Source organism: Megalobrama amblycephala, linkage group LG13, assembly GCF_018812025.1.
Source record: "Megalobrama amblycephala isolate DHTTF-2021 linkage group LG13, ASM1881202v1, whole genome shotgun sequence".
NCBI classification, from domain to species: Eukaryota; Metazoa; Chordata; class Actinopteri; order Cypriniformes; family Xenocyprididae; genus Megalobrama; species Megalobrama amblycephala.
The window spans coordinates 3,628,593-3,750,497 of record NC_063056.1 but is presented as its reverse complement, the minus strand read 5'-3'; the positions used below and the strand labels follow the sequence as shown (position 1 = coordinate 3,750,497).

Here is a 121,905-nt window from a genome sequence, read left to right as displayed (position 1 = left end):
CATATATTAGCTATTTCCTCTAATCATTTTTCACTTCGTTTTTGACTAAATATTAAACATTATAAAATAACTAAGTTTAAAAATACATTTTGTCAATGTGAAGTATAAAGTACTCACAAAATCTCATGAAAAACAATAACTTTTCTTGTGAATGAATGACACAGAAAGCGATCACAGCAGCTGTCAGTCAGTCAGAGCAAGATCAATGATTTCAGCAAACTTGTGAAACACACATTTTATTCAATTAATCTAAAGTGCACAATAAATATTTAATTTATGAAGCTTTTTTTCACATAAAAGTGTGAAAACTGAATTGAATTTTGTCGAGGAGGAACACTGAGGAACGTCTTTATTTATTTATTTTTTATGCTGTCTCACGTTTGAATAACTAAATTAATGCTATGCCTATTTAAGTGACTATATTCTGTTTATAAACTAAGTACATGACTGATGCTCAACACACCAGCACATGACTCTCACCGGAAAGTTTTCCAGCTGGCTTATATTAATGCGGAAGTTCTAAAGAACGCTTTGGCACCGCCCTCACAGTGCATTATGGGTATTCTCTAGCCGTTGAGCTTATGGCTGCATCCGAAAACTGGAAAATGCTGCCTTCGGAGGAGGTAGGAAGGCATCACGTCCGAATCCAATGTTAGCTTCACTTCCTGTTTCCTGAGATACCTTCATCTGATCGATTTTTGAAGGCAGCATAGATGTATCCATCGCTGCCTTTGATATCCCACAATCCTGTGCGTCCATTCTGTGACAGTTGAGCTAGAAAAAGAAAGATGGTGCCCGGAAGTTGTGTTTGCCTAAGTGCATGTAATGTAAACAACACAAACGTAGTAAATTCATAAATTCATTATTCATCATTCATACGCTATATTCATTATAGTGATTCAAAAGTTATCCATGGATAATGCAATGGTGTATTTGTGTTTAAATACATTTGTTTAGCTGACCATTGATAGCTTTCAGCCGATCTCTACACAAAAGCTGCACGTGCTCGTCACTCTTTAGCTCCGCTCACACGGCACGCCTCCAGGAGCTCGGCTGTTTTCAGAAAGACTTTTATAAATACGATTAAACTAAAGACTTTCGGGAGATAAGAAGGATGCACTACTACTCTATAGGAACTCAAGATTAACATGAGATTGGCTGAAACTGTGTGTGACACCCCCCCTTTAAGCTTCAAAGCTTTACGAATCTTTTGATTCGAATCAGTGGTTCAGAGCGTGTATCAGACTACCAAAGTCACGAGAACTATTGAAGTTTCAAAACACTTATGACGTAATGAAGTCTCGTTTACTGAAATAATATAATTTTGACACTCTGAACCACTGATTCCAAACAAAAGATTCGTAAAACTTTGAAGCTTCATGAAGCAGTGTTTTGAAATCTTCCTACACTAGATATTGTTCAATAAAGTCGCTATTTCGTTATTTTTGGCACACAAAAAGTATTATCGTCGCTTTATAATTTTAAAGTTGAACCACTGTAGTCACATGAACTGATTTAAATATGTTTTTAGTAGGGCTGGGTAAAAAATATAAATTTCTCGATTTTAATCGATTCTCATTTTTACGAACCGATATTGATTCTTAAATCCCAAGAATCGGTTAGTCTAGTTTGTTTTCAGTTGATGAATGAGCAGAATATTTAGCTCCTTCCATCCAATAAATCGCAATAATCTTTGTACTTTGTTACTTTTGATATGAAGCAAAGTCTCAGATTTCAAATGACGTCCATCTTATTATGAGATTCAAAAAATAAATACCGTTTTGGCGCTGTTTAATGTGGCGTGACAGATCGCTTTAGCGCCTCAGTTAAAGAGATGCAGCAGCATGAGCGCATGTGAACATCCTCTCTTCCGCTTTAATACCAGTTACATCATGCATGAACATCTGAAGGTATGTTAAAATATACAGTACAGCTTACCGAAATCCGTATCATGTCTCGTGTAATCGCTCAATCAGTGTTTCAACCTCAGAAAGACGTCAATAAAACAGCTTGAAAACAATGTCACGTAACGTCACATTTACCTCAGAAAAACATATTCAGTGACCATAAACTCATTAGTCAGCTAGAAAAGTGAACTCTAGGAAGCAACATTCTGATAAATATAGCTATGCACCGTTTCATATTCATTATAATTTTTAATGTTCTTCAATATTTAATGCATGTTTGAATAAATCAGTTATGACAGCGGCGATTTAAATGTTTATTTAAAGACAAAAAAACGAATTTGGAGTAGAAATATGATTATGTAATCCTAAACTTTATTTATAATAAAAATAGAGTGTAATTTAAGTGTTTGTATATAAGTAAGTTAATTTAACCTTCAGTATTATTATAGTAGTACCAACTGACTCCCATGTGTAGTTTACAGCATTAGTTTTTTGAGAGATTTGAGAGTAGAGAGATTTTTTTCCTCTAGAAAATTTGCCATGTACCATAACTGAAATACTACATCCAAAATCGATATTGAATCGAATCAAATCAAATCGAAAGCATGTGAATAGTAATCATATCGAATTGTGAAAATTGTGGCAATACCCAGCCCTAGTTTTTAGTACCTTTCTGGACATATTGAAAAAGGGAGTGTTATTGTTGGCGATGCAGGCCTCACTGGGCCATCGGATTTCATCAAAAATATCTTAATTTGTGTTCTGAAGATGAACGAAGGTCTTACGGGTGTGGAACGACACGAGGGTGAGTAATTAATGACATAACATTTTTGGGTGAACTAACCCTTTACATATTTGTTTAGTTTAGCTTGCGCTATTTTGCTGTAGACCATTAAACTGCCTCAGTTTGTCTGAAATCAGTTTCATGAGGTGCCTTCGTGCACGAATGCTGCCTTACAAGTCATTGCTGGATAAGGCAACGAGGCAACAAGTCCTGTTTTCCTCAACATCTCGCAATTTCGGGGAATAGGATCTCCCGAACATAATGCATGATGGGATACATTTAGCCCCGAAGCAGTTTTCAAGATAGTGTGGGTTTAATGTGCATTAAGGGAACTGCACTTGGGCAATTTTAAGACATGGGACAGTCTTGCGCACTTACTTCCTGTCACATACACACACTCTCAAGTGGCCAAGAACACAAGTGTATATATCAGTTGTACACTTGTTATTGCGGTGCATTATGGGATTGAATGAGTGAACTCGATAATGTTCACTATGGTTTCTGACACCACTACAAATGGCTGTCCCCTCAATAGTGCCCTATTTAAGGGTATAGGGGCTGATTTCGGACACAGCCCATGTTTGTTCTACTATTTCTGAAATGTAGGCCTATATAGTTTGCATACTGTAGAATGCAAATTTTCTGCTGTGTTTGGTATGGAATACTAGTATACTACTGTACTGCACAGTGTCAACTAGTGTTGTTATTGTTAACTTAAACTTCTGTTCTAAACAGAAATTGGTGTCACATGGCCTCATCTCACCAGGAGAATGTAAAGCACAAGAAAACGTACAAATAAACACTACACTGGGTGCTGAGAAGAAAATTGTTTATTCATTAATTTCAAAAGCAGTTTATTAAGATCTATTGTTTGCGTAAAGGTGAAGCTAGTTATCATATCATCATTAATCACTGCAACCCTAATCAACAGAGCTGTCAAAATCTTTATCATGACCTTTATTAGATTATCAATACAGTAATGTTATCCTTCAAAGTTATGAAATCAAATGTCATTTAATAAAATAAGCATAGACTATGTGTTTAGATCTGTACACTTACATTTAAACACATTTCTCTGTAAAAATAAAGCTTTATGTTTATGAGTATGGGTTTTACCCACAGGCTTCATACGTCCGATATTATAAATGCATTATAAATATCTTACATTGTCTAATTTACGTTTAGATGCATAAAGTGCATATTTCATTTTAAATGGTTCATACATAACTATTATTTTGCATGTATTTTAGGGTGAAATTTGCCTAGTTGAACAATCAGTTTGTTATTTTATATAATTAATATAAGAAATTGGATTATCTGAGCATTCTAAGGATATTCTTTGGAGTATTTTTGAGTAATATGGTATAGAAATTTGGTTGTTGTCACGATAAATATAAATAAAAACGGACACCAAACAAAATACTAGCAAGAAAAAGAAGCTTCAGTAAAGTACATGATTGACTGCAGTCAGAATTTATACATAAACACACTCTGAGAGAAGTTTGTAAAAATAGGGCCCAATGTATTGTGTTAATAAGGGAAATTTCTGTTTTGATTTTTCACCATTGTTTTGAAATTACGCATTGCCTTGTGCTTTAGTGTTGAAGGAAATGTCCTCAAACTTAACGGAAAAGGTCATTTTCTGTCAGGACATTCTCACATTAATGCCAAAAAAGAGCAAGAATTAATCATAGATACACAAACTCAGTAGCAATCTGTACGTAAGAGGAAGCAAACCTCATATCTGTAGCTTCAGTGTTAATATATTCCTTGGTGGATAATTTCTGTGAAATGAAGAGTCCAACAACAGGCACGCTCCCACTTGACAGAACTCTCTACGGATGCCCACAGTAAAGCTTATTTGGCATCTATACACATACGTATATACACATGCGCACATTCTGCTTCTCACACTGATATTGTAGAGACACACACACCTTCATTTGCTTTTTTGACAGTAAAAGAAGTACAAACAGCTTTAGAACACACATACACTCTCCTATTAAGAAAACTGCATTTTCCTGGATTGCCTGTAAATGTGACTGTTGCACTCAAGTGAAGACTCTCACTATCCAGAAGAGCAGTAAAGAGGCCATCAGCAGCGCGGGACAGTGAGGACCCCTGGTGGCGGAGCTGGGCATGTTCACTTCACCAGTCAGTTTGAGGCATGAGGCAGCCGCAGTGGCGTTGCAGCACTCCAAGTGGCAGGTAGTAACAGAGGTTGAACAAACTGGCATCTTTCTGCAATCGTCACTGCAACCTGCCTGCCAGCTCTCTGCACTGCCAGTTGTCGTCTTTTTTAGCTAGGAAATGAGACAATGATTTGCTTTGATTAAACAAGAGCATGAGCATTTAGCAAGACAGAAGATGGTTTAAAGTCAACATGAAATGAAAATTAACCTTATTTACTGTCTTAAACCAGACCTATTTTGATACAAAGTCTTGATGTTGTTTTTGGGCTCTACTAGAACAGGTTTTCATGCTTGAATGTTCATTATTTTTCCCATATTCTCCATTGTTGCAGCACCTCTCTGTCTCTTCCTGTCTCTATGAAGCCCCTCCTTCTGAAAAGAGCAATGTGCTCTGATTGGTTGGCTGGAGCAGTGTGTTGTGATTGGTCAAGTGCTTTGAGCGTGTTTGGGAAATGTCACACCCCTTACCATAACCGCCAGTTACGACACACTACTAACTAACTCAACCAGGCCCCGCCCATTTATTCTGCATATGAATATTTAAATGAGGAACATTGTGACATGCTCTGTCCCAGAAGAAAACTCAAGACTACAATGGAGTAGGGTTGGGCCGATAGACGCAGTAGTCTAATAGTTAAATGAACACAATTAAAGTACTAGCAAGAAAAAGAAGCAGTAAAGATTTTATTGTGCAAAAAACGGCAAACAAATTTTAGGTTACTGTGTGCTTGTCCACTGGCTCGGAGCAGAGAGAGCGTTTTTAATTAATTCTAATGAATTAAATCCCCCACCTCCCACCCTGATGTAATCGTCCGTCGTGATGTTCATCTTATATCTGACGCATATGCATCTATAATATGGTTTGTAGGAAATAAATAAAACAGACAGACAGTGTTAAGCTAATGTATGTTTTTGTCAATGGATACGCATTCTGGCTTCCTAGACTTTGTTCAATGCGAGTGCCGTATGCTCTATCTGACCAGTCATTGTGCCGTCATCACCCGGGTGTTGATAGCTTGCAAGCGCCTATGTCCCTAGAAAGTGACAGGCCAGGGTTGTTATTTAATCCATGGCCATATTCCCTTTAAAGTATTGATGATATACAATACCGAGCCTTTGAGCTGCTTGTGGGCTGAGACTCTTCTCTGCCCTGCATAGTCCTACAGTATGTTAGGGTATCTTGGGCTATGGCCATAGGGAATAATGTCACAGACAGCCTCTGGTGCGTACCATGGGATGTGGTGACTCAGCATGGCAGAGTGGGTATTTGTTCCCCATAGCATCTTGTTCAGATGCAGTGTGAGTTCCCATTTGAAAGGGAACTTTTAAGTTACAAATGTAACCCTGGGGAACAAGCTTCTGTCATAGAATGTCGCCGGCCAGTGTTATTGTCATGTTTTGACACATGCTTCAGACACCGGTCATGCTGAGGCATTCCCCATAGCATCTTTTTAAGACGCAATGTCTTGTTCCCCTTCTGAGGGAACCAGGGTTACATTTGTAACCTAGACATTTTCACTTAATATAAAACCTAAAACATATTGATAGTCAGTGTTTCTTTTAATTTTTTCAATGTGGAGTGTTATTTCCTTTTAGACAAACTGGTCCCACTTTATATTAATTGGCCTTAAAGGTACAATTTGTAAGATATTCGCAGTAAAATATCCAAAAACCACTAGGCTAGTGTTATATATTTTGTCCAGCTGATTACTAACAATATCTCTAATGTTTTCAACTACTTGTAAATCATGAGAAAATTCCCATTCTAAACAGTGACACGGGGCAGTGCAGTCGCCTGTCAATGACGTCAGTTACCCTTTGTTACCGCCTTTACTGACGTAGAAACCACATGACAACAGTGTCGTGGACAATTGCGGAAGTAGTGTCTAGCGTCCAGCAAACCACTAGCTTGCTTCAAGCAGTTCCTTATTTACTTCTTGCATGTTTTATGGTGGATTGTGTTACTTATTTATGGAACATAATTACTGTTTACCATCTGCCGCTGGTTCTGTCGACAAGGACAGCTCCCGTAAACGTAAGCGTACGGGCCAACCAAATGACCCAAGAAGAGTTTGGGACAAGAGGAGAGAAAGAGCGAGGATCAATATCGGTGTTGCATTTTCTAGATGGAGAGAGCTTCGCGACAAACTTCACCTAGAAAGAGATGCCAATCTCGCTTGTGTTTTACTCGACAGATGAGTTGTTTTGATTCGTATCTTTACAGAAAACGTATGCCATTATAACGATCAACACGATTAGTATTATGGGGTATACACGCCAAACGCGGGACATTGCGTCTCTAGACCCGCGCGAGGACGCGTCTGATCCATAGTCTGATCGCGTCTTTGCATTGACTTTGTATGTAATCTACTTGCGCAAATCGTTGAACTCGCGTTTGCTATGTATGAGTGTATATATTTGTTGAACAAGTGGTAATCGTTTTCATATCATCTGACTAAACAGTAAACAATTAATTTGATAATTTACTGTCAAACTATATTTGCTGTATTGTATTGCAATATAGCATGACGCAATATGTAATGGTGGCATGTGAAAATTGTCTTTTTCAGACACTTACGAAATCCAGTATTGGATAGATTTTGTTAGTTACTGTAGCAGCTACAGTGTAGTTATCATAATTTTACGTCATAACCTCACAATAAAAATTGTGCTGTCAATACATATGATACATATGGTAAAGCGGAAGCAGCGCCGGCGATTGTGGCATAATAAAAGTTCTGCTGCTCGTGAGGCGTGTGTTGCGCAATCGCTCCAGCTCCTCGCTCAGCTCCCACAACACTCGGTCCTGCTCTGCTTCATACTACATCCATTAACATGTTTTCTTCCCAAGTCCTATTGCACTGTCTGTTGAGGTGGAGACCACATGTCCCAAGATTCCACACTCAAACTTGCCGTCATCAAGCTACGCCTTTGTTTTGAATAGGCCTCTAGCGACCTCTAGCGGACAGAGTTATTACATACTGCACCTTTAACTACTATGTACTTACATCAAAAAAATAAGTACAGTGTACTTATTGGGTTCATATTGAATTGCAAAACACTTTTGCTGCTATTGAGGTGGGATATGGGTAAGGTTAGGGACAGCTTTGGTGGTATGGGTAGGTTTAAGGGTAGGGGTAAGGTGTAAGGGATGGGTCAACAGTGTAATTATAAATGTAATTACAGAAATTAATTACAGATGTAATTGCATGCAGGTGTTTTTAAAATATAAGTACAATGTAAAAACATGGATGTACACAATAAGTGCATTGTATCAAATGATTAATTAAAATGTAAGTACATAGTAGTTAAGGCCACTTAATATAAAGTGGGACCGACAAACTGAACAAAACGAGTTCAAACCATGATTTTCGAATAGACATATATGAAAATGCTATTTAAATAGCGTGTTCGTTTCACTTTTTTTCAGTTTATTCTCATAGAATTTATAGCTATAGTTATCATCCTTGTTGTGAATGGCCATTAGCTCTAATAGACAGGAGGGTGGAGAAAACATTTAATCTAATCTAATATAAAGAAAAAGTTGATAAAGGTGTTTAAACATAAGAAATATATTAAACATTAAATTATAAAATAATTATGAAGATTTTTTTTGTTTTTTACCATGCAGTAATCCTGACCAACTGGACACATCATGATGGTATTGATGGATTTGTAGCATGTTGTCCCATCACACTTGATACTATGACACTTCTTGCCCTTTTGGGAGTAAAGAAATCAAACAAAAGTCAGAAATCAACTGGCAGAAAATGTTTATTTGTACCCTACAGTGACAAACGGCCGAGAGTGTTCTTACATTATTTGCTGGGGTTGATGGAACCGTTGGCTTTGTGGTTGTTGTAGTGGTAGTGGATGTTGTTGCAGCTACTGATGGCAATATGGCAGTAATAAAACAGTTAATATTTAAAGGTTACCACTCACATATATTTGAGATAATAAGACAGAGTTTGAGGTTACCTGTCGTGCTAAATGAATTGGTCAAGAGAAGCAGAGATTCGTTGAGGCAGTTGGCTGTGCTGCAACATTTCCAAGAGCAATTACTTTGAGTCATGTTCCCACAGGACACACATGAGGCACTGCAGCTGACATAGTAACTTGTGTTCTGTTTCATTATCTGAAGCACAACAGAGCAAGATGTAACTCTTTAAATCATTACGAGTTCATGAGCACATGATTTGCATTACTTATTTTCCACTGGAGAATCCCATCTGAAACTGGCACATGGTGGACTGACCTGACAGGTATTAGAGCCGGATAGGCAGGGATACGCCGTCGCATTCATGTACTGGGCGTAACAGTTATCTGCCATGCACCAAAAGTCTGGACAGGATATCTTTTAGGGAGGAATAAAGTTAGGAATAAATTCAAGTCCTATATTGTAAGCATTGTTCACAATTTATATTAGGTGTATTTAACTTCTATGCACTTGCAATAATAATAATAATAATAATAATTGTTAGGTACAATGTACTTAATGTGTTGATATTGTATTGTAAAACACTTGTGCTGCTATTGATTTGGGACACGGGTAAGGTTAGGTGCTATATGTGTGGGTTTAAGGGCGATTTTATGGGTAAGGGAAGGTCAACAGTGAAATTATTGATGTAATTACATGCAGGGTTTTTTTATAAGCACAATGTAAAACATGTATGTACACAATAGGTGCATTGTATCAAATTATTAATTGAAATGTATTAGTTAAATACACTTAAAGTGCCCCAATTATGCTTTTCGGGGATATTCCCTTTCATATAGTGTGTAATATAGCAGCTGTTTGTGAATGTAAAAGGTCTGCAAAGTTTCAAAGATCAAAGTGCAGATAAATGGAGTTATTGTCTCCCAAAAGAAAGAAGTGATTCTGAACTGTCTGAAACGAGTCGTCAGTTATTCCAGTCTCACTTCCTGCTCAAACCTATGTAACAATATAACAAATTTGCATAATGCCAGACTATGCTCTTCATTGGCTGCCAGCAAACAATGTCTAATTTGCCCCGCCCTCAAACACTGTAGTTTTATCTCAGACTGGAAGAGTTTGGTTCGTGTTGTTCATGTCAAAAAGATGCTGTTTTCTGCTGCCAAAGCAAATCCACATTGATGAGATTGATACGGTCAAACCGACACCATCGTTACTGTTCGTATCACTCTGTATCAAGTGCTGAAATTCAGATATGCTAATGTGCATGTGACCAATCACAATCTGACCAATCAGAGAAGAGCAGGATCATGGAAAGGAGGGGTTTAGAGAGACTGAATCCTTTATTGAACCGTTTCAGACATTGTGAGAAAAGAGCTGATGCTGCAATAGATATTATGAGAAAATTAAAGTGTTTTTTTTTTACCTTGGATGCATGTAAACCTATAGTAGGAGACCCCAAACCAAAGTTAGGAACGTTTAAAATAGCATAATATGGGCACTTTAATATAAAGTGGAACCTAATCATTCTTATGCAAATATTACATGCCCAGAACTCACCGCAGAGTAATTTCCTGTTACTGATGATGCATTCTGTGAAACTATAGACAAATAAACAAGTTAAACATTGTAACCATACACAACGTAGATATAGATAGGCAGACGGAAAGAAAGAATACCTGTGTTCATGCTAGTGATGCTCATTGTGGAAACAGTAGTACTGACAAAGGAAGTGCTATGTGTGTTATTGTGTGTAGTGGCTGTTGTGTAAGAGGTGGATGTGGATGTGGGTATAGTTGACATCTGGTCTGTAGAAGTGGAGGAGCTCGAGCTCTGTGGATTCGTAGATTGAGTTGTCACACTCTGGCTTACAGTTTCTGCTGTTGCAGTTGGTGATGTTTCGGTTGTAGCAGATGTTGTAGTATCCTCTGAAGTCACTTTAGAGAGCAGACTCATTTGCAATATTAGAAAAAACAGGACGCCTGTTGGACAAACAGATGAAGGACAGAAAATACCTGTGACACCCAGAGCATTTATTGTATTTGCATGTGGTTAAATGTAACTTGCCCAGCCGAGAAATGCATAGAAAAACATGCACACTAGAAGCACGAGCAGAACGAATTTCTAACAAAATTATTTACTATTTATTATTTACTATTAATTATTACTACTAATTATTTACTATTTACACAGAAATTCCCAGCTTTATAAAGAATGTGATTAGTACTGGTTTCTATTGACATTTATTAACAACAAATCCAATCACAATTTACATGTCATAATAACAAACCTGTTTTTGAAGACAGAGTCTTGCTTATCCCGATTTCTCCCAACGGCATCTGAAGGCATGAAAAAATGTTTGTCATTTAGTTGTGATGCAAAACAGCAAGAACATTGATGTGTTTATGGATAATGGTGTTTTTTGCTGATTCAATCCAATTCATTTCGTGTGTTCAACGAGTCCAGCAACCAACAAAAAGGACACAAGCATCGGTATCAGAAAAATCCCTTTGCCTGTAAATGAATCACTGACGGTGGTTTGCATCCATGACGTTGGAGATAGATTTTCACCGAGAGCTATGCAAACGTGGCCCGTGATAATTGTCGTTGCGGAACATGCTTAACCTCCCATGACCTCGGCACATGATATTCTGCTTTGATCTGCAATGGAGCATTTCATCAGAGTCAATTTCTTCTAATAGATGTCAATTGTTTAGCTGAAACAGAGGCGCACTGATTCAGTTTCCACAGGTGCATGTATTTGAATTTGACACAGATAGCATCTTGGTGTAGTTATATGGTGCAATCGTTCAATGTTACATCACAGAAATCACAATCCTTGAACGAGGCCGCTCACACAATTAACAACTTGTTTGTTCTCTGTGAATCCCCCGGGTGTAAGTGCAAAGCACGGCTTGTTACTCCGTTCCCCGTGAGGCAGTGATCAACCCCTTCAGGAAACTACCCTGGAAACCACGTCTTGTATGAAAACATTGGTTCGCCCAAATTATGACTTTCTATATCTATCATACAGTGGCAAAATCGTGTTTTGGATGACATTGACCATCTATCTGCATTTCTTTTCTTCCATAGCTGGCTTCCTAATCTAGTTGACTAATAAACCTGACATTGTATATTTCAAATATTGTGGGCTCTTTGACTAATTGCTTTTTCCCTCATGCAAAGACGTAAATAAATCATTTAGATGCACAAAAAAAATTGGTGTAGGATTTACTAACAGTTTTGCTCGTGAATTTCACAAAAAATGACAAAGAAACGGCAAGTAATGCACTGAATTAAACGTGGAATTTTGAAGTAGAAAGACTGAAATAGAATGTACACCAATAATCTTTTATTTCCAACTTCGAATAATCACTATATATATATATATAATTAAAATTTTACCAACATATATTAAAACAAGCCTGCACAGATGTCATTCTCACAAATAAATGAAGAAATCTCAGCCTACATTCACAGCAGTATTTCTCAACTAAACACACACACACACACACATAACATTCAGCATCTGTCATATGCAGTACATTGGGTCTTGATGAATTCCGGACTCATGGAATCACCTGTTTGAAAACATGGCAACCTTCACTACGCAACAGCATCTCCTGGTCCAGCTAAACCTACAGCCCACAGCTGCATCCAAAATCTATTTACACATTAACAACATCATACGGTATATTGGGAAATACTGCTTACCTTCACTGTACAGTGGGAAAGCACGAATTAGACTGGAGTTGTTAACAGCTGTGGATGAAGTTAAGTGTGCCAATATGATCCTCTACCCCTTCCTCTCTCTTGCTCTCTGTTGCTATTTGCTCCTCCAGCCTGGTGACATCAGAGGGAAGGTTTCCTAATTAGTGGAAACTCTGATGGGATTGGTCTGTTGATTGCGTGCTTAAACTAGGATGATGGGTTGTGTTTTTACTGAAATGATATATTCAGCTCTCTATGATATTATGAGTTATGCTCAGATTTGAATTCAAATGACTAGCTGACTTGACTAGCAGCTTAACTGTTTAGCAGTTTAAAGCACTGCCTCAGAATGATTAGATTAATAATAATAATAATGATAATGATAATAACAATAAAAAACGTATTTAAATAATAGTTAATATAATGCATAACAAGTTAAAAGTTTCTCATCATATTAAAAACACTGGTTTAAATGCTTGAAATAACAAGTAATGATTGCAAATAATAATGACATTTAATTTTAAAAAGTCTTATAAATGGAAATGCAAAAACAGTACAAATGAAATTTAAATTAAATTGTCCAACACAAAATGAAGGAAAAAAAAAAAAAAAAAAAAAATCATATCCTAGTCCCGGCTGTGCAATACTTGTTTGACAACAAATATCATGATTCAATATCAAATATCATATCTGGCCAAGTCAAGCATAGAAAGATAATGAAAGTATGAAATAAATTTATATTTTAAGGTATAAAACAATAGCTTGACAGCCCTAATAAAAAGTAAACCAAATGGATTGTAACCCCCATCGGCAAATCTGAAAAACTATCCAAAGTTTTTCCAAAAGTTCTCACAATACTAAAAAAAAAAAAAAAAAACACAAATTACCATTCACTTGTCATTTGAACCAAAGAAACTGAAATGCACCCCCATCTCATCTATTTTGTACAATTACAGTTTACAGCTCTGTTCAGCAGTAACATTAACTCGCTGCATACTTGACAAAGTCTGGAGCTCTGTATTTGGGTCAGGTTGGGAGGAGTGGAAACTGTGGGCTGTCACAAAGATGTAAGACGGACTTTGAAGGTGATTTCAGCAGGTGAAATCAAGATTTTCCCCGAACAATTACCCCTTTGTAGTGGGGTGTATCACAAAAATGCACAGCACCAGCTCTGAGACACAGACGGATTGTGGGTTCTCAGATGACAAACATGGATTTCTGGGATTTCCTAACACTATAACATCTTTCAGTACAGTTTAGACACAATCATTTCTCTAAAACCGAATGTTTTGGTTTGGTTTAGTATCCACGGTCAAAGCAGAATTGACGGCGAACCTGAAGGGAGTCAAGTTTTAGTGCTAAATGTCCTGTATGATTTAAGGCCCAGGAAAGCAAGATATCCAAGTTGCTTGAACTAATGGTACTGGTAGGCAAAGTCTCTATGCAAAGCTGATGTTCAACTATTAAGTTAAAACAACAATCAACTAGAAACTGAAAGTTTGTCGAGCCAAATCTGAATGTTAGCTGCACAAAGTTCAAAGCAGTTTGAAGATTAGTTTGAATTCTGAGGGAGCCTTTGTTTATTATTTGATTATGCTGTGCTGTGGTCAAGTACATCATTAACATGAATCAAGCAACAGTAAGTGATGTGATTCTGAAAGGCTCCTGTGAATAAAAAAAATCCTTTCATGAAAACTCATTAATATTTGAACAGTGGAAAGGTTTTTGTTTAACTCCTTTTCTATTTAATTCAGCAAAAGACAGTTTTTGTTAATTGAACATTAGTTGTGTCCCACTTCAGAGGCTGTATCCTTCAAAGTCCGTCACAGCTGCTGTTGACAAGTGGCAGTAACATTTGCACTGGAGTCTTTGAAAGTTATATTCAACTGTCTGAAAACAAAACAGTGTTCACAACCTGTCTAAATATGTTCACCTTGATCCATTTCTGTACATAATAAAGAGTATAAACTATATAAAAATACATCTTAGTAAGATATTAGTAAAGTCAACACTTGAACCGCTTTAAAGTTTTGTTTATTGTTCTTACATTAGATATTTAAGTAAGTTGAAACACAATACTTACATTTAAAAGTCTAATCCTCTTAAAATATATACAATCGTCATCGGTGTGGAATGAATCTGGCGATAGGCTGGGTTGGGAAGATCAACTCGTTCTATCCTTTGTGGTCTGGGAAACAAAGAACACTTTTCTAGGCCACATTAGAAGGAGCCTTTGAATTGGGACAGCCTTCATCACGCCGCTGTGATCACCTGGGGAAGGCAGGACACCCATTCCCTTTTTTTGAAGATGCCTATTGTTATTTGAGGAAAACTATAGAAAACTGCAGCCAAGCTGCAAAGATGTTGAATTGAAGATGATATAAAGCTCCAACCCTGATTGAAATGGAGATGGACATGAGGACCTTGTCCATTGTCTTAGCCAGGACTTCCCTTGTGTTTGGATCGGCCCCCTCACATCAGACACAGTAACAACAAAATTACGTTTAATTCAACACCTCACCTCTCTCCCGTGACAGTTTCACAGCAATCCCTCCATCACCCCATCGCCTCACTCTTGGCCGGTTCCTATCCCAGTCAAGGAGGGGGAGTACTCTGGGTTTGGGACAAATCCCAAGCTTGGAGCCCTCCCCCGGCCAAATAAGCATCATTTACTATATCTGATTTCATGTACATGTGAACTTGTGAAACAGTACCAACCAGTTAGTTTACTTCAGGGGTATCCAATCCTGCTCCTGCAGGGCCAACGTCCTACAGAGTTTAGCTTGAACCTGATCCACCACAATAGCTTGGAAGTTTCTGGGAATCCTGAAGACCTTGATTAGTTGATTCAGATGAGTTTAATTTGGATTGGAGTTAAATGATAGTCAGTGGCCCTCCAGGAGCAGGACTAGAGTCTGGACTAGAGGTCTATAAAGAGTACCCGAGACTCGAGGACCCGGGACCCGTACGAGTTCGGGTCTATATTTTAAATGGTCAGCCGTGTCAGGGCCGGGTTCCAATCTATTACTTCGGTTCCCGGGTCTGTTTAACATTGTGTGTATACCCGAGCCGATCTAATTCAGAGATCACCCGGCCATGTTGAGAGTCAGTCAGCGCTGTCCGTGTGTTTTGTAACTTGCAAAGTATGAGCCGGGAAATAAGATGAAAAAAAACACAAGCGACCCCAGCCATCAGAAGCAGAGCAGGCGGAGTTAATGCAAGCGAACGGTGATCATCGAGTTTTCCTATTCCTATTGTGTGCAACAGTAATGCAAACAAACTTCAAATCTCAAAAACTGCTTGCACCCTTGCACACTCATATTTAAATAACATATTTCAAATCATCCACAAAATCTGAGATGTACTATCACATCAATGTTTTCTATGACGCTCAAAATGCATTTAAAAGCTTATGTTTCAGGCTGCTCCAGCTAACAGTCTCCTACGAGCGCACTTTCTTTCTCTGATTTTTATAATAATATTATGAATGAACCGTCTTGTTATATCTAAATTTTTGGTCAGACTCGGCTCATAAAGCACAGAAATGATCGCAAAGTATTGCTAATGTCAGCAGCCATGTCACTGAACAAGCAATCATTATTATAGTTCAAAAGGGCAAACAGTCAAAGTTATTTTATTATATGAGTTGACTCGAGATACAGCAAAATTCAAAACTGCAAAGTCGCATTTGTCATCGTGTGTCAGCAAGTGGTCATTTAAAGCTGGAATAATGAGTGGATTAAGCATTTCAATTGACAAGAGAGGAATAACATGGATGGAACTTTCTTGGCAAGTGCATCACAGTGAGGTACAAGGGAGAAGGCTACTAACATTAGGTAAGACAAAACGTTTTATTTTCGCAACTTGTTTATTGACTTATTAATAGCAATTTGCTGTGGAATAGACCTATGTGCCGATCGGGTCCAGTCAGGTCTGTGTCTTCCCGGCCGGGTTCGGGTCCAGCTTTCAAATAATAGACGGGTCCGCGTTGGTTTCCGGGTAGTACATTTATGGCATTTCTCGGTTCTGCACGGGTCCAGGTCCAACTTTCAAAATAATAGTCGAGCCCGGGTCGGTTCTGTGTAGCACATTTGCGGGTCACTTCAGGTTCGGGTATGAATTTTTGTACCTGTGAAGACCTCTAGTCTGGACCCCCTTGATATCATTGACAATCTAATACAATCCTAACCTTGTGCAAGATTCAAAATGTGTCAAGAAACAGCTCTCTGTAATAGTAGACAGAATAGGGCTTTTCACACTTGAACTAGTTAACCCTGGGTCATCATAAACCCCGGGTAAACGTAATCCTCAGATTATCTTGCTTCATGTTTCACACTGCTCATTATTTACCCTGGGATAACAATTTATCCGGGGTGTTCGTATGCTGACGTTTCTCACTGTGCATTCCTAAACCCTGGGTTAATGTTGTTATTTGCATATTTGAAGTGTCAGTGTCACTGACTGGACGAACTTCGTATGTGATATGTTTACATTAAGGCTCTAGCATTGCATGTCCAAGTTGTCGATTGTACTCAAGTTGTATCTGAATGGACTTTTATGACTATCAAAGTAAGAATGAAACTCTAAGAATGAGTCTCTTCACTTCAAATCACATGTTTCACATTGAATGCTGGAAAGACTGGTTATATGAGGTACAGTGGGTACAGAAAGTATTCAGACCCCCTTAAAGTTTTCACTCTTTGTTATATTGCAGCCATTTGCTAAAATCATTTAAGTTCATTTTTTTCCTCATTAATGTACACACAGCACCCCATATTGACAGAAAAACACAGAATTGTTGACATTTTTGCAGATTTATTAAAAAAGAAAAACTGAAATATCACATGGTCCTAAGTATTCAGACCCTTTGCTGTGACACTCATATATTTAACTCAGGTGCTGTCCATTTCTTCTGATCATCCTTGAGATGGTTCTACACCTTCATTTGAGTCCAGCTGTGTTTGATTATACTGATTGGACTTGATTAGGAAAGCCACACACCTGTCTATATAAGACCTTACAGCTCACAGTGCATGTCAGAGCAAATGAGAATCATGAGGTCAAAGGAACTGCCTGAAGAGCTCAGAGACAAAATTGTGGCAAGGCACAGATCTTGCCAAGGTTACAAAAAAATGTCTGCTGCACTGAAGGTTCCTAAGAGCACAGTGGCCTTGGTGAGAAAGGTAAAGAAGAACCCAAAGATCACTGTGGCTGAGCTCCAGAGATGCAGTCGGGAGATGGGAGAAAGTTGTAGAAAGTCAACTATCACTGCAGCCCTCCACCAGTCGGGGCTTTATGGCAGAGTGGCCCGACGGAAGCCTCTCCTCAGTGCAAGACACATGAAAGCCCGCATGGAGTTTGCTAAAAAACACCTGAAGGACTCCAAGATGGTGAGAAATAAGATTCTCTGGTCTGATGAGACCAAGATAGAACTTTTTGGCCTTAATTCTAAGCGGTATGTGTGGAGAAAACCAGGCACTGCTCATCACCTGTCCAATACAGTCCCAACAGTGAAGCATGGTGGTGGCAGCATCATGCTGTTAGGGTGTTTTTCAGCTGCAGGGACAGGACGACTGGTTGCAATTGAGGGAAAGATGAATGCGGCCAAGTACAGGGATATCATGGACGAAAACCTTCTCCAGAGTGCTCAGGACCTCAGACTGGGCCGAAGGTTTACCTTCCAACAAGACAATGACCCTAAGCACACAGCTAAAATAACGAAGGAGTGGCTTCACAACAACTCCGTGACTGTTCTTGAATGGCCCAGCCAGAGCCCTGACTTAAACCCAATTGAGCATCTCTGGAGAGACCTAAAAATGGCTGTCCACCAACGTTTACCATCCAACCTGACAGAACTGGAGAGGATCTGCAAGGAGGAATGGCAGAGGATCCCCAAATCCAGGTGTGGAAAACTTGTTGCATCTTTCCCAAAAAGACTCATGGCTGTATTAGATCAAAAGGGTGCTTCTACTAAATACTGAGCAAAGGGTCTGAATACTTAGGACCATGTGATATTTCAGTTTTTCTTTTTTAATAAATCTACAAAAATGTCAACAATTCTGTGTTTTTCTGTCAATATGGGGTGCTGTGTGTACATTAATGAGGGAAAAAAATGAACTTAAATGATTTTAGCAAATGGCTGCAATATAACAAAGAGTGAAAAATTTAAGGGGGTCTGAATACTTTCCGTACCCACTGTATTTCTGTGTTTCTGTGACTGTCCAAAGCTATATCAGTGAATATGAGGCACGTGATTGGCTGTCGGTTGCTAAGCACCAAGCCTTAACATTCTAATAATCCATTGTTTCACACTGCACAAGTTTGGCACCACAATGCGGGTTAACAGCACAAAAGCGGCTCTAAACCTGCTGCGAAGCAGGGTTTCAAAACCCTGGGTAAAAAGTGGTGCAGACCCTGCTTTTAAATTATAAGTGTAAAACGTTCCTTTACCTGAGGTTAAAATAGGGGTTTAGAACAACAATAACCCAGGGTTAAACACAGTCTGAAAAGCCTTAATGTAGCCGTATCTAGTAAGCAAGCCACTTGAACTCCACCAATAACAAGGATTATGGAGACATTAACCAAAATACAGAACTACTCAAAATAACACCTGAGCCAACAGACTGTGGCTTTGCAGCTGGATAAAGACTAGTTTACTGATGTGTGGTTTGGATGAGACGGCCTGTCCCAAGTTGAAGGCGGAACCGGAAAAAGGGGATCACGTTGCCGTCACATTCACCCAGCTCAGACCCTTGAGGTAAACTTTTTTTCTTTCAGTCATAATACCACCAGCACCAACTGCTTCTGGTGTAACAGATGGTGTCGTGGAGCTGCTTGAAGGTACTGCACTGGGAACCGGCAAAACAATTGCAATTTCTTAATGCAGGCTTTCCATATTTACGTTCATTTAGGCTAAAAGATCATGTAATTCCTCTTTCATTCCCATTGAGTGCTATGATACTTACCACAAAGGGTTAGCAGATGTGTACAAGAGAACACAGATGAAAAAGTAGACACTAGTGAATCAACCCTGGGTCGCATGCTGCTGTTTCACTCTACTACTAACACAAAACATTCAGCCACAAATCTAATCTAACAAAGTCCTCTGCATGTTTACTGGAGTGATGACACCTGACATTGAACCTGTTTTTATTGATAATCTTTATGCTATTTTTTATAGGCAGTTACGAGTTTTATGCCAAAGCAAAAGTATCATTGTATCCAATATATAATACATGTTGGTGAATTGCCAATCTATAAAACCATGTCAATTATCTGGCTAAAGACTGGCCATGTTTCTGGGTAAACTGTGCCAGTTGCTCAATTAATAGTGAGAGTTTTGCATAAACTCACGTCCCTACGTCATAAGTAACTTTGCTACTACATGTTAAATAACTCCCATTGTAGTATTAGTCAGGGCTCCAGACTGTACCTAAAACGGTCGCATTTGCAACTAAAAATATTAATTTGCGAGTGATATTTTTGCTGAGGTTGCCATTGGTGACCATACAAATTCACACATTATGACTCTAAAATTTGCATGTTATTTGTGTGTTCTGTGACCAGTAGTCTATCACATAATTTGTTGTGCTGACATAATTAAATGAGATTATGAAAAGTATGATTTAAAAATTTAAGTTCATTGTTGTGTGGCTCTTAAAAAAAAATTATGTGGCGCCTGTTTTTCCCCCCTATAGGAGCCAATGGCTCCTTAATTAATTTTTTTGTCTGGCGCCCTGTTAGTAGTCTGTTAGGTTAGGGTTCAGTTTAGAATAAGTTGACGTAGGCAAAGTGACTTACTATATAGTCAGTAGAATGTCTGTTGGGGGGTCCAAAATAAAGTGTTAGCAGATATTAAACAGACAATCTACTAATACTCTAATGACTGCTAGTTGACATCTAGTTGCAAAGTTACTTATAGTCAGTAGAATGTCTAAAAGTGTTACCAGATCTCTTTTACTGACTTTCTAGAAGAATGTGGATTACTTTGTTCTGGATTAGTTGATCATGGATTAGTTAGATTAGATTAGTTAGACTAGAGGACAATGCAAGTAAATGATGACACAGTTTACCCAACCCTATATGTAATTTAGACTTAAACTTGACCAAAGACTAGTAAACATAAGTATTTTAAAAAAGTAATTCTAATAGGATTCCTCAGAAATAATTGCATTAAACATTAAAGATCAAGAGAAGAAAATAATGTTCAAAGAAAAGGAAATGACCAGAAATAAGCCCTTCATTCATAGTGAGCAGGAGGAATTAAAGTATGTTTCTGTCATTTGTAAAATTTTGCTCTCAAATATGTGGCTTTGCATTTCCATTTGGCAGCCAGGGGGACAGGTTTGCATCGCAGCTCTCATTTTCATAATTACTGCACTACAATCGGGACAAATGCATGTTGTTGAACTGCAGTAAAACTATAATCAAATTACATGGTCATGTCTAAGACAACAGGCAAATAACTTTCCATTTAACTTTATTAATTACATTGCTCATTAAATAAATAAATAAAAAAAAATAATATGCATGTATAATCACAGTGGATAATAGTTTAATTTATGTTTATTCAATTACCAGAGTGACTTACTGAACATGGCATTCAAGGTTTATACATTTCCTGTTAGGTATCCTGTTAAGTATTTCAACTACTTAATATGACTAAATCAGGATTTGATCAGGTAAAAATAGATCCTTAAAATTACAAATCCCTATATTAATTTTGTGTGTGTGTGTGTGTGTGTGTGTGTGCTTTAATGGTAGTACCATAATATTCTTTAAAGAAATATCTTGTAAGTACCATGTAGTATAGTAGTATCCAAAAGTGATGTCCAGATGGATATTTGTTTTTATATATATATATATATATATATATATATATATATATATATATATATATATATATATATATATATATATATATATATATATGGGGGAAGAAAAAAAACAAAACTTGGTTCAAGTATTTATCTGACAAAATTATTTAACATTTTCATAGACTACAACATTTACTACAACATAATCGGTTATTAATATTTTGTTGGTTCTCTCTTGTTTTTGCATGTGTTCATAATTTCTTTGTATGAAAGCCTGGCCAAGAATTATGTCTGCACAATTAGTCATGTTTCATTGCATATGATGGTTGACTGACATATCAAATGAATGTGACACCTACAGTATCTGATATCATGGTACAGCTGCTACTGACAAAAAGGCTCAACATATATATTTACTGCCATGACAGGGAGACAACTGAATGAAAGTGCTCAGTCACATATAACAATGCAGGTAATTCATAACTGTGAATGAGAGGACATGACCCGAAAAGATGCCTCATTAAGACGCCTGCATCTGAATTCAAAAGCCTGTATGGCCTCTTGTGTCTCTGCGGACAGGTGCTCGGAGAGCAACTAATGACACCCCCGAGAGTCAAACGCTCCACTGCTAACAGCACTTTAATATGAGTCACGTTATAAATAAACGCACATCCATTCACCAGCCGTTCGAAACTGTGGAACCGAAAAGGTGAATTTTTGAAGAACTTCCTAAATGGAGACTGTGCTTGTCAAGCTGCAAAATCACAAAAGAAGCACCATAAAAGATAATAATCATTACAAGTGCACAAGTCTCATGCATTATATTTTCCTGACAGACCAAAAATATAAGTAAAATGTGATTTTTTTTTACTGCTTGATTCAACACAGTCCATTCATTTTCATTTTATGGAAAAGAGTGGCCAGTATATTCTACAAAAAAAAAGTATATTTTGTGCTCCACCGAAGAAGGAAAATCATGTGGGTTTGGAACAAAGACTTTAGTTATACAATGACTGAAATAGCTGCCCAAGAGGCCTTTTAAAGATGAAATAACTTGTCTAAAGTGGACCATCGAAATAACGTGTTACCGAATGTTCATTTTAAGGTGAACTATCACTTTAAGATGGACAAACGCTCCCCAGAGTCACTGTTTTGATGGTAACATTACACCGCTGTTTACACCAGGCCACAATTTTCCACCCATCCCACGTCTGATAATCCAAAAATACACAGCAGACTACTATTTACACAGAACAATCAGTCACAGTGATTATAAGCTCCAATTTCATTTGAAATCAGGATCAACATTTAAATTCACGCTGAATGGAAAATGAGCCTTTCATTGTGACATGCAACATATGTTCAAACAGAAGTCGAATCGCGCTTTTTATGTTATTATGGACAAACACATGTGTCTGGACTGATTGATGAAAAACTCTTACACAAACATGCCACAATGTGGAGAAAATATATTTGTGACAATGAAATGCTGAATTAAACACAACTGAGTGGCTCATCAAGTCATCCTACACCAGTCCACTGATGTGAACATATGAATATCTGTACTGCATTTTCAAGTTCCCATTGTTCTATTATGTTTAAGACAATATATAAGCTAAAAAATGTATTTAGGTTCATCCTTTCTTTTTAGGTTCATCCATTACTTTTAGATAACACTTTAGAATAATGGTCTGTTATTAATAGGTAACTATGCAGAAAGTAATGAGTAGTTATTCATTATCACTATCGGAAACAAGATTAACTAATAGCAAAGTTAGGACTGAGATAGTTCTTTATTAGGTAATCAGTAATTACTGAATGAGAATACTATCAGGGTTATGGACTTCTGTTTTGTTATTCTGTTCTGTTTCTTTTTTGCCTACTCCATTTAGTTATGGTTTCTGGTTATCTCCTTGTTTGTTTCTATAGATACATATAATCATCACCTGTCAGTCATTATGTTTGTCTTGTATTTATACTCCCCGTTTCATTCAGTCCCTTGTCAGTTCTCGTTTCAGGGTGTATTCACACTAGGCACGGTTGCCTTGAACCGAGCCCGAGCGCGATTTTCCCACTCCCCACTCCCCCACTGGCCTGCACTCACATTGCACTTAACGTTCCAGGCCGGAGCACGCTTATGTCATATATGATGCAACTTTTTGTAAGGAAGAAAACAGGAAGAAACGCACTTTCGCTAAAATACCGCCTAATATATTTATGCTGCGCAGCGATTTTCACTTGATTGTGCTGCACATATCAGAAGATTATTACGAAGGCTGGCGTTAAAGGATTAGTCCACTTTTAAATAAACTTTTCCTGATAATTTACTCACCCCCATGTCATCCAAGATGTCCATGTCTTTCTTTCTTCAGTCGAAAAGAAATTAAAGTTTTTGATGAAAACATTCCAGGAATTTTCTCCTTATAGTAGACTTGAATGGGCACCAAACGATTGAAGGTCAAAATTAGTTTCACTGCAGCTTCAAATTGTTCAACACGATCCCAGATGAGAAATAAGGGTCTTATCTAGTGAAACCATTGCTCATTTTCTGAAAAAAATTGTTATTTTTATAGACACTGACAGGTTATGATGTGTTGGTTTATGTCAAGTTGTCATAACTCGGACATCTCAAACAATGTCATCTTTGCATTAAAAATGACATAATTGAGCGAATGACACTTAATGACAGTTGTCATAAACATTCATAAAACCTCCTTCATATTCATGACACAAGTCATGTCATGATTATGAAGGTGTCATGTCAGTCTTATGCACACCCCTTCAAGTAAAGTGTTCCCGAAATGGTAGTGCAAATAAGTCACAATGACAGTAGTGCAAGTGAAAGGTCATGAAAATAAACATATTTATGAAACAGACATTCTCAACTATATTTCTTGAATGTAAAAGAAAAAAAGCAAACAGTAAAAATACAGAAATAATACACATCTATTGGTGTGGTCAAGAACTGGCAGAGCACTCATAGCATGCGTCTCAATCAGCTCCCTAGTTCACTAGTCAGGGCACTGATCAGGGAGTCGGCCACATTCATTTACATGGTATACTGATATGACCTAGGAAGCTAGGGAGCTGTTTGAGACGTAGGGATAGTTTGTGGGGGTCTTCCTCTTCTACTTACTTTCTCTTCATCGTCTTGGTATCAATGTGTGCTCGGCAAGACCGCTTTGTGCTTGAGTGCTACCAAGTCGTGTTTTACTGTAACTTCAGCATCTCCAGGCACGTGAATAAAAGTGCCACTCTCATTGGTCTGCCAGTTTTTAACGTGGTGCGTCAAACCAAAAAAAAAATGTTTTTTAAAAAATTACGCTTTTACGCCTGCCGTTTTTCGCATCGTTGTGCACACTCACATTGGCGGCCTTTGTTTAGTCATGAGGCGTTAAACGTCGGCGATAATCGTGTGTGATATTTGTCCCGGTGTGTACAGGCCTTTACTCTAGCTTAACTGGCTTTACTGCAACTTTTCTTTACAATACCTGATCATCAATAAGGTGAGAATCAGACTTATTATAAACCCAAATACACTCAAATTAATTACATTAATTTGAAAGTGTACTATCTAAGTAGTAATAAAGATGTTTGTCATCATAATGATGAGAGTAGTGCACACAAAAGTAGTAGCTGTTCCGTGCTCAGGCATGGCATGCGAACCGCGCTCTGGCCCACCTCTTCCAAGCAGGCCAGGGATGGCTAAACGAACTGCACCCGGGCACAGTACTGAGCGATCACACTACTTAGGATGTACTCACACTAGGCGATCTGAACCGTGCCCAAGCACGTTTGACCCCCAAAGCCCGGTTCTTTTCACAAGTGTGATCGCTCCATTCCATGCCCTGGCGCAGTTTGTTTAGCTGTCCCTGGCCTGCTTGGAAGAGGTGGGCCAGAGTGCGGTTTAGTTGGGCTTGAGTGCGGTTTGCATGCAGTTTGACCACTAACTGCACCAGAGCACGAAACAGCTTCTACTTTTGTGTGGACTATCATCATTATGATGGCAAACATCTTTATTACTACTCTGATAGTACACTTTTCAATTCATGTAATTAATTTGAGTGTATCTGGGTTTATAATGGGTCTGATTCTGATGAACAGGAATTGTAGTTTGCGAGTAAAGCTGCTAATTCCTCCATTAACGTCAGCTGCCTTTGTAATAATCCTCTGATACTTGCTTTTGAAAATCGTTGTGCGGCATACATTAGAAATAGCATATATTATCTTAGCGAAAGTTTATTTCTTCATGTTTTCTTCCATTTAAAAAGTTGCATCGTATATGACGTTGTTACAGATAGATACTCGGAAGACACAGAGATGAATGTAGATGGTGGTTATTTAACAAAACAGCAGGGGGAATGACAGTGATGTAGGTAAGTGAACAGATGACATGAACTTGGTGGAAACTGGATACTGACTTAGTTCTTTGTTTTGCAGATGTTGGAATCGTGGATGGCTGGATGATCGTTGATGGAGTACACACAGGTTGGAGGCAAGTAGACATACACAGACGCAGGGACACGGAGAATACAAGGAGATCACTAGAGTGGAAACAGGAGGTCATAGAATATAACATAGAATAGTCCTTTTGCATGTAACCATCAACGAGACCGGACAACTAAGTGAGGCGAGTGGTGTGCTTATGTAGTGCTGTGTGATTGAGTGCGAGTGATGTGCTGATCAGGAGAGGTGATGAGGAAGTGAGTGCAGGTGTGTGCCAGGGAGGATGATGGGAGATTGAGTCCAGAACTGATGGGAACTGTGACAGACGTAAGCGTGCTCCGACCTGGAACGTTAAGTGCAATGTGAGTGCAGACCAGCAGGGGAGTGGGGAGGGGGGACAGTCGCGCTCTGGCTCGGTTCAAGGCAACTGTGCATAGTGTGAGTACACCCTAAGCACGCCAGGGATGACTAAATGAACCGCACCCGGGCACAGTACGGAGCGATCGCACTACTTAAACAAACTGGGCTTTGGAGGTAAAATGCGCTCTGGCATGGTTCAGAGAGCTTAGTGTGAGTACACCTTCAGTTTAGTTGGTCCTCTATGATATATCCTGAGTGTTTGTTATTCTGAATAAAAGACATTGTTTATGGACTATATCGTTGTGCGTGCAGCAGACCACCATTATTATCATGGACTTACCAGTTTGGTGGAGACTCATCACCTGCGAGAACAAAGCGCTGGTGGAATACTGGTGGTGGAGGATACAGCATGGCGACTCTCCGGGTAACGTCAGCGAGTCAGAGAAGAAGCCCGTGCCGGAACCAGCTGCCTGGGTCTTCCCTGAGCCGAAGCAAGCTGCCTAGCCCATTTCAGAGCCAGGAGTAGAACAATGCCTGATAGATCTGTGGTCCACGCATCCAGTTCCCTCCCGAGTATCCAGCCTCGAGTCTTCGCCTTCTATGCTGGTTCCATCCAGCCATCGGGATGCTCCAGTTCCATTGGGAAATATTCCTCCTCCGATATCCTCGACTGATTTCATGGTCCCATCTCCTCCACTGGTTTTATCCAGTTCCCTGGATCCATCGGAGCCACTGGTGTTGTCCTGCTCCTCAGCTCTGCCCCCGCCCCTTGCTCCGTGTGGCTCTTCGGCTCTGCCTCGGGCCTCCCGTCTACCAGCTCAACTTGAGTTTGAGCCCACATCAGGCCTCCAGGCCCTTGTCTCCACCTTTTCCTCTCAGCCCGTCAGCTCCGCCCTGGCTCTGTGCTCCTTTGACTCCACTGTGGTCTGCCAGTTCTGGGACTCCTCCCTCGTCCATTTGGATCAGCCTTGTTCAGTCATCGTTCTGCCTCCGCTGCAAACTTCCGGGTCTCTGGCTTCGCCTCGACTCTTCATCCCTTCGGCTCCACCGGGCTTCTCCTTCCCTCAGGCTTTGCCGTCAACCTTACTCCCTCTATTGTTGCCCCGTCGGCTGAGCCCCCGTCTCGGTCCCGCAAGCCAACAGCTCAACCTTGGGCTTCCAGGCTGGAGATGTCATCCTGGTCCGTCGGTCTCTCTGCTCCGCAAGATACCGCATGCATCCTGGCTCCGCCACCATCGGCCAGTCCTCAGGTTCCGTCTAGCCCTTCAGTGAAGTCTCCACCATGGTGTTTGTGTTCTTCGACTCCTCCTGGTCCGTCACCTGCTCCACGCCCATCCCCAAATCCTCCTCCCTCCTCAGTTGGACACTACACGGCACGAGGACGCACCTTTAGTTCTGTTTAGTTCCAGTTTCATTGTTTTTTTTATTATCTACTCATTTGTTTCTATAGTTACGTATAATCATCACCTGTCAGTCATTATGTTTATCATGCATTTATACTCCCCGTTTCATTCAGTCCCTTGTCGGTTTTCGTTTCAGTTTAGTTGGTTTGCATTTTCCTACGTCGTCTATGATATCTCCTGAGTGTATGTTATTCTGAATAAAAGACTTTGTTTATGAACTCTTTATGACAACTGTTACAATTAGCTTCATTAAGACCAGATTAAAACCATGACAAATTATAAAGAATTACCAAATTAATTACTTATCACAATATTAATATTTCTGAGATTTTTCTGTGAGCAAAACTGTTTTTCACATTAATATAATGGCTAGTAGTTCTTGATGAGTGACTATAGGAAACACTTGAGTAATTAGTAATTAACTGGTAATTAATTATAATTTGTCATAGTTAGTTAATAGTCATTAATTCAGTAATTAATCAGACCGAGTGTTACCGATTTCAATAACTTTTGTTTGAACTGTAATAATAAACTCTCAAATGTATTGTAAATTTTGTCTTGTGCCTGATATGCTTCAGCTAATTCTTTGCCTTCACTCTGTTTACATACATAAGTATGAATTAGCCTACATTAAGAATTGCATGCTCTAATGGACATATTTTCAATTCAAAAGGTGAACGTTGCCAAAAGGCACAAGGAAGAGACATAACTGTGCAGAAAACAAAAGCACAAACTATATGGATTTGATGAATTCTGTAGTGATTTGTGATGTAGCTGTGATATAGATTGTCTCAAAAAAAAAAAAAAAAAAAGAAAAAGAAAAAAAAGTAAATCTGATAATACCAAAATGTGGTTATTTACACTGTTTCTTGCCATTGTGTAGATAACAAAGTTATAACCAGTAAAGTTTAACTGTCTGAGCTTGACCAGTGCATATTTTGGAAAGTATGCTATAAACTACCTATTTATTATTATTATTATTATTATTACAAAAAGGTCCTACTTAACAGAAGCAATTTGTCAATGAGAATGCTTGGAAAATATTTTAGTCCATACATCCATGATAATTTCATAATTCCGATGTATTTGTTTATTAACAATAACTGTGACAGACTGCACTTTAGAAATGAAGAATATTGGATATCCTATAGACATTTGAACTCTTTATAATTTTTAGTTTAAAATCAGGAATATCAAATGGATACTTCTGCCATCTAGTGGCAGGACCAAAACACTTAGTGGCCCCAAAAATGGCCAATGTTAAAAATGTCTGTATGTCAATGCCAATCAAAACAAATAAGACTTTAAGTGATGAACCAATATATATAGTGTTGAAAATGTATATAAACATCTCATTAATCCATGTTTTTTTCCCCAGACTGTAAATGACACAATAAGCATCAGTTTGCTTCATGTGATGTCACACCTGTAATTCAGTCTTAGTACATTTGGGCACATTAAGCATTTTAGAATGACCTGCTGTTTTTAATGATTGAATCACTAGTGTCCAAGACTTGCAGTTTGTTTATCTTTGTTTTTTTCTTTTAAGGGGTGCTCTGAATATTCATGGATTGAAACAGATGGAAAATATACAGGCCTGTGCTGCAGTTCCCTTCATAACACTGGATTCATTAGGGTTTTAAAGCTTATTTCACTCAAACAGAAGCATCTTGTTAGACAGGGGCTAGTTTTAGAGGAATCTGAGGGTGTTCGCTGCCTGATAATTCCCGCAGCAATACACAGATATATGGACTTGGGAAAAATAGGATCAGGTACCAAAATTAGTATGATGGGACACAAGAGGAGCACGTAACCCCGTCACTAATCAGATTAGACAGGATTATGTCTCTAGGCTCGACGCGTCTGCACAAGTTCACAGGTCTGTGAACATGCCATCGGAAGACCAGCTGAAGAGAAACAAACCAACACATACATTTATATCCACTGAAGTTCAACAGGGATCTTTATTCAGCCTCTGAATCATTCAACCAGACAGTATATCAAGGTATTTACCTGCTTTGATGTTTTTACGAATAGCAGAATAGATTCCTCTTTCTCTCAAAGCCACAGTGGTTGGCAGTCCTCTCTGGTTGTTTTAAAACCAGAATCAGACTTAATATACAGAATTGGTTGAATAATTTTCATTTTTGCATTGCAGGCAATGGAGCACCATGTGAAATCTCCATAAAATGGCTACTTATGTACTGTGGTCAGCAGTCGTCTGGACTCTCAAGGGCCTGCTGTGCACATGGAGGTTTTTCTGGGTGATTATGTACTCTTCAGTTAAAGTTTTTCAATTTATTTTCTCATGAATTTCAATTTATTTCCTCTTGAAGCTTTGAAAAGCTCAATGTGCTCTGATTGGTTGGCTCAACCAGTGTGTTATGATTGGTCTAGCGATTCGAGCTTGTTTGGGAAATGTCCTGCCCCTTACCATTACCGCCAGTTTCAACACACTACTAACTAAAGTCCCCTTCAAGGAAAAGTCTGTTCATTCGGTGGCCATATTTGCAAAGCCTCCTGGCAGCTATTTTGGGCATCCAAGACCAAGTCCCATTTACTTGAATGGGGGAATCCTGAAATCTTAAAAATTACATAAGATATAAAATGTTGTAGTGCGTTGATCTGCCAGTCATGGGTCTTTCATGCGGATGGACTCTGCTCATTTGTTTGCAATTTGCATAATGATGCATTTAAAAGTTAATAACCAAACGTTTCCTTACAAAGTTCACAATGCTGTTGCAGATGAAATATAATGGGGATAGCATTGAACAAATATCTTTTCTTCTGGCGAGATACTAATTATTAATCACTCAAACCCCTTTATCTAAACTTCTCTTCTTAAAGGGTTAGTTCACCCAAAAATGAAAATAATGTCATTTATTACTCACCCTCATGTCGTTCCACACCTGTAGGAACTTCGTTCATCTTTAGAACACAAATTAAGATATTTTTGATGAAATCCGATGGCTCAGTGAGGCCTGCATTGCCAGCAAGATAATTTACACTTTAAAATGCCCAGAAAGCTACTAAAGACATATTTAAATCAGTTCATGTGACTACAGTGGTTCAACCTTAATATAATAAAGCGACGAGAATAATTTTTGTGCACCAAAAATAACAAAATAACGACTTTTCAACAATATCTAGTGATGGGCAATTTCAAAACACTGCTTCATGAAGCTTCAAAGCTTTACTAGATATTGTTGAAAAGTCGTTATTTTTTTTGGTGCACCAAAAGTAATCTTATTACTTTGGTTTGCCATTAAGGTTGAACCACTGTAGTCACATGATCTGTTTTAAATATGTCTTTAGTAGCTTTCTGGACATGTGAAAGTGTTAATTATCTTGCTGTCAATGCAGGCCTCACTGAGCCATGAGGGTGAGTAATTAATAACGTGATTTTCATTTTTGGGTGAACTAACCCTTTAACCGTCGTTCTGGCACACCCGCCATGTTTGTAGTTTTTTTATTTATTTGTCTTTTTACACTTTTTATTCATGTTTGTCCAATGCGCAATGGGTTGTGGGCAATATTTGCCGTTGGAACGTGCACAGATCTGCACTTTGGATTCTAACCGGAAAAAGTAGACCATCCGGGTATCTTTGGAATACCCATTTCAAAATACTACGATTTGGGACACACCAGTACTAATTTTGATTACTATTTAGGATGGATAGTATGCGAATTGGAACACAGCATCAGTTAGTTTCTAACAGCAGCTGCAGTGATGCAATGACTTTACCAATCAGCGATTCTCTCTTTTGTTTAGAAGGTGGAATGTATTCCGCCATATTGTGCGTTGCAGTTTCTCCCATTCATAAGTAATAGGGGTCCCACTTTATATTAGGTGTATTTAACTACTATGTACTACATTTAAGTTAATCATTTGATACAATGCACTTATTGTGTACATAACATGTTTGTACATTGTACTTATATTTAAAAAAAATACCTGCATGTAATTACAACTGTAATTCATTTCTGTAATTACTTTATGCTCTACTTTATGCTATAATTGCACTCTTGACTTAACCAACCCATCAAACCTGTCCCTAACTTACTCGGATCTCATCTCAATAGTAGCACAATTATTTTGCAATATATGAACACAAGAAGTATTGTACTTATTTTTTGATGCAAGTACGTAGTAGTTAAGGACGTGTAATATAAAGTGTGACTATAATAGGAGTGCACCGTCTTTGTCTGTCTATAGTCTTTGCTACTAACTAACTCAACCAGGCCCCGCCCCTTTATTTTATTTTGTTAATACATTATACAAATATATTCCAGTTATTATTAGCAAATTGAATCAAATGTTATTTGATGTACTGTAGGTCAGCCCGTATTGTGCTCTAAAATCTGCACCATGGACAGAGAGAGCAGCTGATACTGACCATAAACTACAATCAAAACTGACCACAGGTAAATCCTAATATCACAAGGAAAAAGCAGTCATGGCCTTTTTTTTTTGTTATGCAATTGTAAGGTAAATGTTTTAACTTCAACTAAGATGTTTTAATTTCATGTGGATGTGGTATCTGTAAAATGTAATGATTGTTAAATTATTTATATGCAAAAAAAATGTTATGCCCTTACCTGTCCAATAGATGGCAGGCTAGTTTTGTATGAAAGTAGTCTGACAAATCAAATTGCAGAACTCCTTATTCTACAAATTAAGGGGCCTTTTGTACTAACATTCTGTCATTAATTACTCGGCCCTCTTGTCATACAAAAGCTCTATGACTTTCTTTCTTCTGTGGAACATTATATCGTGAAGAATGCTTTTGTCCATCCAAAACAACACTGGACCCCACTGACTTTTATTGTATATTGAGACATTTTTAAAAATATTTTCTTTTGTGTTCCACAAGAAAACCATAGAGGATTCATACGACATATAAGTGAGAAAAGTAACAACAGATTTTTAATTTTTAGGTGAACTATCCTATTAAGTGTTTGTTCTGCATTTATCAAAATATTAATACTTTCATAAATCTGTAGTTGTCCAAGATGTCAAGCATCTCGCAGGGACAGACTCTGAGAAGAAGGCCAAAGCAGGAAACTGTGTTCAGCGTGAGCGCACAAGCGGCCTGTACAAGAGACTGTTAACAGCTGAAGGGGAGATTCAGGAACTGAAGATAGAGATTGCAAATCAGAGAGCATCATGGGAGATGCGGTTTATCGAGCTGCAAAAGAGACAACTTGATCTGAGAGACCAGGTATATGGGTCTAATAATATTTCATAAATGAATCTAGCTCACAAATCCATTATAACGAACCACCTGTGACACATTTGCTTCATGTGCATTGCTGCTTTGATCGCCTAGCCCATCGTTTAAATGCAAAATGTAGTATGCATGCTTTTTTGATAATGAGTTTAACTGCTTCTTTAGGTAATTAATGGGGTTGGCAACTGGAACTAGCAATGCTCATCGATTGCAGTAAATACTCCCATCCAATAAATTTTGTGTCTGAAAGGGAAACTTCTAATTAAAGGATTAGTTCACTTCCGAATTAAAAATTTCCTGGTAATTTACTCACCCCAATGTCATCCAAGATGTTTTATGTCTTTCTTTCTTCAGTCGAAAAGAAATTAAGGTTTTTGTTGAAATCATTCCAGGATTTTTCTCCATATAGTGGACTTCAACAGTTACCAACGGGTTGAAGGTCCAAATGTCAGTTTCAGTGCAGCTTCAAAGAGCTCTACATGATCCCAGACGAGGAATAAGAGTCTTATCTAGAAAAACCATCTGTCATTTTCTAAAAAAAATAAAAATGTATATACTTTTTAACCACAAATGCTCATCTTGCACTGCTCTGCGATGCGCCACACATTACATAATCACGTTGGAAAGGTCACGCGTGATGTAGGCGGAAACACAGAGCAAGTGTTTACAAAGCAAATGTGTAAAGACTGTCAAACGGCCTTTCCAACATGATTACGTAATGAGTGGCGCCTCGCAGAGCAAGATGAGCATTTGTGGTTAAAAAGTATATAATTTTTTTCTTTTTCAGAAAATGAGAGATGGTTTCTCTAGATAAGACTCTTATTCCTTGTCTGGGATCATGTAGAGCTCTTTGAAGCTGCACTGAAACTGACATTTGGACCTTCAATCCGTTGAACCCCAGTGAAGTCCACTATATGGAGAAAAATCCTGGAATGATTTCAACAAAAACCTTAATTTTTTCGACTGAAGAAAGAAAGACATAAACATCTTGGATGACATGGGGGTGAGTAAATTATTAGGAAATTTTCATTCTGAAGTGAACTAATCCTTTAATCATTTGAGACGATGCATGGATTGTGTACATACGTGTTTTTACATGAAAAATACCTGCATGTAATTACATCTGTAATTAATTTTTGTAATTGCATCTATAATTACACTTGACCTCCCTTACACCTTAAACCTACACCTACCACCAAGCCTGTCCCTAACCTTACCCTTATACCACCTCACTAGCAGCACAAGTGTTTTGCAATACAATATGTACACAAGTACATTGTACTTATTTTTTGATGTAACTACATAATATCTTTTTTTTTTTTTTTTTTTTTTTTTTGCAGTTGGGTTCTATATAAAACTGTAGGGTTCTTGATTAAATTTTAAAGAACCCTTTATGCCAAAATGGTTTTATACAAGGATAATTGTTTTAATTGATTGCATAATACTTTCATGTTTTACGGGTTATTTCAAATTGTAGTGATAAAATATGTTTACAAACTGTTTAATTCATAAAATTTAGTCAAAATAAAAAGTGAATTAACACTAAATTATTTAGTCCTAATTAAAACTAAATCCATAAAATTATCCCATGATGAGAATCCCTAAAAGGTTATATAAATGAAGCGCCTGACAGAAACCTAACCTTTTTAACTTTCATTTCAATTATGTTATGTGATTTTTTTTTTCAGTTGACCTCTGAGATTCTGGTAAGGTCTGGATTGCTGTACAGAGACACCGATTCAGAAGAAGCAAATGAGGTCTTTGTAGAGTCTGGGTTGGAGAATGGACTTTATTCTGAGGAGAAGGAACATGGATGTTTTAGTAAGTTTCATATTCCTTTCGTGGACTGGATGTCAAAACTGCCCTGGTGTTACACACCTTGTCCCAACCAGACGAAATGCGATAAGATTCCAGCGAAAAGCAAGCATTTTAGTCTTTCCACACCAGATGTGACATGACTAAGACCCAACAAATTCAAAATAAAAAATCTAAGCCAATCAGAAGAGCGTGTGAGCGGAGCCTCTCTGCACTCACATTATTAAAAATACACAGCCTACTGAGTGACTGAAATGGTCTTTGTCATGGAATACACGTGTTTGCTCACATTGAGTTCACAGTTTGAACTTGTTTCCTTTAATTTATTATTTAAATTATCCATTGTCGCATTCAGTACGGTCATAAAGGTCATGCAATACGATATTCAAACTCACATTAAATTCTTTTAACATTAAATAATGCACATAATCAATATAATCATATAGTCATACTTTGTATGTTGTTGTTCCAGCCACGACATTGACGAAATGGAAACCTTTCCCTTTTGTGGGAACTTGTGCTGTGTCAATGACCACATTTTGCGGAACGCCTATGCGTGATTGTCGTCTGAAGCATGTGTGCAACTAGTCCACTAGTGTGTGATGGCGAACCCCAGAAGCTATAAAGGGAAGCCAGCACAAAGCAGAGTTAACTTCTGCTCTCCAGCAAGCACTATCTGTTGAAATTGTCTTATTTATTGTGTGCTTGTCCAAAAAGAAAAAAAAAAATTATGATGATGAGTGAACACTTCAGGCTGTGTGTGCTTCCCTACCCTAGATGCGTTTTGGGTAAGGACACACACAAGTTATGTGTGAGCTGTTTGGGAGTGAAGCATGCACTGGCAGCTCTCGAGGGAGCATGCACTGTAAGCTTCTGCCACTCAGGACGCTACGCTCTCACCTGGCTGTGTTTGATGAGAGCAGCCATCGGGTTTGGCCCCGTTCTCAACCCGAGTCTGCTCTCTCTTGCTCAGGATCCAGAAGCCCGCTCTGCGGCTTCTTCTGCCCCATGTGAGAGCTTGATGCTGGAACTGTCTAGTTCTGAGGAATTAGACATCCCAGCAGGTCAGGCTGGGGCGTGCTTGCACACCATGGCCATCATGCAAGCTTACCAAGCCAACCTGCTAAGGGACCTCGATGAGGGCAAGGGGGTCAGGCCTTATGCCATTAAAGAACTGCATAGGGCCACAGACCTGTCTCTCCGGGCTACCAAGGAAACAGCCCAGGCCATCGGCTGCTAATGGCAGTGTTGCTAGCTATGGAGAGGCACCTCTGGCTAAACCTCTCATGCATCAAGGAGAAGGACAAGACATTCCTCCTTGATGTCCCACTGTCACCATCCAGACTCTTCGGCAACTCGGTCAGGTTCTAGGAGGCTAAGTGACAGTCGGCGGCATTCCTCACGGTATGGCCCCACGGGATTCAGGACACTGAACACAGTATTCAAAGTATACCCAAGGTCAGCCTCGAGAGGCTGGTCTCCCTAATGCACTACAAAGAGGTCTGGGGCCACCTTCCAAACATGTCTTATTGGGTCCTGCGTACAATAGAAAAGGGGTACAGGATCCAGTTTGGATCATCATAGATCTATGACATCTGAACCATTTTCTGAGGAGATTCAGGTTCAAGATGTTGACAATTCTATTAATTGTGAGTCAAATCAAATCCGTGGATTGGTTTGTTAAGATCGATCTAAAGGATGCATACTTTCATACTCCATCCTTCCCCAATACAGAAACTTCCTGAGGTTCTCTTTTGGGGGCGAACCCTACCAGTATCGAGTTCTTCCATTCGGCCAAACATTATCTCCTTTACAAAGTGCATGGATGCAGCACTGGCTCCACTGAGACTACAGGATATCTGTGTACTCAATTACATAGATGATTGTCTAATATTAGCACAGTCTCAGGAGTTGTTCTCACCCAGTCCAGAGGATAGCCTTTTTAGGAGTGATATGGGACTCGACTACTATACAGACAGATCTGTCTCCAGCCCGTATGGAGTCAATTCTGGCAGCAGTTGCCAGAATCAAGCTAGGCCAGGCCGTCACTGTGAAACAATTTCAAAGGTTACTAATCCTCATGGCAGCAGCATCCAACATCATACCTTTTGGCCTGCTGTACTGAGACTTATAGTGGTGGCTCAAGACTAAAGGGATTTCCCCAAGGGGCAGCCCATTCCATATGATCAAGGTTACGTGCAGATGCCTTTGTACCCTTGTCATGTGGAAGAAACTTTGGTTCCTGTCAAAGGGTCTGGCGTAAATGGCATCATGTCATTGGAAATTGTGATGACAGATGCTTCCCTCATGAGCTGAGAGAGCTTCATCTCTCTTGGCACATAAATTGCCTAGAGATGTTAGCTGTACTTTTAGCTTTGAGGTACTTCCTCCCGGATCTCAGAGGCCATCATGTTCTGGTCTGGACAGACGGTGGTCTTACATAAATCACCAGGGGGGTCTGAGGTTGTGCCCTCTGTGCAAACTGGCACATCAGATCCTCCTGTGATCCCAGGGCAGACTGGTTTCTCTCAGGGCAGTCTATATTCCCGAGAATTTAAATGTGGGTGCAAACATCCTGTCGAGGCTGGGGCTAAGGCCCGGGTAATGGAGACTCCATCCTGAGACGGTGGAGTTCATTTGAAGGAGGTTCAGTGAGGCAGAAGTGAACCTATTTGCGTCACAAGAGAGTCTGCTTTGGTTCTCCCTCACACACACCCACTGGGGCTGGAAGCTATGGTACAGACATGGCAGAGGGACTGGAGTAATCTGGGGAAATGCATACAGACGTAGCGTCTGTATGCATTTCCCCAGATTACTCTGCTTCAGAGAGTTCTAGAGAGAGTGCGCCGGGAAGGGGTCAGGTTACTCTTGGTGGTTCTTGGATCTCATAGCCCTCCTCGACAGTCCCCTGTGGGAAATCCTATCACAGGGCGGGAGGATAATATACCAATTAACTGTTCAGTGGCTTCAGTGCTGGAGTTCCTTCAGGGCTGTTTTCCAGCTGGTCTTTCCCCCTCCACACTTAAGGTTTACATGGCGGCCATAGCTGCCTTCCATGCACCACTAAGCAATGGGTCTTTAGGGAGACACCACTTGGTTATCCGTTTCCTGCATGGTGCTTTGAGGATGAGGCCTGTGGCTCATGAGAGGGTCCAGTCCTGGGATTTGGCTGTGGTTCTGGAAGGGCTATACCTGGCTCCCTTCAAACCAATTTAATCTAGCTCTGAGAAGTTTCTCATGCTCAAAATGGTGTTCCTGTTGGCTATTACCTCCCTTAAGAGAATAGGAGATTTGCAGGCCCTGTCAGTTGCCTCCTTCTGCTTGGAGTTTGCCCCAGGTGGGGTCAAAGCCTTTTTCCACCCGAGACCGGTGTATGTGCTTACAGTGCCAACTAATGTATTGAGGTCTACAGTTTTGCTGGCCTTCCATCCTCCTCCTCATGTGTTGGAGGACCAAGAGAGGCTTCACTTACTTTGCCCTGTGAGGGCAAAACGTATGTCCAGTGTAGGAAGTCTGACTAGTTGCATACGTGCTTCAGACAACAGTCACGCAGAGGTGTTCCCCAATATGTCGTCATCAATGCAGCATCTCGTTCCCTTCTCAGGGAAAAATGGTTACATTCGTAACCTGACATTTCTAAAATTTAACTGTCACAGCTGGTTAGGACATGGTTGATAGTTCACCCAAAAATAGAAATTCTGTCATCATTCACTCACCCTCAAGTTGTTTCAAACCTGTATAAATTTATTTCTTCTGCTGAACACAAAATAAGATATTTTGAAGAATATAGGTAACCAAACAGTTGATGGGCCCCATTTTGTTTTTTGTTTTTTGTTTTGGACAGAAATTTAATTTTTGGATGAACTATCACTTTATAAGGAGAATTGAAATTAATGGAAAAATTAGACCATCTCTTCCAACTTTCCATAGGTGGTCTCAGACAGATACACCAGCAAAAGGGAATGGAATTGTTTAGTTATGGTGTTGACCAAAAAAGTCAAACCTCCTGCCCATCAGACTCCAGAGCCACTTCTGCTCTGTCTAACATCAGGTATCCTTTATAGTGTTTTAATCTTGACATGTCTCTTCTTGCCTGTCATTGAAATCTGCTGTCACAATCAAGTGTTCCAGCGAACTGTGTAATAAACAGAAATATTTAACTCTGGAATGCAGTGATTGATGTATTCCAGATCAGAATAAAGTATTCCAGACAGTTGTGTAACAATCAGTAATGCATTTAAAGAGTTCTGTTTGTATATGAATATCAGAGTAAATGGTTACATTTAGATTTTTTTAAAGAAATTATGTTTTTTTTTCATTTAACTCTGTCTCCAGACTATATATGTGTGCTCTTTCTTTAGTGTAAGGTCTTGGAGGAGTGGAGTGGGACCTCATCGAGTGTTTGTACCCCACTCCCCTCTGGATCTGAAGATTGGACACAGGGTCCGAATCATGTTACCCTCTGGAAGGATCAGCACCGGTACCTTACGCTACCTGGGCAACATGCACAACTCTCCTGACTACCATCTTGGCGTAGAACTGGAATTGGCTGATAATGGACAACATGACGGAACCTATGACGGGCAGCGCTACTTTGACTGGTATGATAATGTTTCTGGCCTTCAGCCATTCAGATAATGGGAAACTTGGTTTTTATACTAATGAAAAGACTAGGTAATTCTGTGTTCATGCCAAGTCGTAATTACCATAAGTGACGTTCTACTTGGAGCTGTTCACTTCCTTGGACTCGGAATTATGTGTTTCTTTGACAACATCATCAACATCTAAATGAATCTGCAGCAGTCAGGTGGTACAAGTCAGAGTTCTCAGGAAATTCCAAGATTACAAGTTGTAATTTTGAGTTCTACGAGGTCGTGAATGCTTTTTACAAGTCGGAATCTCATAATTACGGTAATTACAATATGGAGACAACATTATTTATAGACTATAATTTAAATATTCCTTGAAGAGAATCAGAAATTAATGAATGATAATATATTTACCTTTTAAACTGTTATTTTAGTGTTATTGAGATACTATTATAGTTTTTTTTATAACATGTTGAATCAGTTTTTTAGTTTCATATTTACCATTTCCATTTTAACTTTATAGTTTTTTTTTTTTAGTAATTTTGTTTTTCGTTTTTTGTCATTTTTAATTAGTTAAGATATGTCCATGTAGTTATTTTAGTACATCAAGTTAAACTAAATGAAAATGAAAAAATGTTGCTTTGGCAACTAGCTGAAATAAAATACTTTTTTATTATTTTATTTTATTTTATTTTATTTCAGTTAACATTTATTTTATTTAAACAAATTTTAATTTCTTCTTTTAAAACCGTAGTTCTCAACATTTTTTGGGCCAACACCTTCCCTGAATATTAATTTTGATTATTTTATTATTATTTTTATTATTATTACATCATTAAAATAGCATGTCACTGAGAATGACTTCAAATGAATTTATATGATGTGATTCATAGGAAAACTTTATGATTTTATAAGAAATGCCAAATAGCAAATTTGATTTGACTGGACAGTTAAATATCAGTATCATTAGTTTCACAAGGGAGCAAAAACGCCATGTGAATATTTAAGACCTGTTGAACACTAAACGTTTACATCGGTAGCTTATCACAAACAGCAGATCAGAAAGCACTCTTTTTATTCCAACGGAAAAAAAATGCTGAAGGGTTTTATCTTAAATGGTATACATCCATGGTGTTTTATCTGGTTTGTTTAGTAATATCAGTTTTGATATCATGTCTGGATGTCATGTTTTGTGCTACAGAATCAAACACTGAATTAAAGAGGCATTACTTTGTAAACAATATACCATCTTGTCTGCCGCTTTGGGGTAAACTGTCATGTTTTACACCCTGTCTACACCAGACGTCAACGACGCGACAAGTCGTGTCAAAAGCAAACATAACCCATTATGATCAGTGACACTATTCTACTCGCCAACAATAAACGGATGTCCGGTTTTATTTCTGATGTAATCCATACGATTGCGCTACTTCTGACAACAACTTTGGAAAGTTTCAGCTCATCTCGTTGTGAATCTTCAGCGTAAACTCGACTAAAACAAACAACCCACCCACAAGAACTCCTCAACGCCCCCTTTCAAAATATTGCTTACAGCACCCCCTGATGTTCTCTGATTACTCCCATTTAGAAATGCTGATCTTTTCTTCTGATATTTCTTTTTATTTTCCTCTTTCTCCTCAGTGACCCTGGACATGGTGCATTTGTAGTATTCAGTAAATTGTTGATGGCTTGGGAGTAGATCAGGGACACTTGAGTGAAGACTCTGCAGCTGCTCAAGGACACGTTTTCTGTATGGATCCACTGCTGCGATGAGGTTTTTGTAGGCCAACCTGTAAACCAGCACCACCCTGGATCCCTCGACAAAAAAAAATCTTTCCATTGGCTTTTGGATTATTGCCAAAAATAAGCTCTGTGCCTAACAAAAGTTTGTGATACTCGCATGTTTTGTTCATCATGATCATTCTTATTCTTAAAACTTGAATTTTGAAGCATAAATACAATTGGCCAAAAGCTCAAAATGAACTACACCATGGTCACAAGACTTCGCGTCGCCATCATTGAGCTTCAACAACTCTTTCAGTTTTTATTTCAGTCTAACATTTTCCATGAAAGCTTGAGTTAAAATAGTTTGGAAGAGTGCGATTATAAACACAACGAGGCTGTGAAAGTGACTAGCGAGTAGAGATGAGTTTACCTGTTCGGCTGATGACATTTCATGACAATAATCTGTAGTATTTAGATACTTGTTAGCAACCGCCTTTTTCAAGACAAGTAAAAGCTTAAAAAAATTACATTAATTTATTTCATGTCATAGAATAAAACATGAGAATATCTTGAGCTTGTGTTCACCACAGATCTTATTTCAATCATTTAACGAAAAAACCCATTAAAAAAAACTCATTGACTTCAGGACGATGGAACCGGATGTGCTAAAATGCAACTCATTTGTGGGTTTTGGCCTACAAAAATACATCATCCCTAAAGCACTCTATTCACTTGTGTGTAGTGTAACTCTACTAGTAGAACAGTAACTTCTTAATGGCAAACTTGTGACCTTATATGGTACCTTAAAGCTGAAGTGTGTAATGCCTGTGCCACTAGAGTCATCAAGTGAAATGATGACTGTTTTCCCAAACCCTCCCAAAAAAAGTCCCAGCCCAAAATTGTGCTGTTGTTTGCACAAGAAAATGTTTTGAAAGTGGCATTTAAACATATAAGTTAACTATCTGTCTTTGCTCATTAAGCTAGGAGATGACACACTTCACCTTTAAAGAGCAAAATCTTTTGGGAAAGAATGTTGTTCAGATGTTTTATGGTTTACTCTGACCGGTTACCAGACCAACACAGAATCTTCCAACCCAATCTCATGAAAAAACGTATTTTATAAAGGGAATGACTTCAAATGAATTCATACGATGTGATTCGTATGAAAACTTGATGATTTTATAAGAAAAATGAAGCATGAAGGTCAACCCCTGGTCGTACAAAGATTAGTCACCAATTCTGCAGAATGTAATAAATAGTTACAAATTGCCATGAGATTGTGTTGGAATCTGTACTGACTGTGTGGGAAATTCTGTACTTGAACATACATAATTAAATAATAGCACATTCACATCAGTATCTTAGAGAAGGCCCAAATCAACCAAAATATTACATATTTTCATGAACTGTAATGAATGAGTTCAAATTCTGTGGAATTCTGCAGCCATGCATTCCATGCAGGTCTACTTATTGCCAATATCCGCTAATGCAAATGAAAGAAACACCCTATTGAACAGGGACAAAGTTGACTTTTAAACAGCCATATAAGGCAAATATCAGCCACCACTCATTTGCATTCTACTATTTCAGGTTTAGGTTCAAAAAACCCCATATGTGATCTCCAGGATGAAGTTATCTCAAGATTTTCCCTGTATGTTGAAGGATGTGTTCTGATGTTTCAGGAAAGATAATTCCTTTGGACCTTCATGAAAATTAAGAGGATGTTAAAAGATTTCATTATGTATCAAACATGTTTACCCTACATGTTTCTCAAAGATAAACAACACAAGCATTATTATCAAATGTTTGTTTAAGTTGCAATAATGTTAAACACGTCTTGTGCAAAGTGTTTGCTTTGGCTTTTGCCTTTTTTGGTTTGATATTTTAGTCACATTACTTCCTCGTACTAAGAAAAGGAAATCACATTCCTATGGATTGAGATAAAGAAATAAACAATGATCACATGGTTTACAAGGAGCTGTTTTGCATTTTCATAATACACTTTTTGTTACTTGCGAACTTCCTTCTTCCTTGTAGATGTAGGTAGATAAATATATGGTCAGTAAGGGAGGGAAGGAAACCAAAAGCCAAATTTGACATTGAATGGTGACATATACTGTACTATACATTAACCATTCAAATCAAACAAATTGTCTTGCTCTACATCATTTTTGTATATCTTTACATATAAATAAGTCATTATATGTTAAGTTGTCCATATGTCACAACATATGTGCTCCACAATCTCTCACTGCAAACAGTTTTTATCAGTAAAAGCAAATTAGCCAAAGTTTTGTCCCACAGATATGCAGGTGGGTCATTTAACATCAGGCAAACAGAGATAATTATTTGATATCAGCATATAATAATAAAAAGTAACAAACAGCACAAAACTTTGTTGAATTAAAAGCTGTGAAAAAGTAATAGACTAAATGTATAGCTCCAGTACATACTTAAGATACCTGTTAAAGGTTTGCCATCAATCACAATAAAAAAACAGAAACTATTTGACAGAAACATTTGATTGCGTGACAACATCGGGCTTTCCCAGCTTGTCAATACACAGTTAACATGAAATACTCATGTCTGTGGTATAACTGTTAATAACCACCTTGTTCATTCTTTTTCAGTTATTGTACATACAACTTTTTTTGGAGCTAGCACGAGACAATTAGAAATATTTGTATATACTTGTTTATTTTAAAACTCAATTTGTAAGATTGCAGGATTATTTAAACACACACGTTATTGTGAAACCAAAATAGTGTACATGTGAACATCATCATATTGATTAAAAAAAAAAAAAAAAGTCCATGCAGATTGATATTTTTGGTTTAAATTATACCATCAACAAGCGAAAAATACTATGTATTAAAATGTCACATCACTATTTTCATCCACCTATTTTTATGCTCCGAAGCGGTATTCAAGATTTGAGAGTGGGGTTAGTGTGCATTAAGGGCACTGCACTTTGGCATTTTTAAGACATGGGACAGTCTTGCGCACTTACTTCCTAAGTGGCCAAAACCGCAAGTGTGGGTATTTGGACAGGGTATAAGTCTGTCATCAGAATGATTTGGTTCAGTTCCCTCCCAGAAGCATCTCAAGTTTTTCTTACATGGATATTTAATTGTTACTACTTACTGCGTTTCTGTTATTTTATTATTGGTCATTGTTATTATTGATAATTTCACCTTTAAATATAGCATTTCAATGTATGAAAGCAGTGAGATGATGTGCACCAAAAAAAAAAAAAAAAAGCCAAATACACATTTATCATTTTATTTTAATGAATGTTTAAGGGTCAAGGAGCAGAAAGTACATCTTTTTTCATTACATTTGCCAATACAACACTGAGAACTTATTTCCTGTTCACATTAATGATTATAAGGCACTGGCAGGTAATAAACATGTTGCTTGTTGCTACTTGGACATCTTGAACTACAAGTGTGACAAACTACGTTACAGCAGTTGAATATGATGTTTTTAGAAATGAAACATTAAACAGCATAACAACAACATAATGCACAAACGCTCATGCTAATGGAACATCTTTGCAAACAGATACTATAATTAAAAATCTGCTTAGTCTCCTCTGAAGAGAAAACATGAAACTGGACAAACTCATACTCACTGACAGTGTCTTAATGTGAATTTGGTCACATTTAAATGACATTTTGGGGGTGACACATATAAATGTAAATCATGACTAATTAGTGCAAAGAATTCACTATTCTCTTGTTTCAGAGCAGAACATTGAGATGACTAAAGTAAATTTTGCATAGCAGGAAAAATATCCTTTGTACATTCATTGTCAAAATCCACAGGCACAGCATTACATAACAGAACCAGACTGAAAAAAAAAAAAAAAAAAAAAAAAAAAAAAAAAACACGTAACATTACAGCACAATTAAATATGATGTCCAGTACTGTGGCAAGATTCAGAAATTGCAATGCGTCAGAGTCAAATTGTAGTGCTTGACATAATAAAAACATAAAAACGTACTGTAATAAAACGTATCAGGGGATTCCCATCCCTGATAACTGAAACACAGAAGTACAATGAAAAAGTCTGCAGGAGACAAGGAAGCACGTCTATTACAATTTAAAGCGATTCTGTGGTAGAGTGGAATTGAATGAACAATTAGCAGCAGACTTACTAACTACAAAATTACTCTGAACATTGAAAACAGGGCTGATCCTTAATGACTGTAATTACATAAAACTACATTTAGAAAGCTCAAATTACATTTCAGCTTCTGTCCAAACTGAATCTGCAGCCTATGAGCCAAGGTATAGTTTGCTACACGTTAGGAGCAACAATTGATGCAATGTGCATCAACCTCTTTAAAAACAACTAGACACACATTTGACTTTGTAGTCATACGTAGTTACCACATGTACTATGTGATAAGTCATTGAGGTTTCTGAGACTTTAACATCCGAAACCTCCAAAACACAGAAAAGATGAAAACATCAGAGCTACACTGTCAAGAAAAATGGGCAAAAACTGAACCTTCAGGGGTATAACAGCTTGTCACTGGGGCAGTACCCTCAAAGGGAAAAGATAATTATCTACCACTAAATGGTGCATAGTAGTACGTTAGAGTAGTAACATGTACCCTTAAAGTAACAATGAACTTTCTAGGGGTACCATGAGAGTTTAGGGGCAATGTTGCCAATTGCTTTCAGTTGAAAGTAGCTATAACTGGTCACTAAACGTCGCTGGATGACATCGTACTGGCGAGTCCACCGATTTATATAATAATAATAATAATAATAATAATAAGTGGGCAAGTCACAGAATCAAGAAAAGGTTTGTCCAAGAAGTTGCTAGATTTGTCGCTAGGCTTTTGAAAAACAGTCTCAAAGGGACGGGGAACTTGCTAATTCTAGCGACAAAAATCGCTAAATATGCAGCATTGTTTAGGGGTAACAAGCAGAGTTTAGTTCCAACACTAATCAGACACACCTGAGCAAATCAAGGTCTTCAGGATGTGTTGAAGCTGGTTGAAACTAAGCCTTGAAGCACAGTGGATCCCTGGCCAGGAGCAGGGTTGAAAAATCTCTGCTTTAAGGTTATTTCCTCAGAGACAAGCTGTTTGTACCCCTAAATATAAATTTTTGCACATTTTTTTGTCTGAGAGTGAGACTTACTTACTGGGCAGATTGTTCTTTATTATTATTTTTCTTTGGCATTTTTGCCTTTAATGAGATAGGATAGTATAGAACAGGGGTGTACAATCCTACTCCTGGAGGGCCACTGACCTACAGAGTTTAGCTCCAAAAATCAACCCCAATTAAACAGACCTGAACCAGCTAATCAAGGTCTTACTAGGCATACTAGAAACTTCCAGGCAGGAATGTTGAGGGAATTTGGAGCTAAACTCTGCAGGACACTGGCCCTCCAGGACCGAGTTTGGACACCCCTGGTATAGAGAACTGACAGGAAGTGAAATGGGAGAGAAAGGGGGACAGGATTGGGAAAGGTGAAAGACAGCCGGGACTCGAACTCAGGTTGCCCAAAGCGCAAAAGCGCTACCTGTTGGAGCACTGCCCCTGAGGTTATTGGCTCCGACAGGACTTGTCATGCCTTGTCTTTTTCGTGGTTCCAAAGTTTCAAAGAATCAGAAGAACACTCCCCTGGACTTGAGTTTGAGAACCTCTGCAGCCAGCTGTTGTGCATCTTTCAGCTGTGGGAACATTTCCATAACTTTGTTTACGTGATGCGGGTTAAAAATTGCATGAAGTTTCTTCCTGACCTCCTCTCTTTCTTCCTGGAAAGCGTTGGACTGTGGCACAGCTGAGTGCTGCTGGCTTGCGTAGGCATTAGGAGACCTGTGCGAGCTAGGGCAGGGTAAAGGTTCGGGTAAACTGCTCGCCTGTGGCAAGTAGAGAGGGTATGACCAGCCACCATAAGCAGGAAGACTGTAACTCTGGACAGGGTTGGTCAGAGGCAGGGAACTGTAGGCACTATAGTTGGGCTGAAAGTTCGTGAAAGGACTCATGTTGGACTGGTAGCGCTGGCCACCTGCAGGTGCGGAAGGGATACCGGATAATTGTGGATGACTCAATCTCATCCTGTGCAAGTCGTCAGTGCTCTGGGATGACTCTGAAAACATTTCATAGGATCCAAGCCCAGAGTCGGAACTGAAAATGGACGAAGGGTTAGTTGAGAATGGCGCTTGCAGACTGGTTCTGTCAGCCACTGTGGCTGTATTTAAGGACTTTTTCATGGACAAAATGTCATCCCAGTAATTGAGCATGACATCCCTGCTGTCAGAGCTCTCGGCCTCCAATTTGAGCTTCTGTTCAAGTTCTTGCTCCAAAGAGGGAGAGCTGGACCCAAACCCGGGGTCATTTCTTGGGTAAATGCCTCTACCAGTTATTCTGCTGTCCTCTTTAGAACCAGATAGTCTGGCATTCTCTCGAAGCTCATCGGCTAGAGAGCGATGTGACTGGTTAGTGCGCTCTGGGTGGTAGAACTTACACTTGATCCCATATGTGCACTTTTTTCCTGAAGAGTAAAAAGACAAATATGTTGTAAGGTCTATTTCAGGGTTCTTCAAATCCAACCCTGGATCAAATCCAACCCTGGATCAACTGACAGCCCTAGTATGTGACCTAACCCTATATCAGAGGTCTTCAGTCCAGCTCCTGGACACCCTCCGCCCTGCAGAGTTTAGCTCCAACCCTAATCAAAGACACCTAAGCAAGATAATCAAGGGCTTCAGAATTACAAGAAAATTACAGGTAGGTGAGTTTGAGTTAAACTCTGCAGAACAGTGGCCCTCCATGGCCGGATTTGAGGAACCCTGGATCTTCCATTCATTCACTTTTTATATGTTGATATATAGGACAGAGGTCTTCAGTCTTGCTCCTGGAGATCCACTGTCCAGAAAAGCTTATATTCAACCTGCTCCAACACCTGCTTGTGATTTTCAAACAATCCTGAAGACCTTGATTCAGGTGTGTCTGAATAAAGTTAGAGCTAAACTCTGCAGGACAGAGGGTCTCTAGGAGCTGGAATAAAAACCTCTGATATAGGGTTAGGTCAAATACTAGGGCTGTCAATTGATTAAAAATATAATTAATTAATTACATAAAATGCATATTTAGCTTTCTTTTAGTGTGAAATATAGCCATTTGTGCATGTAAAGAATCTGCAAATTTACAAAGGACAAAGTCCACACCATAAGGTGGTTAATCTATCCAAGAAAAATCACAACAGACTGGTCCAGCTGACCAATCAGAGCAGACCAGGTTTTAAAGAGAGACCTTCAGGCAGAGAAAATAGGTGCTGCAGAAATGTACAGTATGAGAAATATAATGTGTTTGATTAACTTTTAAATTATGTAAATGTATTCTAGCAGACCCCAAAAATAAAATTATGAACTTTTAAAAAGCATAATAGAGCATAATTTAATCAATTGAATTGTCATCAATCGGTCTAAGAAAAGCCCTCCAACTGAAAAAATTCAAAAGACATTGTATTACTGTGGCAGATGAAAGCGCTGAATAGACTTTACAAGTTGTTTTAGAGGTCAATATGTTGTTTGTTTTGTTTCTTTATCATTGAACAAAAGATTATCACTGGCCAACAGGCTGTTATATTTACCTGGAAAATCCCTTATTATGAAACATATGGGATGAGTCGTTGGGCATTGATTAATGACGTCCATTTTTTTATTGGGCTATATTTTCTATAATTAATTGCACACAACTGATACATTGACCTGATAGCCCTAGAAATGTATTTTAGTTAGTGGTTTGTGGTTAATAATAGGATTATAGGATTCTTAGTGATAGATAGTGAAATACTTACCATAAGGACAGAGTTGGCGCTTGTGGTCAAGCGACGCTGTTGTTTTTTTCCTAAGGAAATTATCCAAGTTGGGACCATGACGGCCGAGTGGGTCATCAGGTGGCATGAACCTGTGCAAGATGGAGTGATGATGGTTAGACTAATGGATGGGAATGAGGAGGTATTACCAAAAGCATTGGAAGATTGATGAATTAACATACTTGTCATTAACAAAGGAGTACATAAGCAATCTCTCCTCAATGCAACGCTTCCACTCTGGACGTTCACTTTGCAGGTCACGATAGGTGTCATTGGACACTATGATGCCATCCAGATCATGAGCTAACTTGACAATAAAGCGATCATCATAGCAGACCACACGCTTCCCTCCGATCCTTCGTGAAGGTGTAAACACCAGAAACTTCTTCCTTTCCAGCTCTTCCAAAATATGCTGATCTGGAAATAAAGACACACTTTTTACAATTTTCATTGTCTTTGTGGACAATTTTTAAGAATGGCTTAGGAATGGAGACCAGTGATGTAGTTCCCATGTCCGGACAAGACCAGACACAGACTTAAGTCCATCTCAAGACCATCATTTCTATAAGTTCGATCAGGTCCAGGCCAAGTACAAATGTTGAAAACACTTGAGATGGACTTGAGTCCGAGTCCAGTCTTGCCTATGATACTGAATCTCTACATTACACATTCAAAACAAATGGCTATTTCCCCACATTACCATTTAATATCAAGCAAAAGTGACAATATCAAATGCTGCTTTGGGGAAGTGGTAAACTTTATGATCCCAAATAACACAGGCTATCGGTTGTGAAACAGGAAAGAGGCTTGCAGCACTAGACTCGATTAAAAATTCACAGTCAAACTGTGGGCAATAAGGAAATCTCTTGAACTTCCTGGTGGGGAATTCCCAGTGAGACCTGCAGGAAACTTAACTCTTCCTTATTATTCTGGTTTTGTTATTACTGTTCTAGCTTGAATTGACTTGAGGAATCTAAGCAGGGGCGTTCACAACAGAAGAGATACAGTCCAGGGACACAAACAAGTGAGATTATCATCAATACATCAACAACTAAGGGCTGTTAAACTACACATGAACATTTCTAGTCCTAAAACAAAGGTCATCATGTTGTACTAGTGCCAGATATAACAAAGGACTGTTTTGCAACAAACTAATGAACAGAAAATTATTATTTTACAAAATGCTGCAATAGTTAAAAATACGTATAATTTATTATTTACATTAACTGTCTAAAACAAACCAATACATTTTGTTTGATTATTGCTTCAGTTCACTTCTGTATTTTTTCCTCTTGCTTTTTCAGCAATTAGTGAGGTTTATGCTTAAAAAAAAAAGAGAAAAAAAAAAAGAACAATTGCCAGTGGATAATATAAATAAACTTAGTTCAAGATAACTTAATTGAAGACATATTGTCTAAAAGTCTGAAAGTACATTCCCCTTACTGACTGAAAACTCACTGACCCCAAACTTTTAGTCTGTAATCAGATGGGTGTTTTTGCTTTTCTGAGAAACCAGTCTGTGACTCATTTTTTACCAAAAGTGCTGAGGGAGTGTCTCTACCTGAAATAGGTACATCAGGCCTGGGCTGCTCTTTTCTCCAGGAAGGCACAAACACAGTGATATTTCTGTGTCCTCGGTCAAGGAAGTAGTTGACTGCCAGCTCAATCCCTCGGCATGAAAACACTTCCTTGTTCCCATGACTGAAAGAGAACAAGAGAGAGAGAGATGGCATTAGTTTGGCAAATGAGTAAATCATTAAATATGCATGTCTAAAACTGTTTGTCTGTGAATACATGTTAGAGGCCCTTGGTGGTTAGGTCACGTGTTGCTGCTTTTTTAGCATCTTGCATCACGGATGTCACGTTTCACCATGCCATGTCAACATTAATGTTAAAACATTTTCACAAGCGTCTCCCATGTCTTTACGTCCTGTGTGTGTGTATATATATATATATTGCTGCTGTTGATTATTGCTATATATCTATCTAGGTTCGGTTCATACAGTCAGATGCCGAATACAGTCAGTCACAGGTAATCCACACTCCAATCCAGAAGGGGGTGCGCTTAGTAATGCAACGCTATTTGCTAACCGCCACAATAGAAAAAAAGCACAGAAGAAGAACAGACGATCTATGCATAGATATGTTTACGTGTCATTTCTCAACCAGTGTTTCAACCGCGGAAAGACATCAATAAAACAGCTTGAGAATAAAATCTAGCATTATATTTACCTCAGGCAAGTCATTTACGGTCCACAGTTACCTTTAACATTATAGTAATGTGCAAGAAAGGGCTCCCTGTATATAGTTTACATTAGCTGAGATAGATTTCTTTTATCCTTAAGAAAATATTAAAGTCCCCCAGTGGTGAAAATCAAGTTTTTAATGTTCATATGTCTATCTGGTGTTTTTCAACATGCTTCAAGACAAATCATGAGCAAATTCATAACTCAGCACCATTGCTGAATATTTTCGGTTTAAAACTGCAGTAAACCAAAGACCGTCTCAAACCCGTGGTTTGAAATCGCTGGCGTTTATGACATCACAAACTACCTTGCAACCAATCATGTCAACGTACCAGCGGGCTTTAGCATATCATTAACTGACCGCGCATGGGAGTCTCAAAAGAAGGTTCCTGGTATATTTTTCTGTTGATATGAAAAATCGGGTAGATGTAGCAATATAGAGGGTGTATGATGTATATTACGATGTTATGATGAACTATATGTCTTTCTCCACTGACGTTCTGAGTTGTTCAAAGTGTTTGTAAGGATACTGATTGTTAGAAGGCAGCTGTCTGACTCTGATGGCGAACAGGAACATGGTTTGTGTAAAATTAGCAACACATTATAGCTGTTTGATAACATAGTCAAGCCAAAGGCTAATCATATTAATTACCGTTAGGTGTCCAATGTTGTAAAAAGCAATACCATTGTGCAGCGTTTACCTCAGTAAGTTGACTAAGTGGATCTCTGAGCTCGTGCAAGTGAGTGGAGGCGGGGCTAATTAGCATATTCATAGAGCCGAATATAATAAATGAGGTAAGGGTGTAGAGTTACATTCAAGCTATTTTAAGGCATCAAGGAAAAAACATTTAAATATGTAATTTTGGTGATCAAAGATGAGTTTTAAGGGATAAAATTATTGACTACAGAGGGACTTGAATTATAAGTGAATTTATTTAAAGAGAGACACAATTTGTTTAATAAACCACCGTTTAATAAAAAAAGTAGCAATATTATGTACGTTTTGATGTTTATGTTAGTTAGTTTTCAGAAGGCTAAGCAGCTTGATCCGTCGCTAATAATTTCAGCTCTGGAAATTGCAATTGCTTATGACAATAATGCAAGTAGAAGCAAGTTAAACACAAGCTGATTTGCATAACCGCAAAACAGAATACTACAAGACAACGGGAAGGCGCACTGCAGTTGATGAAAGATGCCTTTCAGACATGTTTATGGTACAACTGATAAAGAAAAACCGCGATCGAAATCATGACAGAATTGTTTGCTTTGACTGGGATGCTACATCTAACAATACATACAAAACAGCAATTTCCATTACGTCATGATGTTATAACAAATATCGATGAATAAGCTCATCACATACAGTAACTGTACAGTGTTGCAATTGACTATTAAATCTCTTTCATTTCAAGGAAAAAATGTCTTTCAAGGAATTCCCAACTGTGACCTTTGCAAAAAGCATGACCAAAAATGTTGCTAGGTATGTTGAGAATACCTAGCTTACTGAAAGCGAAATGGTTAAAACAGAGCATATTATTTGCATATTAGAGAACATAGAGGCATGGACAAAGAGGAAGTAAAAACCTTTTCAGAAGAAGTAGGTTTAAGTTTAATGCCTAAAGGCAACGTGAGCAATTTAGTATTGGAAGTGGTAACTAATATTATAATAATCAAACTACTTACTACTTTTGAACTGAATTATTAAACAATTACAAATTAAGAGCTATCAACAATTATGCATTTGCATGCCATAATTTGGATGTGATAGTCACTTTTTTAAAAATGCTTTTTAAACAGTTACAAAGATCTGGGGTTGGACCGACATTTTAAAAAATGTGAAATCAAAGGGAAAGCCGTGAATAATTTGGGAAATGTTAATTCACAACCACAGAGCAGATATCCTGAATTTCCCTTTGTAACAGCAACTTGTTGATACTTGTTAAACTGGCAAAGACTCAAAACTCTGGCTGAGATTTCAGGCTCTATAAGATAATTCTCTTTCTTTTGAAAGACTATTGAAAATTTGTAGAAGAAGAAGAAAAACACAGGTGAAAGGCCAGCAGTACGGTGTCCTCACCTCATGGCCACGTTGCTGCCATCAATGACTATAGGTTTCAGGTCACTTTCGGGTTCACCGTTGTCCTCCAGCGTTGAGCCCTGTCCCCTAGATGAGCTTCCTCCCCGATGGGGCAAACTGAAGCCACCATCATCACTGTCAGAGCTGGAAGAGGGCATGGCCTTCGCCCCTGAACGGACCAACTCCCCTAGTACGGCGTTGGTGTCCGTCCCAAAGCCCAGCTTCCTCAGGGCGGCCTTCACCTCTTCTGGAGAGTAACCCAGCTTACGGAAGAAGTCGACCTTCATCTGCAGATCAAGGTGGTCAGTTCTGTCCTGGCCCAGGCCAGTGGATTGGTGGTAACACCTTGACTGCATCCTGCCGTCTGTTGGATGTGTGATGCTTTGGGGTTTTTCAGTGCAAGAGCTCCTGCGCCGTCCATATGCTGCTCTGACATGTTGCTCTTGTTCCTGAATAAGGCTGAAACATCAACACATAAACGGTCTTTAAAACGCAAGCTATAAATGGGAATTAGACATGCTATATTTAAATAAATTATCCAATAATAATAATAATAATAATAATAAAAAAAAAAAAAAAAAAAAAAAATATATATATATATATATATATATATATATATATATATATATATATATACATATACACACACACACACACACACACACACACACACACACACAAGGTTATATATAATAAAAATAGAGTGGATTTTTTTTAATCATAATTTGTTTAGAATGGTCCAGTGCATGCAAAATAAACAGATCAACTCAGCATTGACTTGCTATTTTATTTTAAATATACTTTCTATATACATTTTATGTCTTTCTTGATATGTCTTGGACATACTGCCGTGTGTACAGTGGAATATGCATTTTAAAGAGGCAGAAAATGTCTTTAAATCCATCTCCAGACTGTCCGAGAGGCTCAGGCAATATCAGTTTATTAAGGTGATCAATAGTAGCCTTGCTCTTTATTAATAATGTTCTACTAATTTGCATTTGATTTCACTAAATTCTAATTCACTAAAATTCAAATTTTAAGCATTTGAAGCAGCGATAATGTAGGGTTTATGCACAAGCAGTGAAAGTCTGTCTATTTTAGTAAATGACTAGAGAAATACAATGACAATCCCTCACTTCTACAACATTTCGCGAAGAGTTCCCGACTCACTGATTAAATAAGAGACAATATACAGTGCATTTAACAATAGTCAACTCTACATTTAACAAACAATACTAAACTGTACCAGTGACGCGACGCGACGCGACAAAGTTCTTCTGAACAGCGCGGTTGTCTGAGTCGCGCGCTCGCCTTCAGCCTCGCGGACTCTCCGGAGTTTTGGACACCGGCTGCATTTCGTTTACAGGAAGTTTTAAACCGTATGCAGTTTGAAAATAAGGATAATGAAGCTTTGCTGTCATGTGAAAAGATGGCAAAGTGTACCCCGACTTGTCTCAGCTGTCAATAAACACCATTTATATAACAGAGTATGACCAGACATACCATATTCTCCAAATGATGAGTCCAGTGATCGATAACGCGCGCGTCTCTTAGGGTTATGAGGAACCGATCTTGTTTTATGACGTGTTTTAATGTAACACCTTTATCATCCCACTACTTCCTGTTTCAGGTGACTCGACCTGTTCCTGAGCGAGAGAGAGAGAGAGAGAGAGAGAGAGAGAGAGAGAGAGAGAGAGAGAGACCCTGCTGGCCTTATTACACTGACAAATTACCACATTTATATGATTTTTTTTATAAACTTATTTAATTTTTTTTTAATCCTGTCTATTATTTTCATTTTCATTTCCTGTATTTCTGTTTTAGCACAATATTCACTTTTTTGGTGCTGATCAGGCTTTGGTAATACTGTAAATATTGATAATTGTTGTTTAATCTGACTCTAAGAGAGAGACAGACACATTGCCTCATACTGTATACCACATGATATATATGAAATTTTAATATTTTTTCATGACAATTACATTTCCTTCATAATTACTGTAAATTGCTATAAGTCATGGATGAATTACTTGTTTTATTATTATTATGTTTATAATTGGCATTTTAATATCAATTCTCAGATTCTCATTACTTTATTATTGCGTTTTAGGCATCATTTAAAGCCAAATCAACAATATCATCACCTATACAGATAACCAGCTGACAGGGTGGTAATCAAAAAGTCAATAAATTAACTCATGATCTTAAATGAGTTTAACATGTTTTCCTAGTTTTCTTTTGTTTCAAAGAAATGCATAATTTTGTTCATAAAACCGGCGGTGAACTTAAATTTCTTTATGTGAAACTTGTCTAAAGGAAATGTGATCATATGAGAGGTGTTTTCATGAACATGCCTGATGTCATATTTTATGATCATGACATAATGCTTTTTTATGAAAGCAACGGTGGGTAATATTACACTTATGACAGACAGAGAGAGAGAGAGAGAGATGAGTATCAAAATACATTTATTTATAAGAGATTTCTGTCTCGTGATTTCCCTCATGTCTTCTAAATAAAGACCAGGAAATGAGAGTTTATTTGTATTGGTATGTACAGTATGTTACTGATGGATACCAACAGAAATGTTTGCTAATGCCAATAAATGATGTAATGTCTTATTTTAAACAAAAAATACAAATAAAGGTCTAACATTATATGATTTCAATATTGGCCTAATCAGACCAATACAGATAATTAAAATAATAAAGGTACGACACACTTATCTCCCGATACTGACACTATCACAATACAAAGGGATATGCAATGTATTGCAATTTTTAAGTACTGTCATTCGATATTGCAATGTATTGCCATTTTGTTTGCTTTTTTAACACTAGACCATGAGAAAATTTTGAATCATACACTTGTACGGACTGGATATGATGTGGATGATGAGTCATGATTACAAAAACAATTTATCATAACTTCCTGGGATTTATTTCAGGAGCATCAATCTTACTACAAAATGTAGTGAAATGGACTTCTTCCAAGATGTCCTCACTTCAGTCTGTATCATGATGACATACTAACAACTGTTATTTTTTCCCAAACCAGGTTAAAGTTAGGGTGTAGTGTAGGTTTAGTATTTGTTGTAGTGTTGTATAGGCAATCAGCACTGTGATTGCGAATCAGTAATGAAATCTTTTGAATTTGCGCTGAACTGCTTTTGGGGAAAAAAATCACGCATCCACTCTGTATTGGATTTAATCCAATATGTCATCGCGCTACAGGCTGCATTCTTGCTTTTTCAGAGACTTCAGTGCATTTTACATTATTATGCCAGTAGGTGGTGACAAGTGACTAAGTGAAGCCAATGCATTTTGATCACCCCCTGGTGGCTCGCTGCAGAATAGCATTTTTTTTCAAAGTTTCTGTCATTTTAGGTCTCATGCAGACGTATTCCAGTGTCCATTTTTCCACTATATTTGGTTTAGTTAGTTATTTGATGCTATAAAAACGGGGTGTGACATCATGATTGACAGCTGTGCTTGCCTTGTGAAGTGTGGACGGGACCTTGATACCGTGACTCCACTGCTGCGCAGACTTAGGCTCCAAACGACGTCATCAGCAACAACCATTTCTGGGATATTTTGGCTTCATTTTTATACAGTGGAAGGAAGCAGAGGTGCGCTGTCCATCCTTTTCACAGTCTGTTGCCGTGTCTTTATGAGCGGTCTTTAGCCTCCTTGTTAGACCGCTTGACTCCCATGCCAGAAGATCCGGGTTCAAAATCCTAAAATCCAAAATCCCGCTTAGAGCGGGCAGTTCAAACAGGTGTTACATTGGTGCCGTGACCCGGATAGGAGTGAGGTTTAGGGGGGTGAGTGCAATGGATATAGGCCAATAAGAGCTGTGCATGTAAACCTCCTGATCTCAAGAGGCGCTCTAGCGACTGACGCTGGAGATTGTGGGAGACTTAAAGTACCCCTATTATGCCTTTTTAAATGTTCCTAATATTGTTTCGGGAATCTCCTACAACAGGTTTACATGCATGCAAGGTAAAAAAAAACACTTTTGTTTCCTCATAATATACATTTAATTTCACCTCAGTTCTCAATGATTCGTAAACGATTCGTTAGAAGCAGTTCAAATAATCAGTCTCTCTAAAACCCTTCTTTCCGTGAGCCTACACTGCTCTGATTGGACAGATGGCCCAAACCTTTGTTATTGGTCTACTGTGCACACCGAAATGCCCAATGCCATAACTGAATGACAGCTACTAGTTCGCAAGATATTGTATACAATGTTTGTACAGAAAAGATGGCATCTATTTTACCATATAAATTTGAGCCCAAGTCCGACGATGAAATGTCTGAAGTAGTCGATCAACCAGAAACTGATTCGCAATCACAACTGGAGCAGGATGCTTCTCTATGTTAAGTGTCACCTTAGTTTGCGTTATTTATAAAACGTGATAGGCAATGTCATAGTTCACTTCCACCGGGTTGAGTTTGCGGGAGAAGAAGGCGCATGGGTGCAGTCTACTAGGGTTCCCCTGCTGCTGGGAAAGGACCACTCCCACTCCAGTGGTGGAGGCGTCAACTTCCACAACGAAAGGCTTGTCTGGATCTGGGTGTACCAGGAGGGGAGCGGTGGTGAAGGCATTCTTGAGCGTGTCAAAGGCGTGGGTGGCGGCTGGAGTCCAGGACAGAGACTTGGGCTTACTGCGTAGGAGATCCATGAGGGGAGTGGTGATGATACTGTAACCTTGGATGAAACGTCGACAGAAATTGGCAAATCCGAGAAATCTTTGAAGTTCTTTCACTGATGTGGGAATGGGCCAGTCCTTCATGGCAGAAACCTTCCTCTCGTCCATCCAGATGCCACTGCGATCGATGTAGTAGCCAAAGAACAGCACTGAGGATTGGTGGAAGGTACACTTTTCTGCCTTTAGGAACAGGTTGAACTCCCTCAGGCATTGCAGGACCTCCACAACATGGTGGCGATGGTCAGCCAAGCTCCGGGAGTATGTCAAGATGTCATCAATGTACATTAGGACTGACTTGTGCAGGAACTCCCAGAGCACCTCGTGGATGAAATCCTGGAATACGGAGGGGGCATTGACAAGTCCATACGGCATGACCAGGTTCTCATAGTGGCCAGTAGGGGTCACAAAGGCCGTCTTCCATTCGTCCCCCTCATGTATCTGGATGAGGTTATACGCGCTACGGAGGTCCAACTTGGTGAACACAGTGGCACCTTGGAGATGTTCCAATGCAGAGGGGACGAGAGGAAGTGGGTATCTGAACTTAACTGTTATTTTGTTGAGGGCTCTGTAATCGATGCAGGGCCGCAAGCCTCCGTCCTTGTTCGCCACAAAAAAGAAGCTTGAAGCAGCACGGGAAGTAGACGGGCATATGTAGCCTTGGGACAGGAAACTCAGGCAAACAGTTCATAAAACAGTTGTCACCCCACTTCAGGATTTCTCCTGTCTTCCACGAGATGACGGGATTATGCTGCTCCTACCATGGGTGCCCTAAAATCACGTCAGCGGTGGAATCCTCCAGAACCAGCAGATAGATGTCTTCTAAGTGGAGGATGCCAACTTGGAGTTGAATGGGGCCGATGCTGTAGCGCACTTGTCATAATGGTCTTCCAGTTACCAAGTGGATTTGGTAAATCGACGACGTGGCTGTTGTTTTAAGTTGGAGCTGGCGGCAGAGGGCTCCAGAGATGAAATTCCCGGCTGACCCAGAATCGAGGAGGACATTAACTGGAAGACATAAACCAGCAGCAGTAAGGTTTACAACAATGGTAAGTGGTTTCATCTTATTTATTGAAGGAATGATAACACTCACCATGGGATGAGCTGGGCGAGTGGGGCATTCAGAGATATAATGCTCAGCTTGACCACAATATAAACAGAGGTCCTGGGTCAGCCGTCTCTGCCGCTCAGCTGGAGACAAACGGGATTGTTCCACTTGCATGGGCTCGCTGACTGGTTCTGGGGAGCTGACGAATTTTGGTCGGCCGGAGAGGTGATGGGAAGAACGACCAGCCCTGGTGCTCTTCGAGGCACGACTGCATACAAATGGCGAACCTGATGGAGAGTTGTATGAAGCATTCGAGCCCAACGGAATCCTCGTATGCAGCGAGATGCAACTGCATGCGTGGATCAAATCCTTGACGATATGTCATGATGAGAGCTTGTTCGTTCCAACCACTAGAGGCAGCCAGGATTCTAAACTGGAGAGCATAGTCGATTACAGACATGGAACCTTGTTTTAATTGCTATAATCTCTCACCAATGTGGAAGTGTGCGCTGGTGCAGATGCCGGGGAATTGCTGGAGAGTGTTCGTCAAAGAACATCAACGGGTTCCTGGAAGGGATCCGGGGTGCTCATCCTGGCTGTTCGGCGGTGTTGGTCCGGTCTTCTGTTACAGTACAGAAGGGGACGGAGACACAGATGGAATAGTTAATAAGTTTATTGAACAACCAGGAATGGCAGGCAGAGTGCAGGTGACTGATAGCAGGGAGATAAGTTGACAGATGTGATCGTAGAACTGATACTTGTCTTGTATTTGCAGGAATGGTGGATCGCTGGCAGACTAGAAGCAGATCAGACACAAAGTAACTCAAAGGAGACGAGGGAACACGCTGGAGACAGGTGAGTATCTTCGTTGGAGTCCTTAAAGGGATAGTTCACCCAAAAATGAAAATTTGATGTTTATCTGCGTACCCCCAGGGCATCCAAGATGTAGGTGACTTTGTTTCTTCAGTAGAACACAAATTGATGATTTTTAACTCCAACTGTTGCCGTCTGTCAGTCGTATAATGGGTGTCAATGGTAAAAATTTATAAGAGTCAAAAATTATTCATAGACAAATCCAAATAAAACCCTGCGACTCATGACGGCACATTGATGTCCTAAGACATGAAACAATCGGTTTGTGCGAGAAACCGAACAGTATTTATACTTATTTTATAGTCTGTGACAACAACAAACCAAAAACATAAAACAGCCCCCTGCAGACCATTATGAATAAACATGAGGTACAGTAAAATAACTTACCATGCAAGGAGAAGGTGCTGTAGTTACTTATGTTGATCCCTAAATAAAGAGGTAGAAGTCTGTGAAAGAACAGCCTGTGCTGTGACATGTCCTGCATTGCTTATTTTTCTTGATTCATTTATTAACGTTTCTAATCTTATAAGTGAGTCCTTATACTTACCAGAACTATACATTACACAATGAAAGGTCCATAAGTCTTTTAAAATATCAGACAAGGTAAGGTTGAGGTCAGGATAAGGTTATTTCGCGAGTTCACATTTACAAATAATTAAATAGAGTATTTGGTGTGCTGTCTGGGTGAGGGCTCCGAGCTCAGAATTTTGGCCCGAACCCAGATGTCACAGACACGTCAGGTTCCACCATCCACCAATCACAGCGCACTCAATCACCCGAGCACTGATCACCGACACCTGCACCTCATCAAGCACCTCATCAACGCCAGTACAAAGGACACTCACACACATCACTCCAACGTCCGGTCTCGTTTGCATCTAGACTTACCTTTATGCTTACCTCAAGGACTCCAAGCGATCTACTTACCAGTCTCCAGCGTCTCCAGTTCTCCTCGTGTGATTCCCCGCCTGTGTGTGAGTGTTCCTTGTCTCCAGCGATCTCCGTCTCCATCATCTCCAAGACCCATTGCATCTACAATCAACAAAGGACAGTATCTGCACTTCAAGTATCCACATAGCTACACTATTCACTTACCTGCACTGCTGTTTCACCATACTGGTTTCAATAAACATCCATAGCTGTGATTCTCTGTCTCCGTCCCTTCTGTGTTGTAACACCAGAGTACTCCCTGAAAAAATAAAAAAGCAAAGGACAGCTGCCAGACTGTCCTTACTCTTATTGGTAAGAATTATTTTATTTATAATTATTATAGGCTTAAATGAAAATATTCTGACAGTGAGACTTGATAACCACAGGTAAAACCATACATAGCTACTCACTACCACTGTCAAATGATATTATATTATATGTTATATGGGCCTATAAAAAACACCTAAACACAGGTAAAAACTACACACACCTTCACAAAGAAATGAATTACATATTCCCCTACCCACCTAATAAATATTTTGCAATATAAATGGCTATAACATACAGTATCTCACAGAAGTGAGTACACCCCTCACATTTTTGTAAATACTTTATTACATCTTTTCATGTGACAACACTGAAGAAATGACACTTTGCTACAATGTAAAGTAGTGAGTGTACAGCTTGTATAACAGTGTACATTTGCTGTCCCCTCAAAATAACTCTACACACAGCCATCAATGTCTAAGCCACTGACCACAAAAGTGAGAACACCCCTAAATGAAAATGTCCAAATTGGGTCCAAAGTGTCAATATTTTGTGTGGCCACCATTATTTTCCAGCACTGCCTTAACCCTCTTGGGCATCATGGAGTTCACCAGAGCTTCACAGGTTGCCACTGGAGTCCTCTTCCACTCCTCCATGATGACATCACAGAGCTGGTGGATGTTAGAGACCTTGCGCTCCTCCACCTTCCGTTTGAGGATGCCCCACAGATGCTCAATAGGGTTTAGGTCTGGAGACGTGCTTGGCGACAAGCTTGGCCAGTCCTTTACCCTCAGCTTTTTTAGCAAGGCAGTGGTCATCTTGGAGGTGTGTTTGGGGTCATTATTATGTTGGAATACTGCCCTGCGGCCCAGTCTCTGAAGGGAGGGGATCATGCTCTGCTCATTCATGGTTCCCTCAATGAACTGTAACTCTCCAGTGCCGCCAGCACTCATGCAGCCCCAGACCATGACACTCCCACCACCATGCTTGACTGTAGGCAAGACACACTTGTCTTTGTACTCCTCACCTGGTTGCCGCTATACACGTTTGACACCATCTGAACCAAATAAGTTTATCTTGGTCTCATCAGACCACAGGACATGGTTCCAGTAATCCATGTACTTAGTCTGCTTGTCTTCAGCAAACTGTTTGGGGGCTTTCTTGTGCATCATCTTTAGAAGAGGCTTCCTTCTGGGACGACAGCCATGCAGACCAATTTGATGCAGTGTGCGGTGTCTCTCCAAGCACTTCAGGGAACGTGGCACCACAGGATGAGATCATGTCACTATCAGCTGTTGAAATGTCATCTCTAGCAGTAGACGAGTCTGAGGAGATTCCATCCCCTTTTGTGAACGTTTCTGCACTTGCGTGTGACCGCAGCTACCTGCCAACCTGCTTTGGTAGCCTTGTGGACAATGCCCTTGTGTACATTTCCAGTTTTGTGGTACGTCAGGTTTTGAGAAAGCTTCTCTGTGGTGTGTGCCATGCTAGCTTGGTGGCAGATGCTGTGCCTGGTTAATTTGACCATAACTACCACTTACTTAGTGTGAAAAACAATGGAGGGCTGATGATTCCTTCTGAAGGTAGGCGTCCAATATGGTGGACGTGTTGACGTATCGCAGCGGTGTTCCAAAGCAGCCAATAGGGCACCTATGTATTTATTATGTCTATGGATCAGATGAGTAGATCTTGGTGCTGTGCAGTATCCTTTCAGGCATATTTTATGATTATCATGACAAAAAGGTAGTTGACAAATAGGCAGTAAAAATGCATTTTTTGAAGAAAAATACACATAGTTAATAACTGTGTGGAGTGTGAATAACATTAAGTAGTTATGAATAACATTATTTTTTCCCCATGACTTGTTGGACTTTTTCAATAAATACAAGACAAACTTTGGATGAGTGATGATTATATCTTCTCTACTGCAATACTCAACTGCACTTTTAAGATATTGAGAAAAAGACAAATCTGCAGCTCTTTTATTTGTGTCACACCATTATGTCACACTAAAGGTCAGAAATGGTAGTTGTTGCGTTAAAGAGAGTGAGGGGTATTACATTAAAGTATTTTTTATTTAACTCTGAAAGAAATAACGTTCTGAATGGATCCATATTAATTAAATGTCCTCTCCCTTCTCCCTCAATTCTTTCTGTCTCAAAAACTAAGTATCACATTTTATACTTATTTATACTTATACTTTTTATAACTACACATTTTCTGCAGAACAGAAAAAAAAAAAAAAAATAAACATGTTATTACTCTTGTGTGACAGTATAGGTGACACCGTAGGTTGTTTCAGCTTTTTGAGTCAGTTAATGGCCTTGCTATTCATAGCTAACTTGTCATTAGCAGTTGGCAAGAGACATTTGCATAATTTTCCATGATTATGTCGTTTAACATACATTTTTAATTAAAAAAAATATAATTTAGGGGTGTCACAAAGGACTACAAAACATAACACTTTTATAGTGGTTCCAAAAAAGTTAAATATTTGAACAATTCTGAGACAGAAACTAACCGTGTGCACAAGTCACGGGCTTCACAAGGGGCTTCAGTAACATGATCTTGAATGGGGTCCTTCAACTAATTAAATTTGTACATGGAATTGCCTAATTTAATATCAGGATATGATGTCACACCGCAGGACATAGTTTTCAGTGACAAAATGTATCAAGATCCATGCTTTTACAAATATATGGATGAAAAAAAAAAAGATTGCTATTTATTAAAATAGACAGTTGTAAATTTATGCCTGAGGTTTTTATGCTTTTCTTTTTCATTTATACATTTTTAAAAAAAACTTTTATAAAAGTGCATAGGACAATTTTGAGATTTGGCTCAATTTTTTTTTTTTAAATCTAATAACAAAGCAGTTTTTATAACAACAGGTCCATGTAAAACAAAGAAATCTTTAAACATTTACTGCATTTTAAATGATGACAGTACTAATTATATTCATTTTTGTCAGAGAAAATGCCATGTGCTGTCAACAACCCATAATTCTTTTTATGAAAGCATCTGTGGGTAATATTACACTTATGACACAGAGAGAGAGAGGTATCAAAATACATTTAAGACATGATTTTTATCTCATGATTTCCCTCATGTCTTCTAAATAAAGACCAGGAAATATTACTCATCATCCGTAGTTTTTATTTTATTTCCTCATTTGTCTGGGAAAACATAGTGTTAATTATAGATACCAAACAGAAATGTTTGCCAATGCCAATAAAGCTGTAATGTCTTGTGTTTTAAACAAAAATACAATTAAAGGTCTAATATGATTTCAATATTGGCTTTATCAGACCAATACAAATAATTAAAATAATAGGGCTTTGTAGCTGTCATTCAATATTGCAATGTATTGTAATTTTTGTTTGCTTTTTTAACACTAGACCATGGGAACATTTTGAATCATACGCTTGTACGGACTGGATATGATGTGGATGATGTCATATTTACAAAAAACAATTTATCATAACTTCCTGTGTTTTATTTCAGGAGCATCAATCGTACTACAAAACTGTCATTTCAAAACTTTGGACACTGCATATAAAAGTGGTAATAAAACATACAATATAATTAGATTTGGGTGGTATGACCACATTTTAAGATTTGTTGGTTTCACTGTATATGAAAGAAGGCTATTTGTTTCTTTGTATGACTGGGTCTTTATATAGGTTTATAGTGGCTTATTTTACTGTCAGTAGTACATAAAAACACTGAAGGCTTTAATTATATGAACAGACTGTTTCATGCTGCCTGTCTCGGCACTGTGATTGACATCAGTAATAAAATCTTTTGAATTTGTGCTGAACTGCTTTTGGGGGGAAAAAAAATCACGCATCCACTCTGTATTGGACTTAATCCAGTACGTCATTGTGCTACAGGCTGCAACGAGGACAGTCTCGCTTTTTCAGAGACTTCAGTGCATTTTACATTATTACGCCAGTAGGTGGTGACAAGTGACTAAGTGAAGCCAATGCATTTCAATCGCCCCCTGGTGGCTCGCTGCAGTACAGGTCATAAACCTTGCCCTCTCCATGTAATACTTCACATAACTTTTTTCCAAAGTCTGTCATTTTAGGTGTCATGCAGACGTATACCGATCAGGCATAACATTATGAGCACTGACAGGTGAAGTGAATATCACTGATTATCTCTTCATCACGGCACCTGTTGGGTGAATATATTAGGCAGCAAGTGAACATTTTGTCCTCAAAGTTGATGTGTTAGAAGCAGGAAAAATGGACAAGCGTAAGGATTTGAGCGAGTTTGACAAGAGTCAAACTGTGATGTCTAGACGATTGGGTCAGAGCATCTCCAAAACTGCAGCTCTTGTGGGGTGTTCCCGGTCTGCAGTGGTCAGTATCTATCAAAAGTGCTCCAAGGAAGGAACAGTGGTGAACCGGCGACAGGGTCATGGGCGGCCAAGATCATTGATGCACGTGGGGAGCGAAGGCTGGCCCGTGTGTTCTGATCCAACAGATGAGCTACTGTAGCTCAAATTGCTCTAGAAGTTAATGCTGGTTCTGATATAAAGGTGTCAGAATACACAGTGCATCACAGTTTGTTGCGTATGGAGCTGCATAGCCGCAGACCAGTCAGAGTGTCCATGCTGACCCCTGTCCACCGCCGAAAGAGCCAACAGTGGACACGTGAGCATCAGAACTGGACCAAAAATGGTTTAGGAATGGTTTGAGGAGCACAATGAGTTTGAAGTGTTGACTTGGCCTCCAAATTCCCCAGATCTCAATCCAATCGAGCATCTGTGGGATGTGCTGAACTTACAGGACTTGAAGGATCTGCTGCTAACATCTTGGTGTCAGATACCACAGCACACCTTCAGGGGTCTAGAGGAGTCCATGCCTCGACGAGTCAGGGCTGTTTTGGCAGCAATAGGAGTGCCAACACAATATTAGGAAGGTGGTCATAATGTTATGCCTGATCTGTGCAGTGTCTGTTTTTCCACTACGTTTGGTTTTAGTTTGATGCTATAAAACAGGGTGTGACATCATGATTGATAGCTGTGCTTGCCTTATGAAGTGTGGACGGGACCTTGATACCGTGACTCCACTGCTGCGCAGACTCAGGCTCCAAATGACGTCATCAGCAATGACCATTTCTGGGATATTTTGGCTTAAATTTTATACAGTGGAAGGAAGTAGAGACGTGCTTTCCATCCTTCTTACAGTCTATTGTTGTGTCTTCATGAACGAGTCAGTCATTCAAGTGACCCTTTACAGAGGTAATGACTGAGGTCTTTAGCGTACTTGTTAGAGCGCCCAGCTCCCATGCCGGCGGACCAGGGTTCGAGTCCCGCTTAGAGCAGGCGGTTTGAACAGGAGGGGTTATATAAAAACCTTTTCCCCTGGTTTCACAGACAAGGCTTAAGCTAGTCCTAGACTAAAATTATGTCTTTCCAGTGTTATTTTTCATTTGATTACTCTATTTAATTTTTGTAGTATTTCTTCCCCGAATACTACTGCTAGACCCACTTTAAGTCATGTTTGTTATTTTTCTCTTCATTCTATGTGTGTGTGTGTGTGTATATATATATATATATATGGGTGGTGTCCGACAGGACCAATTCTGGATCGTATTGGTGAGCTGCCTGGACCAAAAACACCAGGGCTCATTTTTTTGTCTCAGCCCAGCCCTGACCACAAATGCAGGGATATCACTAAATTGCCATACCGACAGTGCGCGGGTCAGTCTCTATTGTGTGTGCGTCTTGAGGAAGTTCTTATGAGTGAGGTTACTAATATGTCCTGCTCCATGAGCCACAGGTTAATGGTGTGTGCTGAGTGGAGGTCCGGACGCTGGAGAAAGCAATCACTGGGGGTTGCCAGTCCACTGCTCACTCTGAGGTCCTGTGTCAGCGGGCCCAGGTGTCTCCTGCGCTGATATTACAGCGGGGCAATGAGCTACAGCAAACAGAGATGAGTTCCCCCACTGACCCCCACCGGCACGCAGATACCATGACAACCAGAGTCCAGAGAGATCAGACCTCTAGCATTCGCCTCGAAGGATAAAGTCAATGTAACCTTGAAGCAATTAGCCACTATATCGCACTCTGTGTATCACTACTTTGTATGCAACATGTAAAATCACTGCAAACAAAAGGATCTAACTGTTCTGAGCCAGAGTAACCAGGTGTAGCTCATCACATTAACTACGCTCTAATAATGTTTGGAAATCACAAAGTCCATCTAATACCATTACATTTATATATTTTTGAGTGTACTGTTAATTGCATATGATATGTTTATTATTATAGAATAAAATGTGTTGAAAATCCACTAATATTCACTCCCCTCAAAGATCATGAATTACATTTTGGATGTTTATAAACATTGGGATCACCTCTGTACAGAATTCTTTTATAATGAACACAAGAGGGCAGTAAAAGTATATGATACTGAGTTGACTGTGATCCACTGGCTTCTTAAACAGCTTGTGTTAAAGTGAGCAGATTTCTGAAATGGAAACTGGAGACATTTCCTAGTGCAGTGGTCGAAATATCATTGAAATCTCACTTGCTATTGTATTTGAATTAAAAGATGGGAACTATATGTTTTATATTCTTTTTTTTTTATTGCTGTGGGTTATATATATTAATAATTATTATAATAATTGTGGGTCAAATAGGTTTTTAATACAATGCACCAAAAATACATTACAAAAAACCATACAGTCATACTTTTGTTTATATATATATATATATATATATATATATATATATATATATATATATATATATAAATAAACAAAAGTATAGCTACTAAAATACATAACAAAAATAAAATAAAATCAATATAAGATCAATTATTAAATTATTAAATTATTTATTAAATACAAATAAAATTGTATTTAACAAATATTTTAAATTTGTGCTTTTCTTTCCTGTCCCTAATACTCTTATTATGCATTTTAGGCTGATTTTGATCACAAAATAATCTTTTTGCATTCTGCAAAAGTAATTGTTGCAAGTGTAATTGTTTGATTATTTTTTTCATTTATTAACATACTGTATCATGTACTTTCACCTAGTTGGTAGAGTTCAGTTGTGTGAATTACTGCGATGTATTGTTAAGACTTTTTGAGAATGCTTAAAGCTATACGTGAAAGAAAATCCTGTTCAGGCCATCTTAGCACATCTAGAAACAGTATTACTGTAATTTAACATGGATATGTGACTAGCCTACCTTGAAACTCATAACAGTGCCTCTTTGATGGCCTTTTCTCCTCTATTGTGACGTATATCCAAGTCAAACGGCTTCTGGAACAAGAACAAATGTAGGGTGGGCTTGAATTTGTCTCTGAGGGATTGATTGGATGGTTGTGGTTTGCTATTGGTGGATATCTTATGTGTGACAGGTTGCCCCGTCCTCATCATCAGAGAAGAGATGTTGCTACGAAAAGGAGGGGGAGTTATTTTGATTCAAGATTACGAGGCACATGAAGTTAAATCAATAATGATGTGCACCAATAAATCATTTAGAATAAACTACAATATTCCAAAAAAAATCAAAAAGTCCAATTTGATTTCATGGTGACTTTAAAGAAGCAGCGACCATCCAAGTAATCAGTGTACCTTGCAGCCCCCTCTGTTGGTGAAAATAATCACTACATGATTGCTCTGGTAACAAGGTGATTTTGCAGCGTACATTATTTGAGGTGTGTTTTGAAGGCGTGGGGGCATTTGTGGGTACAGGACACCAAAAACTGGGAAAACAGGGACATCTGGTCACCCTAGCTTCATCACTGAGCAGGGCTGTGTTCAGAATAACATACTGCTGTCAAACTCATACTATTTCTGCAGGGTGAAGCAGACTGTGCAAAGTATGCAAATTCTCAGATTGACCATTTGAATGTGCTATACTTTTATTGGTTAGTTAGATCAATACTAATTTACATATCAGCCTCCCTGAACATGGCCACATATTAAAATGAATTGAGAATTTAAATGAGACCACTATGGCAGCTTAAAGCAGACTCAACACAGATATTATGTGCTGAAGAGGTTTACTCCAGATCATGTGTGATGTGCGAGTGCACACTGAACAGGTGCAGGGCAGGTATGTCAGTGCTGATGCTAATAGGTTGTCATGGAAACAGACATTGGAGATGTTGTTATCATGAGTGCGTGCTGTACTGAGATTGTCGTTGCAGAAAGCAACATTGGATAGTGGAGCTGCTGTGAGCTGCTGTTGGGTTCAGGTGTGTCTGTCCACTTGGTTTGATCGATAGATTGGAATCTGAGTCCAGTGAGCAGCAGACTGTAGAGACTGTTATGCAGCATAGACAATATAGCCATGCAATGCAAGAAAAGCCAGCGTAGGTTTTCCATTCCCAGTTGAAATGGGTCATTTACTGTGTGCAGCAAGCTGTTCTAGCCAGTCTGTGAATTAGTTGATGACCTTGAAGAGGGTCGACTTTTGGATGAGGTTCGCCTCGCAATCCAAATAGCTTTTGTCTAAAAAAAAAAACATTAAAGTTTTTGTTATTGCAAGTGTCGTAGAACCAACAGGTTTTCAGTTACAGTTACAGTACACTACAGAACCATTACTAAAACTGATAAAGCAGAAATGCAATAAAATCTGGTGACATTCTATTGATCACTTGCTCAGAATTAGGGGTTGCATGACTCATTACATGCACACTCGTGTCCTCAATGGCTTCAGACAGCGCCAGCTAGTGGTTGAAATAATCGATTACACAACTACCTGACTAATCTATGAAACTCAGGAGACAAAGCTTTTGTTTGTCTGTTGCATTGACCATATTTTAGTCTCTCCATGATTTTGCAATTTTGTGATTGCAAAAATGAAAGGAAAACATAAACTTGAGATGCACAATATCAGCTAATCATGATCCATTTATGACCAGTCAAACCGATCAAAATGTGTGCTGTTGTCCTGATCTTCACGTAAAAATGATAAAGAGTTAAAACGATGTTTCAAAGTTTATTCATTTAATGGTTTTACTAATTAATGTTACCAACTCACCCATAACATTAGTTTGTGCATAGTGTGTGAGAATGTATGACAGGTTTATTTAATTAATGCAAATCCTGTGATCTTGTGATGCTAAGCCAATAATTAACATGATGTCATTAAATATTGCAAAAAGTTATAGAAATCATGGCTGAGAGAGTATAGCTTGTGTAACCCCAGTGGGGCTGGGATATTGTATATATGAGCAATAGCACTAGTTATTAAAAAAAAAAAAAATAGGTCACCATTTACGCTGGTATGTGGGTTTTACAAATATTTAACGAATGAAAAGGATTTTAAAGAGCTTGTGACAAAACCTCCTAACTCCATTGGATCCTCAAACTGTCAATCAAACCTCATTAATCTGCCTCACCTTCTGAATGAAGTGCGCACGCAGTTTGGACATCTCCTCTGTGCAATGCAAAGGTAAATAAAGATCTGATGTTTGAAAAAAATTGTAAAGTGTTTTCTTTACTCAAAAAACCATATGTTTATAAAGTTTAATGTTTTACGTATTTGAAGAGCGGAGAAGAGTCTGATATGTCCCGTCTAGTTGTAGCCAATATGCTATATAAGGATGTAACGTAACGTTTATTATTATCAAATTTAATATAGCACAATTCGACTTGCTCTGGAACAAATAATAGATTAATAAGACCAAAGATTGCCCGTTCTATGTACTCAAATTGAATTATGTCTCATGTTTAACCACTATAAGAGCCAGCGGCAAATCCCCGAGGCACTGGACGAGATGAAGCTGTTCTCGGCGGTTACAGAAGCACTGAACGGCCGCTGACGCACTCGAGCTCGCATCTCCGAAAACGTCAAAACAAATTGTAAAATAGGCGCTGTTATTAAATATGAGTCACATATTTCAGGTCTAAACAACTACATTCTCGCCTAAAAAAACTATTAAAACTACAGTTCGTGGTACAATAAGTAGTATTTGTAAAAAATTACGGTTGATTTGATCGGCCGCCATGACGGTCACTTCAAGCGGAGTGATACAAACGGTGAAAAGGCAGTAGGAGTGCTGTTATCACTGAAATATCGCATGGCTATCAGCCAATCAGATTCGAGAACCAGACAGAACTGTTGTATAAATGTATATATATATATATATATATATATATATATTATATTATATTATATTATATTATATTATATTATATATTTTTTTGTTTTCAAATTATATATAGAGCACAAACTATGTTACCATTATTTGTTGCATTCTGACACAAGACCAAATTTTCCCATTATTTCTTAAAAAGACTACCTAACAAAAGAATGAAATCCATTTAACCTGAGCAAACTGCCACTGCCTTGCTGATTCATCATTTACAATGGAACTACTGTTTGATTTCACAGAAATTCAGGCAGGGCCGCTCATGTTACTACAGTGTGACTCAGACATAGTCTTGGTCATTTCTCACTTCCATGATTTCTTACATCCATCACATGGCAAACTGTGTTGTTTCTTTCTTTGCATTAGCAAATAGAAGAAAGCACTGGAATTTATTGTATACAGTAACCACTAAGAGCTGCTACTGAGACTTTTGTAAGACAGACAGCAGATTAAACATTCGTCATGGAAAGCCAAAGGGGCTCTGGTTTATTTGTTTTCATAACACTGTTTGCATAATTATATTACACTCGGTTTTATGTAATACATTTGTATTACATAAAAACCTTACTTTTTGTAATGTAGTTCTTCAGTACTTGTAGAATATACACCGATGGGCCAAAAAATGATGAGAACCTGCTTAATATGCAAGCAACTGCAGGGCCTAAACCATTCGTATGTTTCAAAGGAAGATATATTTGAGTGTCGTCTGCATAACAATGGTAACTTATACCATACTTCTCAAAGATAGAATCAAGTGAAAGCATATATAGAGAGAATACTATGGGAGCTAGAATAGAGCCTTGGGGGACACCACAGGTCAGAGGGACAGAACCAGAGTGAAACTGCCCAACATTGACTGAAAAACTCTTGTTTGTAAGATTGGAAACAACTTATGCCCACCACCTGTTCTAAGTGGGACAAAAGAACATTGGTCTACAGCAGGGGTGTCAAACATACGGCCCACAAAGGTGTCCTATCCGGCCCGGGGGATGATTTGAATTATAATAATAAAAAAAAAAAATAGAGATACAGTAGTGCACTGGTCATAAATCCAAACTTTTTTAGTTTTATTTTGGTCAGTCTTTATTCCGGGCTTTGTAATAATTTCCCAAAATTTAATTTGTGTGGAAATATTTATGTTGTACGTTAACACAGGCACATGCTGAATATGGACACAAAGAGGAGAACACACACCCAGCAGGCTGTTTTTGCTGTTAATCTTGACATTATACAATAATTTAAATTAAAAACAACTGCTCATGCGCATAACAACTTTGTTGGGAATGTGATAAAAATGCAGTGTTTGCCTCTAACATCAAAGAGCTACACATATTTTTTGAACAAATAAACAACAAATAAATTTGCTTTAAAAAAAAAAAAAAAAAAAAAAAAAAATTTGCAACCAGTATCAGAATTGGCCAATTTGTTTCTAAAAAAATTGGAATTGACCATGAAAAATAAAAATAGGTGCATCACTAATAAAAAAAATATTTAAAAAAGCATTATTTGAAAAATATAACAGTTTTTTGGTTGTAAAAACATGCAGTTTTAAGGAGCAGTGTACTAGTTTTCTTGCTAATTTATATGGTTAATATTAATGCAACTATCAGCGCATAACTATTTTTTTTTTATTTTTTTTATATTAATTCGGCCAGCACATGTTTATTTTTTTCCAATCCGGCCCTCAACCTAAAATGAGTTTGACACCCCTGGTCTACAGTATCAAAGGCGGTGCTCAAGTCTAAAAGTACCAGTTCGACAGAATATCCTGTAGGCTGTGAGGTGGAGCCGCCGTGGAACTTGTGTGTCCGGAACATCCCACAGATGCTCAATTGGATTGACATCTGGGGAATTTGGAGGCCAAATCAACACCTTGAACTCTTCATCATGTTCCTCAAACCATTCCTGATCAGTGTGTGCGGCGTGTTGAAGGGCTGTGCAGTCTCTAGCTGTCACGTGTCAAACATATTTTTTGGAACATAAATATATTCAAAATAATAATATACTGTTAATAACTATTTTTTAGAATAAAAAAACAACAACATTTTTATTGAATAACATAACAGAGTTCTTGAAACGTTTTTAGCTTATTTGACTACAACAGCAGGGCAGTGTTTTGGCTATAACAACAACCTGATATTGTACAGAACCTCCATAAGCAGTTCATATACATGAATGATGAGAAGCCATTACCACGCATCTCTCCTCTATTCCCAGCATGCATTTGGACTAGGACAGAACAATAGGAAAGGTTTACAATTAAATTGCCAGTAGCAGTCTGCTGAGATGGATGAATGCTGTGTGTGGTCTTTGTAGAGAAAGATAACATTTATTGACAGTCATTAGAAGTGACAACTCTTCCTCAATTCAGATGCTAAAAGAACAGATGAAATAAAGGAATGGAAAGAGTTGGAGCATATCTCATTTTCTGCTATATAATGTGCGTGGCTTCGGGCAACATCACATTACTGTGTTCACCTAAAGTAATTTATTGATTCTGAAGACTACTCAGTTAAGAAAACAGCCTAAACTACCAAGAGGGCTGTAATTCTTTCAATTTATCAGGCCTCTGAATTCAATATCCAGCGTAGCTTCCTCTCTTTTGATGTACAGAGCATGTTGAAGCTACGTAACATTAGCGTCTCTCGGCAAGCATCGCAATCATCCGCCACCTTTTTATGTGCATGTCTTATTTGTCATCGTCATTTATTGATGTCTCTTAAATGGCAGTCGTTTCAAGCGGATCAAAGAGCAGCCTAAACATTTGCACTTCACGTGGAGTCGTTTTCTTTTTGCGTGGAAAAGAACATCATTTCTCATCTCTCTTTTCAACAGAGGTGGTTTTGAGCACAAACACTTTCATTAGAAATTGAAGAATTGAGTTGGATGTATTTTTTGATCACCAGAACAAAAGCTTAAAAAGGTTAACTGCACGTATGGTTAATTCACAGGTTTTAAATTCAGCGCCGACACGAATCTTTCATATTTGTAATTCAGGTAATACAGTAAAAATAAATTTACTTGTAAATTTCACAAAAAACTACAAAGAACAGCAAGTAACACATTAAATTAAACTTAATTCCCTTACAAGGGAACTCGCGCTGCGTCGAAACGCTGTGGGAACGCCTCTGCGTGATTGCGTCATGAAGCACATGTGAAATCAGTCCAATGGCGTGATGAAACATCATAGGCGGGTGACGTTATGACCAGGAAACTATAAAGCACACCTGAACCAAACAGAGGTCACATTTACATCAGGGGCGCTTCCTCCAAGGAGGCAAGGGAGGCAGCGCCTCCTCAAAAAAAATAGGATGAGAAAATAATCCATATTACATATAAAACATATTTGGTTTCTTTTTGTCTTTTTTGGTCCGTAGTAATGATTCACTGAGTTCCTTCAGTGTATTTAATAAATGTGTTGTTTCAGTTTTACTCCAGTTTGATTTTGCTGCTGCCATTGTGCATTCTGATGACCCCTGACCTCTTGACATGATGACGTAGACGCAAAGTACTCGGTTTAATGCGTTTACATGACAGAGTTTTTAATTTATAGAAAGGTTTATCCCACCCCTCTCAATCCAATTACAATTTCATTCAGTTTGGGCATTTTTATACCAATTGAGGAGTTTATATGGAGCATTTTCATTCAGATTGGACATTTAAACCAATTACAATGCTCCATGTAAATGCACCTAGTGTCAGCTTCTGTGTCTTTAGCAAGGTACAACAAGCTCTGAGGAGTTGGATGTTGTTAGTATCGATCCTGGTGATGGTCAGGATTTGCCACCTCACACTCAGGCTTATGAGGAGTTATTAGAGGTTGTGACTCACGCCATAGTCAGATTGAACATTAACTGGCCGGCCGAGAAACGGTATCTTGATACCTCCGTACTGAGGTGTCAAGATCGTGGAGGAAGCCAGTTTCATATTGTGTGTTCAGTCCCCATACATTGAATTATTCAAACATCGTGACAGTAACAGAAACAAGATTATTTTTCTTACCCCATTGGCAGATAATTTTGCTTGTTGCAAAACTTTTTGATTTTATTTTCCAGAAAACAAGACAAAAAATGTCTTATGTCATTTTACTTATCTAGTAAAAACATCTTGATTTAAGAATCCTTAAATATTTTGAATAAACATGACAAAATACTAAAAAAGAAAAGAGAAACATAAAAATGTAGACTTTTCTGATCAGTCTTTAGATTGAAGAAACAGTGATAATATCAAAATATAATTTTTTTATTTTAATTTTTTGAATATTTTATTATGCATTATCTTTACCTATTTGGTAACACTTTACCTAAAGCCTTTATGCATTATAAAAGTATTTTAATGCATTAATTATGCCTTGTAATGCACCTTATAATGCATTGTATGGTGTCATGAATAATTATATCCACAGTTTTAATACATTATAATACTTCTATTATGCCTTTACAAAGTATAACACATTAAAACACATGACAAACAACCAATTTCAGATGTAACAAGAAATCTGGGAAACACTTTATTTTAAGGGTCCAGAATAATGCATTAGTTAAGCATTAATTAATGATTAACTTGTTCACAATTAAGCATTAGTTAAGAATGAACACACTAGTAATTAATGATTAACTTTACATTGTAAGTGTCAGAATTATGCATTAGTTAAGCATAAATAAACTAGTAATTAATGATTTACTTGTTCACAATTATGCATTAGTTAAGAATGGACACAATAGTAATTAATGATTAACTGAATGTACAGTAAATGCCAGTTTCATATTGTGTGTTTAGTCCCCATACATTGAATTATTCAAACATCGTGACATTAAGAAACAAGATTTCAAACAGAAACAAGATTATTTTTCTTACCCCATTGGCAGATAATTTTGCTTGTTTTAAGCAAAAGATTTTGATTTTATTTTCCAGAAAACAAGACAAAAAATTTCTTATGTCATTTTACTTATCTAGTAAAAACATCTTGATTTAAGAATTCTTAAATATTTAGAATAAACAAGACAAAATACTAAATAAGAAAAGCATTTTTGCAGTGTAGAGTTTCCTTGGTTACCTCTGTAAACAAAGCAGCACCAGCGCTGCACTTATATAAACACTACTTTAATAGGCGTCATACTGAAGTAAGATTAGGGGCCGTTCGCATATCACGTCTAAAAACGAGTGGAAAGCGTGTCCGCACTGCTTTCTTCTTCTTTCCATAGCACTTGCGCTCCCGTGGCGTTTGCTATGCATCCATGAACTGCGCTCTCCACGAGGAGTAGGAAGTTTCAGCAAAGTATAAATTGATTTCTAGCCCTTGCATTAGCTTTACTACTAGATATATTTATGGAGATGAGCTATAAAAACCACCCTGTACAGCTATGATCAGCTGTTTGGCTGAGATTTCGATGTTTTGTTACCGAAAGGCCAAATCTGATTGGTTGGTTCTTATCACATGACCTGCGGTGCGCTTGCGGCATTCTGAAAAGTTGAGAAGTTTTCATCTTTCAGCCTAGAAAACACACTGCATGCGTGTCACGACCACGTCGCTTCCATTATGAGCGTGCCTGCCGCGCGGCTACATTTGAAATAACTGACTGCGTAAAAGACACAATATGTGAACGGCCCCTAAAAGAAAATGTTGGGAACCACTGACATAGACGACTGGCTGATTCTGGCTCAGTTGAGAGAGTTGGTGGTTCAGCATCGAGATGCTGTTCTCGCCCACATGAGGATGTTGGGGTTGAGGCTAAATGCCAAAAAGAGTGTATTATCTCCAGCTCAGAGAACCTCTTTTCTGGACGTCACGGGGTGCTCTTGTCCTAGTGTGCTCTGGTTTCACACAGACAGACACTTTGTACTATGGCGGTGTGGGTATTGCGTTTCCACAGCACTTTGACGCAGTGCAAGTTCCCTTGAAAGGGAACATCTCAGGTTAGTTATGTAACCATGGTTCCCTGAGAGGGAATGAGACGATGTGTTGCTTTGCCATACTCCCAGCATGCCTGTGACCGACTTGCCTTAGCCTATCAGTAGCTAACACTGTTTGGTTCAGGTGTGCTTCATAGTTTGTGCTTCACGATGCAATCACACATAGGCGTTCCCACAGCGCTTTAACGCAGCGTCTCGTTCCCTCTCAGGGAACCATAGTTACATACGTAACCTGAGACATTTTGAAGTATAGAAAAACTGAAACAGTAGTTTCTTGAAAAATGTATTAAAATAATCTGAATTATTCAAAATAAGTTGTGATATTGATACATTATAGAATAATTAAATAAATAAGAAGTTGACTCAAGTGCAAGTCTGTAAGGTAGGCAAAAGTGTTTATTTATTCATTATGGTTTATTTCCTGTCGCCCGTGCAGACTCATTTATTGCCTGCAAAGATACCTCAATAGTCCAAAAATGTATGCACCTCATGATGGAAATAAATGTTATGATGATATTTCCATCAAGATCTGCATTTATTTTTGGTCAAGATTTTGTATTGACAATGCAAGAGGTGATCACTCTGTAAAGTCTCCTCCAGCACATCCCAAAGTGTATATTATTTATTTATATACACCATTTAAACCACCCCCACCCCCGTTCAACACCCCCAAACCAATCTTCCTGTGCACCTGGTACTTTTATTTGCATAAACCCAAAGAGAAACATAAAAATGTAGACTTTTCTGATCAATCTTTAGATTGAAGAAACGGTGATAATATCAAAATAATTTTTTGATTTTGATTTTTTTTTTTTTTGAATATTTTATTATTCATTATTTTTACCTATTTGGTAACACTTTACCTAAAGCCTTTATGCATTATAAAAGTATTTTACTGCATTAATTATGCCTTGTAATGCACCTTATAATGCATTGTATGGTGTCATGGATAATTATATCCACAGTTTTAATACATTATAATACTTCTATTATGCCTTTACAAAGTATAATGCACTAAAACACATGACAAACAACCAATTTCAGATGTAACAAGAAATCTGCAAATATTATAATGCATATAAACTTTGGTTACAATTATTTAAGAAAAGATATAATGCATTATAATGTACATTATGGATACCTTTATAAAGCATAAAGGCTTTAAGTAAAGTAAAGTGTCCGACAGAGTCGTATTCAAAATCCACTTGGCTACAAAGGATAGCGTCTGGATAGCGTGTTGCAGTATGCTTTCTATGGCGTTATAGGTGGTTGCTATTGGTACGTGCTGAGGTGTTGCAAGGTTGGTTTGTTTAAGTCCCACAAATGTGAGCAAAGGTGATTCTTGCAAACCCCACTAACAAAAAAATGACCATTTATGATGGGCAGACAAGCTCACTGTGATTAAAGCAGCTTTGCAAGTTGAACGAGGCTCCGTCTCTTACCTGGCTGTGTCTGTGTGGCAATGCAATGTTTCAATTACAGATTACACCAAAAAGGGCATTTGAGCGGCGAGACTAACGCGCCAGTCTAACATTGTCCAATTAAAAAGGAGAATTACTCTATTATTGCTTTGATAGATCATCTGCTCCTGAAAACTGCAAGCTTCTCGCTGGTTAAAGGTGGTGGTCTGTCAGGCGTGAAATCAATACAAGGCACATATCATAATTCATGCATCCCTGTGGTCTGAATAATAATTGTTTTAGCCATCACATTGCAAATATTTTCTTTTCTTCTAAAGGTGAAAAGGCTGTATACCGTATGCTGCGCAAACTTTGGGCCTCCAGTATATAATTGACACTCACTATGAAGCATGGGATTTTCACGCATTTCCACAAAATTATATGTATTTGAAAAGCGTCTGCCCTTTGTCTGAATGGTTATGAGTGTCGAATGAGAGCTACTGCATGCAGGAAATAGCGCATGCTTTTCACTGGCTAGTGTGAACTTGAACTTTGGTACCAGTGCTGCTTTGAAACTCAGTCTAAATGAAGAGCTCTGTGAAACGTGGCCTTGGGGGGCGATGGGGGTCTGGCTTTGACCCAGTTAAATCCTCGTGGACGGTGGGCACCCAACACGCTGAAGAAGTGCTGGAATACATTAATACCAATGCAGCACTCTCTGACCCAACTCGTAAATCAATAGAAAATACAAATGTGTGGAGACACATATGAACAGGGCAAAGCTTCATTTAACCTCTTCTGCTACTGCCGTTAAGAGTAGAGTTGAGAGTAAATGCGCATAATGATGGTGTTACCGCCCACCTGCTCTTCCTGGCTGCGAATATTGTGTGGCTAATTATTCAGGGCTGAAAAATCATCAAGAGTACTAAAGGCTGGCAAACGCGAAGAGCTCTGATAAGTCCACGTGACTTAATGGAAATGATTTCTGCATAAGTTCTGCCATCATTTACACACATGCATGTTGTTCCAAATCCATATGATTTTTTCTTCTTCCGTGGAACACAAATGAGAGTTGTATTGCAAGTCTTCTGAAGGCGTGATCCTTAGAAGTCCAAGGCATGAATTTCAGTGAATTTCTGCCAAAAAAATAAATAAAAATTTTTTTTGGCAAAAAGTCCACCATCAATATTGCAGTGATGCAGAAAGCACATCTCACACAATAATATTGTAAATATTATTTTAAACAATAAAAGTAAATTATTTCATTATTTAAAAACCAGTTATTTAGGTGTTCAGTGGTTCATAAGATCATTTAGAAAGTGATTAATAAACTATTTAAATGTACATTTATACATCTTATTATTTAGACATATAGTAATAGTTACTCAGTGTGTTAATAAATGCTTTATTAACACATATTCCTACTGTAATTGATGATTAATTCAGGAAGTTAAAAAAAACATTTAGTAGTTGTCAGTTAACTATTTTTGTCAGTTCATCTAAAGAGAGGACTATTTATGCCTTATAAAGCTTTTACTCATGTCATGATCACCAGTCGGAGTGCCCTATTTCGCCACCAGAGGGCACTCCAACACGGACTATTATTCACCTCACTTGGACTTCAATTCCCATAACCCACTTCCCGGACTCATTATCCCATTCATTGCACCCAGCTGTTTTGTGTTTCATCATTAGTGTCTGTCTATTTATACCTGGTTTGTTTCTGCTTTTGTTATGGTGTTTTCATGGATGTTACTGGTTTCTCCGTTTTGGTTTTCTTTGTGTTTTTCTTGTTTTTTGTATGGACTGTTTCTGTGGATTTTGACCCTTGCCTGTTCGTGGATTACGTTTCTGTATTTCCACATTAAAAGCTGCACATGGATCTTACCTTCTCGTCTCTGTGAGTTACGTGACAACTCAGTTATCTTCTAAACAGAAAAGGTAACAAACACAACACAGAGTGATACAGAACATAAAAATATATATTTCAAGGTGCAAAAAATGAAACTGTATAACTGTACACTTGATAAAACATGAAAAATAAACCTCTGCAATGTCATAGAAAATAGAAATTCCTGCATGTGCACCTCCAGAAAATAACTGCAGCAAAATGAAACTAAGCCTTTGCAATCTGATATAAAAATACATTTCTGTAAAGTGTAAACATTGCTGAATAAAAATTACCAGTGCCAACACTGGATTACAAGAGTGACAAAATACAACAAATAAAAACGGACGGAGAGTTTGCTTTCTGAGCACCTGCAGAGATTGAGTGGAACGAGCTGGCAAAGAAACACGGTGCATTTGGCAGATTGATCATGACATTTCAAGAAAGCACAAGTGGTCATGTTCAGTCACTGTAATTAGTGTAAGAGCACTGAGATGGCAAGAATTTATATAAAATGTACATTTCATATATTGTTTGATCATTTATTGAGTATATTTGTTGTTCTAGCTCAGCTAATTTTGAGTCTTCAGTTTGAAATGTAGAATTTATTTGGATTTTATGTGGAATTTTGGCACTTCTATATATTTGTGACTCACTGTTTGCACTGAATTTTCACTCAGCCATGAAACTGAAACAAGAAACCCTTCTTAATATACCAAAATATTTTGCTTATTTACTTTATTTTGTTGCTTTTTGTTAGTTTTATTTTTTTGGCATATGTTCATTTTGTTGCTTATTTTTTATTTATATTCACTTTTTGTCTGCTTATTTTGTTCTTTTTCATGCATTTTGTTGCTTACATTTTTTTTTTACTTGTATTCACTTTCTTATTGTGTTGCTTTTTGTTCATTTTGTTGCTTGTTTAGTTCCTTTTTTATTTTTCTATGACATTGCAGAGGTTTATTTTCATGTTAAATCAAGTCTACAGTTATACAGTTTAATTTTTTGCATCTTGAAATAAATAAATATTTCTATGTTCTGTATTACTCTGTGTTGTGATTGTTTCGTTTTTCTGTTCAGAAGATAACTGAGTCTTTAAATCTTCTTTGTAAAAAGCTTTAAGAGGCATAAATAGTCCACACTAGATGAGCTCTGAATTAATCATGAATTACAGTAGGAATGTGTTAATAAAGCATTTATTAACACTGAGTAACTCTTACTATATGTATAAATAATATGTATAAACGTATGTTTAAATTGGTAGTAATAATTTACTTGAACTTTCTAAATGATCTTATGAACAGCTGACAACTCTTAAATAACTGGTTTGTAAATAATGTAATAATTTAGAAATTATAAATTAATCCCTAATAAAGTATGAAAATACAATTATTATAAATAAAGAACAAGGTGCATTTACAAGCTGTATTTATAAACTTACTAATGCTTTATAAATGATGAATTAGCTATTTACTAATGCTTAACTAATGATTCATAGTGTGCAGTTATTATAACGTGTTACCCACTTTATTTTAGAGTTCATTTCTTACTATTAACTAGTTGCTTATTAGCTTCCATATTAGTATATTGGATATGTATTAGTACTCATAAAGCACATACTGTATTCATCCTTGTCCAGTGTCTACGCTATTTCAGAAGTTATGACCGATAAAAAAAAATTGTTGTACTAGTTTAAACTAGAGTTGTGAGTATTTTTTTTTTTTTTGTCCTCTTCCCTTTTGTTTGTTGTGCCATATTCTGAAATAACAGCCTGGGCCAGTGCTGCCAACTTGTGGACCAAATGATTGGTGCCACATAATCCAAGGTGCATACTTGAGCTGAACATAGAGTGCACAAAATCTGTCTGAATCTGACGTCACGTGCACTATATGCTTACCCTGACATACTCAGTACATTTTCACTTAAATGCAGTTGTCACTCCTGAAACTTTGCAGTAGTTTTGTGGCTTTATAGTGATTTTATGTCCTTGATTGATGGTATAATTCATTTGCTTTAGGCCAAAGAGCAGCTCAAAGATTCTGCTAGTCAAATTGCAATCTAAAACACTGTTTCACTGTAGTACCTTTTACACTGTTAAAAATAAAAGTTCTTTTTTGGCATCGATTACTCCATTCAGAGCCTATAACATCCATGGAATCTTTCTATTGCACAAAAAGGTTCTTTATCATAAAAACAGGATCTTCAGATTAATAAATATTCTATATGGTTCTTTTAAGAACTGTTCACTGAAAGGTTCTTCTATGGCATCTCTGTGAAAAAAGCCCTTTTGGAATCTTTATTTGCAAGAGTGTAGATTGCGATTTGACACATCTATATTATCACGGTTAAATTATCATCATATTGTTCTTGATAATTTAGAGTAATTCTCATATTGTAATGTGACGAGGTCTGCAGACATAAAACAAACACAACAGCAATTATCAGAATGAAGAAGAACAATAAACACAGAGAAATGCAATGGCGACCAAAGACAAGACTTCACAAAGAACAAAGGGAACTATAAATAGACAAACGTAATGTGTGTGACACTGTGATGACATTTAATTGTGATGAAAAGTCTGGTGACAGTGACCTGATCACATTGATGTTGTGGAAATGACACAGATGGATTGGTTTTTGAATGCACTGATTTATCAGGGTTGTGACTTTGACAGTTGGTCGTCTGTCACATATCCTGCAAGCTTATTTCAGTATCGTGGATAACATTTTGCCTGAATTTAGCTTCAATTAATGGTTCCAGCAGGACTGGGCTTTGTTAGGAGGTTTTTTAGATGATAAATAGATTAATTCTTGTCATTGCATCTGTGATTCTTGCTTCACAGGTTTTGCCAGCTGTAAATCTGTTTCTGTGTTATTCTGTCTGTTGCATCTGGCAGTTCATGACAAACTGCAACAATTACTGCTAATCACTGGAACCTCATCAGTAATATTTTATGGCTTTACGTTTCCTTTCTCAAAAGGTCAGACAGGTCTTTCTCATCTACTCCACCATAATGGATCATATTAAACAACTGAATGTAAATTGCATCAAGCCTTTTCTACGTGTGCCGGTTACAGTGCTGCAGTTCATAACACAGGCAGAGTCTCGCGTGAGCTTTTTGCTACCGCTGCCAAAAGTTGGTGAAATGAGAAAACATACCAGCATTAAAGATTTGGTAACACTTTAGAATAACTCACGCTATGAAGCATTAGTTAAGCATTAGTAAATAGTTAATTCATCATTTATAAAACATTAATAGACATTAGTAAGCCATTTATAAATACAGCTATAAATGCTTTGTTCTTGATTTAAAAGGATATCTATAATGAGTTTAATAATTGTATTTTCATACTTTATTAATGATCAATTTATCATTTCTAAATTATGTATTACATTATTCACAAACCAGTAATTTAAAAGTTGTCAGTGGTTCATAAGCTCATTTTGGAAGTGTATAAAATATTTAAATGTACATTTATGCATCTTATTATTTAGACATATAGTATTAGTCAGTGTGTTAATAAACGCTTTATTAACATATTCCTAGTGTCAAAACTACCTCAGTACTAACTTTAAAACATTAGAGAACAGCAGTGCAGAAGATCACTGAACCTTTAAATCTCATTTATAAAAGCTTTATAAAGCATAAATAGTCCTCACTTTAGATGAGCTCACAAAAATAGTTAACTGACCACTTCTAAATGTTTTATAACTACCTGAATTAATCATGAATTGCAGTAGGAATATGTGTTAATAAAACATTTACTAACACACTAAGTAACTATTACTATGTGTCTAAATAATAAGATGTATAAATGAATGTTTAAATAGTTTATTAATCATTTACTTACACTTACTAAATGAACTACTGACAACTCCTAAATAACTGGTTTGTAAATAATGTAATACTTAATTTAGAAATGATAAATTGATTATTAATAAAGTATGAAAATACAATTATTAAACACATTATAGATATGCTTATAAATCAAGAACAAAGCAATTATAGCTGTATTTATAAACTACTTACTAATGTCTATTAATGCTTTATAAGTGATGAAATAACTATTAACTAATGCTTAACTAATGCTTCATAGTGTGCAGTTATTATAAAGTGTTACCAAAGATTTTTATACCAGCCAAAGTATTTTGTATATTCTTTGGTAAAAATTCAGGGTAACACTTTACTTGAAGGGGTGTGCATAAGACTGACATGACACCTTCATAATCATGACATGACACGTGTCATGAATATGAAGGAGGTTTTATGAATGTTTATGACAACTGTCCGTTAAAGTGTCATTCGCTCAATTATGTCATTTTTAATGCAAAGATGACATTGTTTGAGATGTCCGAGTTATGACAACTTGACATAAACCAACACATCATAACCTGTCAGTGTCTTTGTCATGACAACTTGACATCATTTAGCTTTATGGGTTAACATTACATTAAACTGTCATGTGGTTGGTTTTGACATGAGGCCATTATAATAGTGTCATAAATATGTATCTTGAGCTCAAGTACAGTGGTACAAATTGAACTTGTCATTAAAATGTCATTAAGTGACAATACTCTGACAAATAATTTTATAATAGCGCCATGACTATTTTTCATTTCATGTTTTTTTTTTATTTTTTTTTTTTTTTTTTTTTTAAGTTTCCTCCAACAGAAGGTCAGATACTAGACAATTTCAAATTTCGTTAAAAAGATGACACTGTTATAAAATAATGGTAACACTTTATTTTAGGGTCTTTTAACTAGTTGCTTATTACTATTAGCATTCATATGGCTAAAATATTGGCTGTTTATTAGTACTTATTAAGCACATATTAATGCCTTATTCTGCATGATCTTATTCTACATTCTTAATCCTACCCAATACCTAAACTTAACAATTAACTATAATAAGCAGTAAATTAAGAGTTTATTGAGGGAAAAGTCATAGTTAATCGTTTATATATGTGTTCCCTATACTGAAGTGTTACCAAAATGATGTAATGTAATGTTAACCCATAAAGCTAAGTAGTTTTTTTAAGTTTGATAATTAATCGGTTATGTCATGTTTATGACAGGTTATGATGTTTTGCTAATGTCAAGTTGTCATGACAAAGACACTGACAGGTTATGATGTGTTGGTTTATGTCAAGTTGTCGTAACAAAGACATCTCAAACAATGTCATCTTTGCATTAAAAATGACATAATGACATAAACTGCGAATGACATTTAATGACAGTTGTCATAAACATGCATAAAACCTCCTTCATATTCATGACACGTGTCATGTCATGATTATGAAGGTGTCACGTCAGTCTTATGCACACCCCTTCAAGTAAAGTGTTACCAAATTCAGTTTTAGTCATGGCAACTCACGTAATTAAAATGTATCATGTTAGTAGGTTTGGTCATGGTGGACTGGATCAGCTTACACTGCTAATGCAAAGTAAGTCTGAAGATTTGCTGCTAAGTACTTACACAGAGACATGCTGTTGTGGCTGCGCAAATAGACATACAAAAGATCCCACCAACAAAGCTGCCTGAACACAAAACTCAACCCAATAATGCAGATGTAACCCCCTAAGACGGTTACTGCTGCTTCTGCAAAGATCCATGTTAATCGTGTGTACGCGAGCCATGTTTGCCAGGACCAGCTTCGCTGTAATGCTAATCGACTGACTTGTTACAGTGGATAAAATAGTCTACACACCCTGGTTAAAGGATTAGTTCACTTCTGAATGAAAATTTCCTGATAATTTACTCACCCATATGTCATCTAAGATGTTTGTCTTTCTTTCTTCAGTGGAAAAGAAATTAAGGTTTTTGAGGAAATCATTCCAGGATTTTTCTCCATATAGTGGACTTCACTGGAGTTCAACGGGTTGAAGGTCAAAATTACAGTTTCATTGCAGCTTCAAAGAGCTCTACATGATCCCAGATGAGTAATAAGAGTCTTATCTAGAGAAACCAAAAATAAAAAAATAAAAATGCATATACTTTTTAACCACAAATGCTCGTCTTGCACTGCTCTGCAATGCGCCATGCATTACGTTGAAAGGTCAAATGTGACATAGGCAAAAGTATCGCGGTAGTGCAAAAAACTCCATCTCATTCTCTCCTCCAACTTCAAAATCGTCCAACATCGTTGTTTTATCCTTTTTTTTTTTTTTTTTTTTTTTTTTGGTAAAGGCCGTTTAACTTAGTATTTGCATGTTCGCTTTGTAAACACCATCTACGTCATGCGTGACCTTTCCAACATGATTATGTAATGTGTGGCGCATCTCAGAGCAGTGCAAGACGAGCATTTGTGGTTAAAAAGTATATACATTTTTTATTTTTTTTTAAGAAAATGACAGATCATTTCGCTATAAGACTCTTATTCCTCGTCTGGGATCATGTAGAGCACTTTGAAGCTGCACTGAAACTTGGACCTTCAACTCGTTGAACCCCAGTGAAGTCCACTATATGGAGAAAAATCCTGGAATGATTTCCTCAAAAACCTTCATTTCTTTTCGACTGAAGAAAGAAACACATAAACATCTTGGATGACATGGGGGTGAGTAAATTATCAGGAAATATTCATTCTCAAGTGAACTAATCCTTTAAAACAGTTGGTAAAAATGAAACAAAAATAAATCATATCAGAACTTTTGCACATTTAATGTAAAAATTAAAACCTGTGTAATGCTGCTGAAAACCAATGTGACACATTTCAGAAAATAAATAAATAAATAAAATACTTGTAATAACTAATTGCATAAGTGTTCACCCCTGAACTAATACTTAGCTGCATTCATTGATTTCATTACAGCACTCAGTCTGTTTGGACAGGAGTCTGTCATCTTGACTTTGGAATATTTTCCCACTCTTCTTTTTAAACACGTTCCAGATGTGTTAAATTGTGAGGGCGTCTCCTGTGCTTGTCTCTCTTCTTTAGGATTCAGGTCTGGACTCTGGCTGGTTCATTCCAAAACATTCATCTTTCTTTGCAGAAGTCATTCTTTTGTTGATTTACATGTGTGTTTCAGATCATTGTCATGCTGAAAGGTGAAAGTTCTCCTCATTTTCAGCTTTCTAGCAGAGGCCAGAAGGTTCTGTGCTAAAATCGACTGCTACTTGGAGATACTCATGATTCACTGAAGCCCTGAAGAACAGCAGCCGAACGTGTGATGCTGCCATGTTTCACTGTGGGTATGCTGTTCTTCTGCTGATGTGCCAAACATACCTTTTAAAAATTTGGCCAAAATTTCAATCTTGATCTCATCAGACCATAACAGTTTTTTCCACATGGTTTTGGGAGACTGGATATGTTTTTTTTTTTTTTTTTTTTTTTTTGTAAAGTTTAGCCGGGTTTAGATGTTTTGTTTAGTTCAGAAACGGCTTGTGTCTCACAGCCCAGACAGATGGAGAATACTGGAGATGGTTCGTCACATGTAGAATCAACCAGTCCTTTCCAGAAAGAGCCACAGCTCTGTTAATGTCGCTGTCGGCCTCCAGACAGCCAATTTTCTATTTGTCTTCTCATCAATTTTGGGGGGACACCATGTTCTTGATAAAGTCACTGTGTGCTATACTTTCTCCACTTGTTGATGACTATCTTCACTGTGTTCCATGCTATATCTAATGCCTTGGAAATGATTTTGTAGCCCTCAGCAATACCTATTAACAATGAGATCCAGTTGATGCTTCATGGCTCTTCTAGTAGCAGCAACCAAAAAGATGTCAGAAAAATCTTATGAAAACAGCTGATATTTATTTGGAGTTAACCAGAGTCACTTCAGGTGAAGTCAGGTGTGCACTATTTCACATGAGCTTGATGATTAGTTTTAACAGGAGTGTGTAGACTTTTATATGCACTGTATGTGTACCTGGCTGGCTTGGTTGAATGCTTGTGCAGGGCGGGACATGGTTCTGTGCTTTGGTTATTGATTGGATTTTGCAATTAATGTATTGCTTTAAGTTATGTGTTGAATTCATGTTTATAAAAAAGACGTTGTAGACCGTGACGTCATATCACGACCGTTACAGCATCCGAAGAAATTTTGCACGTTCAAAGTCTAGTGTGACCGCGACTTTACACTTATATCTATCGCCAACTGTATGCTTTACGCAAATGCCACGCCTGTCGTGGAGACTGACGAAGGTAAGCCTATAACACATCTCATTGGAGAAAGACCGCCTCAAAGCTCGTGTACGCTGTGATGCATGAGATATCTGTGTCACATAAAACAGCAGCATCATCTCAGCATGATTAACTGTGTAATGCATTCAGGTGATCAGACCATTTTTACACATCAATCATACAACAGTAGTTTGAATAGCCACAGAGACATTGCACGTCTTCGATGTTTTCATCCTCACTAATTTTACGCTCTGGCTCAAACTAAAAAGGCTGATCGTGTTTTAAAAGGAACCCCGCGGATATTAAGACTGTAACGTTATGCTTTACTAGATTAGCGTTGCACCAAAACACACAGATGAAAAGCCTCAAAGTCATCAGGGCTAAAGTGAAGAGAACAAAGACACAGTTAGGAAGTTTTATTCGTCCACATTCTGCACAACTTCCCATTCTTTTCTTCTCTTATCGCTATAAAGCAGTAAAGACTTACATCTCTTCTCTTGTGGCCCATCGACTGGAAATTTGCATCATATAATTTATTTCGAGTTGTGTTGCGGTAAAAATAACAACAGGGCAGTGCACCGAGTGCAACCATTTGTAGAACGCACTGAGCACCTAAACAAAATGGTGCCGCCCCCCATTGTCCAAAATATGTAATGTGTTTTAAATAGCATAAATCATTCATGGGTTCTCTACTACATATTTCAGTAAGAGACATCATTTACGTTATATTAAGCCATACAAGTCTTAATACCTGGGGTTCCCTTTAAAAAAAAAGAGCAAAAAATTGAGGTTACTGTAAGGCTGTTACACCACGCCTGTCCTGGACTCCAGTTCCCATGATCCTCCTTGTTTGCACACCTGAACTCACTTCCCTCATCTGCCTTCCCGCTTCTCCTGGATTCCCTGCACCTGTTTATTGTCATTAGCACTCCCTTTAAGTTGGACTCACTCCTAGCACTCCCTGTCCGTTCTTAGTGTTATTCTAAATGTGTATAGTTGTGTTTCTTGCTCCTTCGTTGATTAAATACCCTTATATTGTGGATTTCCGTATATACCTCGTCTCTACTACACCTACACATAACAAAGGCGTCTACAATGCAAATAAATGTAAAATCAGATGCTTAAATTTTTACAAAAAAGTTTAAATTCTTAAATTCTTCTGTTTAAAGTTGTGAGTCATTTGAGCTGTAAACTTGTTTTGATTAAAACAGTTTTTTAGGGTTTACAGTTTATGGAGTTATGTTGTCATGACAACAAAGTTGTAAAATTGGAAATAGCTTATTACCTAGAAAAGGTTAAATGTGTTTTTTCCACAATAAAATCATGTTTTTCTTGTGGCTATGCTATTGAAACAGTATTTTTAAATTGGCATTAAATCAAAATGGACCCTATTACTTTCTTAATGCATGTGGTCTTAATGTGAATGATTCATCCATGCATTTATTATTTCTCCTAACAGCAATCAAAATGTCATGACTTGCTCTTCCTGTGATATGACTCACCTGACATGCGAGGCTGGGCTGTAGTCAATGCAATTGCATTCAGATCTGCCCCCAATCCAGTATACAAAGCTTACTTTTTGTAAAAATCAAATAATAAAAAAATAAATAAATAAAGCTGCAAGCAGCGATGAAAGGACCCTCGCACCGTGTCATTTCCTGTTACCCACAGGTGGCGCTATGACTGTAACTGAATATTGGCATGTAGATGTCTTCAGGCCAGGACTCTTATCACACATGTGAAGTTTGGGGCAGATCCGACATTGTATGCAACAACTTCCTTTTTCATGGCGAAACATCGAAATTTGTCAGGCCGCCACGGACACGCCCTTCAGCGAAAACTCAAGATCTTCACAATTTAATGTCGCAAAGGCCTTCAGATTAGACTGACCAAATATGATGTTGATCTGTTTAAAACTCTAGGAGGAGTTTGTTAAAGTAGAATGTGTGTAAATGGCAAAAACTGCAAAAATTTTGCAGAGAAAACACAAAATATCTCACTTCCTGTTGGGTTTACAGATTTTTCACCTGGGGCTTTTTTGTAGGTATTGGGCTGTTTTGTGTGTCTACTGAATTTCACAGTTGTACGTGTACGTCTGCCATGTAAGCGGTCAAATCGGATATTCCCCAGTAAATGCGAGTCGTACGTCATTGAAAATGAGACGGAGGCGAATGACGTCAACTCAGGTGGACACGAACTGCGATCACATGACACTAATGGCTCTTCTCTTTTTTCTCCGCCTTACGAGAGTAATGTTTTGCTGACCTTTAAAGATAGTGCAGAAAGCAAAACGTATAATCATTTCGTCTGTATCCATTGAGTCCATTGCATATCGCGCCATTTTACTTCCTTTACCGGGTCAGAATGTCTTGGGCTGTTTCGCCAGTGTATAATGTAAATGAAAATGTTGGATACGGGTCACTTTTAAAAGATGATGTAAGCGGGTCATCAAAAAACAAAAAACAACAACAAAAAAAAACGGATATAGTCACCAAATTGGTGTCCTGTCCAGTGTAAATGTGGCCTTAAAGTGATATGGAGGAGATTAGGAGGAGAAACGGGTAGAAATTATATCACAGAGATTATGTCACAGCCCTGGCTGAGCTGTGATATAAACAAAACCCTACTGGCTGTTTAAAAAAGGGGAGGGGCTGATCGATATGTCCCGCCCTGTCTTCCTGTTTCAGTGGAACATGTCAACACGGTGAATAATGCTGTGCGTTTCAAGGCGCTTACTTGCACGATCTCTGTGTTTAGTCCATTTTCATGGACTTTTAGTTTGTATTCCTATTACATGTTTCCTGTGTTTCCTTTGTTCCTAGTTTCCCGCCAGTCATTAGCTGTCATAGACACTCATTCAATCATCACACCTGTTCGTTATTTTGTCATTATCACTGCGTATTTAAAGGTGCCCTCGAATGAAAAATTTAATTTATCTTGGCATAGTTAAATAACAAGAGTTCAGTGCATGGAAATGACATACAGTGAGTCTCAAACTCCATTGTTTCCTCCTTCTTATATAAATCTCATTTGTTTAAAAGACCTCCGAAGAACAGGCGAATCTCAACATAACACCGACTGTTACGTAACAGTTGGGATCATTAATATGTACGCCCCCAATATTTGCATATGCCAGCCCACGTTTCCAACATTATAAAAGGCATTAGACAAGGGCAGCCAGTATTAACATCTGGATGTGCACAACCAAATTATCAGACTAGGTAAGCAAGCAAGAACAATAGCGAAAAATGGCAGATGGAGCAATAATAACTGACATGATCCATGATATCATGATATTTTTAGTGATATTTGTAAACTGTCTTTCTAAGCAGCATAAAATCGGCGCGTTTATAATGATGCCCCAAAATAGGCAGTTAAAAAAATTAATAAAAAAAAATCTATGGGGTATTTTGAGCTGAAACTTCACAGTCACATTCAGGGGACACCTTAGACTTATATTACATCTTTTAAAAACATAATCTAGGTCACCTTTAAGGCCCCGTTTACATGTACATGGTTATTTTGAAAAACGGAGACATTTCCCTTCGTTTACATGCAAACGGAGAATTCGCCTCTGAAAACGAGTCTTTATAAAAACTCCGGCCAGAGTGGAGATTTTGAAAATCTTCGTTTGCACATTTGTATGTAAACTGAGACAAACGGGTGTTTAGGCAGCCAACGTCACAGTATGCGCCAGAGCTCGCACCTACGTCAAAAGTGCAACCTATGTTTACATGTGATCATGGAAGCGTTCAGAGTAGCAGATTCGTTGCAATTTTCTGGACTAATTGCACTAGATTCGTTGCATTTTTCTGGATTCTGATTGGCTTACGTGGGCTTGAGCTTCTCGTTACACTGCCACCTACAGGTTTGGCATGCTCTTGACGGCATATATACCCGGGTACGTGTAAATGAACACTTTTCTGAAAACTGACATGTGTGCACAATGTTATTTTTGAAACAAGAGAGGTTGAAATGTCCGTTTATGAAAATAGCCGCCCACGTGTAAACGTAGCCTAAGTTCCTCTTTGTGCTCTATTCAAGTGTCCGGTATTGTTGTTTCAATGCCTTTCTTCGTGTGGATTGAGTTTGTTTTATTTAATAAATGTTTTGAACCTTTTGGACTCTTCATCATTGTCACTTGGACCAAAAACATTACAGTACTAAAAGAGGAATGTTCCTTTAAAATGTATTCTGCATTTTCTAACAACCATGCCTGAGCAGGATTTGGCTAAGGCTTTACTAGTTAGAAATGTGCTTTTATGTGCGCCATGGCCGAAGGCCAAAGCTTACCGTCGCCACACCAGGATACCACAAGCTGACAGAGAGAGAGAGAGAGAGAGAGAGAGAGAGAGAGAGAGAAATCAGCCACCAGAGTAAAGAGTTTCTGTAGAAGAGACTGGCATTCCCGCAAACAATTTAAATGAGGTAGAGGGAGTAGAGCTGCTTGAAAAAAAAAATCCTTATAGATAAACTTCAGGTAAATTGGCCACTGTAGTAACTTTATTCACTTGCCAAAGATTTTTCTTGCTCTTGGTGCTTGACAAGGAATAATTTTCAACCTTGGGACTTTTTAATGCTGCAAAACATGAGATATTAGTTTACTTTACATAATGAATATTAATAAATTAGTTTAGTTCATATAATGAGATTTTAGTGAAATAATGATAAAAAAAAAAAAAAAAAAAGTTTAATTTTATTTGTTGTATTCACACTCTCAAGCATAGATAAATCAATTTTGGCTCTGGCCTGTGCCGATGGTAAACAAACCACGGGATGAGCGGTGTTTTGTGTAGACACGGCATAAAATCATTTTAAAATGTAAATTCTTACTGGAGGATCTCCCTGGAGTCTTTTCCTTTAACAGGAAGCTGAGGCGCATTAAGTCTTAGTCATTTATGCCCACTCCTGCCAATGATACAGAATTTATGTTCTTGCCAGCTAGTACAATTTTGGTTCCAAAAATATTTTCTAACATTCGTTGGCCACAGCGATCTGTTTCTTCATTCTGATGCCTGCAGAATGTGATGAAATAAGTCATGAGAGACTCTGTTTTGGATTGTGCCTAAAAACACCCCTTACCCATGGTAAAATCAGTGTCATCGAGTGGATTATTGCTTTTATAAAACAGCAGAGACAGCAATATGATAAATGACACCAGTGTGCGATAAATAGTTACATTTATTATTAATTTCACATTCGCTCAGCTGTTGCCAATGTAGCAGCATTAAGTTGTGTGTTTTAATGTAATTTTACAACGGCTCATCCAATCAGAGAGAGACCTATATACATTTAAATTCCCATTGATCTCTGTGACAGTTTCTCAGCTGGTACGAAACCCTCTGAAAGTGTACAGTTTGAATTATGCAATGTTTACTCAAAGCGAGCCACAAGAAAATTATAACATGACAATGCTGATGGCACCTTCAGAACACAAACCCTTCACTAACCATTTCACGCACTGGAGACTGTGGCAGAAAACGTCCAAAGAAAAAAAGAATTTTTGTACAAACATGAAAAATATGAAGTATTTGTGATTTATATGTTGCTAACAAATATGGCTGTTAATGGTGAAATCTAGCATGGCTAACAGAAACATCTTCAATACTGACATTTTTTTATAAGTTGCTTGAATTTATTTTAGCTTTTTTGTGTATATGCTACTTTTGACTGCCCGTCGATAGGGAAAAAAAGGCTTTTTGGTTTAAATACAGCATATAATACCAGCCAAAGCTCGACTCCCTGGTTGATTCGAATATGATTATTTTATGTCGCTCGAGCAAAGGAAAAACATTTTGGACTCTTAGGAATTTTACCAAATCAAATTTTTAGGTGCATTTGAAATCAGATTCATATTAGATTTTTTTGAGATATGCTTCAGTCTGAACAGTGTTTTTTCCCCATCGTTCAGAATGTTGCATGATTTTTCAGCACAGCAACTTTATGCCTCAGTGTTGATAAACAGTGTAGAGATGTCTTGTTTTCTGTCACCTCTCTCCATACTGCTAGCTTTCTGCACTCACTGTTGTAGTAGATAGAAGAAAGTGACAGGAACTGGGTCAGCGTGTTGACGCCTACGTTATTACTATAGCAACCAAAGTAGATACACCAGAGAATAACCATACGAGTCACAGAAAAACAAAAACTATGAACGGTGCGTCTTAAAGATGAGATTGGAAAATAACTTTGACACAGGGCAGAGGTAAACTTATTCGAGATTTATGGTGTGCAGTCCCTTTCAACAACAACAACACATTTTTGCTACACAAGACTTCTGCACATGCAAAAGATCAGCTGAGAAATGTAAAAAAAAAAAACTAAAAACTAAATCAGTCTTTTATTACACCTGTAGCCTTTTCTGTGGACTTTACGAAAGTTATTACACTCTAAAGGAATAGTTCACCTAAAAATTCATATGTCATGACTCATGATTAACCCTTATGTCGTTCTAATCCATATTTTGCAGAATGCTTTTGTTTTCATACAGTGAATGCCAATCCTTGTGTTGAATTGAGAGCTGCCATGAACCCATTCACTTTCATTTGCAACAATATGAGGGTAAATGAATGATGACCGAGTTTTACGGGACAGATTTCAGTCTAAAGGCCCGTTCACACCAAGAGCGAGAACTATAACTGTAATGATAACTATATTTGCGTCCACACCAACGAACGATAACGGTCTGTTTACTCTAAACTCACGCGCTGCTGTTTCTGAGCAACATGTGTTTTCTGTTCTTGTTGCATTTACACAGCTTTAACCAGCAGATGTCCTCAGCATGCTCTGTTTCGAGTGAATAGCTAGTGTAATCAATCTAATCTAACAGTGAATTTAGCTGATGAAGTCAATATAGTGGAATAAAAACAACACCTAGTCTTTTTCACTGCAACTTCAAAGGAAGCAAGACAATGTTGTCGAAACTAGCGCTGGATACCTGAGGTCATTTTATTTACACTGTTTGCTAGCCTGACATATATCGTTAATACTTCTCACCATTTATGACCGATTGTTTTCCATATATCCATTTTCTTTACAGTATCCTTGAAAAGGAGGTTGACTTGTCAAACAGTGGTGGCTTTTTCTGGACCTCAGTGATTAACTTCTCCGCAGTGTTGTCTGCCATTTTAAATGTGTGAGCCCTTAAATTAGAATGGATTCTGATTGGCTGTCAGTGTTTTATCATTCAAAAGTTGGAAAAAAGTCATTCTGAAAGTGATCCCAACGATATTGTTTCTCTATATCGTTATCATTATAGCTGTGGTGTGAACTCTGCTTTTACATTTATAACTATATCTTTATCGTTATCTTTATAGTAATCGTCCTTGGTGTGAACGGACCGAGAGCAGATTTCACTCATTTGTAACAGAATGTGTTGTTACTGCTTTCTGCTTTTGTAGGGTACACTCTGAAAAATAGAGGCTCCAAAAGAGGGTTTTAGTGATGTAACAGAAGAACCATTTTTGGTTTCCCAAAGAACCTTTCAGAGAACAGTTCAGTCACACTTGATTTAGATGGTCCCCTTTAGGCATTCTGTGGAGTATACGCAATGTTGCATCAACATGTCAGCTAACTCCCAGATCTTTCCATCTAATGGTCAAAATAATCTCACACATTTTACATATGAACGTCTTCAGAGATAACGGAAAAACATACGGAGAGCAGCAGATTTTGTTTCTGCTCTAACAGCCGCAAGACCAGCCGAACGCTGTGAGAAATCAGTAATGGTGAGAGAACATTGTTCTTGGTAATTTTTTTTGTCTCCAAACCAAACTTGGGTCTTCAGCCAACAAAATTTAAATTCCGTCAGGCTAGCGCACTTCAAATAATGTTCACACGTTAGGTCAGTAGGCGGTCTTTAGTAGCTGTTCAAACAAATTTGTCCACCTGAGCAACTACCAGTGGAAGTGGTTGAAAGTAGAGAAGCTCCGAGCGTTTTACACCCTGTTTACACCTGTATTTAGTGTTGTCCACTAGTGATCCGATCAACCTAAACGCATCTTAAAACCAGGTGTAAACAGGACCTTATAGTCAACAGAATGTCTAAAGTGGAACATCAAAATAAAGTGTTACCAACAGTTCTTAAAAGAACCATTTTTTTGTTAGTGTGAAGTAGGGCTTGCATTGACTAATCGAGTAGTCAAGAGATCGACTACTTCAAGCACTAGTCGGCGCTGTCGGAAACAATCGACTACTTAAGCGTGCATCAACCATAAATGAATTCAAAATGACACACAGACACCACGCATCAGATGACAAAATCATCAAGGATGATAAAAATATCATAATTTGCCAACTCTGTTAGACTACTTTAAAATACAACAGTAGTATGACAGCTATGCACAACTACCTATGATTGAAACATCCAACAACAAAGGCAAATGTTAGTGAGACACCACAAAGCAAACGAGCATTGGTGAATTCTGTAAACAAATACGACTCTCTAAACGTGGACACTGCATCTGAAATGAAAGGCAAGAACGCCTCCCTCACTACTGATCTCTCGATGCGCTTGTATTTCTAAATGCAAACCAGCGATCCATTTGTTTGGCTATCACCAGACCAAGCTCAATTTAAAATTGAACATTGGTCTGGGGAGTCTGTATGTATTTCCTACTGCACAAGAGGCGTGATCAACGAGCATTATTCACGCAATTGGATAGTCCTTCAACCAATCAGATCAACGATCCGGGTGACGTACTTTACAGAGTGATGCGAAAACTCCAGACAGGTTTAGTTTGTATTGGTTTGTAGCATTGATCATCGGTTTGCAGAAGCAGCAATGGCATCGAGCGATTTTCGCAGGTTGTGCAAAAAAAACAAACATGAAAGTGAGTGATATTTACACCCACTCGAGCGATTTGTTTGCCAAACTAAAGAAGTCATTCAGCATCGTCAAGAGGTTAAAAGGAATTGGATTGAAGGTCGTGCTTGCCGTCGCTTCTCTATTGTCATCGCGTTATACCCGCCAATACCCGCAAGGTGGATAAGCCAGTCTGTGATTGGTTCCCGCAAAAGTGTAACACAAGCAGTAGAAATGAATGTACGGGTTTCCAGACTGAGTTGCCGGGCGAAATCAAATCGCCGGCAGATCAGGCTGGGTTTACCCAGTCTAGCGATCCATGAGCTCGACCAAAGACTGCGTGTGGCGAGAGGACGATAGCGCGATGACTTGTGTTAGTCTATAAACTTTAAAGCCGGTTGAAGTAAGATGCTATTCATTCTTGTAATTACTGTTGAAAACTTGGTAAATATTAAACTTATTATTATAAGTTATTATTAAATTACTGTATGCATGCAGCCATGCACAGTTTGCATATACAACGCAAATGTTAGGATCAAAATGTTGCGTGCAGCTATTTATTTGGCCGTCACATGAACAGTAAAATATGTAATGTCATAATTATAATGTTTTGAGAGTTTACTTATGTAATTGTTGCATTAGGCTATTAATTAATAAACATTTATTGATAAGAACTATTTCATGTCTTTTCATTTACAGTAGGTCTAGCATGAACCACAAGTATAATAAAGAACCTTTATTTTTAAAAGTGTTAAAATAAATGTCTTTATTATTTTTTCACTATTAAGAAAACTAAATTCTATAATAGTATATCATTTACTAAAATAACACTGGGTAACATCACTGTGATGCTTATTGCTTTACTGCAAGCTTTTATCTTAGCTGAAACAGATATATACTGCCATATTTTTACTGACCTATAGATTTCATTGAGGTCATTCATCTCTCTGTAAAGGAACACTTTTTTTCTGGAATGCAGATGTGAAATGTGCAACCTGAAAGGGCATGTCCACGCATGCGGAGCATGAGTCTTTGAGCCGTGCCCTGTGTGGTCACATCCCTCAGGTTTAGGGCTCTGTTTGTGGATACAGAACCCAGTCAGACCAGCCGTCCAGTTCTCATCCCTTGGAGGCTACAGATGGCGCTCAGGAAGAGGGCCGTTGGCTGAGGTTGGCAGGCCTGGTGCCAGAGTGATTTCATGCATGGTTTCTCTCACAGCAGTGGAGCGTGGAGTGCGCTGTCCCGCTCCTCGCCAGCAGGGGGCACTCTGGGCCCAGAATTACACTCCTGACCAGGCCACATGACGATAACAGGAGGGGAAGTTGTTGTGTATGTGTGTGTAGATATGAATTACAGAGAGAGCAAAACAAAGAGAGAGAAAAGAAAAAGACAGGAGCGGCTTTAAAACAAAGCTGTTTGCAGTTTTAGAGCACGAAGGGAAGTCGAAAGCTCAGAAGTCTGCGCCGAGCAGAGCTTTACATGCACAAACCTCCAGAGAGCGAGCTATTTTAACAGGACAGCATGCTGTGATGGGAAGTTGGTGAGGAGACGCCACTGATCTGATCCGTTGAGGAAGCTTGGATGGATTAGTCCAATTTTTCAGACTGCTAACCCAACCATCATCTTCCTCTGCTCATCAATCTTTCAAAATTCCCCTATATTCGGCAACGGCTCACTCCCTTCACTCAAACGCTGCTCAACCCGGCGAATCTGCGCTCCCTCTTCTGTTCACACTGTCAGCCCCAACCCAGACATTAAAGATAAATGGGCTCTCGGCCACCAATGGCATCAACTTTTCAGAGCTGTTTCACTTTCACAGTTTCCTTCTTGACTTTTTCTTGTGTCCCGACACTCTTTGGGGTTCACGTGTTGACCTTGGGTTACTTGAAGGAGAAGCATGTAATATTTTAAATACTGAGATACGTTCTCCTACTGTATCCCTTTTCTGTTTGTTTGAGTGTCCATAGTTCTTGGAGAAAGTTGTCCGTTAGCTCTCCCATCACGTTTCGATAGCCGTTCTGCTGTCTCCAAAACCCATGAAATATTTGTGACCTGTTAAATGTCACTTGTAAATTTACTTTTTGCAATTCGGTTTGGCGACACCACCTTTAATTCACCTCGAAATTCAGTTCTGAGCATGCGGTTTGAGTCAATCTGAATCATGAACGCATGCTGATTGGCGGATGTCATCACAAGAACGTGAACAGTCCCAGAATAGAGACTATCCTGAGCAAAAGAGCATTTTAATGCTTTCAGAGCCCTGTGACATTTTAAGATACTTAGAAGTACAGCTACGTTTGTATAACCGCCAGAGGAAAATGACAGCCAGCCCAACATATCGAATTGGGGCGCTGGGGTGTTTGAGAGGAAAACCTGTTTGAAAACAGTCATCATTTTTGCAACTCACCTCCACCCAGTGTTATTTCAGTATCATTCATATTCTGTTATATACTGAGCCCCTAAAGGGATATGGTGATGGTAAAAATATGAGATGGGAGGAAGAAATATATTTCAGTGTATTTGTGTTTGCTCTGTTCTGTTTCTCACTGGAACACAAAACCTTTGTGAGAGAACGCAAAAGCATTGACATATAATTTTTCTTGCCGTTTCATTTTTTTTTTTTCTTTAATAATTACAGTTTTGTTAGTATTTTGAATTTGAATTTTATTTTTTAAATTTCTGTTTTCACTTTATTTTTTTTATTTTGGCATTTTTATTTTATTTATTGTATGTCTATTAATTTATATATTTATTTAGTTAGTACTTCAAGATAAACTAAACAAAAATGAAAACTTTTTAAAAAAACATTTGTTTTGTTTCAAGTAACACAAATGTTAGCGATGATAACCCTGCCTCTACCCGCTCGAAATCAAAGTTCGTCTCCATTGGGAATACGTTACATTGACAGTTTTAGATTGACACACAGTATGATATGTCACACACAGACATTTGAATTTTGCACATTGACTAAAACTCTTGCCTGTGTCTTGCTGGAGATACTCATCTTTACACACCAGTGTCAGGGATAATCTCCGTCTCACATTTCCCCGAACAGCACAAAGGAATTTTGATCTCTGCAAATCGTTTGTCTGACACACTGGTGATGAAACACAACACTGATAGTGTGAGCTGTCACTTACTTTGAGCTGGAGCGTCTAAAATGACTCTTCTGTCTATAAAATGATCTTGAAAACACGGATCAGAGGTGCAAGTAAATGTCTGTGTAAATTTGGATGCATATATTGTTACCCAGAGAAAATTGTAATGTTTAGGGTTCAAAGCTCAGGAGAATTATCGGACATAATATTTCATTTAAAGTCAACATGAAATTAATTAGATTTACTTTTTATATAAATGTCCTTGGTCTGATTGTTTATGATTGTATTGTATTATTCAGTTAATAAAAACAAAAAACATAATCTTAATAATCTATTTTTTTCTGATAAAAATTGTAATTATAATTGCAATTAAAATGTTAATAATAATAATAATAATAATTATTATTATTATTATTATTATTAATTATAGTATACATATATAATTAATAATTAAAAAAAATATAAATATGATTATTATATGATTGTCATTATTGCTAAATAAATTTATTGACATAAAATAAGTAATATTACTATTGTAACATTTCACTGTAAAATATTAATAATTAAGTAAAAAATACTATAATAATAATAATAATTTTATTTTACAGTATGACTATAAAGTTGCAATAATAATTTTTAAACTATCAAGCATTTATTTTAGTGGAAAACCACAAGGAGCCCTTGAAGCTTCTCTTTTGTCAACAACAGCTGGAAAACCCTGAAAACAGAATGTAAATGAACACAGTGTCGCACTCCGCTCTAAAACACACTAAAAAAACAGCATATTTATTTAATTAAAGGGTTAGTTCACCCAAAAATGAAATTTCTGTCATTTATTACTCACCCTCATGCCGTTCCACACCCGTAAGACCTTCGTTCATCTTTGGAACACAAATTAAGATACTTTAGTTGAAATCCGATGGCTCAGTGAGGCCTGCATAGCCAGCAATGACATTTCCTCTCTCAAGATCCATAAAGGTACTAAAAACATATTTAAATCAGTTCATGTGAGTACAGTGGTTCAATATTAATATTATAAAGCGATGAGAATATTTTTCGAGCGCCAAAAAAAACTAAATAACGACTTATTTAGTGATGGCCGATTTCAAAACACTGCTTCAGGAAGCATCAGAGCACAAATGAATCAATGTATCGAATCTGCTGTTCGGAGCGCCAAAGTCACGTGATTTCAGCCATTGGCAGTTTGACACGCGATCTGAATCATGATTCGATACGCTGATTCATAACGCTCCGATGCTTCATGAAGCAGTGTTTTGAAATCGGCCATCATTAAATAAGTCATTATTTTGTTTTTTGGCACTCCAAAAATATTCTTGTCGCTTTATAATATTAATATTGAACCACTGTACTCACATGAACCGATTTAAATATGTTTTTAGTACCTTTATGGATCTTGAGAGAGGAAGTGTCTTTGTTGGCTATGCAGGCCTCACTGAGCCATCGGATTTCAACTAAAATATCTTAATTTGTGTTCCGAAAATTAACGAAGGTCTTACAGGTGTGGAACGGCATGAGGGTGAGTAATAAATGACAGAAATTTCATTTTTGGGTGAACTAACCCTTTAAATCACGGCCTTTGCGATTTGATACTATCACTGTCACGATCACCAGCTGGTGTGCCCTGGATGTTCACCAGAGGCCACTCCCCTCTTGTTCATTGTTATTGTGTCCTGTAATACAAAACCCATTGTCTGGACTCATTATGAGCTGATCACTTCCACCTCTGTGTGATTTACTTGTTAGTGTTTGTCTTTATAAGCCCTGTGTTTTCTGACAGTCCTTGCGAAGTCTTGTATTTGTCTTACTGCATTTCTGAGCGCTATCCTGGTTTCCCGTGTTCATGGTTTTGATTTTCTGCCCATTCTGATTTACTCTTTGCCTGTGTTTCTTGGACTGTGTTATATGTTTGGATTGATTGTCCGTGTGTATGACCTCTTGCCTCTCTGGATTATGTTTTTGGATCACCCATAATAAATAAATACTGCGTTTGCATCTCCAAGCAGTTCTATAACAATCACAAAGCCGTATCACGATTTTATTTCTATTAATTGTACAGCCCTATCAAACTTGTTGCCTCTGAAATGGCATTTCTTTTTAACTCCAGACTGCATAGTATAATGCCCACTTTTCATGATCCAGTCAATCCATATCGCCCTACTTTGTTTTCTTGTTAAACATCCCATTTAACTCCTGTTTAAATATGTCAGAGTACACAGATGCTTTCAAAATACATTGGGAGGAATAAAAAATGAGACAATAGTTGACATATAATATGAGAGCCATAATCAGAATGAGGAAAGCATTATTTAGTCTCACTGCTGTCTATGAGAAACATGTATTAAAGATGTTTTTCTTTCCTATGCATGCTGTTTTTTGCTGAGATATAATGGCTTCTGAATGTTTTCTTACTTATTGCAAATAAATCTTCATTTTAGCCTCCAAACCTGAAAAAAGCCCCAAATTTGTATCCATTCCAGATATTAAAGTGATTTTGTCACCAGAAGCAGAGCAAATCAATTTTTCCTTGGCACACTGCTATCTCTTCTTCTGAATGCAATCCTCTGTGTTTGGCGGTGGGTGATCAACCCCAACATCTCGATTCTAAATTTAGATGCTCCAGTTTTTTGTTTTTTTTGTTTAGTTTTTAACAACGAAGAGTTCTGTTCTCACAGAAATAACATCAAGGACAAAGCACAATGATTTTCAGTGACGGCTCCTACCAGCCCGTGACCACGATCCACCTTCATTCTAATGCTACACTTTAGATTTCAAACACTTATTCCCTGGAAGTATCTGTTTATTTTCTTTGTGGCTTGATATTCAACTGTCTCTGACATGCATTATTTCCTCACACACACACACACCGGCGTACATTAGTAAGGGCAGTGGTGCTCCGTGGTGCCGCTACATAAGTGAGGGCGGTGGTGTTTTATTGCCTGCCTGCCAGAGCAGTCAGCCTCATAACTCCTCATAAGTAGAGAGCTTAGCCGAGGTAAGGGGATAGAAATGCATACTGTCCTGCCAGTGTCGATAGCTGTGTTTACATTCATCTGCAGCCAAAGACGTTTGTTTAATTCGGAAATGACTGACAGTTAATCTCTCTGTGTATCCCTGTTAATATTCCTGGAATATCACCCACCTAATTAACAAACTGTTATGCTAGATGGCCTTGTATGAGTTGTAATTAGCCAAACATAGTGGAAATGATTAGCTATATGAAGTTGCCATGCTGATAAAGCAAAGATGATTTGGGATTAAATTGTTGTGAGCTTGAATAAACATGGAAACAGGCTTGCGTCTGGCTACCTGGTTTTGCTTGAAGGGTTAAGAAGGATTAAAACGGCAACATTAGCTGGTGTGTCCAGATTGTCGCCTTGGCAAGTCAGTTTTCACAAGAATTTATTAGGATGCTAGTTTAATGCATTTAATGTTTTTTTTGGTGTATTTTGAGTAAATGTGGAATCATCATCGCGTAAACGATTGGCCCTCTGGCTTGTCAATCACTGTCATGACGTTCCTTGTGAGCGACGTGCGCGGCTGAGCTCTCCAGTAACTTTCCACACTCCACAGGCGCTGCATGCAATGTTTTTGTCAGGAGTCAGGAGTAACAACTGCAGATTATGAGTTACCTGCGGTGAGTCCGACATAATGAATCCACTAACACGACACAGCGAATGCCGGTGGTAAACACTCGTGTTCCAATACTCGTGCACGAGTTTTGGGAGGCGTTCCCTCGAAATGAGCTGTGAAGGAGGGGGGTTGTTCTTACGCATGCGCTCCTTTCAAAAACTCACTAACAATCTTTGGTTTCTCAGTCGACAAAAAGATTCTCTTTAGCACCTTTAAAACAAAACTGAAAAAGATTCTAGTGAGAAGCTTTGAGCCTAGATGAGCGAACAAGTTCAAATAAGATTAACATTTAAAAGATGATGTACAGTCGTATCACTTATTACCTTTTCACCATATAAATAATGACAAGGACATAAAATATTGATTTGAGATGAATATTTTAAAAATGTATCTGTTTATCATCTTATAATCCATTACATTGTACAAAACAATTGTTATACCAACAAGATGAACATTCCAACAATAAAACAGTAGGAATACAAATTAAAGGATTAGTTCACTTCAGAATATAAATGTCCTGATAATTTACTCACCTCTATATCATCCAAGATGTTTATGTCGCTCTTTCTTCAGTCGAAAATAAAAGATCCCAGACGAGGAATAAGAGTCTTATCTAGAGAAACCATCAGTCGTTTTCTAAAAAACTAAAAAAAATGTATATACTTTTTAACCACAAATGCTCATCTTGCACTGCTCTGCGATCCGCCATGCATTATGTAAACACGTTGGAAAGGTCTCGCGTGACGTAGGCGGAAGTACCGATCCAGTGTCTACAAAGCGAATGTGCAAAGACTAAACGGTTTTACAAAAAAGAAAAATCCTAGAAATGTTTTCCTCAAAAACCTTCATTTCTTTTCCACTGAAGAAAGAGCGACATAAACATCTTAGATGACATGAGGGTGAGTAAATTATCAGGAAATTTTAATTCAGAAGTGAACTAATCCTTTAATCCGTGGTGCGATATGAGATGTGAAAGAAATGGATAAGCATCATTATGCAGCACTGCAATTGACGACGGTCATTATTTGAAAATGAATGACTTCGGAATGATGCAACTGACCAATCAGAATCAAGCATTTCAGAGAGCCGTGTAATAAATTTTATTATGCACTAGTGTTCAAAGGTTTGGAATCGGTAAGATTTTTTACAATTTATTTTAAAAGAAGTCTCTTATGTAATCTCTTATGTGTTTACACTTGTAGTTTGATTCTCTTGGTTTGGACCCCCCCCAAAAAAAAAAAAAAAAAAAAAAAAAGAAAAACAAAATATAATTGAACCCAATTACAATTTAAATATATTTAACCCTGGTTCGCTTAGCATTCACACAGTCATTTTTAAAACCGAACCTGACGATACAAAAAATAAAAAAATATTTTGTGACACAACTTAATGAACATCCAAAACAATGCTGTGTGCTGAGCTAAATGCACTCGTTATATGTGTGTAAGTATGATGGCATTTTGACCAGCTGAGAACTCACAAAGAGTTTATAAAATGTGTAAAGGAGTCATATTTCATATGTTCATATTTCTGTTGAACCGGACCAGAGTTCATTTGGAAGTTTGTTCTAGGTTGTGTTCACACTTGGCATGTTGGTTCGATTAAAACGAACCCTGGTGCGATTGCTCTGTTAGTGCGGTTCATTTGAACATATGTGAACGCTGCCATCCGAACCCTGGTGCACACCAAACAAGCAGACCGAGACCGCTGAAAAGATGGGTCTCGGTCCGATTCCAAATGAACTCTGGTGCGGTTCAAATGATGAACGCAACACGAACCAAAAACAGGATGAGACCCTAAAAATGTCAGAATCCTCACGCATATCGGTTTTTCTCGTCATAGTCGTGAGTTTGCCCATCACAGGCATCAGAGGCGTGTCTCCTCACAGCAGATCGTTTGTGTTTGTGACAGAGGGACCACTGTTTTGACTCCTTTACACATTTTATAAGCTCTTCACAAGTTCCCAGCTGGTCAAAATACCATCATATGCAGGCTACGCACACACAACGAGCACGTTTACCTCAGCACACAGCATTGTTTTGGATGTTCAGTAAGTTTCAAAATCGTCTCAAAATAGGCAATACGTCATAAAATCCGACCAATCAGGTTGTGAATGTATCCCTGTGCCTTTAGGCCTTCCAATCTGAATGCTAATCAGACCAGGGCTAAAAGTTTTTTTCTTTTTTATTCTGGACCAAACAAACCTAACAAACTGAATTACAAGTGTGAATGCACCCTCAGGCATCTCGGTCCGATAGTTTGGTGCGCACCAGGATTCAGATGGCAGCGTTCACACTAATCAAATGAACCGCAGTAACAGAGCAATCGCACCAGAGTTTGTTTTAATTGAACCAAACCTGCCAAGTGTGAACACACCCTTCTGATTGGATTACCTTCACCTGTTGTTATTTATTTGTTTAATAATTTTCAGCATTCAGAATCTTCACTGTCACATAATCCTTCAGAAATCATTCTAATATACTGATTTGTTGCTCAAGAAAAAATTCTGATTATTATCAATATTGAAAGCAGTTGTGCTTCTGGCTTCTTTAATTGAAGTTAAAGTTCAATCTCAGTTCTGATGAAAAGGTCTTGAATCTCACAAATCATCTATCATTGTTCAGCAGCATCCTAATGAAAAATACCGACAACAAGTCAGTAAAATCTTGGAAAATACATTGCAGTAATGCACTGCCATTTTATTAGTACACTTCGAGGAGTGCTCGACTGGATACTTTTATTAGAATTCAAAGAAAGGCAATGGAGCGCACCAGGCGGTTAAAGATCTCCTTATTTTTATGCTTATATGAAGCCGCTTCTATTTCCCATCTTAATTCATTTGCTGTTGGGCAGAGAGTATCCGTGGCCACTTCAGCATGTGCCGCTCGGACTTATTGTGTTGAGAGCCCAAACACATTCATTTCCCCCAATCAATGTGGCTGCTCTATTGCATACTGCTCCTCCAGGAAGCTCATTTCCTTTTGCCTGAGATCTCTTCCCCATCCGATGAAAAAAGACCTTATATGAAATGACAGAATCTGGGTGCCATGACAACAGGCAGCATCAAAATCCAATTAAATGAAACTTCCTCCCACTTCAACAGAGCATTGAAGAACTTCCTCTACCCCTGCACTTCCTCAACTTCAAAAGAACTTTGGCACGCTTAAGTCATTCATTCTGACACTTACACGCTGCCTCGTAATATTGCGGTTATGTTTCCAAAGGAAGCAAATTGCTACATTACAGGTTTGTAATGAACCAGACCAACAAATCAGGTGTTATTTGAAGATCTGTGGATTTTACGCCACTGAGACGTGTTACTGGTCACGTCATGACTCTGCATTGCCACATAAAGTGAAGCTAATAACAGGGGAAAAAAGGGTATAAAGTGAGGTCCAAAAAATGCTTCTGTTTTCAAAATCAGACCTAAGAAAGTCTGCAATCTTTGGCCAAAAAATTAAATGATATTGTGATTATCTTGTTGTGGTTATGTTTTTAACCATATTATGATATTTGCAGATATCCAGTCAAAAGAGTCAAAAGATATTAAATCATATAGAAATAGGATGTTACACAAGTACACATGCTACAGTTGTGCTTTTAATGTTTTTGGGGTGTATTTTGAGTAAATGAAATAAATGAATATTCATATAACCTTATTTGACGTAAGTAAAGGATAATGTACATCCAGTCATTTTTTTATTGCAAAATAAACCTTGACAGGGTGATCAGGACCCCGACACAAAGCTCATTAAAACCAAAGCTTCTGCTGAACAAAAAATGTTCCTAGTGAGCAGCTTTGAGCCTAGACGAGCGAATAAGTTCAAATAAGATTCACATTTAAGAGATTATCTACAGTCACTTATTTATCATTGTAAATAAATCCTTTTTGTTACTGATTTGTTACTTTTTAAATGAACTCTTTGCATGAAAAGTTTAATAAAAGATGTAATGTCAGAGCGCCATAATTTTTGGCATGTTTCCCTTTTGTTTTTATGACAGCAGCACTTGAGTTGGCATGGACAAAACCTGATGATCCATGTTAACCCAGCATGATCTGAGAATGTTCCAGAGAGAGAGAGATCATGTGCTTCAGTGGAAGCAAAAAAATCTGACCTTTTGCTCAGAGGAGGTAAGAACAAATTTGCTTACATTTGATTGTGACCTAGAAATACTGAATATTGTTTATTTTTCATTTTATGCCAGAGCTTGGTAACGCTATATTTTTAATATTATTAATAGTTTTAATAGTTCACTTATTCTACTAACCCGAACCCTAACCTAACAGTCTACTAATACTCTAATGACCGCTGTAGTTACTTATAACTATGTTACTTATAGGTAGTAGAATGTCTAAAGTGGACCATCGAAATAAAGTGTAACCCATTCATTTTTCAAAATCCTAAATGATGTTTTATGTTTAAATGAAAAAAAAAAGTCTTGGACCCCATTGTGTGCACACTGAAAGCTGTGCTGTTCTCTGTGAATCTCCATGTAAAGTGGATATGCTTATTTCTTGATGGTCATTTTACAGTTTAAGTGTCATCATGGCAAAACGTTTCCATGGATGCAGCACTGCTGAAACATGTTTATTTGTGACACTCCAATATGGCGAAGAAAGACCATCATTTTTCAATACCAAGCACCTGTCCATTTATAGGGGTCAATGCCAGGGCCCCGCTGGCTCTCACAGATCTACAGGAGAGGGAGGGAGAAATGCTTTCAAACCTCTAAGAGAAAGCCACACGCTGGGTCTGAGGAGCCTGTTCCTGTTGCTGCTACGGCAAGAGCCAGCACTTCCTGCTGACTGAACGTGACACCGAGCAGCACATTAACACCGCAGCAAGAATCTGGCAGGCTGTGGATGCAGCTCATGACTCCAGAGAGCAGCGCTGTGAAGCACAGGGACCAGCAGCGCTCATTAGAACTGGGAAATGAAAATCTCCCTGTTCGTTCAAGAAATATCAATGTAAACAGCTGATACATGGACTAATAACACAAAATAAATATTTACTATGATATTCATATTCATATTTGAATCTTGGTCAATAACCTTGCACACTCAAAATTGCTTTTCAAACATTTTTTTATTTTTTTAAATCAACTTTCTTTAATATATTCTCTCATTTAATCCATTTGGCAACACTGTATCAAGCTTCCTGATCCAGAATCTCTTCTCCCAGTTTGGGTCATGTTCCAGTCTACACCCTGATGTGCGGGATACCGTGTTTTCCAAAATGTGGCCCATTGTGTTCTTTGTCCTGTAGCCCCTTTCTTTAATGCATATCTATGAGCTGACATCCTCATTAGGATGCTGTTCTTAGTCTCTCCCAAGTACCTTTTCCCACACAAGGTGCACCTTATCAGGTAAACAATTCTTGCTGTGTGATTCGGTACACCCCTGCCCGTCCCCCTCACGATTGTTTCTTGGGTCCTAACAGGTTTTCTTTGATTAACTGGTCCCAGTCTACTGTGGACCAGAATGTCCTTTAGGTTCTTGTCTTTTTTGAAGGCTGGTGCCATTCTATATCTCTCCACCAACAAAACTACCATTTCTCAAAATTCCTTTTGATCCCCATGGCTAACCTCTTGGCTGTTCCAGAAAACGCAACTGCAAATGGCAGTAACTTTTTCCGCAGGGCCGGTTCTCCTTCTCCACCACTCCCTCTTTACTCTTTAGCCATCCCCCCTTAGAAATTGATGGGAGTAGCCCCTGCACCTAAAGGCCCTGAAAATATTCCTGACCAACAAGATTCTGTCCTTCTATCTCGTACACATCCTCCTAACTGCAGAAGCTGTGCCTTCACTATCCCCTTAAAAACATGTGAATCGTGATGGCTCCCTTTGTGCAGCAGGGCATGTGAATCAATGTTCTTAATAAACACCCTCACATCCAGTCTCCCCATCTCCTCATACTTATATGTGGTTGTGTCTAGGATGTCAGTGGTGTCCTGTTTCAACTCCCATTTAACCTTAATGGAAGGGTGATGCTGATTCAAAGTGTTCACAAACTCTTTGAATTCCCCCTCTGTACCCTCTCAGTCTGGGTGTATTTCAAAGCATCTCTTTACTGCTTCCAAGCCCCAGTCTGTTTTAGTGTTGGTGAAAAGGCTTTCTATGTCCATGGAAAAGTCTGGTTCCCTTACTAATCCTGACCTCACATACCTTCTGGAGGAAGTGGTATGTGTCCTTCAGGTGATTCACATGTCTGATGGAGATTGGGTTGAGGTAAATATTGATAAGCTCCGCCACTCCATAGCTTTCACTCCCACAATCCAACACGATTGGCCTACCTGGAGGAATATCAGCAAACGGCCATGTGACTCTCTCCTTGTGGACCTTAGGCAACACATAGAATCTCCTGATTCTTGGAGTGTCCTGCCCCCTCACACACTGAGCCTGTTTTTTTAAATACCGATTTTTTCTTTAAAATACCCCCTGAAGCTGCAGTAATGCCAATTCTTTCTCGATACCCACAGACTCCACATATATAGACTGTTCTAATGGTCTGTAAAAATCCCTATCCTGTAGCTGCCGCATGGCTTCCCTAATAAATTGTTCGCTATCCACCACCATACTGCCCTTGTTGGCTGGCTTAATGACGATAGTATTGTCCCTCCTCATCAGTCTCAACGCATCCCATACCCCTCTAGACAAGTTCCACCTCCCTAACCCCTTTAACTACCCTCTCATCTTCTTCCACTATCTTCTAGACCAGTTCTGATACCTGGCTCCTCTTTGGCTCCCACCCTGAACTGGTGGTAAATGGTCCCCTAGCCCCCCTTTCTCCCCCTCAAAGAAAACCACCAACTTGAGCTGCCTGTGATAAGCCGCAAGACTGGCTTCCACATCACATTCCAGTGACCCCCACTCATTCCCCTCCCCTTAGGAATAAACAACAAACCTCTCTGTAGTACCGACATCTCCTCTTTAATTAACTTTCTTTGGGAGAGGTTAATCACTGTACCAAGACTTTGGTTAACAGGGTGCCCAGCAGTTTAAATAACTGGCCCAATGTTGCCAAATCGCCTTTCCAGTCTCCTGGATCCAGAGGGATTCCATATGGAACTGCCCATACGAGAGATTCTCTATCGCCTTCCTCATGCTGTTGATATGTCCATTAAGGTCTCTCAGAAGCATCCTTTCTCCTCTGAGCAAAAGCCAGTTAAAATGAGGGATACAGACCTGTGCGTTTGGGAAGGTCTGCTCGGCTGCCCCCAGGACCCTCTTCAGCCCCTGTTATTGATTCCAAAGGATAGCAGTACCGTTGTTACCTCTGCACTTGTTGGGTTCCAGTTCCCTAGGAGATTGCAAACGTGCGCCAGTTCTGCCCCTGGGTAGCACACCACCTATACTCTTTTGTCTTCCACTGCTGGTAATCTGCCCATATTAGAGTCTCCAAGCACCAATATTGGTCGCCTTGGCCGGAGGGTCCAATTCTTATATTTATCATTGTTGTGCTCCTGCCTCTCAAACAGGTTCAGTCATGCTGTTTCACTTGGGTCTCCTTGCCTTCTCCGTACTCCGTCCTTTCTCTGGGGTCCTCCTCCATCCCTTTTCTCTTCTTGCCTTGCACCTCCTCTTCATCCTCCTGCTGTTCCCCTCTACCCACTTTCACTGTGCCATTACCAGCCACCTCATCCTTGGCGATCCATATGTCCCTCTTCTAGCAAAACAGTCCTTGAGAGCCAGCAAAGAATCAGTATCACTTGGTTAGGTCGTATGTCTTATCGCATCTAAGATAGAGAGAAGTGGTAGGCTACTTGCATGAGTTTGCGAGCTGAGTTTCAGTTCAGTGCGGCTGCAGTTTGTTGGTTTCTTCCGTTTCAACGGGAAGATTTGAACTGAGGACTTGAAAGTTTGTTTCGCCGGAGATGGTCTTCCCAAAAAGATGAGCATGTGATGGAAGCGCGGTCGCCTGAGACGTCCGGGAGAGAAGTGCACGAGATGGCAAGGAACAATTGAGACAAACGAGAGACGAGAGACAAAGGAAAAATGCGTGTGGTTGTCTTTTATGGAAAAACAAGCCAACACGCCTCCTTGGGTGAAACAGCCAATGATAGGGGTGCAATCTTGGTGGGCAAACCTTTTCTTTTTCTCCATTTATGACTTCATTTGCATGAATTATGAAGTGTCAGATCGGAGTGTATTTTTTGTAACAATGCATTTTACAGTAATGTGACATACATTGTCAAATAAGGCATAAAGAGAGCTTTATAAAGAAACCAAACTTGTCAGGTGGCAAAAACATAAAAGGGAAGATACAGTTTATACTCGAATTTTATCATTTAGAATAAAAACTAACACAACTACAGTCATGGCTAAACTTATACACTAGGGATACGTAAATGCAACTTGACATACAACGACGGGTACACTTTGGCACAGTCATATTTTGTACATACAATCTTCATGCGTGTTTGTGTGTGTCTGTGTGTGGTGTGTATTGGGTTTTGGCTGGTGTCTGGAATGATGTTCCTTAATGGTGGATGGAATGATCTAGATAGATGCTCTAATGTATCCCCCTTCAATGTTTGATAATGTCTCTTCTGCATCTCAAGACTCTCGCAAAGCCACATCCTTCCTCCCCCTAGTATGAATTTAATCCGGATGTACTATTTTCACAATGTTGTCATTATCATGTTACCTACCAGCATCAGTTCCATCGCTTTACTGCCATTTACAAACCCTCTCCTGTGGCCTCATGGGATAGTAATGTGTCCATGGTAGAATCTCACCAGAAGTAGCAAGGCATCCAGGTACTTTTTTATCTACTCTTTTAGGATAACTCTTTTTGTCACATACTGTTTTTCACCTACTATATAGTAGGAAAGTACTGTATGTGATTTCGGACACAGCCCAGATTTCATAGAAGTCAGCAGTTCTTGGCTAGAATTAGCTGCCAAATGGACTAGACTTTTTGCCAATAGTCAAATATAGCTAAGCAAGACTACATAAGTCTAGTATGTGTTCAAGAGTATGTGTTCAAAAAGTTATTGAGGTTTAATTTATATTAGGCTGTATAATGTTGCTGTTTGAGCATGAAAAAGGTCTGCAAAGTTACAAAGCACAAAATCCCTCCAAAGGGAGTTATTCTCTGTATCAGTGCGCAAAAAAAAAAAAAAAAAAAAAAATCAAACACGTCACAAAATAAAGAGGCAGGGCCTGGTTGAGTTTAAACTCACGCCTTTGGTTGAGTCAATGTTGCTGTATCAGGTTGGTTGAGATGTTAAAACAAGAGCAAATCAATTTGCTGCATTGTGTCCTGCAGCTTGAGTTAGATGCAGGCATTTTTATTTTTTATTAACAATTCTTTTCAGAGATAGTTGTCTTTCCCCCAGGCGTAGAGAAGATGGTCTGTTTTTGTGTTTGCATGGTTTATTTTAACCTGTTATTCACAGAGGAGCCGTGACACTGGCCGCACACACACTCAGATCAAAAATAATAAATTGTAAAATAAATCAAAGGTGCAATGGAAGGCCTAGTTGATAAAATCCTCAGACAATTGAATGATAAATCTGTGGTCCCATGCCTCGTTGTGCTGCAGGTTGCCTGGAGGTTATTACTGTGTACTTTATCCAGTTCTGCCCATTCATCACCTGGGCATGCTGGCGGTCATGCTTACAGACAGAGAACAGAGAGAGAGAGACTGTAGTCCTAGCTGACTTGTTGAGCACTGGATTATATTTGTATACAGTAGAATTGCCTGAGCTCATTTTTTTCTTCATAATCATGACAAGATCTTAAACTTAATTGTAATATTTCCATGTCAAAATGCTTTCTAGCTCATAAGTCATCCATACATGGTTATTTTCCCAAACACTTGACTCTATGGCACTTTTAACTTTGTTTGAGCAACCAGCCCGACACAGCAGCTCCGACTCAACCAATGGTGTGAGTGTAGGGAGGGGCCATGTTATTGTGTGACCAATGACAGTATGAGGATAGTTCAGGAAATTTGTCTACGTTTGAAAACAGTTGTTATTTTTGCATTGATGCACAGACATCACACAATTCACCTTTTAAGTCTTTAAAAGTGATATACACAGAAAAAAAAATAAATAGGGACCAATTTTTTTAAAAAAAATACTGTAATTAGTTACATCAAAATTTGTTAATTTTTCTTAAATTATATTTATGGTTTGGTTCAGGCCTTACATTTTGATTTCATTTGAATCAAAAATATTTATTTTCCCAAAGAAAACATTTAATGCTTTTAATTCCACAATAACATTAATGCAAAGTAAAACGATTTTTATTATAAAGAGCATAACATAATTAATCAATATATTTTTTCTTAGACAATAATTGTTATAATTATAATTATATGTACTACAGTAAAAGTAACATTCAGAACTCAAGGTCACTCTCCAGTCCACCAAGACCAAATATAAATTATAATTTATATATAAATATCTTAAAGTTATTAGACTATTTAAAAAATAATTTTACTTCAAGGGTCAGACATATTGAAACATTTTCATTTAAAACTACTTGTATGTACCGTATGATATTATTGTACAGGCTTCAGGAAATGTAATATATTTATTAATTTCACTGTAAGAAACAAATCCGTAGAAAAACAGAAGTAAACAGTAATTTTCTGCCAGGCCATTATTCTTTCTTCTTTAACCCTAAAACACTACACAATGCAATGTGTAATTCAAAAAAAGAAAAAAAAAAAAAAAAAAAAGAAAGAAAAAGAAAAAGAAAAAAACCAATATGGAAAATTCCTTCATTATAACACAGTACGTTGAGCCCTATTTTTATTGACCTTTGTTTGAGCGCATGGAAGCTAATAATGTTGCTGAACGACAACGATGTTTCAGTAAGATAATTTGTGCAATGTGCAACATATGGGCTGAATGAATTGCTTTGTGAGTAGATCTGTTTCTGTGTCTCCTTTCTACTGCACATGATAGAAGAGCATAGCTTATCACATGTATGGACCCCAAACCACAAAACCTTCATTTATTTATGACCAACATTCAAAGTGAGTGATTGTTCTTGACTTCATATGCAACTACAGTACAATTCCTGTCAAAAAGAAGTTCTTGCAGTCAAAGGATGTTTTCTTCCTGGCTTAATTTTGAAAAAAACTACTTTTTATAAAAGGGCTATAATATAAGGTAACACTTTATTTTGATGACCCACTTTAGACATAACTATATGTAATTTTGGAACTACATGTCAAGTAGCAGTCATTAGAGTATTAGTAGGCTGTTAGGATAGGGTTTGAGTTAGTAATTTGACATGCAGTTGCAAAGTTACTTACAATTAGTAGAATGTATAAAGTGGAGCATCAAAATCAAGTGTAACCTAATATTACACAAAGCCCAGATTGGATTTGTAAAGTATGTTTATGACCAGACCATCACATCATTAATTGATATTGTGCAAAACAAACCTTCAACATTCTTTTAGCACAAAAGTACGTGACAAATGAGAATAATACAAGCAGAAGCAGAAAATTAACAATCTTCAAACAAATGCAGTCCTAATACATTCATTAATGTCTCTGTCTGAAGTGCATCTAAAATAGCCTACGTATTTTAACATCTCACATTTTATAAATGTTATCACAAGCACAATCTCACAATTCCTTTGCCGTACAAAACATACACTATACCATTCAAAACCATTACTCATTCTTTATTATTAGAACTTTACACATATAATAGTAAAGTCATCAAAATATGAAATAAGATTTAAGTATGGAATTACAATTTGACAATTTTTTCCCTCAATTTTGCCACCCTGTCTAGATTCCAGCTCTGATCCGAATGGATTTTAAAGAGAACCTATTACGCCCTTCTCAAAGTCTTGATGTTGTTTTTGGGCTCTACTAGAACAGATTTTCATGCTTGAATGTTCATTATTTTATTCTCCATTGTTGCAGCTCCTCTCTTCACAGTCTGTCAGTAACGCTCTGAGGTGTGTTTCCCAAAAGCATCGTTAGCCAACTATGGTCGTAAGTCCCATTGAAGTGTATTGGTAACGACAGAACTTGTGACCATAGTTCGCTTTGGGAAACGCACCCCTGTTTAGTTCCTGTCTCTGTGAAACCCCTCCTTCTGAAAAGCACAGTTAACAAAATCTCTGATTGGTCGGCTGGAGCAGTGTGTTGTGATTGGTCAAGTGTTTGGGAAATGTCCCACTACTTACCATAACCGTGAATTTCAACACACTGGCCCTGTCCCAAATGACACACTCCGGACTTGTGGACTTCCTCAGAGTCCACACTTTGGTGACGTCATGTAATGCAGACCTATAGGGTCCTTGGCGCGAGTCCACGAGGGCGCATTGAGAGGTATTTTTGGGACAGACTCGATCGTCACGCCGGAAATAACAGTCTGGTTGTTTTTTGACAGGAGCTGCAGGTTCGGGGATAATATTTAGCATCAAGAACAGGTTTCTTTTCTTTTGCAAAATATTATCTCCATGTCAAATACACAGCCTGCTTTTGCTTATGCCACCTGGGCATTAGACAATATATACATGCTTATTTAAATAATGTATACAGTTGTAATGATACATAATGTTCCATTTAAACTAAGATTGCAATTTTAACACATAAAAAACGTGTGTGTGAGTTTCAGATGAATTTACAGGTTTAAATATAAATACTAGGTTTACATATGACTCAGTAAAGTCCTGACATTCGGTTCTATTTATTTAATGAATCATAATGCGATCGTATTATTCAACGCGCTATTATTATGTTTGAGATATCAACCACTGGTCGATGACCATAATGTTTGTATAAACTGTAGGTAACAACTGGTAAAATGTACACCTAGGTCATAAAAACCGTAATGATACCTACACTTAAATATTTTCTTCATCAATTGCTCTTGAGCGAAATCTCCTTCCATCCGTTGTCTGATTGGCATTTCGCAAGGAATCCTGGGTAGTTAAAGTGTGCAGAGCCTGCATCTATGCGGGCTTCACGGAAGACCGCTTCAAGGCTACAAAGGGGGCGCTGCTGAGCACACTTCAGAGCGTTAAAATGCTGAATGGGACGGCCTACGGCAGGGGTCACCATTCCTGCTCCTGAAGGGCCGGTGTCTCTGCAGAGTTTAGCTCCAACCCTAATCATACACACCTGAAGCAGCTAATTAAGGTCCTACTAAGCATACTAGAAACTTCCAGGAAGGCGTGCTGATGCAAGTTGGAGCTAAACTCTGCAGGACACCGGCCCTCCAGGAACAAGTTTGGGGAACCCTGGCCTACGGACTCGTAGACTCGGCGACCACGCGCAATTTAAGTCCACGAGACCGAAAGTCCACATGAAGTGTGCCATTTGGGACAGGGCCACTATTAACTAACTCAACCAGGCCCCGCTCCTTTATTCTGGGTATGCCTTTGGCGGGAATTATTTAATATATTGAGGTGGGATATGGGTAAGTTTAAGGACAGGTATGAGTAGATTTAAAGGTGAGTTAAGGTGTTAGGGAAGGTCAACAGTGTAATTATAGATGTAAGTACAGAAATTAATTATAGTTGGAAATGTCATGGCTTTGTACTAAACAGATGGGAAAGAAAGTAAAGGCAGTCAAAAAGCAGCATGTGCACATCTACATTTTTCTAATTTACAATGTCATATTCAGCAGGCAAAATGAGACTGCTAGCAGAACCAATGGAGAAGGAATTAATTAAACCTTATCTGCCACACTGAGACTGACCAGATCACATGTCAGACACTCTGCACCACCCTGAATTCCCAGTATCCTCAATTTTAACCTCCACACCATGGAAAACAAGACATAATTTAGTCAACTAAAACAGCATTTGTTCATTTACACTTATTCATTTAGAAGACTCTTATAAACAAAGAGTTTTACCAATTTAGACGCTTCAAATATTGTTGAAGCGTCTAAAAATAAATGCTGGGTTAAAAACAACCCAAGTTGGGTTGAACATGGACAAACCCAGCGACTGTGTAAAGCTACTGTTTAGAAGTTAGTACTCGCGTACAGTACAGACCACATCCATGCCATTAAAATGAACCTGGAAACTGATAGCATTACTTTCATTGTAAAAGGGTCCTCATGAAAGAGACTTCTAGCAATTCACAAATGCATCTCTACAGTGAAATAAGTGAGAAAAACAGCATTACTAATTCACACCGAGGGATGCAGTCAGCATGGAGACAAGCTGAAGAACAGAATGTGAGTCTGTGAATAAATGAGTGAAGGAATATCTCTGATGCAGTATCATCTCAGCTGGAGGATTGGCTTGCCTAAGTCCCTTTTACGTATATATCTTACAATAGACTTCTTTAACAGGGTTGAGAACTCGTATGGGGATATGTTTAGACTAATCATTACAGGATCCAGCTGGTGGAGGCTTCCAGAGGCACACAAAACAACTACAAACAGAAACAATAATAAATTATTTAGGTATGAATGTTAGTACTCTCTCAGACAAATCATATAGGCATTATAATACACAGGACTTACTACACAAGATGCACTGAAAGACAATGACAAAGTCAATAAGGTTAAACCACGATATGTTGAATTGACGCAGACTAACCCTCATTGGTACTCTATTGGCTCTTCTGCTTTACTCGTGATGGTGGTTCACACAGGATCAAAGTGTAAAAATCAAACTCTGCGCTGGCACAAAATCAATACGTGTGCTACAGAATATTGGCTGTAGCCTGTAGACCTTGAAACTAGAAGTACTTTGAAATAAAACTGTGCTGTAGTAATACCACTAGCGGTAATCAAGGTTGAGTAAGACCGTGCTCTACAGCGACTACAGCAAGCGTTTTTCTGACCGATCACGTGAGATGACTGACACAAGGTCACCATTATAAACATGGCAATGTTAAAGCTCAAATATATGATGATTAAAACCCTCAAATGAAACTCAGAGGTTTAGTGCATCAGTGTCCGCCCACTTTTTCAGTGGTGTTGGTTCCGAAAGATTTTTTCTATTCATTTTTCCCATAGGGGTTTTAAAGTCTTTGTTAAAGCATTATAATGAACAAAGTCAACCTGCTATGAGGAGAATCACAACATTTCAAACAAAACAGTACAATCCCATGAGGCATTGTGAATGATATCAAATCCAATTAAAAATGATGGTGAAATTTAAAACTATCCTGTTAAAGCTGTTGATTTTATATATATAGAAATTTAATGCAAAACATATTATATATATATATATATATATATATATATATATGATTTCACCACGAAATATTGCAGTGTAAATATTGTTTGTTGAATATTGCAGTGTTTATTATAAATGATTTATCCGTGCACATCATATTTTTAACTTCATGTTCTTCATAATCTTGAATCAGAATAACTTCCCTTCCCTCTTGCAGCAGCATCTCTTCTCTTCTCTGATGACGAGGGCGGGGCAACCTGTCACTCACATGAGATCCACCAATAGCAAACCACAACCATCCAATCAGTTCCTCATGGACAAAATGAAGCCCCACCCTTGTTCTTGTTCCAGAAGCTTTCACTCATATATATATATATATATATATATATATATATATATATATATATATATATATATATATATATATAACACAATAGGGAAGAAAAAACTATTGCAACTTGCGTTTCATGCCGAATTTAAGACTAAGGGCCCTATTTTAAAGATCTTAGCACATGGTCTGAAGCGCATGGCATAGGTGCACTTAGGGCATGTCCGAATCCACTTTTGCTAATTTAACAATGGAAAAAATGGTTGGCGTGCCATCAGAGTGTCATCTTCCATTCCCTTTAAAAGTCAGGTGTGCTCGCGCAATGGTGGAGTCGCTATTTACATGGCGGAATATAGATACTCTCAACCTGACGAGTCAGTTTAAATACATGCGTGTATTGCATCAATTGGTCAAATAATTAGCCAATTTCATTCGTCATTACTGCAAATAGGTAATTCTGATACATGCAATGACTATCCATTATGACATGTAGGCATTTTTATCTTTAAGTACACAATAATAATCTTTCACATTGTAATCCTTTTATTTTTAATATTTGGCATGTTTGTGTGCTGCTTTGAGTCCCTGTATGTGTATGTGTGTAATAATCATTGTGCACCTGCCTATAGGCGCATATTACTAATGCACCCTTTAAATAACAAAAAAAATACTGCGCCATTGACTTTAGACCAGGTTTTTGTTAGTCAATGGCGCAGTCGTTTTCAGTTGCCTCAAAATAGCAACACGCCAACAATGCACCTGAACACACCTCGTTTTCAGACCAGCACGCCCATGGGTGAACAGATGGGCGTGAGTGCATTTGCTATTTAAACAACGTGGCGCTGGACGTGAAAATGATAACTGTGTCGGGCTGAAACTAGCAAAAAAAATCACAGCAAATGGCACAATAAGAAGAACAAAAATATGACATCCTTGCACCTTTTCACTGTGGACATCTTGTCCAAGAGTTACCTTTACTTTCAGAGGGTTTGTGCATCATGTTCGAGTTGCCAACCTTAATTTTTTACCCATCTGCCTTATGAGTTCAATACTTAAACACTAAAGAGAATTTCTGTTTACAGAAACAGAGAGTTGACTGTTTACCCCCTCTGTATTCATTCATCCATTCATTTTTTTTTTAACAACAAAAGCTTTGAAAGTTGTAGCAGTTAGCTATTTATACATTTAGAAACTAGAATATGTGGCAGTTTTTTGACAGACTGTCAAAAAAACAATGAATAGTGTTGACAGGCGCATGTCACAGGTTGTGATGTTAATAACAGTTTCAAGAGATTCATTTGAGTTTTTCACCCTAATATTCAATCCAAAACAGGGAGTCAACGCTTGGTTTGCATTATATGACTTATCGATTTTGAGATTATGAAAGCTGAATCGTTTAATTGCATCTAAACGCACAGCTTGTTGCAGCATGTCTCTGAAAATTAGAGCTCCTTTGATACTCTGGGGATGAAAGGCGGCTCTCCGCCCTGCTGAATTCATCTGACTGGAAAATGAAAAGTTTGGCCAGATCGATGTCTAATGACTGGAGTAAAAGAATACAGTGCTGCTAGACTGCGCACCCTGCATCCGAATCAATAAAGAAATCTGGATCACAGCAGGGAAGGTGGATGATGAATCAATGATAAACAAATTTCCAGGAGTTTGAAAAGCCTGGACTATTGAATTAGACCACTCACTCAGAAAAAAAGAGAATCGTTTTGTGTTATTCCCGATGACGCTAGTATCTGAAACGCATTCAGTGTGCTCAGCTTAAATTGATGGACAAGTCTTCAGAAGGTGTATATATTGCTTACGCTTTTTGTTATTCAGTGTAATTGGTTGGGTGAGAACATAACGTGGCCGTTATCAGAGAGGGTCAGCCTTTGAAGGCACTTGAAAGGAGGCCTCTTGTTAGAGACTTGCTCACTTACGTACACTGACGACACACAGGTTGGAGAAAGCTATTGTCCTGCTGCACAATGCTGGTCTCTCACTCATTGTTTCTGTTGAACTACACAATATCAGCTTGTGTTAATTCATGTTGTTACAGCAAACAAAATAGTATTAGCTATTAGAAGTAACAATGGTGTCAGATTTACCGTATCAATCTCATCAAAGTGGATTTGCTTTGGAAGAGTTTGGTTCGTGTTTATGTTGAGAAGACGCTGTTTTCAGCTGCCAGTCTCAGCTACAGCTACAGTGTTTGAGGGTGGTGCAAAGTAGACATTGTTCACTGGCAGAACAATGAAGACCAGGGCTGGAATTATGCGAATTTGTTCCAAACTTACATAGGTTCAAGCAGGAAGTGAGACTGGAATTACTATTTTCAGGCAGTTCAGAATCGCTTCTTTCTTTTGGGATATAAAGATTTACTAACAGTTTGCGTCAACGCAGGCAATCTTCTGGCGCTAAAAAACTATTGTCAGGATTTACTAAAGACACGCAGTAAAAAATTAGCACTGAAAAGGCATGGACATGGTTATTTTTGTGGCTGACATTATTACATAAGCATTTGTAGGAGTTTCCCTTTCAGACGCAAGAGTCTGGGAA

At 38.2% G+C, this 121,905-nt stretch overlaps 3 protein-coding genes and 1 long non-coding RNA gene across 6 annotated transcripts; 2 read left to right on the top strand and 2 right to left on the bottom strand.

The window, feature by feature from the left end:
* Positions 1-3,503: 3,503 nt before the first annotated feature.
* Positions 3,504-12,643, bottom strand: LOC125244009 (integumentary mucin C.1). 2 transcript variants are annotated; one of them, XM_048153917.1, is made up of 9 exons: positions 12,532-12,643; positions 11,108-11,156; positions 10,497-10,799; positions 10,378-10,418; positions 9,139-9,237; positions 8,862-9,018; positions 8,701-8,771; positions 8,508-8,603; positions 3,504-4,994 (listed from the first exon to the last, which is right to left on the bottom strand). In XM_048153917.1, exons 2-9 carry the CDS (start codon positions 11,154-11,156, stop codon positions 4,743-4,745), a joined length of 1,068 nt encoding a protein of 355 aa, XP_048009874.1. In that variant the 5' UTR covers positions 12,532-12,643; the 3' UTR covers positions 3,504-4,742. The 2 variants fall into 2 exon arrangements, with proteins under 2 accessions (XP_048009874.1, XP_048009875.1); XM_048153918.1 differs by having other exon boundaries at positions 8,701-8,768.
* A 15,414-nt stretch (positions 12,644-28,057) lies between these two features.
* On the top strand, positions 28,058-42,875 carry LOC125243490. Its single transcript, XM_048153199.1, has 8 exons — positions 28,058-29,558; positions 29,712-29,817; positions 31,891-31,978; positions 32,558-32,775; positions 34,473-34,605; positions 38,530-38,650; positions 38,961-39,200; positions 40,830-42,875. The coding sequence occupies exons 2-8, from the start codon at positions 29,743-29,745 to the stop codon at positions 40,885-40,887; spliced, it is 933 nt and encodes a 310-aa protein (XP_048009156.1). The 5' UTR covers positions 28,058-29,558; positions 29,712-29,742; the 3' UTR covers positions 40,888-42,875.
* Positions 42,876-44,181: 1,306 nt separating this feature from the next.
* LOC125243489 (endoribonuclease ZC3H12A) lies at positions 44,182-54,740 on the bottom strand. 2 transcript variants are annotated; one of them, XM_048153197.1, is made up of 6 exons: positions 54,583-54,740; positions 53,080-53,538; positions 50,318-50,457; positions 48,939-49,173; positions 48,739-48,848; positions 44,182-47,430 (listed from the first exon to the last, which is right to left on the bottom strand). In XM_048153197.1, the coding sequence occupies exons 2-6, from the start codon at positions 53,433-53,435 to the stop codon at positions 46,541-46,543; spliced, it is 1,731 nt and encodes a 576-aa protein (XP_048009154.1). In that variant the 5' UTR covers positions 53,436-53,538; positions 54,583-54,740; the 3' UTR covers positions 44,182-46,540. The 2 variants fall into 2 exon arrangements, with proteins under 2 accessions (XP_048009154.1, XP_048009155.1); XM_048153198.1 differs by lacking the exon at positions 54,583-54,740 and adding an exon at positions 54,326-54,539.
* Positions 54,741-88,122: 33,382 nt separating this feature from the next.
* Positions 88,123-108,895, top strand: LOC125243722. Its single transcript, XR_007179095.1, has 3 exons — positions 88,123-88,376; positions 107,907-108,036; positions 108,565-108,895. It is a non-coding gene; the product is annotated as an uncharacterized LOC125243722 (long non-coding RNA).
* The last annotated feature ends 13,010 nt before the right edge of the window (positions 108,896-121,905 follow it).

Bases quoted from the DNA above. Each gene is read 5' to 3' on its own strand.
- LOC125243490 (XM_048153199.1), top strand. From the start codon at position 29,743: ATGGCTACTTATGTACTGTGGTCAGCAGTCGTCTGGACTCTCAAGGGC. The intron at 32,776-34,472 runs GTATATGGGTCT...TTTTTTTTTCAG, and splicing joins AACTTGATCTGAGAGACCAG to TTGACCTCTGAGATTCTGGT. The intron at 39,201-40,829 runs GTATGATAATGT...CTTTCTCCTCAG, and splicing joins GGGCAGCGCTACTTTGACTG to TGACCCTGGACATGGTGCAT.
- LOC125243489 (XM_048153197.1), bottom strand. From the start codon at position 53,435: ATGCAGTCAAGGTGTTACCACCAATCCACTGGCCTGGGCCAGGACAGA. The intron at 48,849-48,938 runs GTATGTTAATTC...CATCTTGCACAG, and splicing joins TACTCCTTTGTTAATGACAA to GTTCATGCCACCTGATGACC. The intron at 47,431-48,738 runs GTAAGTATTTCA...TTTACTCTTCAG, and splicing joins GCGCCAACTCTGTCCTTATG to GAAAAAAGTGCACATATGGG.
- LOC125244009 (XM_048153917.1), bottom strand. From the start codon at position 11,156: ATGCCGTTGGGAGAAATCGGGATAAGCAAGACTCTGTCTTCAAAAACA. The intron at 10,419-10,496 runs GTATTCTTTCTT...ATTTGTCTATAG, and splicing joins CATCACTAGCATGAACACAG to TTTCACAGAATGCATCATCA. The intron at 8,604-8,700 runs GTAAGAACACTC...TACTCCCAAAAG, and splicing joins CATCAACCCCAGCAAATAAT to GGCAAGAAGTGTCATAGTAT.